The 138301-nt window shown below is 46.1% G+C and overlaps 2 protein-coding genes across 5 annotated transcripts; both read right to left on the bottom strand.

The window, feature by feature from the left end:
- Positions 1-36820: 36820 nt before the first annotated feature.
- Positions 36821-94355, bottom strand: GIPC1 (GIPC PDZ domain containing family member 1). 4 transcript variants are annotated; one of them, XM_053303274.1, is made up of 7 exons: positions 94230-94355; positions 77952-78284; positions 77474-77659; positions 69489-69669; positions 40003-40115; positions 39451-39532; positions 36821-38962 (listed from the first exon to the last, which is right to left on the bottom strand). In XM_053303274.1, the coding sequence occupies exons 2-7, from the start codon at positions 78231-78233 to the stop codon at positions 38811-38813; spliced, it is 996 nt and encodes a 331-aa protein (XP_053159249.1). In that variant the 5' UTR covers positions 78234-78284; positions 94230-94355; the 3' UTR covers positions 36821-38810. The 4 variants fall into 4 exon arrangements, with proteins under 4 accessions (XP_053159249.1, XP_053159247.1, XP_053159250.1 ...); XM_053303272.1 differs by lacking the exon at positions 94230-94355 and adding an exon at positions 93957-94163; XM_053303275.1 differs by lacking the exon at positions 94230-94355 and adding an exon at positions 93749-93891.
- An 11895-nt stretch (positions 94356-106250) lies between these two features.
- On the bottom strand, positions 106251-110332 carry DNAJB1 (DnaJ heat shock protein family (Hsp40) member B1). Its single transcript, XM_053298486.1, has 3 exons — positions 109644-110332; positions 107258-107826; positions 106251-106869 (listed from the first exon to the last, which is right to left on the bottom strand). The coding sequence occupies exons 1-3, from the start codon at positions 109852-109854 to the stop codon at positions 106639-106641; spliced, it is 1011 nt and encodes a 336-aa protein (XP_053154461.1). The 5' UTR covers positions 109855-110332; the 3' UTR covers positions 106251-106638.
- Positions 110333-138301: the final 27969 nt, after the last annotated feature.

Raw genomic sequence — 138301 nt, forward strand, 5'->3', positions numbered from 1 at the left:
TCCATGGATTAACTGCAACCCTAGGAAGCGCCCATCAGGTATGCCCTTCAGCCCAGATCTGTCCAAGTAGGGGATAGTACTGTTGAACTGGAACAACGGAATCCCAGGGTTTTTGAATGGTCTCTACACCAGCCTCTGCTGGTATAAGCTGTAATGGACACCAGCTATGCACAGCACAGGGCATGGAGGGGTGGCGATTGCCCCTGGAGAGCCCTTTGAACTTTTCAGTGCCAAAGCAGCATGGCGCCAATCAGTTCAAAGAGTAGCTTGCCTCTTCTCAGCAGTAAAAGCTTCTGCAGCAGGAACTTCAGAGCAAACTCTGGCTCTGCACGCAATTTCCCCTCACCCCGGCACATAGCTGTGTGGATTGAAGCCATAACAATGATGTTGCTTTGTCCTGTCCGCTCCCTGCCTTGTAAGGGTTTCATGGGAGCCAGATGAACAAGAGAAGGTGGGACGGCTTGTGTTCATCCCCCGGTTGTTGTTTCTGCTGGCAGCATATTTTATCATTCCCTTCTCTGGTCTTTCTAGCCTTGGCCATCCCTTTGGGGAAGACCTCTGGTGTTCTAGAGCTGAAGGCTAGTGCACGCTCAGCACCGGGTCACTGGGTGCTGCAAAGAATCTCTTCAAGGGGGAATTCTGACAGGAAAATGGGGCAGGGTGGAAGGGTTAACCAGATTCATAGCCAGCAGGGATTAGGGCAAGCCTGCCCCCCCTTTTTCTCCCCCCCCCCATATTTTACAAACAAATATTTTACTGAATGTTGCTTACTCTTAGAACTGACGAGGACCAAATCAGTGGGGGCCCCTACTATTTTGGTGCCTCCCAACTTTTAGTCTGGCTATGGGCCTGTCTAACCCCTCTTTACCCATGTGCCCCAGTCTCAAGCCAGATTGAAGCCCCGTGGCTGGTGCTTGCTTGCTTGTTACTAAAAAGGGAAACTTTTGGTTCAGTTCCTGTGTTAAGCCCCTCAGTAATTAATACCAGGCTTAACTTAATGTGCAGGTTGGCCATCGTTGAACTTACTGGGATTTTCCATGCATGTTTACTTAGAAAAACCATGCTTTAATTATTATTATACCTCAGTCTGGATATACGCCAAAATGTGCTTTTATTTCATTTGTCTTCCTGTGGTTAATAAACCTCTTGTGTTCAGGAGTTCAACTTCCTGCAAAGGCTTTAGCAACATAGTGGTCCAGTAAAAGTTCTTGTTTCCTTCCCTCTGTGCTTTTGAAACCCTTGTTGTCCAAATCTTTACCCTCCCACTACAGTGTCTCCTCATATTATGTAGCTAGTGCTTATTAAGGGAGCCCGACATGTTCTGGAAGAGTTTCAGGCTGTTGCAATAATGGCCTTTGTACAATAGCACTGAACTAATATTGCTTGACTGGAACAATTTGCTAACCATAAACTCATTCTTAGCCTATGGCCTCTCCAGAGTTATCTTAGCACTGGCCAGCCAAAGTCAGAATCCTTTGAAATGCAAGGGTGGTGGCTGATCAGCTAACAATAAAGCAACCACAAATATGGTGGTTCATCCTGCAAGTTCATGGCATTGAGGACTATCAGAATCAGAAGTATCCAGCCAGCAGGGACAGACAGACAGACCCACTTATCCACTCCCTCTCGTTTGTTTATATATGCCCCCAGGAACCTGGAGCTGAAACCAGAAAGAAGTCAAAAGATATAGCAAGTCTTATACTGAATTAGATCTTGGTAATCCATGCTAAATAAAATGGGACACAATAGCTCTCTGTGCAGTCTCACTGAAATGAACAGGATCTGTGCAAGAGCTCTTATCCAGCTGCCATTCATTTCAATGGGGCTTGCGGTCTGAGAAGATAACTTCCTTGTGGATTGGACCCCACTCAGCCAATCTTTGTAGTGCCCAAAATCCACTACCTTGACAGAGGGAGTGTGACTCTGCTGATCCTTTTGGATCTCTCAGCAGCTTTCAATACCATTGACCACGGGTTTCCTGCTGGGTCGCTTGAGGGAAGTGGGTTTGGGTGGCACTGTTTTACAGTGGTTCTGTTCCCACCTCTCTGGCAGATTCCAGATGGTGTCACTTGGAGATGGTTATTCTGCAAAGTGAGAGCCAAAGTGTGGAGTTCCACAAGGCTCCATACTGTAAATGCGTTTAACATCTACATGAAACCGCTGGGAGAGATCCCCAGGATCTTTGATGTAGGGTGTTATCAATATATGACGTAGGGTGTTATCAATATATGATGTAGGGTGTTATCAATGATGACACCCAGATCTATTTCTCCATTCCAACTTCATCAGGAAATGGCATAACCCCTTCTAAATGCCTGCCTGAAGGTGATAATGGGCTGGACAAGGGATAGCAAATGGAAGTTGAATCCAAATAAGACGGAGGTACTGGCTGTAGGGGGTCGGGACCTGAGAGATGGTTTAGATCATTTAGATCTGCCTGTTCTAGATGGGGTTACACTCCCTCTGAAAGATCAGGTATGTAGTCTGGAAGCGCTCCTGGATCCCAAACTCTCCCTGGTTTCTCAGGTTGAGGAAGTGGCCAGGGGTGCTTTTTATCAACTTTGGCTGATAGGCCAGATACGTCCTTTTCTGGAGGTAAATGGCCTTAAAACAGTGGTGTTTATGCTGGTAACCTCTAGGCTTTGACTACTGTAATGCACACATGGAGTTGCCTTTGCATGTAGTCCGGAAACTATCATTGGTACAGAATGCAGCAGCCAGATTGGTCTCTGGGTCAACCCGACAAGACCATATATCACCCATTTTGAAAGAATTGTCACTAGCTGTCAATATGTTTCCGAATGAAATACCAAGTGCTGGTTATTACCTATAAAACCCTCAACGGCTTGGGCCCATGGTAATTAAGAGAGCACCTTCTCTGTCATAAACCTTGACACCTATAAAGATAAACTGGAGAGGTCTGGTTACGGTGGCCATTGGCTCATTTGGTGGTGACTCAGGACTGGGCCTCTGTAGCTGCCCTGGGGGTCTGGAACACACTCCCTGTTGAAACAAGAGCATCTCCTTCTCTGCTTGCTTTTAGGAAGACCCTGCAGATGTTTCTGTTTTCCACGGCTTTCAACTGATGTTTAAGTTTTAAATGTTTTTACTTACTGAAATTGTTTTTATCTCATTTATGAATTTTAACTGTTTTATATTGTTTTTATATTTATGTTTTTATCTTTGTTCACTGCCTAGAGATGTCTATATCAGGTGGTACAGAAATATGAGAGAGAGAGAGAGAGAGAGAGAGAGAGACTACCAGAGGCATCTGCCTCACCTTACTTTATGGTAGGACCACTTGTGTTTTCTGGCATGGGCACTATGCTTTAAAGAGTCGCATGGCAGAGAAAAAGAGAGAGTTACTGAGGAACTGATAGTATTAAAAGGTTTTGTATTTCTGGTCTGTTCAGGATCATTATTTAATTATTAAGATATCGTTGAAAGGGGCAAAATACAAGCATCCAAAGAAGTTCTACTACTGACTGACAGTAGAGGAAATAGAAGTACAAATGAGGATTTGGTATCCAACTCATTAACAGTTTGACATGTACATAGGAAGCTGCCTCCAGCTTTGGTAACATCCAGATTGGACTACTACAATGCACTGTATGTGGTGCTACCCTTGAAGACAGTTTGGAAGCTTCAGATGGTCCAGAATGCTGTTGCAAGGATGCTCATGGATTCAAGTCGCTTCATGAATGTCACATCCATCCTGCGGCAGCTGCATGGGTGACTGGTCTGCTTCTGGGCTAGATTCAAGGTGTTGGTCTTGACCTTTAAAGCTCTACATGGCTTGGAGCTGGGTTCGTGTTGGACCGCATTCGTCCATATGAACCTGCCAGGGCTCTCCACTCATCATCTCAGGCCCTGCTCATGGCCCCACCACTAACAGAGATCAAGTTTGCAGGAACTAAAGACAGGGCCTTTTTTGGCTGTGGCTCCTCGGCTTTGGAACGCCCTCCCTGAAGAGCTTCACCATGCTCCCTCCCTCAGTGTTTTTTTTTTTTAAAAAAAACCAATGGAAAACATAATTTAATGAGGCTTTTTGATGCTCCATCTCTGTTTATATTTTATCTATATAATTAATTCTCTTAGCCAGCATGCATGTCCAGGATTTGGCAGCGGAACTCCCGCGACACGCGGTGAGAGTTCCCGCAAGAGGCCCAACCAAGTGAGAAGGGAGGAGGAGAGTTGGAAGAAAGAGGCGGCGGCGGGCAGAGGAGTGGGGGAGAGAAAAGCAGCGGCAGAGACAGGGATGGCAGTGCGTGGGGAGGAGAAAAGTGGCAGTGAAAGGGCGGAGGGGGGAGAGAAAAGTGGCGGTGGGTGGGTGGGGAAAGAAAAGCGGTGGTGGGCGGGCAGAGCGGGGAGAGAAAAGAGGTGGTGGCAGCAGGCGGACGGGAGGGAGAGAAAAACGGCGGTTGGACGGGTGGGTCCTTTTTTATCGTCCGCCGCCAGGTGAGGCTCTGTGTAGGGGGAGGAATGGGAGGGGGAGGGCTGGAGGGAAGGGGAAGAAAGGAGAGACCATGGCAGGAGGGAGGGGGAGGGGGGAAAAGCCAGCCCCAAAGTGCCACACAGATGCTCTGTGCGGGGTCAGCTAGTTTATTTTTTTCTGTGTAAACTGCCCTGACCCATTTTTGGAAGGGCAGTATAGAAATCAAATCAAGTCAAAACAAATCAAATAAATAAATAAATCTGGCAGGTTCTATAGTTTTTATAATTCTCAGTTTTTAGCTTTAAAAATAACTTTTCATTTGGAACCTTTTTTAAAAATGTAATTTTAAATGTGATTTTAGCCTGGTTTTAACATGTTTAACTTAAATTTGGTTACTCTTATTAGTCTAATTTTACATTGTATGTTTTTATTAGTGTTTTGAGCTGCCCCAAGCAATAGTATACTGGAGGGGCAGAGGATAAATCTTTTAAATAAGTTAGTAAAAAAATAGAATGTTGCATCAGTCCATCTAGCTCAGTATTGTCTACTCTGACTGACAGTGGCTTTCCAGGATTTCAGACAAGGTTCTTTCCCAGCCCTTCCTAGAGATGCCAGGGACCTTCTGCATGAAAAACAGATGCTCTGTACCAATGAGCTATGGCCCCATCCTCCAGGGTTTTTGATAATTAATGATCTGAGGAAATATATGGGATATACAGGAGAGGTATGGCATCCAGTTCAGCCTGATGTGAGGTTTCTAGAAGAAGAAATACTCTGAAAATGGAAGTTCTTACTGCTTTTCCAAGGGGTCATTCAGATGACTTTGTTGGCCATTGCACGATTTCACAGTGCTACCTGCTGGCCATTTGCTACCAATCCATAATAAGAACTGGAAGTATTTTGAGAGTACCTTAAAAGTCTAGCATGGATTAATAGACTAGGGGAAAGTGCAGCATATTATCTTTATGTCTCCAGGTTTTCTGTATTTGAATGTGATAAATTGCAGTTTTTCTATCATTTATTCTCTTCATTATATTAATTGGCCTGCTTTTTTATTATTATTAAGGGTTGCTGTTTTCCATCTTTGATTAAGGCATAATCCAGTCAAAGTTAAACACCTTCAAATTCTGTTGATTTCAATGGGAGATTAACTCTCATGTTTAAATCTTTCACACTACTGTCAATGGGACTTACTTTCCTAAGTGTTTGCTTTGGCGCTGGACTCTATCCCTGTAATTTGTGAGGTGCCACAGCACTTTCTCGGTGTTATGTCTGTGCATGTTTGATCAGGATGTTCTGAAGCTGAGCCACTTGTTTCTCTCGGGGAGAAGAAACGGTGTCATTCCAAATCCGAGAATGATTTGCATCTCCCCCAATGGCTGGCTCCTGCAAGATGCTTAATATCTTGCAGCTGGACCTTATATTGGATAATGGCAAATGCATAGTAAATGTGATTTTACTAAGGCTGACCACCTAGCCACCACAGAGGCACTCAGTGTGAATTCTAAAGTCCCAGAAGCATGTCCAAGGTGGTTTTGACTGCTAATTTACAGCAAAGTGCCAAAGAGCACTCTGGATAGCAAGGCCTGGTGTTTGCTACTATGCCAGAGCAATTAACACCATCCTTCAGACCTTCACCTCAACAAGACCAAGAACTGAGACACTCTGTGTGTATGTGGATGTAGGCGTGGGTGTACGTGGGTGGAGAGGGATTGTGCAGTGCAGATGTTCTAAGTCCTTCCAGTAAATAACACCAAGTAGATTCCTTTCGTAGGAAAATATGCTGTGAACTAGCCCCGCGAGCCTTTTTTGGGTTGTTTTTAATCACACTGCTCTTTCAGAAGAAATGCTGCCTCCTTTTTCATGAGCGCTTCCTCTCATGGCTGAGAATTAGCAAGAACCAGGCATGCAATTCTTTTCCAAAGAGAAAAAGTAATCTATGACTTTTAAGGAGCCTGCTACGTGATTTTCAACAGAGGTGAAGGTGGAGCGGGGGAGGAGAGAAGGAAGGGGTGTCCACATGTGTGTGTGTGTGTGTGTGTGTGTGTGTGTGTGCGCATGCATATGGGAACAGAGATCTCTCCAGTTCTTGCCCCTGGAGCTCTCACCTTTTCCTTCTGTCAGGAATGTGTGCTTTTAGTAGCTGTTATGACAAGAACAACCTGGTTTTTCCACCACAGCATTACTGTATCAGAAAATGTGCATCTGTTGATTTTCTGCCTGTGATGTGACTGTGAAATGCAGATAGAGAATCCAGGTGGCAACCATGCCGACCTCTTTTTAGAGTGGGACTGGATTCAAAAGCCGGGCAGGGGAAATAGGGCTGCCTGTTAGACAGGGGTGGAGCTAGGGGAGAGGGGGCCCGTGTTCATCCCTCTCCCCAAAGGCCCCTTGGAGTGAGGGAGATAATGGAGAAAGTTGGAGCTGGGCTGGGGGCCCCTCAGGAGCTGGGGGGCCCAGGTGCTTTGAACCCATCCATTCAATTATAGCTATGCCCTTGCTGTTAGATTAAAGGCATAAGATACAACAAAAACAAGTATTATCCTGTGCCTTTAATTTTATATCCAGAAATGAAGGAGTGAAATTTTCCCGGCCACTTTATCTTCATGCCAGAGAAAACTTCAGCAGCTATAGACATTGGCATGTCATACAGTTGTTGCACATCCAGAGAAGTGCAAGCAAACAAAAATCCTTCAGACTGCAGTAACTCAATCCGTATCTCATCTCCTAAAGGTTGTGGGAATCAGCTTATACTTTGACCCTGTACATATGTTTTTGTACACAGGTATTTGTATACATGTACATGTTCTTGTGTGAACAACTGTAGATGTGTTCATTTTAAAAAGTGAACCTGAGTACAATCCCACTCAAAGGCAGGATAAAAATAGAAAGTTACTACTTTCTGTGTGTTGAACATAATGTACAAATAGCTGTACGTGCCTACAAATATGTATGTGCATACAGCTTTATAGGCATTATACATTGTGTATACAGATTGTACATGCATTGAACACAATGGCTGGGACTCAGACTAATACTGTGTGCACTGAAAACTGTTTTCACATACACAGTGAGGGAGGAGTGCTTTCTGTCAACTTCTCATTCCTTCTGCAGTCCTCTGTACTGCTCAGAAATATGTCCCTGATGGTCTTTCAACCCTCAGGGACAGATTTTCAGAATAAGGCATAGTGAGCTACAGAAGGAAGTAGACTAAAATTGTCCTTCGCCTGTTGCACATGCAAAACATTTTTCAGTGTACACATCATTAATATGGATGTCAGCCAACATGTCAGGACAGGAATGTGTGAAATTCACAGTTCATAGCGAGCAGACAGTGATGTGACCAAGATCATGAGAAAAGGAGTTGCAGGCATGAAATCCTCCCTCGGATTTCTTAGTCTTTTTTTTTTTTTTAATCTCAATATTAAGGTTATTGATTCAAGATAGCAAATATTAACTTTTAAGATTGAATCCTGGAGAGTCTTAGAAAGCCTCTGGTTGTTCTATCAGTAAAAAGAGGGACTGGTGATGGTGTTGTCCAGTGAGCAGTGTAAGACTACAATATGGGAGGTCTGGATTCAAATTCTGGCTCAGCCTAGTGCTCTTCTTCGGATAATAAAGGATGCAAGGAATGTTTTGCCTGGAATGCAGATGAAGCGATAAGACAGACTTTGCCTGACAAAATGTTGTATAATATGTAGCTGTTAAATATACAGAAACCCCACAGGAAAAAAAAAAGCTAACCCTCCAATTTAGTGATCTCTGATGCCATCTAGACCTAGGACCAGGTTTTGATCCTGGAATGTAGCCTGATTCAGTGTTCACTCTAAGATGTGCACATGTGGGAAAATAATCCCAGTGGTAATTGGTGCCCTAGGTGCAATCCCAAAATAACTTGAAGAGCACCTCAACACCATAAGGGCCACAGAAATCACCATCAGCCAGTTACAAAAAGCAGCTTTACTGGGAATAGCCTATATTCTGTGAAGGTATCTGTAATAACAGCAACAACAGTGATAATAAAATTCAGCCACCCCAGGTCCTTGGGAAGGACTCGATGTCTGGATAAAAACAAACCAGTCAATAACACCTGTCTGACTGTGTTGTTATTATTAATAATAATAATAATAATAATAATAATACGATGAACTGCATGGCTTCTGGCTTAAACACCTAACAAGCCTTCATAAACAACTATCAAAACAGTTCAATCACATTATGAAAGGCGGTGATATTGAACAATGGCTAACAACTGGGAAAACTCATCTCATTATGAAAGACCCAGCAAAAGGTGAAGTTCCAAGTAATTATAGACCGATAACCTGCCTGCCAACCATGTTCAAATTATTAACTGGAATAATAGCAGATGAAGTCATGCAACACTTATTAACTAACAAACAGCTTTCAGTTGAACAGAAAGGAAATTGCCCGAACACCAGAGGCACAGAAGACCAGCTGCTGATTGACAAAATGATTTTAGAAAACTGCAAGAGAAGAAAAACAAATCTAAGTGTTGCATGGATTGACTACAAGAAAGCCTTCGATTCATTGCCTCACACATGGATACTAAAATGTTTAGAAACAACTGGTGTCAGCAAAAACATTCAGATATTTATTTAAAAAGCAATGAGCATGTGGAGTACACAGTTAACAATCAATGGCGAGGCACTTGGACAGGTTAGCATTAGAAGAGGCATTTTCCAACGGGACTCACTATCCCCTCTGTTGTTTGTAATTGCCATGACCCCACTTTCACAAATACTAAACAAAACAAGCCTCGGATACCAAACATCTAAAACATCCAGTAAAATCAACCATCTGCTGTACATGGACGATCTGAAGTGGTATGGAAAGTCCCAGTCAGAAATCGAATCACTGCTAATCACTGTCCGTATATTCAGTAGCGATATAGCAATGGAGTTTGGACTAGACAAGTGTGCTGCATTAATAATGAACAGAGGGAAAATAACAAAAACAGAAGGAATAGAACTGCCCAATGGAAGCAACATCAAGAACCTGGAAGAGAAAGAACCTTACAAATACTTGGGCATTCTCCAGGCTGATAACATCGCACACACTGAAGTTAAAAGAAAAATTGGAAGTGAACACATCAGGAGAGTTAGAAAAATCCTCAAGCCCAAACTCAATGGCGGGAACATCATACAAGCCATAAACACCTGGGCTATACCTGTTATTAGATACACTGCAGGAATAATAGACTGGACCCAGGCAGAGCTAGAGACGCTAGATCGTAAGACCAGGAAAATCATGACCATCAATCATGCTCTGCACCCCCGCAGTGATGTAGATAGGCTCTACCTCCCTCGCAGCTCAGGTGGAAGAGGAATGCTGCAAGTCCATCAAACAGTAGAGGAGGAGAAAAGAGGCCTTGAAGAATATTTAAAGGATAGTGAAGAAGATGCACTTCAAATGGTCAAGAACGCGAAACTATTCAAACACCAATGAAACAAAACAGGCCTACAAGAAAGAACAAGTCAAGAACCGAGCAGAAAAATGGAGAAATAAGCCCCTGCATGGTCAATATTTACACAATATAAGCGGAAAATCAGACATCACCAAGACCTGGCAATGGCTTAAGAATGGCAACTTGAAGAAAGAAACAGAGGGTTTAATACTGGCGGCACAAGAACAGGCACTAAGAACAAATGCAATAAGAGCAAAAGTAGAAAAATCCACAACAAACAGCAAGTGCCGCCTTTGTAAAGAAGCAGATGAAACAGTGGACCACCTGATCAGCTGTTGTAAGAAGATCGCACAGACTGACTACAAACAAAGGCATGACAAGGTAGCAGGGATGATACACTGGAACATCTGCAAAAAAATACAAGCTACCTATAGCCAAAAATTGGTGGGACCATAAAATTGAAAAAGTGGTAGAAAATGAAGATGTAAAAATATTATGGGACTTCTGACTACAAACAGACAAACATCTGCCACACAATACACCAGATATCACTGTAGTCGAGAAGAAAGAAAAACAAGTCAAAATAATCGACAGAGCAATACCAGGGGATAGAAGAATAGAAGAAAAGGAAATAGAAAAAATCACAAAATACAAAGATCTACAAATTGAAATTGAAAGGCTGTGGCAGAAGAAGACTAAAATAATCCCAGTGGTAACTGGTGCCCTAGGTGCAATCCCAAAAGACCTTGAAGAGCACCTCAACACCATAGGGGCCACAGAAATCACCATCAGCCAGTTACAAAAAGCAGCTTTACTGGGAATAGCCTATATTCTGTGACGGTATCTGTAATAACAGCAACAACAGTGATAATAAAATTCAGCCACCCCAGGTCCTTGGGAAGGACTCGATGTCTGGATAAAACAAACCAGTCAATAACACCTGTCTGACTGTGTTAATAATAATAATAATAATAATAATAATAATAATAATAATAATAATAAATATAATAAAATTTGCTAGCCGCCCTATAACAAAGTGTTCTCTGGGCGGCTCACAACACAACATTAAAACATTCAATAAAAACACTCAATACATTAAATCATCACAGACCAAAAAGAGAAAAAAGAAAATGCAAAATACAAAGCAAAGCAATTTAAAAATTCTTTTAAAATCAGTTAAAATCAAATTTAAAATCAAAATTTAAAAGGTCTGAGTGAACAAAAAAGTCTTTACGCGGCATCTAAAAGAACACAGTGATGCTAACCATCTCGAATGATTTCCTTGGCCCATGTCTCAGCCTGCTCTGCTGCCAGAAGAACACAAGTGGCATTTGCACCACGCCCCTCTCTGAACAAGGGTGGCTGCCAAATCCATACAGATCCTGAGGCCTGTTTGTCAGCAAAGCTGAGTCCATGCAGGCAGAAGATACAGAATTTCTTCCTGAGAATAAACTCCACATCCTATCTCTCTGGAAATCATTGGAGCAGAACTGGGAACACATTAAGAATTCACATTGGAATTCTTCCTGTGCATTTCTCCCTGCGCAGTTCTGACCCCAGGTAAGGGTCAGCTGCTGTCCCTTTGGGTGGTGTCCTTGTCTGATACTCCCAGTCTGCTGCACTCACTTCCGCCTGGGTCCTGGATAGAATTCAGCTGGGCACAACTGTAGCTTATGGGCGCTTTCCAGATTAGCCACTTAAAAGCGGCTAAATGGCTTGTTCAGGCAAATTGCAGTCAAATGTAAAACCTGCAGGGGGAGCAATCACGCGAAAACGAACAACCCAGAAAACCGATGCCTTTTTTATGCCAGATAAATGACGTCATAGCACTAAATTGCAGTGATTAAATTCGAAACAAGGCATCCGACATATGAACAGCACCCTGAGGCCAGCTTTGGGACTGCGGTGTCACAACACAGGAAGTGTGGAAGCACACTTCAGAGATACATCCTGACCCCGTTTTAGGGTCTAATCTGGAAAGCGCCATGGTGTTCTTCCAAGGCAGTGTGGGAGGTTTGTGGCACTGTTCCTCATTACAGATCTATGGGTGGCATCACAAGTCAGATCAAGAGTTCATTTAGCCCAGAACTGTCAACCCTGATGGGGAACAGGTTTCAGAGTCATCGAATCAAGCTGTGGGGTTGCCAAGGTATGAGGGGATGGGCAGAGTGTATTCTTAAATCTCAGAGAAGACAGAGATTCTAACATCTTCCAGCTTTCAGTCCTCATCTCACTCACCATGACCCCCCCACCCCGCCGTGAGCGATGTTCCTTGCCTGGCTGCAACAAGCCTCCCCCTCCACCTGATCACTCTGCAGGGCCTGCCTTCCCCCACAGTATTTATGGATCGTGTGCACAGAGCACAATTCCTTTTCCCTGGCAGGTGACCTATACACTTCATTCCTCTTCTGCCATCCCTCCTCCACCTGGCACATTGCTCATCCTAAGACAAGCCCAAGGCCTCGGCTGGAGGAAGGCATCATCTGATTGTTCTTGATCCCCCCCCCCTTGATTCTCTTTTATGATGCTGAACAGATCCAAGAAGGAACTGCATCCACCTATAGCAGAGAAGCACTACCTCTACTATCACTTATAGCCTCCTCTTAACTTATGGAAATCCCACCTGACATGAAATTCATTGTGAGGAATACTTCCTACACACCCTTCTCAGGCATTCCATCTCGGTGCTTTGCAGTTTATCAAACCCTCTTTCTCTTTTACAGCCTCCAAAGAGACTTGGGGAATTGATTCCCATGACTAGCCTGCCAACACATTCCAATCTATCTTCTATCTATAGAACTCTCTTCAACGTACCCGTCGCTAATCCCATGTGTGGCAGCTCTTAGGAGAGTTTGTGAGCAGCGGCCTGGGGGATAGCAATGGGGACGGAGCGAGGATGGTGGTGGCAGCCAGTCAGCTGGAGGAGGTGGCGGCGGCGGGCCGGCCTGGCCAGCGGGAGCAGGAGGCAGCAGCGGGTGCCTCAGCCGCTGGGAGGAGGAGGCGGGCTGACCCAGCCTGGCTGGCAGGCGCAGGAGGCAGAGGTGGGCCGGGCCGGCTGCTGGGAGGAGGCAACCGCTACCAGGAGTGGGCAGGAGGAGGTGGTGGGCCAGCTTTCCATCTGGCTAGCCAGAAACTGCGGTGTGCTGGCTGGCTGGCAGAAAGCATGGGGGGCGAGAAGTGTGTGTGTGTGTGGGGGGGGGGAGAGTGGCCAGTCAGCCAGAAAGACGGGCGTGCCAGCGGGGGGAGGGGAAGCAGCAGCGGTAGGTGGGCCAGCCGGAGGTGCAGATGCTCTGTGCCCAACCCAGCTAGTATAGAGTAAACTATGAGATACTTTTCTGCTGGAGGCAAACTACCACCACATTCTGCACCAGCTTCAGACGCCAAACAGTCTTTCCTGGCAGTCCCAAATAGCATTTGGTTATGGGCTGCTGACATACTCCAAAACTTTACATATGTGGGAGAACATAATGTTTGTACAACTGTGCAAGAGTGCTGCTGTGAAAGTTCAACATTTCACAGAGTCGCACAACCGTGCAGCTGTTCTATATAATGGCCACATGGCTGTGCAACCCCGTTTGCGCTATTTTTGCACTCGTTCAACAGCACTCTTGTAGAACTGTGCAAACACTATTCCACTAGTATGTTAGCCATTAAGTTTGGTTCCAGCTTTTGCAAGATCTTCTAGCTGTTTGAGCTGGGAGTAGGGTTGCTAGGTCCCGATGGTGAAAAAAGTCAATGTTCATCACATCACAAAAGTCAATGTTCACATTATATATGCATGTTTTGATAAAAATTGGATAATTTGAGAATAAATACAGCTCACCACCATGAAACTGATGACCAGGTGAGCTGTATGTCTGCTGTCTAGGTGCAGAGTTACATAGGAACATAGGAAGCTGCCATATACTGAGTCAGACCATTGGTCTATCTAGCTCAGTATTGTCTTCACAGACTGGCAGCGGCTTCTCCAAGGTTGCAGGCAGGAATCTCTCTCAGCCCTATCTTGGAGATGCTGCCAGGGAGGGAACTTGAAACCTTCTGCTCTTCCCAGAGCGGCTTCATCCCCTGAGGGGAATATCTTGCAGTGCTCACACATCAAGTCTCCCATTCAGATGCAACCAGGGCAGACCCTGCTTAGCTATGGGGACAAGTCATGCTTGCTACCACAAGGCCAGCTCTCCTCTCATGGCCCCTCTCATGGTTCTCCAGGCCCCTGCTGCGTAACCATAAATTCATCTCCTGGTTACGTTTACCACCCAGTCCTCTGTCCTCCTCCCCAGTTGGTCACCCAGCCTACTCTCCGCAGCCAGGCCAGCAACTTCACCTCTTGGCTCAAGGCCGGGCAGCCAGCTAGCTGCCGAGCCAGCCTCTTTGCATGCTGGGGCAGTGGTGCATGCATGGTCTCCCACTTGCTTGCTGTTCTCTATGACTACAAACATTTATATATGGATTTTCAACAGAAGGTTTCTCAGTGGTTTTCAAAGAAAAATAAATAAGATGCTCCCCTGTCCCCAAAAGGGCTCAAAATCTAAAATGAAACAAAAGGTAACACTAGCATCAGCCCCTGAAGGAATGCTGTGCTGGGGTTGGACAGGGCCAGTTGCTCACTCCATGATAAATTTAAGAGGTTCACCATTTTAGAAGATGTCTTTTTACTCTGTTAGTGGGGTAGCTGCTGAAAGAGTAAAGTTAGTTAGCTAACAGCTAAATTCTCGCTGCCACCACAACCTCTACCACCATGAGAAAATCACATCCACTGTAACCTGCACTAATACTAATCGACTTGATGGCACACTTTACCTTTACAGAAATCTGTAACACAAAAAGAGAAGGTCCAGGCCTCATTCTTTCACTGTCCCCAGCATAGTATCTATTCCTCCTATTGCGTGTGTGCGTGCGCGCGCGCACACACACACAGACAGAGTTATTTGGTCCAAAATCGTTGCCTGTCCTCTAGAAAGGTCCCTAGTTGGCAAGCCTAGCTGGGGGGCTCCTTAACCCTCATTGTGAGGAGAAACCCCATTTGCTCCCATCCCTTCACCATCTTAGTGTGTGAACTAAGAGGCTGCTCCATCATGTCTTCTACCAATCATAGGGGAAGACTGCCAGCTCAGATGCATCCAAAAGCTGAGATTTTTGAGGTGGGGCCTGTTCATGTCACAAGTCTGGCAACTCTTGACAGATATGTGGCCAGGGTGGAAATCTGGTACTGAGAGTCCGTCAGTAGAAGTGTGGAGCCCAATGGTGGCCCTCAGATAGCCTGAGATTAACCTTTGCCGCCCATCCACCTGAGAAAAGAAACAAGAAGCTGGAGAACAAGGTCACTTTTTGCCAACTGACAAACTGGCTCACAAAGGACTCTGGGTTGCATTCTTCTTTGATGCAGGGTGACATATAGCCATCATCATAATCAAGATGATGGACAGCACGGTCTCGATCAGTGGATGCCATCATCAATCTGGGCCTTAGCAGCAGTTGCCCAACTTGTCCAGGAATGGGACACAAACATACTGAGACTGTTCTCACAAACTGGGCTAGGCTGCTCGTGTGGAGCACCAGGATCCACGCGGAGCCCGGCACTCCCACCCAGCCTAAACCCATTCCCAAACCCAGCTCTTAGTGCTCCCTTAACTTGTCTGTTGGAATTAACGGCCCAAGGAGACAGAGAGATGGGCGCCTAGAGTGTCTGTCTGACAGGGGAATCCCCCAGGCACTGTGGTCATCACATGGTGCCTTGTGGGATATCCAGAGGCTGGGAAAATGAGTCCAGGCCTGTGTTGACCTGCACTGCTCTTGGCAGCGCAGGTCGTGTGGGTATGAGGCTTGCATGCTGAAGCAATGAAAGTCAATCATCTGGGGGAAGGTAGGTTGAGCCCCCTCTGTCCCCCATTAATGGAACTGCTCTGTAGGGATGTGTGAACCGGTTCGAATTCGAACCGGCCCAGTTCGGCAGTTCGATTTCGAACCAGACCGGGCTGTTCCGAATCCGAACCGGTTCGGATCATTTCGAACCGGTTCAGATGTGCCATAGGGCTCTATTGGGTCTGTATTCATTGAATAGTGTGTCCTCCATTTTGTGGCTCCTTCTTGCAACTTTTGCTCCTGGCATCCATTTTGTGAGGCTATTTTTCAGGCATTGCATTGGCTGCGCTATTGATCCTTTGATTGGCCAGAATGAGTCTTGCGCTCTGGTAGGCTGTTGGCTGTTGCACTGTTGAGAGCTGGCACCCTGTTGGCCGGGCGGGGGGGGAGTGCAAAGGTGGGGGCTCCCAAAGGAGGGAGTTTCAAACCTATATAAACCAAGCCTCTTGCCTAGAAAATTCTCTTTGGCTGCAGTTGTGGGATCATCATCTGAGACCCTTGCTTCATTTGCTGCTGGTGTCTGTGTGAGTCCCTGACTGTGTGTCCTTTAGTGTCTCTCTGTGTGTATACCACCTTGTGCTGTGCTCTTTCTTTTGTCCATCTGCCCTGTGTCTGTCTCTTCTCTTTACTTACTTTACTATTTTCTTAACTTCCCACATATTCCTGTTGTTTTTCTTCTGTTGTCCTCCTGTCCTCTTTCCTCACCCTCCATTTTTTCCCATTCCTCCTTTATCATTTGGCTTCCCCTCCCCCACCCATCTGCATTGTTTTCATTTATTGCTGTTCCATTATTTGTGCCTTGTTTTTGTTCCACCTTGGATTCATTCATTCATTTGGATTATTGCTTCTGCTGCTGCTGTTAATTTATATATTTTCTGCTTTGGTTGAATTGTTAATTAATTTGTGTGTCCCTTGACTGGGCCTGCTCCTGCTGCCCCCTCTGTTCCTGCCCTCCCCCCTCCCATCCAGATGCCCACCACCCACCACCCACCCTCTCTGTTGCTGCTTCCTGCCCGAGTTGGGCTTTTCTAAGGATTGTCTGTTGCTGATTATATACAAATAATACCATTTATTTATTTGGGTCTGCTTTTGTTCTGGAGATTTTTGCCTGTTTTGCTGCACATTAATTTTCTTGGGTTCCTTCCTGTTGTGATTGATTGCTCCCTTCCTTGTGCCCCTTGGGTCCTGCCCCCCCCACCCCACACCACTCCTGCTGCCCCCTCTGCTCCTGCCCTCCCTTCCCATCCAGATTCCCCACCCCCACTCACCAACCCACCCTCCCTGCTGTTGCTGCCTGCCTGAGTTGGGCTTTTCTTCCAAGGATTTTCTGTGGCTGACTATCACCAGTTATCTATTTGGGTCTTTTGTTCCTGAGATTTTTGCCCGTCTGTTGTTTGTTGTTTGTTGCTGCCCCCCTTCCTCCCAACACCCCCCGCTGCATAAATGCCCCCCACTCCGTCCCCCCTCTGGTCTCTTCTTGGGACTGCTGCCCCCTGCCTCCCAACACCCCACCCCCTTGCTACATCGATACCCCCCACACACCCCCTCTGGTCTCTTCTTGGGACTGCTGCCCCCTGCCTCCTAACACCCCACCCCCTTGCTACATTGATACCCCACCCCACTGCTGCTTTTGTCCCCCCCTGAATCCCCCCTCCCTGCTACATCACACCTCCACCCACCCCCCTCCGTGCTGCTCTTTCTCTCTTTCTCTCTCTCTCTATTTCTCTCTCTGCTTCTCTCTCTCTGGTCTCTCTCCTTCTCTCATCCATCCCTTCTTCCCACAGCTGCAGCCACACAGTACCCTACCACCACCGACCTCACCTGGGGTCCCTGCCATCGGTTTCCCCCCCCTTAAAGTATTTCATTTCATTTGTCTCTGCTTGGGGGTGTGTTGAGCAACACAAATACTGTTGTCTCCTCATTTCTGCCCCTCCATCATTGACCCACCCTGGCTGCCTGTGCCCCATGCAGCCGCCCTGTCTGTGTCCCAGCCCAGGTGTGGCTGGCTGGCGCGTCTGTGACCAGCAGTGTGCGGCAGGAGAAGGATCGGAAGAAGAGGGGTTAGTGTGCGTGCGCAGTTGTGTGCACCTTTTGTTGCCTCCTTTCCCTCCCTAGTTGGCGGTTTCAAATAGGGAGACCTGTATTTTGAAATGCATTTGGGTGTGGGGAGGGACACTTGGAGATGTACTGTTGTTGTGTCTTGCTGAAGAAATTGTTGTTGTGTTGCATGCTTTTCTTGCAGGTTGTTTCTTGTTTTAACAGGTTCCCCACCCCACCCCAGGTCATTGTTGTTATGTTTTGAAGATATATGATGTGCTATCATATGTTTTGCTTGCTTGCTTTGGGTTGAGTGGGTGGGTTTTGTGAAAGTGCAAAGTCTTAAATAGGCTGCAAGGTTCATACTTGGTACCCCAGCATTACTTGGAATCCACCACCCCATAACCCAATCCATCCACACACTGTATTGTGTGTTCAGTTCACTAAAGAAGGGTTTCCCGGGGTCATTGTTGCTATGTTTTGAAGATATATGATGTGCTATCATGTGTTTTTGCTTGCTTCACTTGTTTTGGGTTGAGTGGTGGGTGGGTTTTGTGAAAGTGCAATTTCTTAAATAGGCTGCAAGGTTCATGCTTGGTACCCCAGCAATCCATTACTTGGAATCCACCACCCCACAACCCAATCCATCCACACACTGTGTTCAGTTCACTAAAGAAGGGTTTCCTTTGATTTTCAGGTTCCCAAGCTTTGACTGCATCCCTCCACCCCCCAGTAGGTGCTGTGCCCTCCCCCCATCCATTTTCCCCATAATAATCCACAGACTTGCCCCCCATCCAACAACTACTCCACCTAGCTGCCCGTGCCACCCACCACCCACCCAGGGGTCCACCATTTTCCCAAATTCAAAAAAAACACCCATCCCCATCCCCAATTGGCTTAACACCTGACCCACCCCAATTTCAAAGGTTACCCTCCCCCTCACTTCAATCCACCCCCCCCCCACATAAAAAAGTCTTCCCTTCCCCCCATTGGCTTTTTCCAATCAAATTTTCCTCCCGCCGCCTCCCAATTAATTGGCTTTTTTTGCCCCTTCCCACCCCTTCCAAATTATTTTTTTGCCCCTTTCTGGCCTTCCTCGTAAAGTCTCCCTCCTTTAGAAAAAAATCTAACATGTCTGAGCAACGCGAGAGCCGTGTTGCGGGCAGGGCTTGCAGAAGGTTGCCAGGCAGAGGTGGGAGAGGCCAGGTGCGGGCTGTGCCTGCGGCGGCTGTGGCACAGAGAGGAGGGAGAGGACGCGGGGAGCCTGAGGATACCCTGGTCCTCCCCATTGCACAAATCTTTGCCCCAGCTCCGGATTTTGTCTGCAGGCTCGATTTCCCCCAGCCTGCTGCCGGCAATCGCGGCAGAGGCACTAGGGCTGTGGCGGGTCCCTCCTCGGCAGCACCAGGTGCTGCTGGGGCACCGCCAGTGGTGGTGGAGGAGACTGTTGGTGTTGGAGAGCAGGTAGAGGGTGGTGAGGATCTTACGGCTGGCAGCGATGCAGCCAGGTTCTCCCTCCCTCTTGGGGCCCTTCCCCCTATCCTTTCGCCGCTCAGTGGGTCCCCCCCTCATGAAGCCCACCGCTCTGAGGAACGGTCTGCGGAGGTGGTGGAGGAGAGGCCTGCCTCTCCTCTGCCAGTGGAGCCGGGCCCTTCCTCTCATGTGGAGGGCAGAAGGGGCAGATTGGGTGGCAGCAGTGGGCAGGCAGCGGCGGCAGCCCCCCCCGGACTGCAGCCACCCAGCCAAAAGAGGCCTAAGACAGCGCCCAGGGCGCGGGAGGCCAAGGGCAGTGGTGTCTGGGAGCATTTTGAGATCCCTGAAAATGCCTCATACCATGCCCGCTGTGTCCACTGCAGGGTGCAGGTCAGCCGTGGCAAGGATCCAAAGCACCTGGGTACGACACCCATGTGGAGGCACATGGCGCGTCACCACCCAGGTCTCCTTGGCCAGGCTGGCAGCGCTAGTGCACCTTGTGCACCTGCCACTAGGGCGGACAAGGGCAGTGTGCCTGCGCCAGCCAAAAAGCAGGCTACACTGCCAGTCCAGCGGTGGACACAGGTGTCGGGCAGCCAGCGTACTGTTCGTGTGGATCATCATCACCTCACCCACCTCATAGGGGAGATGATTTCCATCGATGACCAGCCGTTTCAGGTGGTCGAGAACTCCGGCTTCTGCTGGATACTCCAGTACCTTGTGCCCGAATACATCATCCCCTCAAGGACCACGTTCAGCAGGAACGTGGTCCCCTCCCTGTACCGCCGGTACAGGGAGCTCGTGTCAGCCGGGCTGCGTGCAGCTCCGGCGGGCACCAGCGTGCATTTCACGACTGACCTCTGGACCAGTGTCATTGGGATGCACGTTAATTTCCTGGCCCTCACTGCCCACTGGTGGGGACCGGAGAGTGAGGGAACCTCCTTGGGCGATGCTTCCGGGTCTGGCGTGGCTCCTGCTGCATTACGGCACAGGTGGGCCATTCTGCACGTGGAGACTATGGACATGAGGCACACCATGGAGGAGGTGGCGGCCGTACTCGACCGCCAGATAGAGGAGTGGATTGGCAGGTGTCCACACCTCTCCAGGGGATTCATTGTCACTGACAATGGATCCAACGTTACCGCCGCTTTCGAGACTGTCATGGGCTGTGTGAACATACGGTGTATGGCACACACGCTCCATCTGACCGTCAGGGATGCCCTCGGCCTTAAGGAGCTGAAGGCGTCCTAGGAGAAGAGCCCCCCCCCCCGGTGCTGCTGCCGCCACGGCCACGCTTGTCAAGAAGGCTCTCAAGGTGGTCGCCCACTTCCACCGCAGCGAGAAGTCCAGGAGACTGCTTCACCAGAAGCAGGATGACCTTGGGCTTCCTCGCAATCTCATCCCAACAGATGTGGAGACGCGGTGGAACTCCACCTTCCTCCTGTTCCAGCGCCTGTTGGAGCAGGAGAGAGCCCTTGGCGTCCTGGCGAGGGATGAGTCCTTGGCCGTCTGCAACCTCTCGAATGCAGAGTGGAAGCAGATATCCGAGGCGGTGTCGGCACTCGAGCCCTTCCAGCTTGCCATGAAGGGCTTGTGTGCTGACACCACTCCCTTGAGCCAGGCACTGCCCACAGCTCTGGGTCTGGAGAAGCTGGTGGGCGAACTCCAGACTTCTCTGACCACGCCAGAGGGTCGTGCTCTGGCTGGGAGGCTGAAGTTTGGGGTGGCCAAGCGGCTCGTTGGTGAGTTGGGAAGCGGCTCATTGGTGAGTTGGGAGGAGTATGTCCTCGCTTGTCTCTGCAACCCAGCCATCAAGGGCAATGTTGTTAGTGCCGGCGACTTGCCTGGGTGGAGGGACCTCCTGGTACAGAAGGTGAGGGAGGAGGAGGCCGCTAGGGCCCGCAGAGACCAGGAGGTTGGTAGTGGTGTGGGGGCAGCCTCCGCCGCCCAACCCGCACCCAGCAGCAGTGTGGGCGGCCAGCCGGCGTCAACTTCCCCTTCCTCTTCCCAGTCCAGCAGCGTGGCATCCCATGCCCAGGCAGCACCAACGCAGCAGCCACTTGCTCCCGCCGTGAAATCCGCCCAGTGGTTTCAGCGGGTGTGCCTTGGCGCCTTGCCTGGTGTGCGGGAGGCTTGACATGCCAGGCCCCCCTCCAGTGCTGATCAATGCATTGCGCAGTACTTGGAGGAGCCTGTGAAGGAAGACGGCGTGGACTGCGCACAGTTCTGGGCGACCCGCCTCCAAGTCTGGCCGGACCTGGCAGTGGTTGCTGTGCACCTCCTCTCCTGCCCCCCAACAAGTGTCCAGAGCGAGCGGGTGTTCTCATGTGCCGGGGACATGGTGACACCCTCTCGCTCCCGCTTGGACTCTGGTCTGGTGGAGCATCTGGTCTTGCTCAAGATCAACCTCCCCCTGCTGGGCTACCCCAAGCTGGAGAATGAGCTGGGTGAGTGATTACCGTGGTTGCCCCATGGTTGGTCACCTGCCTGGCTCAACCTCTGCGCTCATCCCTCCCCTCCCCCCTTCCACCTCTAGCTGAGCTGACGTGATGGATGCTGAGCCGTGCCAGCCAAGTCGCAGCGTGCAGTGCCCACACAAATGCAGTGGTAGTAGTAGTAGTAGTGCTGTGACTGGCCAAACGTTTACAACGCCCATGCCCACCTAAAAAGAAACCCAATGCTGACCAGTACAGGCCCTTATCTCTCCACCTGTCAGCATTTGGGGACCTGGCGTGGGCACGGCACACACACCTAAAGTAGCACAGCCCTAATAGTACTAGACTTTCAGCGGCAGCGGCAGGTATACGTTCTGTAGTGTAAATATGTACATACATATGTAAATATATATATATATATATTTAATCTCATGTTAAAATCAACCCTCAAAATTTTTCAAAAATCATACTGGTAACAAAGGAATAATAAAATGACTGCTGAATGAATTGATTTTCTGGGAAATGTTACCAAAAAAAATCATGTGTGGAGGGTTGGTTTACATGAAAAATGAGTTTAATATCTTTTTAATGCTACCCCACTTCCTTGCTTCACGAATGAATTCTCATCTTATGTTCTTGATTATGGTCACTGTTGATGTTGGCTGATGGCAAAAAAACACAAACCATCATAATAGCAATGAACTGGCTGCCAACACAACATATTGATTGATAACTATTGCCTGCTTTGATTGTCTGTCTGGATTATTTGGGGGGAGGGGAGGGAATTGGGTCTGTGTGTGTCTGTGCGTTTGTGTGTGGTGCAGGCTGTTTCTTTCTGTTGTGTCTGTCTGTCTGAATGGATGCCTAGCACTGTCTGTGTGTGTGGATGTTTGCTGTGTAGTGTGCTGTCTTCTGTCTGTGCTGTGTGTGTCTACATGTTTTTTTCCTTCCCTCCCCCAATCCCTCCCTCCATCCCTCCCCTCATCCTCCCTCCTTCCTCTTCATCACCCTCCATCCTCCCTTCCACACCCACCCACCTGCCCCTGGTCTGGCAAGCTGATGAGAATCTGGTCTCTCCCACCGAAGCACACACATCACGTGTGTGCATAATATGTGGCTGACCAACTCTTAGCCGGACCCTCCTCCCCCTTCAATCCCCTCTGCTACATCCCTCTCCCCCTCTCCTTTCCTCCCCCCCTTCCCTCCCTCCCCCCTCCTAACTAGCAGCACACACACACACACACAACACCTGGCAAACACCAACACGCATGCACTCACACTGGTGCCACCACCTGCCTTGGGCCTCTCTGTGTCCTAGAGCAAATATGTGGTGGACCAGAGAACCATTTCTTTCCCCAAGTAAGGCAAAAGGCATGCACTCACTGCACACATGAAGAAGAGATGAAGACACTAGTGTGGACAAGACAACTACTAGTAGTACTGAACCAGCAGGTGAGTGTTGTGTTGTGTTGCTTGCCAATGCCATTGTCCATGCTCAATGCTCTGAGTCTGCTCTAACTAACTATCATCCTCACACGCAGCTCAGCTCAGCTGCACTCACTGCACTATGTAGACAGACACGACAGACACACTGGTGGTAGAAGTCCTGAATTTTAACTTTCAAATCTGTGCTAGAATTGCCTCGCCTCCTCCTGCCTGTAATTGTGCCCTCTCCCCTTGTAGTTGCGTCATCACGGGTTGGCGTGCGTGCGCCGTCTACTTAGCTCTCCTCTTGTTGGCTTGGCTTGCTTGTGTAGGCACTGGCTGGCAGCAGCTGTTGGCTGTGTGCTATGCTCAGGCTGTGGTGTGTGTGACTGGCAATGTTGGTGTAGCACTGGTAGTGGTAGTAGTAGTAGTTGTTGTTGTTGCTGGGCGGGCTGCTGGCCTGTGCTGACTCTGCGCTTGGTCTGGTTTGGATCGGTCCCCCTGGCCTGCCTGGACGCCTTCTTGGCCTTTTCATTCTCAGATCAAAACTTGGATGTAGGGTGTGTGTGCATCATGCATGGAGGGGAGGAGCAGCAGAGCAGAGCAGGTTGGCTGGCTTCTGTCTGTCTGTGGTGGCCTCAGCGGCAGGCACTGAGTGAGGCGGTGGTTTCTTTGGGCATCACATCATCCATCATGCAGAGCAGCAGGTCTGCTGCTGTGCTCCGCCTCCTGCTTCTTCCCTGTGTGTGCGCTGCTGTACTGCTGGCAGGCAGCAGCAGCAGCAGCCTTTTTGTTAGATCAGAGAGTCAATAGTTGGTGTCTGTCTGTGTGTCATCTTAGTTGCTTGGGTAGGTGGTAGGTAAGGTGGACTGACTGGGTGTTATGTGTTAGGGCACCCAGAGAGAGGCAAAAAAGCTGGGGTGGCAATTGATGGGTGCCCCTAGTATTGTTGGTGGATTTTTTGAAAAGAAAAGAAAAAATCCCATTGGATGAATGGGGATTTTGGGCAGCCCCGGACCCGCCTCTGTGGGGTGGCAGCACCCCCAAAGTGGGTCTGGGGCCATGGCAAAAATGGACTCAGTCCCTCCCAAGCATCCCCGGATAGATAGGAGTGATGGTTTTTTTAATTAGGATTTCCTAAGGCATTAAATAACTATCTCTCTCAGAGCTTGCTGGCTTTACCTTTCACCCACTGATACACATTCTATTCTTTCCAATTAGATATTATTTAATGCCTTAGAAAATCTTAATTAAAAAAACCTTCACTCCTATCCATCCAGGGATGCTTGGGAGGGACTGAGGCCATTTTTGCCATGGTCCCAGACCCACTTTGGGGGTGCTGCCACCCCAGAGAGGTGGGTCCGGGGCTGCCCCAAATCCCTTCTATCCAATGGGAAATCCCCCCCCCCAAATTCACCAATAATACTAGGAGCAACCAATTGCCTTGGAATTTTGGGGGTGGAGGACACCCATGGGTGCCTACCACCCACCCCAGCTTTTTGCCCCTAAGTGCTCCACATAGGGAGTTATGGGCAAAACTTGAAAATATTTAAAAAATTTGTAAAAAATCAGAGGGAGGTCCAATCGATTTGAGGTTTGGGTGGTAGGTGGCACCCAAGGTTAGCTTTCATCCTAGCTACTTTTCAAGGTCCGAACCAGTCCAAACCGGTTCAGTTCAGATTTGAACCAGTTCAGATTCGAACAGAACCAGGGGGTGGTTCGGACAAAACCAAAACTGAACCACCCCCTCCTGGTTCGAACCCGGTTTGGATTCAAACTGAGCCGGGCAAACCGGTTTTGTGCACATCCCTACTGCTCTGGAGTGCTGGCTAAACACTGCAGTCGGGCTTTGGGGCTAATGTGGGGAATCAGCATGACTATATGGAGGAGTCCACCACAGTATGGACTTAAGCAAAGTTTGGTCTTGAAAATGATGAGGAGGTGGAAGCGCAATACAATCATATTTAAGGATAAAAGGGGTACAGGAAGAGAAAAAGGTGATTAGGTAAAGCATTAAAATTTTAACCAGCAGTAATAAAAAGAATCTCAGGTAGAGGGGTTTTAGCTTAAGGTTCAAATTGTCAATGAATCAACTCAAGGCTTTCTGGGGAATGGACTAAAATGAAGGCTTAAAGGAAGAAGAGAAGGGGGTGAGGAGTTTTAAAGGGATAAGAAGTTAGTATTACTGGTCCCAATGTGTTGGTGCGTTTGCTGTATTTGCAGAGAAATACCCGGGCAGACCTCCTTACAGGGGTAGAGCAGAAAGGCGGGGGGGGGGGGGGAAGAGGCAAGTGGTGCATCATGACCACTCATGGGCTGAAGAACCAGAGTGGTATGGGTCCATGTAAGTGTGGGAGCAGGGTAGGTTCTGAGAGTTCCCCAAGTGTCCTGAATGCTCTAAACATGTCTTTGGAGCTGGGCTACAAACAGGCAAATCCATGCCCTGGGACCATGCACAAGTCAAGCACCTATGCTGGAGGGGCTGAAACTCATGTGGAACAAAGGTATTAATGTTTGCATGAATTCATCAATTTGCGTGTAAACTCACTGAACAAAAGACTGAAATGGCTTGGGTGAAGTGTACATGAAGAGTTTGAATGGGTGAACTTAAAGCTTATCTGCCAATTGGGATGTCTCCAGGTGGAGAGAGATATGTTCTTTTTAATTTTAACAACTTCACCTCCTGGTCCTTTCCAAATCATGAGCGTGTTGGTGGGCTGGGGATGCGCTGGGTTCATCTGAGTTCCTGAGGAGAAGATAAGTGAAGTTATTTCTCTTTTGCAAGGAGGGAGTTAACTCTTTCCCTTGTGAAGGTCTCCTTGACCCAGGGCCTACTTTGCTAGCTTTCCTTCTCTTTTGAAAGAGAGGCTCTGGGGATAACTCCCTACAGTCACTTTTTATTCTGACCTTGGGTAGCATCGCCCCATATTTACTTGCCTAAGCAACCAAATTGCATAGTTTGCCAAATATGGGCATGTGCAGGGTTCACGTATCCAAGACGGAAGCTGTGAGCCCACAGCTCCAAATCACACAGAGGGGTGCTGACTGCAGCCCCCAAATAAGCTGTTCTGGCAACACCCCACCTCCCCGCCTGCCTGCACTGTCATGTGGATAGCCTCACAGGATGCCTAGTACCAACATGCAGACGTTGAAGATGGAATGTGTCTCTGGCACACATATTGCTGTTTATTGAATCACTATCTCATAATCAAAACTATGTTGGGTAACCAGTAAATCCAAGATTGTTGTGGCATGCATGATCCTGCAGGGTGTGTCACGAGAACCCAGAAAGCCAGCAATCTCCAGTTGACAGCGTGCCAACTTAACATTCACCTGGGAACAACAGACCGAATTCAAAGCTAAGATCACCAATCCCGAGTCAATGTCAAGTTGGTTCACTGCCAACTGTGGTTGTTGACTTTTTCCAGATTCTCACCATGATAATCTCAGATTTACCAGTTTCCCCACATTTTTATCATGAGAACCAGCCCTATCTTTGTAACCAGCCTGGAAATGAGCTACAGTCCCAACTGGTGCAGAGAAGGCAGGAGAGACCTAGAAAAACCAGTCCTGCTAAAAAGCAAATTTGTTTTGAGAAGCATATAATGCGTTACAATGAAGGTGAGCTGGCAAATGCAGCTTTTATTTCCTTTACAAGATAAAGCAATCTGAGAGCAAAGTCATACAAACTACCCCCAGGATAGCTGTAGACGTGTTGCAACTGCAAATAAACCAAGAGGCAAGTTACACATGATGGCATAGCTGAGCAATCATGAATGGGATTTCCTGGGTGGACAAGAACAGTGGCGCTCCTACCCCTGGACTTCAGGGCGGAAGTCCAGGGCCTCAACACTCCCTGCCCCCCCCCCCATCCTCTTGAGTCTGCCCTGGGTGGTGTGGTCTTCACTGGCCCACTCTGCGCCGGGCGGCCGAGTATGATCGTGACCTGTGCCTAGTACTTTAGAGACAGAGGGGGGGGGGAAGAAATATGTGGGAGGGGAATATGCTGTTTTGTGTTGAAATGTTTCTGCTCATGCATATTTGCATCAATATACCTGTTTTATATTCTTACTTGCTTGTGAGTTCAGTTGCTGTTTATGCCCTCAAGAACCCACGTGTTAAAAGTACTGGGAGGCCATTCTCACAACTGCAGGGAAGCGGGCTAAGGGAGCCTAGCCCACCACTTTCCTGTGGCCGTGTGCTGCAACGGGAGCCGTGCGACTCCCTGCAGCAAACCTCAGAAAATATCCCTCCCCTTAACTGAGGTCAGTGGAGCGAGCACTCTGCTAACCCTGTTCGTCTGATTGTGAGACACCATGGCATGGCTCTGGGCCGCTGCAGCTCATGAGGAGACTCCTGACACAAGCCTTCTGGGCTTGGGGGTCTCCCCAGGGTGCCCCGCTTACTCGTGCGGGGCATCCTGGAACTTCCAGGGGCTGAGTGGCCCCCGATCTCCGCCACCCCTACTGGTTCCATGACGAAGCTGGTAGTTGTGTGGGAGGGAAATCCAGCTGCCCAGGGACAGCTCCCTGCTCATCGAGCCCACTCACCCCACAGAGCCTGGTAAGGCTTTCCACACTGCTTGTGTGGAGAGCCTCTGTGTGTGTGTGTGTGTGTGTGTGTGTGTGTGTGTGTGTGTGTGTAGAGGGATGGTGCTTAACTTGCAGGGAGAGGCCTCCAGCTGGCAGGTGGGGGACCTCCAAAGTCCTTTAGGTCCAGGCTCCAAAATTTGTACACTACGGATTTACCATAGACGAAGTTGAATTTGATTTAAGCAGGAGCTGGCCTGCAACGCCTACATAGAAAACGCACGCCCCATTGGAAGATGGGTTTAAGTAAGTTGCAATGCCTTGAAGAGAAGCGCATTTTGAGAGACAGTAAGGTGTAGTGGTTGGAGTGTCAGGCTAGGACCAGGAAGACCAAGGTTCAAATTCCCACGTAGCCATGAAGCTCATTAAGTGGCCTTGGCCCAATCGCCATCCTTCAGCCTACCCTACCTCACAGGGTTATTTTTCAGGGGGAAAAAATGGGGCAGGGGGAGGCCATGTCTATCATCCTGAAGTTCTTGGATGAAGGGTGGAATTCACATGAATAAAAGTCTCGAGTGAAAGATAAGCTGCAAAATACACGGGGATAGAATGTCTGAGATAAGCCTTTACCCCAGAGCTGCTCTGCTGGGGGGGGGGGGCTAATTTGAGCAGGCCTGCTCTACTCAGTCTTGTGTTTGCCACACATGTGAGCCTTTTTTTTTTTTTTTTTGCTCCTCCTTATCTGCTGTTAGTCTTTGATGTTACTATCCTGTTAGGCTTTGATGGTACTGTCTGGCACAGATAATCCTATAGCAGGGAAACCAGTTTCCCTTTAGTTCATATTTTAAAATCATGGCAGTTTTGCACATCTGCCACCCACATTTCTGACTGTGCTCCATTACTTTGTTGAGAAGGCATTGCATGTGCATGTATGTGTGTGCAGGTGGGGGAGAGAGAGTGAGGGAGTGGGTGATGGACATGCAAAACCCCACGATCCAGGAGGAGAAGAGGGAAAATTCCCAGTGAGCCTGGAGACAATCTTTGGCATGGGATGATCATGAACTGCATAAGCAAAGTCTTATATGTTGTACACATTCCAGGAATGAGTTCCTGACCATGTAGCAACTTCTCATGATGTGAGATTGCTGCAAGCTGCATCGTTTTGCTTTGCTATTTCTGAAGTGGAAAATAAGATTACGCACAGATCCTGTGAACTGGAACTTCCTGAAGGCCAGTTGTCATACTTGGCCAAGGCTATAACTGGAGAGGAAGGGGTGTGTGTGTGTGTGTGTGTGTGTGTGTGTGTGTGTGTGTGTGTGTGTGTGTGAGAGAGAGAGAGAGAGAGAGAGAGAGAGAGAGAGAGAGAGAGAGAGAGAGAACACAACTCGGTTTTATTTAGCTGAGCATCCTTTTTAGTATTGAAAATCATCACATGGGTCTAGGTTTAGACATCCTAATTTTATTTTGACTCACTGTCTCTACTCCCAATGCCCCTAGTGGTCATTAGGACAGTTGGTGCAAAAGGTCGATGCACTGGAACTTCATCTCCAACAATTGCACCTGCAGTTTTTTGAGGACCCTTCTTAGCCAACATTTCTCACCTGCACTTGTGTTACTGTCAGATTTATATTGCAAATTTTATGTTTAGTAAGGCAAAACACTCCTAACCCTCAAAGAACACTGTCGGGGAAACGGTTGCTATGCTCCATTGTTAAGCACTCCTTCCAATCCCATCAAAAAAAGTCAGGTTTTAAATTTTGCATGTGCCCCCACTTTTGATTATTGTGTCCAGGAATTCTCTCAGATCAATGTGGTAACCTGCCCTGCACCTCCCAGTCCATCTCTACTAATCATTGCACATCTTTGACCTCTTCCCCTTTCCGTGTTTTCTCTGCCCAGTATAGACTGTGCACCAAAACAGAGACTGTGCCCTTTTCTATATTCTGTACAGCACCTACCACTCATTCTGTGCTAGACATAGGAAACAGGAAAGAATAAAGTCATAAGGGCTGGCGAGGAGGCAGACTCCCCACACATGAGCGATTCAGGTCGCTTGGCTGCCCGACACACAATTGGTGCCACGGCGAGCGGCAGAAGGAGGAAGTTCTCCAGCATCCCTCAATGCACCATGCCAGGAGCACAGTGCATTGAGGGATCCTCCCTCAGCTGGACGCTCTTGCCACCCAGCTGTGTGTGTGTGTGTGTGTGTGTGTGTGTGTGTGTGTGTGTGTGTGTGTGTGTGTGTGTGTTGGGCTGCCCATGCACACACACAACCCTGCATGCGCATCCCCTTCACTTGGCTGTCTTACAGAAAGGCAATGCTCATTTTCCAAGCTATGCAATAAGAACCTGCAGCTATGGATCATGAACGAACTGCACTCTCCAAGTCAGCCTGTATGTCATAACCAACGATTTTACTCATGTTTTGCATTTATAGTCCACCTTTCCTTCAAGTAGCTCAAGGCAGCATTAATAATGACTCTTCCTTCCCCCCAGCGCTTTTTATCCCCACAATGCTATGAGATAGGTTAGGCTGAGAGATTGACTGGCTCAAGTTCACCCAGTGAACTTCATGGCTGAATGAGTATTTGGACCTGGGTCTTATGTATAATCTTGCAGTAGTGGAGGAAAAGGACTCTGAATCCTACCTAACTCATCAACAGAGAATGGTGGTTACATTTATATTCCAACTTTCTTCCACCATAAAACTCAAGGTAGTATATGTAGGGATTCTAACAGTCTCCTATGCAGGCAGGCATGGATGAGACCTAGACAGGCATACTTAGCTTCAGCAAAGTGGTTGTGTGTCACATGCCTTCAGACTATGCTGTGATGGGACCCAGTTTGCTCTAGGTGACTTGGATGACCTACTGTTGCTTATCAAAGGGATTTGTGCAGATAGGCAGTTGATCCCATGTTCAAAACTTATTTTATCTAGAATGGTAGACTATTCAGGGTGCAGTGGAGCCCCAAAGTACTTAAATCAATGTGGAGGAAACTGGTTTCAGTTTTGAACACAAGTCTTCTCCATGGAAGTTTAGTTGCTCCTTAACCTAAGCTACCAGACAACATCAACACTTTATGGCATCTCTCTCCAGTCTGTTACTTGCTGCTTTATGCTAAAAGTAAGGAGCTTTAAGGCATGCATGGTGTCCCTACCACATCAGTGTCTGAAAGTTAAGAACCAATCTTTGCCTTCTGAGCCTTGAGCCAACCATTAATGCTTCTTGTTCGAGAGAGATGAGCCTGTTACTTCCTATCTTATTCTTTCCTGCCAAGGCGATAAGCTTGATGTGCTAATGTGGAGGGAAGTATTTGTAGGGATGGGTCCAGACCGGTCCGGAGGCCATTCTAAAGGCCTCCAGACTGTCCGGACCGATTCGGACCTGGCTGGTTCGGTTCGGGTGGGGTGGGTTCCTTTAAGGGCGGGTGAGAGTTTACTTACCCCTCCCGCTGCTTTCCCCCCTCCAACGCGCGTATTCTTTGCAGTAATTGGGGCGTCAAGATACCTCCCTGCCGCCCCTTCTCCCGCTTAAGTGCAAAAGGCTTGCCGGAGTCTTTTGAGCATGCGCACATCGCTTGAAGCTCGCGCGCAACATGCGCATGCGCAAAAGGCTCCGGCAAGCCTTTTACACTTAAGCGGGAGAAGGGGCGGCAGGGAGATATCCTGCCGCCCCAATTACTACAAAGAATACGCACGCTGGAGGGGGGAAGCAGCGGGAGGGGTAAGTAAACCCTCCCCCGCCCTTAAAGGAACCCACCCCACAATGCCGGCCTGCAGCTCTGCAGTTCCGTGCACACCCCTAAGCATTTGGCAATTTCTTTAAAAGAATAGCACTTTGTGTAACTCGTGTCTACTTCGGCTTTCTTACCTGGGTTGAGATCAGAGAGGCGAGCAGCGGAATAGTCCTCTTTCTGTCATGAAAGCCAAATGGAGAGTCCATGATCCCGTGAGTTCAGAGAAGCAAGCCTGTAGCTCCAGATCAGGTGTAGGGGTGCTGCTGGGAGCCTCAAATAGGCTATCTTGGTAACATTTCCTAGCAGATGGCAAAGCCTCAGTCTAGGCCAGATGACATGATGATCAGTGTGCACGTGGTTGGCCACTTTGTTTTGCCCTGGATATAACTTTGCAAATAGCAAACTGTTCATGAACCATCCCTCCCAGGCACAGATTGCAGATTGGCACATCACTACTTACTTTTCTGAAATGGACTGATGTGGGGTGTAACATGAGGAGAGGAGAGCTGGTCTTGTGGTAGCAAACATGACTTGTCCCCATAGCTAGGCAGGGTCTGCCCTGGTTGCATCTGAATGAGAGACTTGATGTGTGAGCACTGTAAGATATTCCCTTCGGGGGATGGAGCCGCTCTGGGAAGAGCAGAAGGTTTCAAGTTCCCTCACTGGCTTCTCCAAGATGGGGCTGAGAGAGATTCCTGCCTGCAACCTTGGAGAAGCCGCTGCCAGTCTGTGAAGACCATACTGAGCTAGTTAGACCAATGGTCTGACTCAGTATATGGCAGTTTCCTATGTTCCTATGTTTGTTGCTTACAAGAAGTTATTTAAAAAGTGATTCTGCTCTATGTAGAGCAGGGCTGCTCAACTTTGGCCCTCCTGCAGATGTTGGCCTTCAGTCATTCCTGACGGTCACTGTGGCTGGGGATGCTGGGAGCTGTAGTCCAAAAACAGCTGGAGGGCTGCAGTTGAGTAGTCCCGATGTAGAGCTTGATTTGTGCCTCTCATCCACAAGAGCAGTTGGCTATGTGCACACAGTGGATACAGGCCCTCCCACCAGTTCTGCTGAAGGTCAAAAGCTGACGCCTTGCTGGTGTATTAAGCTGAAAGCAGCCAACCTCATTGGGACACTGAGTACTTCTACACATGGACAATTGTTTTCTGGTTCAATGCAGATTCTACTTATAAGGCAAGAACACATCTGGAGTGGGTGAGATATACCAATGCTTTGACTGTGTGATGGGCTGGCTGGCTGCCACAGATACTGTGCTTTGGTGGAGAAACATTCACCCTGATTGTGAAGAATGTTCCCCTGGTCTTCCAATTTTCCTATCGGAATTTTGAAAAACTTCTAGCCTACCCATATATCTCCAAAATATCACAGAGAGGTCAAACAGGAGCATTAAATATCAGATACTCTCAAAGGAAAGGGCTAATGACCCATTGTCACATTTCCCAAGCTGTTTCAGCCACCATGGATTGCCCTCTGTTCTGTTTATCAGGTTCATGCATTACATTTCTCTGTTGTGATTGCATATCCAGGCAGCCAGATCTCCTCAAACTGCCTGTGTGTACTGGCTCTCACAGACAGCATGGAGTGGGGAGGGGGACCCATTTAGCAGAGGGGCAGAGGAGATGATCATGGGCAGATAGGCCATTAATCAAAACTGCATGGAAACGGTTAGTCTGTTATGGGCTGCCTGCCTAGCACAACCGAATTGGAAACACTGGTTCCATTGCTGGCTGAAGTGTCACATCAGTCCTCATAACTGGCTGAATTATAATGTGCTCTATCTGGCTGGTTCAGAGGGCTTATCCAAATGAGGGCTTTTTTGCTGCTTCTTTTTTGCTGTGTGCTAGGAATGTGCAGGGTGACTCAGTTGGCAGGCAGGATCCAAACAACATCCCCTGAGCTAACAGACAGCCTGCAAGGAAATTAATTCTTTCCCAGTACAAACAGCAGATTTGAGTTATTGCTGAAATCCTTGCGGAATGAACTCAGAACCATACATGTTGAGCTGGGTGCTAGTTTGGATGGATTATTAAAGTGGCCAGGCAAATCCAGTGGACATTAGCCACAATGAGCTAACTAGGACCTCCAACTCTAGAGGCATTAAGTCGGGGACATACAATGGGGTGGGTTGTGGCCCATTGGCAAACTTCTTCCAAGAAGATTGCCTCCACTTCCATTGTAGAAATGGGCTACTGAACTACTAGCGCTAGATCCAGACAAACACTGCTTTAGACAGAAATTCTGAGAGATGCAGAGAGAGAAATTCTCTATTTTCAGTACTGAATAAGCTTGAAATAATCTTAATTATATTATTTTTACTTCATTAAGTTGTGCTGCTGGACATAACTGAAAATACTTGTTTCTCAGATTCAGTAGGGTGGGGGTGGTATTAGTATTAGTAGTAGTAGTAATAGTAGCGAGAAGAGTAGGAAGTGTCTATATACTTGCCTAAAGTTAAAGCCAATGAAGTATCTCTACTGGCAGTCCCTGAAAGAATGATAAGAGAACTTCATTCCCTGGAGTGCACCTCTTGCCCCACTAAAATGCACAGATAACCTCTTCCAGTCACCACCTTCACAACTCTGTCAGGGGCTAGTAATTTCTGTTGAAGAATCTGCTGCAAGCAAGGAAGTCCTTATGCTTTCTGAGCCATGCTTGTTGGCCCAGCTGCCAATTCACCTACCAGTAAATGGAAGGCAGGGATTATAGAGTCAGGAACCAGACCACCCCCCCACCCCCACAAGTGTTAGAGAAGAGAGGTAGAGATACAATTTACTCTATGAAAGCTCCACAGCAAACCATCAGCTGTAATTCTCCTTCATCAGACTTGGCCTCCTGCCAGAGACGAAGTGACAATGAATGCAGCTGCAACAGAAAAACCATCGCTTGCAATTCTGTGTAGTCTGTTTGGGAAGTGTATGCTCACTCAGTACTGGATTAAGTACCAAAAGTATAGAGCTGGGAAGAGTGTGAGGAAGCAGTAAGAACAAAGATTGCCCCAGAAAGAGGCACTACTGTTACATTGTACCAGAGCTACTTTGCAGATGGGTATATTAGGGGTGTGCATGAATCAATTTTTGTGATTCGATTCAACCTCAAATCAAATAGCAAAAACTCAAACTGATTTGTCAAAAGCAGCCAGCTTGTCTGGCTGCCTTGATGAATCAACCTTGAATCACTCGAATCTATTTGAGTGATTTAAATGCCGAGGCCAGTTTTACTGGGGGTAAACAGGCCTCAAATATGGCGTGTTTTCCCCAGGGAGAGCTGGTCTGCCTATTGGGATTGGTGAGTAGACCAGCCCTCCGCTCTGGATTTGGTACATCAGTCCTCTGAGGCAGGCTGAGTCTAAGTCCGGAGGGCTGGACTACCCGCTAATCTACTGGACTACCCAATTGGTAGACCAGCTCTCCCCAGGAAAAATAAATGCCATTTTGAGGCCCATTTCCCCCAGCAAAATGGGTCCCCAAATAGCATTCATCACCCAAATCAATTCGGATCGAATCAGGGTGATTCTCCTTGACCCCAAATTGGGCCCTCTATTTTGAGTGTGATTCTATTTGAGGTCAAATTTTCAAATTACCTCCGATTCAATCTGAATCCATTTGAGGTCAAATCGAATTGTGCACCCCTAGTGTATAAACAGGGAATCCTTGCTTCTTATTGCAAGTGCATCAGAAACTGTTTCTACAGGGGACCTTCACCTCACACTGAGAAGCTGTTTCGAAGAGGTGTGCGTCAAGCTCCTCCAAGAAATTGTATTATTTGATTGTGCTCTTAAAATCTTGATGAGGTAAGAGTATGTCCAAGTCCAAACTACTGAATAATAAGCAAAGCAAAGGCAGTACTGTGCATCAAGGTGAAAATCATTCCAAATGCTTTCACAGATGATGAGATCAGCTCAAAAATAGAGGTTCTACTCCACTAAAATACAGGAGCAGGACAGCAGTGGGCCAGTTATCTTGCTTGGTTTTAGGGAGCAAACCTGGACTCTTGGCATTATCCATCAAATAATGAGAGTGCTCCAGGCTTCCTGCACTGAACAAATTTCCATATTATTTGAAAAATAATACAATAGCCTAGTGAAAGTCAGTTTAGACCTGTAGTCAAGCAAATCATCTTGTGCATCCTGATGGGGATGAGCAAGCTGATCCCCCACTTATTGTTTGTACCTTACCTCCCATGGGGGGAAGCCAGCCCATTTCCTAGCCCATCTCAATTGGCAGGAAAGTGTGTTTGTTCCTGCTTGTTGCTACTCAGGGACACAGTCCTGATAGTCCTACTCAATGCTCCTTCTGGCATCCAAGACAGAAAGTCAGGGTGGACTTTGCAGATCTCCATTGGCTCTTGAATGGAACAGTGGTTACAGCAGAAAGGCTGGGCGACATGATTGCTGACTGCTTCCAGCATTGCTGCAGATCCCCAAAGGGAGGGCCTCTGAAGCTTCTCTGACACTTTGTGCCTTAGATTCCACTGGGGAGGAATTAAGGGGGAAGAGCCACCTCCCTCAAACAGCACATGGCCTTCTGCAGGACATGTGCATCTGACTCCGGTCACCTGACTCAAACAGTAGCTGCAGAAGTCCAGAGTAATTAAATTGCTGGCTCCACACACATGCACACAATGCGGCATCTGATTCTATTTCATGTACAGGACCCTTTCCAACACAGCACTCAGCTGGAGAGGCTCAACTTATTTACCTTTGGACTGCTCTACCCAAGGAGATTTGGAAGCATTTGTGCCAAGAACACACCACACCAAAAACCCTCTATGGTCCTTCACTCAAGAGGCAGTCTCAATTGAGACGCAGCTCTCTGGCACCCCAGACACATACTTCATGCTGCAGCTTTGCTAGGGCTCAAGCCTCAAGGGAATGTCCAGTAAGAATTAAAGGCTGGCAAGTTCACTCAGCACTAAGCTCCAGAAGCAACCACCAGAAACCTGGGGGTTGCAGCCATTTACTCAAGTATTGTTCTGGGCCATTGTGGGATCTAAGCAAAGAAGCACCTTTTAAAGGGGTGATTCTCTTCTGTGTGGCAGAGAAAAAGCAATTGTCCCTATTCAACTCCAGCATGATAACCCTCCAGTGGCTGTTGCTGGTGTTTGTCTTATTTATTTATTTAAAATATTTCTATACCGCCCAAAACTTGCGTCTTTGGGCCGTTTACAATTAAAATCTTGTGTTTCTTTTTAGACTGTGAGCCCTTTGGGGACAGGGAAGCATCTTTATTATTTGTCTATGTAAACCATTTTGAGAACTGTTGTTGAAACGTGGTATATACATATTTGTAGTAGTTGCAGGACCTAGGAAACCATCTTGCTCCCCTATCACTACAGTGACTGATCTCATCTTTCAGCAGTTCTTTCCTCTCCACACTGGAGGCAGAAATTCCAGAACATTACTGGCTGACAGGCCCCCTCCCATCCTAAAACACACAGAGCACACAAACTCTGTTTAGTAGTGTCAATATATTTTATCTTAAAGTTTGCTTTACATATAGAATACAAAAATAGGCCCAGGAAGGACATGGTGCCTGGTCTACCCAAGAGGCTTCCAGTGCCAGGACATAAGTAGGCAGCAGGGCTTGGGAGAAGCCTCGCCCCTTCTGAGCTTGAGGTGTGGTCCTGAGGACAGAGGAGGCCCCACGCCCCACCTGGGGTTAGTGTCTTAGAGATACAGTAGGTGAATTAGAGCTGTGAGGTGTCATTGACCTTCACAACCCCCGGGGTGACCAGACAGTGCCCAAACTACAGTACTGAGAGGCAGCACAGGGCAGAGGCCCGGCATTTGGGGGAGTGTGTCAGTGAGAAAACATAAATAATTTAAACAGAGGGAGCTTTACAGACATCAGTTGGGCCACCCTGGGAGGTAGGTCAGTATGACAAAGTGGATAGATTAGTCAAGACAGACATTGACGTGGGCATGCCCAAACCTAGACAGTGAGGGGGACCCTGCTGCTGCTGCTGCTGCTGCTGTTGCTGAGGAGCACTGGGAGGAGAACTCCCCAGAGTGAGGGAGTCTCTCCAGCAGTAGTGGGAGGAAATGCCATGGGGACGACAGCTCAACTGTGGCATAACCTGTGTGAGGCACCTGGGACAGTCTTTGCACTATCCACCCAGCAGGAGTTTGCCAGGGGCTAGAAGCCCAGGTGCAGTGTGGAAAGACAAAAGAGAAAAAAGGCTGGACACCCTGCATAACTCTGGGAGTGCGCCTGCTTGTGATGCCACATATGTGGCAGAGTTCGCAATGACCGTGGTTGTCAAGCCAGACCCATTCAGGGGGTGGGGTGGGGTGAGTGGCTATGGCTGGGTGTGCAGCTCTATGCCCAAGTTTTCCTGTGCAGCTCTTAGCTGTGCTGTGGTGCGGTCCTCAGCCATGCCCAACCAGGAGGAGGACCAAAACTGATCCAAGCTCAGTTCAGTGGCTGATGGCAGGGAAGCAGATTAAGAAGAAATCACAAGTTGTGTCAGACAGACAGGGCAGGATCGGCAGATCAGCTGGAAGATCTGGGACAGAGTTGGTGTCCAGTCCCACAGATCTTGTGCACAAAAGGAAGGGACACCTCTAGAAAACTGGATAAGGGGCAAGGGTATGACCTCCTCCAGCTTATTTAGTAGGGTGTTGTTCAACCATTGAGGAGGTGTAAGGAGTGTCTTCCCAGCATCCCCTGTCCAAGACCTCCAGCAAACTACAAGGAGAGTGGGGGACATTAAGCAAGTGGAACCCTCCCTAAGGAGATTCACGCATGTCAGTGAGAGTATGAATGAGACCACGGCTATGGAAAGAGACCTATTACAAGATGAAGGACTTGTCAATACGGATCTCGTACCAAAATGGAACAGAGATGAAGAAGCAAAGGATTCTCATGCCAAGAGAAAAGCCAGGGAGTGTAGCTTTAGGCCTCCGCCTGCTCAGAGCAGGGATGTCCAGCTCAGAGCTTTGGTTGCACCTTCACACCGAAGGGTCCACCCCTACTCCATCCATTCCTCCTGCAGCCCCTGGGGGACATTCTCAGGAGAGCTGGATTGCAGGCGATCCTCCTCAGCCTGAACTCTATTATGCTCTCCCCCATGCAAGGGTAGACTTGGAAACCAGCAAAGGCCACCTGCACCTCCCTGAGAACAGTAAACGGTGTGAGTGGAGGATCCGCACCTTTAGCAGGCAAGGAAACTGCCATCGGGGACTCCTGGCTAACTGCATTCAGATCTGAGGGAGTCTCCAGCAGGGTGGAAAGCAGCAGCAGAGTTTCTGGCCTCAGTCCCATTACACTCCTGTCACTGATGCAGGTGAATTATTGCTCTATGGCCCCCTTAGCCCTGGCTCCAGCCCCTGTGGAGAGGAAGTGGGTGGCCCAGCATCAAGGGGAGGGCACAGTGGTGTGCCAGGCCCGCCAGTGGCCTGCCCAATGGTCCTGCCTGCAGGGTCCAAGCAGAGTGCAGAGTCCTAGTAGCGCCCAACCTTGGCATCGCCAATGGCTCCCCAGACATCAAAGACAAACTCATCAGGGAAGGCAAAGTCGCCCAGTTGCTCGTCTAGAGCCTCGGCAAATTCATCGGGATTCTGCTTGTCCTTGCCCAACTCCACCATGGTAGCAGCTGTACAGGGAAAGGGGAAAATAAGTAAGAGGTGAGCCTCAGTTCTACCTCAAATAAATAGTTCATTTGCCTACACAAAAACCTGGCTGACAACACAAGGAGAGCCTACTTGCTTTGAGAGATGCTTGCAGGTTACTTCAGTTCCTGAGAAACAACATAAGAACAGCCCTCCTGGATCAGGCCCAAGGCCCATTTGAAGGCCACCAAATGCTTCTGGGAAGCCCACAGGCAAGAGCTGAGGGCATGCCCTCACTCCTGCTGTTGTTCCCCTGCAACTGGTATTCAGAGGAATCCTGCCTCCAAACCTGGAGGTGGCATATAGTCATCAAGACTAGTAGCCACTGATAGAGCTGCCCTCCATGAATTTGCAGGGGGTAAGGAATGAAAAAGGAAGATGCCAGCATTCATAGGGATGCTGCTGATGGATTAGCCCAAGCCTCTTAATGTTACTTTCTTTCGTTCTTTTTTAGTATCCAGATTGAACTCACCCAGCTCTGTGTCACGGATTCCCATGTAGCTTTCCAGGAGATCATCAACCTTCTCAATGGCCTTTTCCTCGAATGCAGATGGCTGCAAAGAAAAACACCACAACTATTTCTGGAGCAGCAGCAACAATGCTTCTTTTCCTCTCTAGTAACTGGAGGGAAGGGGGAACCCTCCCACTGACTTGGCTACGCCTCTTAATAGACAGGGCTGAGATAGTGCTAATGCAGGGGAAGGTGGCTGCAGAATATCAGTAGGGCTGATCAAGTGGGAAACATGTGGGGCTCAGTTTCTTCAGCAACAGTGTGAAGGGGGCAAGGAAGAGCTCTGGCCCAGGCAGAGAGTCCACAAATATTGGCTTGGCTTCCTAGTCATCCCTTCTGTATGTTTGCCATCATCCTTCTGAGCCCTGGAGAGAGAGGAGTGCTGCTAGGCACCCTTCTCATCGGGGAGGTGCTCAGCGAGTATATTTGTGGACAGCCTTCTCTAACCCACTCCTAGAAGGAACCAAAGGCCCAGTTCCGCAGCACAGCTGCTTATTTCCATTAGGTACACACCTGTTCCTCCACAGTGGCTGGTCCTTTGGCCCGAAGCCGCAAAGTACCTCTTCCAGTGCCAAGCTGAGTATTCCCCCCATGCTTACTTCCTGCAGACCTCTGACTGATCATATCTGGAAAAGAGCAAGAAAAAGGCCTGCTGAGTTCCTGCCCAGTCTGCTGACTGGTGCTTCTGGTTCCAAAACAGGCCCACCAGGGCCCCTTTTCACATCCACAAGCCGTGGCCTGCTCACAAGCAACCATGCAGATTTCCCAGATTTTGGCCCACATGATTTGCAGAAGTGTAGTGCTGGGCACATGCATATGTGCACACATACATCCCAGCTTGCTTCAGGCTCAGGGCCCAAACTGGCTTCTCTTCCCACTCAAGATCACCACTCACTGAAGTCACCATGAGCTTAGGCCTGCAGGATACCAAGACTGGACTATCCCATCAAAGTCCAGTTCCCAAGTTCTTGCCACCAGACCATTATGTAGACCAGTATCACTGTCTATTTGTCAAATACACAGAGTTGAGTTTTTAAGAGCAATAGTAGGGAGAAGGCAGTTACTCTAAAGGAGAACTGGGAAGAAGCATTTTCAGGGGAAAATCTGTGGAGACACATGTGCCCACCAAAAAGGAAAGGGCAAACAGAGCACAAGAGAATCTGCAGGTAGTAGAAACTACAGGACCACAGTTCCAGATGGAGGGGAAAGAGTGCAAGAAAATGAGGAGTCATGGTGGGAAAGCCTATGACAGGGTGTGCTTAAATGCTTCTTGTTCTGGCCAGGAAGTTATTTCATACATATTCAGTACAAGAGCACAAAATATCCATTTTCATCTTAATTCAACACAACCTATTTCCCTCAGTTTGTTGTTTACTGGAGCCACAACTCAACTGTCAGTGCCACCCCTTTTAAAAACAAATTCCAAAAGGTTAGGAGGGCCAACCTCTGGACCAATGAGAGGCCAGAGATTTCCCCCTTAGGAAGGAGGCTGCTCTCCTTATGCAAACATTCCAAGGCAGACTAAAGTTGTTTGTGTCAAAACACTTTCATTAAGAAGAGGAAGCATGGAAAGTAATGGGGGAGTGACAGTGGAGAGATCTGTGGGAAAGAGGTTTGGGAAAGACATTTCTTGAGACTATCTTGGTCATACCTGTAATATGTTGTTTAAAAACTGAAACAAAAATAAGAAATGCTTCCGTTCCAGCACACATCAGGCCCATTCTCTTTCCATCCTAAAGCTCAGAGAAAAGGTTTAAGATGGAATTATAGGATTCCCAGCACGAGCTCCCATACCTGCAGATGGCTCAATTCCACAACTCTTGCCGAAGCACCCTCAATAAGTACCTCTCTTTCCCTAGAAAACATACTGAGGTCATACACACAACCTTTTACTGGGGTGCGGAAGGCAGGACAGCACTTACCTCACCCCACCAGACAATCTCTCCTGTCCTCCTGGCCGCACAGCTCACACACCCAAACAAGCAGCTCTCCCAGGAGCCACACAGCCACCTGAAGGTTGGGACAACGCAGCCCAACCTTGAGATATCCCTAATTGCACCACATGAAGAGCACAGTGCATTGAGGGATTCTCCCTCAGACAGCTGCTCTAGGCACACACCCGGGGGCCTGGGGTGGGCGGAGGGCACGCTCGCACCCGTCTATCTGGGTAAAAATCCTGGGCTACCCGGCGGGGCAGTGTCGGGGTTGGCGACGATCCTGGCACTTTACACTAGCAGACCTACCCTGGTAGGGCTGCACAAGCCCAGGTAGAGCTGCTCGTGTGAATAGCCTCACTGTGTTGATACTTCGCAGTGAACACTGTTAATTCTAGTTAGGAGTACCAAAGGAAAGCCGAGAGGGAGAGAGAGAAATGAGAATTTAGCATCATTTCCCTCCGCTTACTGAAGCAGTGGCAGCTGTTGATCTAAAGGCGAGATCCATGCTCTGACAAGGGGTGAACACTTCTGCAGTCTAGAGACTAGCGGGGTGGGAAGAAAGAGCAGGACAAAGGCCAGCACTGCAGGACATCAGCAAACGGAAAGCGCTTCCCATAGGCTGGAGTAGAAAGAAGAAGCCAGCTGAGTCAACAGTGCACGTACAGTAGTGGGGGGAAAGAACTCAAGGGAAAAGGAGATAATCTCTGCTCCAGTGATAATACACAGCTGTCCAGTTGTGTAGATCCTTTTCTATCCTGCTGCAGCCCTGGTTTGGATACAGAAACAATGTTGGTTGCTTCAACTGATTATCTATGCCAGGAGCTACACTGGTGAATTGCATTTCTGTTTGTTCTGCCAGAGCTCTCAGTGGCATTTGATGGCATCAACCATGGTGTTCTTCGGGGCCACCTTGCTGAGATGGGGATTAAGGGCTTCATTTTGCAGTGGTTCTGTAGCTTTCTGGAGGCTAAGGACCCAGAAGGTGGTGTTGGGTGATTTCAGCTTTATGCTGTGGCCACTGCCTGATCTGTTTGATCTCGTCTCTCATGTTGTTCAATAGCTACAGTGAGGGAAATAAGTATTTGATCCCCTGCTGATTTTGTCCGTTTGCCCTCTGACACAGAAATGGCCAGGCTATAATTGGAATGGTAGGTTTATTGTAGCTGTGAGAGACAGAACAACAACAAACAAACCCTCAAAAGCCCAGTGCCCAAAAGTCAGCGATGGATTTGCATTGTAGTGAGGGAAATAAGTATTCGATCCCTTCACAAAAGATGTCTTAGTACTTGGTGGCAAAACCCTTGTTGGCAATCACAGAGGTCAGACGTTTCTTGTAGTTGGCCACCAGGTTTGCACACAACCCAGGAGGGATGTTGTCCCACTCCTCTTTGCAGATCCTTTCCAAGTCAGAAAGGTTTCGAGGCTGATGTTTGGCAACCCGAACCTTCAGCTCCCTCCACAGATTTTCTATGGGATTAAGGTCTGGAGACTGGCTGGGCCACTCCAGGACCTTCATGTGCTTCTTCTTGAGCCACTCCTTTGTTGCCTTGGCTGTGTGTTTTGGGTCATTGTCATGCTGGAATACCCATCCACGACCCATTCTCAATGCCCTGGCTGAGGGAAGGAGGTGCTCACCCAAGATCTGACGGTACATGGTCCCGTCCATCGTCCCTTCGATGCGGTGAAGGTGTCCTGTCCCCTTAGCAGAAAAACACCCCCAAAGCATAATGTGTCCACCTCCAAGTTTGACGGTGGGGATGGTGTTCTTGGGCTCATAGGCAGCATTCCTCCTCCTCCACACACGGCGAGTTGAGTTGATGCCAAAGAGCTCGATTTTGGTCTCATCTAACCACAACACTTTCGCCCAGTTCGCCTCTGGATCATTCAGATGTGCATTGGCAAACTGCAGACGGGCCTGTACATGTGCTGCCTTGAGCAGGGGGACCTTGTGGGCACTGCAAGATTTCAGTCCTTCACGGCGTAGTGTGTTACCAATTGTTTTCTTGGTGACTATGGTTCCAGCTGCCCTGAGATCATTGACAAGTTCCCCCCGTGTAGTTCTGGGCTGCTTTGTCACCGTTCTCATGATCATTGCAACTCCACGAGGTGAGATCTTGCATGGAGCCCCAGACCGAGGGAGATTGACAGTTATTTTGTGTTTCTTCCATTTGCAAGTTATTGTGCCAACTGTAGTCACCTTCTCACCAAGCTGCTTGGCGATAGTCTTGTAGCCCAGTCCAGCCTTGTGCAGGTCTACAACCTTGTCCCTGACATCCTTCGACAGCTCTTTGGTCTTGGGCATGGTGGTGAGTTTGGAAGCTGAGTGATTGCTTGCTTCTATGGACAGGTGTCTTTTATACAGGTACTGTAACAAGCTGGGATTAGGAGCACTCCCTTACAGAGGGTGTTCCTCATCTCAGCTCGTTACCTGCATATAGTGAAAAGAAACCTGGGAGCCTGAAATCTTGCTGGTTGATAGGGGATCGAATACTTATTTCCCTCACTACAATGCAAATCCATCGCTGACTTTTGGGCACTGGGCTTTTGAGAGTTTGTTTGTTGTTATTCTGTCTCTCACAGCTACAATAAACCTACCATTCCAATTATAGCCTGGTCATTTCTGTGTCAGAGGGCAAACGGACAAAATCAGCAGGGGATCAAATACTTATTTCCCTCAGTGTACATGAAATTGCTGAGCAAGAGCATTGGGAGTTTTGGAGCTCTGCATCATCAGCACAGTGATGAAACTCAGCTTCCATTCTCTGTTTTTCCTTCCAAGTCCAGGACACTGCAGAAGTGCCTAGCTGATGCACAAAGATGAAGGAGGTTTGGATGAGGGCCCCAAAACCTGAAATTTAATCTTGACAAGCTAGAGGTGCCTCTGGTCAGGAAAGGTGCTGATCAGGAGCCTCATTCAGATGTTAAGAAAATGAGATGCTATACCTGGGTGGAGCATCTCAAACGGGGTAAGAAGGCCCGCTCTGGTCCAATCACTGACCCCCAATGCCTGCCGATCACACTTACAATGCCGTTCATCTGAAGAGGTGAATGCCACTTCCATTATGGCCAGGCACTTTCTTGATCAAGAGACTGGGGTGGCATTCAGATGAGTGGTGAGCTGAGGTAAGTGACAGGATTGGGGGGGGTGGCTTTCAGCCCCATTTTTAATCATCTGTATATGGCTAGGAAATAGGATCTCCCCTGGAAACTCAGGTTTGCGGTGGGGGTGGGAGGAAAGGGCGCTTCTTGATCCTGGTTTGATCTTGGTTGTCAGCTGTGGGGAGTGGCACCTTTGCCCAGCTTAGGCTAGTGTGTGTGCTACGCTTGTTCCTGGACAGAACAAAATTCTGGCCATGGTGATATATTATTTGGTCACCTCAAGAGACTGCCCTTGAAGAGTGCCTGGAAATTGCAGCTCATGCAGAATGCTGCAGCCAAGCTATTAAGTGTAGTTGGCGCATCAGACTGCATAACACTAGCTGCTGATTTGTTTCCATGTTAGGAAACATAGGAAACATAGGAAACTGCCATATACTGAGTCAGACCATTGGTCTATCTAGCTCAGTATTGTCTTCACAGACTGGCAGCGGCTTCTCCAAGGTTGCAGGCAGGAATCTCTCTCAGCCCTATCTTAGAGAAGCTAGGGAGGGAACTTGGAACCTTCTGCTCTTCCCAGAGCGGCTTCATCCCCTGAGGGGAATATCTTGCAGTGCTCACACAGCAAGTCTCCCATTCATATGCAACCAGGGTAGACCCTACTTAGCTATGGGGACAAGTCATGCTTGCTACCGCAAGACCAGCTCTCCTCTCCTCTGTTCAATGGAAGAAGCTGGTGATAACCTTTGAAGCCCTAAATGGCTTGCGTTCAAAGTTCACCTTGCACCGTACAAGCCTCCCCCCTCCGCCCCCACTCCCAGAGATTCGTGGGTTAGGTCCTCTTGCGTGTCTAGTCACTCTCAGAGGGACAACTGCTGAACATGTGAGAGGGGGCCTTCTCAGGTTATGGCACTCTGTCCCAAGAGACTTGCTGTGCCCTCTTGGTGATTCTCATTTCCTGTGAAAGTTAGATACTATCTTTTTAAAGTGGCCATCAAAGTCTGATCTTCCTTGTAGAGCTTGGTATTATTAACCTGCCTCTGTTTTTTTAGTTTGCCTCTCAGTCTCCAGCGACTACAAAGCTGTTGTACAGATGTGACAAAGAGCTATGTTACCATTACAAAGCATCTGCAACTCAGAGAGTGCACAAGTGACTCAAGCAACCGCTTTCCATGCTCCAGGTACCACCATGCACATTCCCTATGGGGACGTGCGCACACTCCCAACACTGTTAGTTCCCCTTTCCATGATACCTGGGGGCAGGGAAGGGAAGCGTGCAGGGAGTTTTGATATGCATGCATACACACATATACAACCAAAACTTCTTGAAGCATGCACAGCTGATTCCTTGTGTCTAACTTTACAGTGAATCTAGGATGGATAGTTTTTCACCATTCCATCAAGTGGCATTTTACCTCTGCCAATGCTTGTCAAGAGGTTTTATATAATCTTATAAGCTTAAGAAAGTAATCTTTGCTCAGTTCCTGTAAGCAGTATTTAAGATGCTGACACTATCAGCAGTAATGTCCTAATCATCTAGCTGCCCCCTAGTTCTGCAACCACTCGTGTGCATGTGTTCTCTGTTCTGTCACTGGCTTGTGGTTGTTTATCTAGTTCTTGATAAGGGATGGTCCAGCTGACTGAGCATTTCTACACACCGCTGCCACAACTGGGCTTGTTGCTGATTTGGAGGTTTCCTTCGCTTTGGCTCATGCTAAGTTGCTTATCAACTGAGTTTTTGATCTCCAAGCAATTTGTGAGAGGACCACCTTGTTCTAAGCTCTAGTACTCTTGGCACTTAAAAGTAGCAGAAGAAAGGACACTAGATAGAACTTATGCAGAGAGCGCCCTCTACATTGAGAAGGCTCTGGATTCTCTTCTATAGGCATTGTTACTTCAGACATACAGAACTTTTGCTCACAAAGTCATCACTCAAGAGAGCCAGCGTGGTGTAGTGGTTAGAGTGCTGGACTAGGACCGGGGGAGACCCGAGTTCAAATCCCCATTCAGCCATGAGACTTGCTGGGTAACTCTGGTCCAGTCACTTCTCTCTCAGCCTAACCTACTTTACAGGGTTGTTGTGAGGAGAAACTTAAGTATGTAGTACACCGCTCTGGGCTCCTTGAAGGAAGAGCGGGATATAAAATGTAAAACAAACAAACAATTATGTTGAAGTACAAAAGCTGATGGGCTATATATATGCAGGGCCAGAGATGCTTTCTATCCATTTTGGGTGATATACCAACAGTCCATTTCTTGAGATAAACGACCTCAGAACAATAGTACATATGCTGATAACCTCCAGCCTTGAGTACTGCAATGCGCTCTATGTGGGGCTGCCTTCGTATGTAGCCGGAAACTGCAGTTGGTACAGAATGCAGCAGCCAGGTTGATCTCTGGGTCATCTTGGAGATACTATATTACTTCTTGTGGAGGAACGAGGCCTAGAACTCTTGGTTTTGTAAATGGGTTGTATTATTATTGAACTGATATTCCCAAATCTCTTCTTGTTGTAAATAAGCTCTTATAAAATTGTATTAATATACACAAACCTCATTATTGTAAATAGGACTCCGTGTTTACAATTTCCTATGCATGAAAAAACTGGCAGGACAAAAGTTCATGCCTGCTGTTTTCTTTAATTTCACATTTAGAATGTCGGTTTGGTTTTGGAGGAAAGAGAAATTTTGAAAAATGGAGGGAACTTTGGGCTATGATGACTGGATGGTGAAGGAGAGGAGTTAAGAAGCAGTCTACAAGAGAGAACTCTGCAGGAGAGTCCTGGAAAATGTCAGCAGACGAGCCTCTCTGAAGATGGAGAATCAGATTTGGAGAGCTGAAATCACAGAAGAGCCAGGCTGGATTGAGCCCCAGGCCTGCGCTGCGACCAGGATATGAGGCTGCACAACAATCCAGTTGCTGAGAAGAGGGTAAATGCAGAGAACTCCGAGTAGGGAACAGTTTAGTATAGGTTAGTGGATGTGTTTTGGTGGCTGTTTTGTGTTCATATTTTTGCTGTGTAAAGACCCAAAAAGAAAATGTTTTAAGGGAGCAATTTTTTCTCAAAGTAAACTTGCTTGTACTATAAAGATTAGAAATTTATTTATTTGTCTTCACCCCATGCCTATAAGCCTTTCTACTTGGAGGTGGGTGTCCCCCCCCCCCCTTTTGGTGTTTGGTCATTTTTGGCAAAGGTGTAAGGGCTGCTGCAGTGGATCCAGCCGTACAAAGTCTACTTCGTGGCAGCAATAAAAGTATAGGCGGGATAGGCAGCTATTCCTCCACCTGTGATGGCAATGGTGGGGATAGGCAGCTATCCTTCAACATTCCTATCTTAAAAGAACTACACTGGCTTCCAAGAAGTAGAGGACCAATACCAATAACTAGAGAGTTCCTTCTGCAGTTGCCACCAGCTTGTCTGGTGGCTACACAGAGACTCTGGAAAGGGCTCCCTGCTGAAATAGTCTCCCCCTCTGACAACTTTTAAAAAGTCTCTAAAGACAATTTTTTTTCACCCAAGCTTTTTAATTAGACTTGAGTTTTAAAATTGTTTTACAGTTTTAATTTCTGTTTTAATTTGCTTTATGTTGTTGTAAACCACCCAGAGACAGAAGTTTGGAGTGGTGCCCAAAATAATAAATACATACACAATTATCCTGTTTCAATAAGTCCAAGGATATTAACACTGGATACCAACGGACCATTTTCCATGGAGCAGTTGGATGACAGTATCAAAAGTATTATTTATGAAGCACTTAATGTGACTCATTGTTTTATTATAACACACAACAGGTTAATAGTAATAAATCACATAGACACAAATGGTCTCAACATAGTTGTAGGGTTGATTCCTGCAGTTATGTTAATTGTTTTGCTTCCATTTGGGGCCTCATTTGTGCTGGAAACCCATATAAACTCCCATGTTTACAAGTAGCTTAGTACCTGTTCAGGCAGCACATCCACATTCAAGCCCGCTTAACTGATGGTGCTTCAAGATGCTGATGGAATTTCTAGTTCTTTTGAAAAGTAGATCACAAATGGCAGGCTTTCCTAATGCCATCTGTAGATGGGCTGGACTCATCTTCAAAGACCCTGGCATTACTCTGTATATCTTGTGGTATATGTTCACTTTAATAATCAGCTCAAAAATCTGCATTATTCTCTGCCCTAAGAAACTGGTAACACTTCACATTTGTTCAAATCAGCATTTAAAAAACAAACTCCATCGTACCATAAGTGTGCAAGACACAAGGGAAGCCTTTATTTATTTATTTATTTATATACTGCCTAGTATAAAAATCTCTAAGTGGTATAAAAAGCTTTGAGAACGGAATCAAATAGCCACTGAGACTTTCATGTTTGCTTTGTTCTTTGAAGAAAAACACAGACATCTGATTTGTGGGAGGTAGCCTCTGGTGTGTGGTCTTAGAAAATGAACTGGCAGGTTAAAGCTCTAATTTGGATTTGGATAACAGAGTATTCTCATAAGACATCACAAGTTTGTTATGATGCTTCAAGAAGCAGTACTTGCACCTGCCAGCATAAAAGGCAGATGCAAGGAGTATAGCAGTTGCACGTTGGGGACGGAGCCATAGCTCAGTGGAAGAGCATCTGTTTTACATGCACAATGTCCCATGTTCAATCTCTGGCATTCCAGATAGGGCTCAGAAGGACTCCTTTATGAATGCCCAGGAGAGCCTGGTGCGATTCAATAGAAGGCAGCTTCCTAGGTACCACACTTACATAAAGCATATTCAGAAAGACAGAATTCCAAGAAGATCCCATGAACTTAATGAAGGCTACATTCACTGCCTGGGATAGGTGACTTAAAATTGGAGAGTAATCTCCCCCACCGCCACCCCACTAAAACCTTTAGTTAATTGTCTGAGGAGCAGGGAGAAGTACTCTTGCCAAAGTTGGAGCAAATATGAAGACACTACTACAAGAAGTATTCCCACTGTAGATACAGACAGACAACCTTAAGATGTAAGAAATATGTAAATGGATTCCAAAAAAGGCAACAATGGGCCATCCTAGAGCAAAAACTCAGCACCCATTCTTCATACTTCTAACTCTTCTGTTATAAGGAAGTCTACAACTTAGATTTGCTAGTTATAATTGCCTACAGACAAGGAAGTATTGTATTGAGTTATTCTTGAAAAAGCCAGACAGGTGGAGAGATTCCAATGTGGATGAAAAACCAGGCCCTCATTCTAAGGGGTCAATATGTTTTCTGTATCTTTACACTCTCAAATTTAAGGGAGGAGGGGAATTGTACAGATTAATAAACCTCTCTTTGTATTAGTCCAATGAAAGCATTTGCTCCTTTTTGGGGTGGGAGCACACAACTCACCTTGAGTTTGTGTCACATACAGATTGAATATGTGCTTAAATCCGCCATGGCTAAGTTGCTGCCAGATTGTCCCGAAACACAGGAACTGCTCTCCTGCTTGTTTATGCATACACAACTGTGGTGTTGTCTGTAATTATTAGCATGATTTCCCCCTTTCATTAGGTAACTTATGAACTGAAATGCCAATAGGCTGATGTACATTTCCCCCTTGTCAGTTCTGGTGACCCTGGCACATCAGCAAGCACCCCAATCAAAGGTGGATGTGTCACCTTTGATGCCAAGACAGGTTAGTAACAGCTTCTGGAAACCACACTACAGGAACATTGCTGGGGATACTTGTTTGATATGTTAAGAATAAAAAGAGTTTGAGACACTTGCAGATCAATCGGTAGAGTGATCTAGAATTCTTGCTATTGGTTTGAAAGAAGAGAAACCTGTCACCAACAAAGAAGTTAGGGAGGCTGATAAACTACTGAATTATCTATCTACACCATATAATCCCACGGCTAGAGCCCTGCACAAATCCTGCAGCCTAAGCAATTACCCCTCCACTCAATGCTCTTGGCAGCCCAGCTACATATCCAGCAAGCTGGGGTTTGCAAAGTCTAGTTATTCAGAAAGAGAGAGAATGAACGAGCGCACACACACACACACACACACACACACACACACACACACACAAAGTCTGCTAACAGCTTCCTGGAACCATCCCCAGCAGCAGCTGCCTGGCTCCCTGCCCCTCTAGCACACACATACACACCCATAGATGCATCCAGAATTCCGCTATTCTCCAAAAGACAAATTAGAATGTTATGGGTTATGGCTCAGCCAGGTTTAAGATCAGGGAAGGTTGTGATCTTGGCAGTAAACTGCACCTAGACATGAGGAGTTTGGGCTGGGCTGGCCTCGCCTGTCTGGCACCAGAAGCAGCCATGTGACAACCAGGAACCTGCAAGAGGGTGTGCCTCAGAGACACCCAGCCAACCAACCTCGAGGAGCAGCACACACCTTCTAGGGAAGGCAGGGGTGCAAACCTGGAAAGGGAGGCCTCTCAATCTCGCTGTAGTCTTCAAGCAGCCCCATGGACTCACAGAGGGGCAGAGAATGAGCTTCCCTCCACTGCAGTGACTCCTGCTCTACATAACCCTTGTAATGTGCAGACTTTGCTACAGAGAATAAGTTCATCCCTGTCCAGAAGAACAGGGCCCATTCTGGGTAAAGGGTTACCCACAGGCTGCTCGGCCAGCCAGCATTTTTTATGCAACCGTTTCTAACCCTTGTACACAAAATGGGAACACACACAGTTCAAGCAGATCCCATTCCTTTGCTTCATGCAGCCAGCATCCCTAAACAGGCCTCTTCAGTTGCTGCGGGTCTGCTTACAACTCTACGGCAGGGGTGGGAATGCACTGGCAGAAGCAGTGCACATAAAATGGTCTGGTTGCTCTAGTTAGTTTGGCAGGCACACATTTGGCCAGTAGTAGCCCCAGATGTTCCTGGCCCCTGGTCTTATTAGGTTTCCTGTCTCTGTCCCCTCAGCTACATGACAAGACATCCCAAGGAATGAAGCAATCCTAAGTGGAAAACCAAGCTTCACAGGACTCTTGGCTGGGCCTTGCCTTTAGAGTTGGCTGGATGTCTAACCACCAATAACTTCTTCATCACCTTTGCTGGAGACCTTCAGCTGACGGAAGAGCAAGAAGCCCCAATGAGCTAGCTGGAAGGGAGAAGCAGGGCAGCTGCTGCCCTCAGCCCCTCACAGGCACAGAAATGCAAGCCACACATTACATACCCAATCAGAGGGCCTATGAACAGGAGAAGAGCGTGCTGGGAATGGCCAAAGCACACAAACTAGAATAGGGGGAGACTATACCAATTCCCAGTCTCCATCATTTTGCCTAGGGAACGGTGTGAATCTCATGACAGCAAGAGGATGAATGCGGCTTTAGTTTGTGGATAAAGACTACCCAAAATAAAGGCGGGGGGGAATTGCTGCTCTAGGCAGCCCATTCTGGACCAAGCTAAAGAAGTTGGTGCAGGACCTCTAAATCACCCTGCCCCCTGCAGCAATTGCTCCAGAAAGTGGTTCCCACCCAGAGACTGCATCTAAATTAAATATGCCCTGAGAGGGCCGCTTGTGCTGAAGGCCTTTTAGTTTAGGAAAAAAGTGATGAAGAGGAGACATGATAGAAGCTTATAAGGCTATCCATGGGATGGAGAGAGGGGATAGAGTGAAGGTTTTTCTCCCTCTCAACACTAGAACCAGGGCTCATCCCATGGAAGTGATTGCCAGGAAATTTAGGACATACTTTCTCACACAGCGCATCATGGAATTATCTGCCACAGGATGTGATGATGGCCACCAGCTTGCATGGCTTTAAATTGGCCTAGACAAATTGATGGAGGACAAGTCTATCAATGGTTACTAGTTCTGGTGACTACAGGTTACCTCCAGGTACAGGGCAGGATACCTATCAATACCAGTCACAGGGGAGCCATGATGGGAAAAGGGAGCACGCCTTCATCTTCAGCTTGTGGGCTTCTCTGAGGCATCTGGTACATCACTATGGGAAACAGGATGCTGGACTATAAAGGCTTTGGGCCTGACCCAGCGAGGCTGCTCTTATGTTCTTAAGGATGGAACCTTAAGGATTACAACCTAATGGATGTAAGCTGATTTGCTAGCATGCTTTTTTTTTTTTTTTAAGGCAAGGCCTGAAGTTAAGTTTCCACCCCTGGCATAAGCTTGAGGATTTCTGAATTTTCTTGAAAAATAGGAATGACAGGATGGGCACAAACACAGGAGGACCATACAGACCCAGTCACCACATACATTGGCCTGTCCCACTAGAAGCATGCAATGTCTCTGATCCTGACTAGGACTCTAGACTGCGCCAAGAATTTGCACATGGCTAGTCTGAGCCTGGCCTAACTCCTCTTCTTGCTGTCATTTTATTTTCACAAAGCCGTTCAAAAGTCAGTTTTGCATTTGCTTTTATTACAACATTACCACATTCAAATGCAGTTTGTAGAAATATTGAACACATACAAATTATCAAAAGGTATGTCAGGATATGAAAGTTCATCAGATCCTATTGTTACACTATTAGGTTCTCTTAATAGTATTGGAGAAACATGGGATTTGCCTTTAGCTTAGTGTCTGCAGAAAAAAATAAGTTTCAGTTGCAATCCTATGTACCTTTACTTGGAAGTAAGTCCCACTGAATTCAGTGGCACTTGGTTCCAAGTCAGTATGCATTTGATTGTACTGTCAGTGTGTTACTGGGGGAAAACATGCTCTGAACACACATGGCTGGCACTCAAGACCTTATACCCAAACTTATTAATTAATAACATGAAGGCAGAGAGCAACAAGACGATAATAAATCAATTGATCTCTTTTTGGCATGACAAGCATAACAACAACTTGGGAACACAACACATGAAAATCAGTTGATGCCAGAACTATTTTCTGGGGAAACCAAGACCATGTTTCTACTACCAAGGACTTATTGGCTCAGTTCCCCTAGCCTAGGAGGTTTTACAGATCAGGACAGGTTACAGAGCCAACCTGAAGAGCAGGTCAGCTAGTGGGTTCCTTGGAAATTGTTCTGTGTACTGGCAGGGGTCACATGGAGCTCTGACAACTAAAGCAGAGTCCCACTATTGGTTGGCTCAAAAGCCGAGCAAGCAAGAGAGCAGTTCTGCTGGAGAGGCACTCATCTGGATGGCTGACCTTGCCAGGACAGCAACTTCAACATTTGAGCATCATACAGAGGAGCGAGTTAGCACAACTACTCCCGAAACACAAACAAGCACTAATCCAGCTACTGAGATGAAAGGGGGCAATGAAGGATAAGTGCATGCACAATGGCTGCCACCAGAGAGGAAATTTCAGGAAGTGGAAAATCATCCCCCTTCCCAGAACTGTCCAATGAGTCACTCAAGGAGGAAGAAATTTGCAGTGGCAGGCTGAAATGATGGATAGGATGAAGTACAAACAGCAGGGAACATGATGCATTTAGAAACAGGAAATCTAGGGGCTTATTCCAGCTAGCAGGAGAAATTATGAACAGCGGTGTATTAGGACTCCATAACTTCTGGACTTTACAGCTACCAAACAACATGATCTTGAGGCAAGACTCTCTCCACTAGGCAGAACCCAATAGGCGCTGGAAGGCACTTCGTAACCGGATTCAAAGACATCCAATATAATCACCAGCCTAATCCACAAAGGACACGAATACAATGGCAGCACATGGCTGTGACCAAAGTGGAGGAACTGGATCTGTCCAGAAAATAGTTGCCAGCACCAGAGTGGTAGTCAACAAGGAGATTATGAGACAAATTGAGCTCTGCACGTCCTCAATGTGAAGTCTCCCACAAGGCTCCTGCCAAGGGTCGGGGGCAGTCCGGCTCCAAGCCACGTACCACACTTCCTCAGCACTCCTTTGGGGCACTTCTAAAAAAAACCTTCCATGTCCTTCCTCTCTCTACACTGCTGCCAGCATTCCCTTTTTATACTGAATAAATACAGATCCCCCCGCCCCGCCTTACAAAACTTCTAATAGAGAAAGCTCTACTGACTGGATACAAGGGGCTTTTTGAAAGTCTGTTTGGCAGAGATTCAGTTTAGGAATATAGAATGCTTCCTGGCTGGTGCCACTCTGACCCCTGCTGGAGAAAGGAGGCTTTTGCATCCATTTCAAGCCAGGCAGAACAGCCCCAATCAGAAACACAGGCTTGCTGTCTTTCAAGGCAATTTTACATAAAGCACTTTGTGCGTGTTGTTATTGCACAGTAGATCGCAAAGACAGCCCTTTTCAAATCTGATGTACATCTGAGACAATATAAGATTTGCATTTACAAAGTCACAGGAAATGCAAAGCACACTTTGGGGGTCAAAGAATACATTCCAATCATAGAGCACCAATGTAACTCCCAATGCAATTTTCTACCTGTAAAAGCAGCTGCTGGTGCTCCCAACTTGAATCAAAGCCATGGAGCAAAGGGACTAACCATTTCCCCCTACACTGCTGCCCCAATCCCAGCTGATATTAGTTGCAGAGGGGGAAACTTGGCACAAACATGTACTTAAATATTCTCCTTGTCTAACAGCAGTTTCAGGAGTGGGGTTGAAGTTGGGGAATCTGTGCAAGAGGAGTAGTGGGAACCCCTCCCCCAGTCCAGATTGAAGAGCCATGCAGCTGCTTTTACAAAAATAAAATTACATTGAGAATTGTAGTAAGAGAACTCCAACACAACACCTAGTTTGCCCCTTTGTGGTGTGTGAGAACTCCCCCAGCCACCTTGTAAATCATACAGTGTGCACACCTCCTGCGTCACTTTTATGCAGGCTGTCAATCCATCTTGAAGTTTCCAATATTGCAGCTATCCACCAAAAGAAAGGTATTAGCCATATGCCCAACAGTTCAGGCGGTGATTTGGGGGGAAAACCGACCTGAACATAAGATCTGCTAGAGATCTGGGTTCTGCTAGTCTGTGATGGATGCTTAGCTGGAAGATGGAAGAGGGTCTTCTCTGTGGCTGCACCCAGACTATGGAATTCCCTCCCAAACGAGGCACGTTTTGCTCCTTCTATAGCTGTCTTTGGCCGCCAAATGATCCCCTTGTTTTGCCAAGCTTCTAATCTTTTGTAGCTGCTGCTATCGATTTTTGAAAGTGAAAAAGCATTACTCTATTGTTCAATATGTTTATATTGTTTTAGTTTGTTTTATATTACATGCTGTGAGCTGTCTAATCCATTGAAAAATAAGATGGGATAAAAATAATGGCTGATGTTCAGAGCAACACTCCATCTGCTACAGACAAATTCAATTTTGCCGATCTCCCGTTCCCTCTGAAGCCCACTGTGTCTCCCAAGAGTACATCTATGAGGGCTGTGCAACCCTCAAGAACATTTTTGGAAGGCACAGTGGGCTTCAAAAAGGGAATTCAAAGAAAATTGCCCTCTTCTGCAGTGTGCATGCAGCGCTAATCTGCACATCAATAAATAAAAATAATCCATACTCCTCTCTCCTTTTATAGACACACTGGGTAGCTTCCAGACTAACACTGCTCTTGCATTAGAATGTTTCACATGTGCAACAATTTTTGCACACCTCCCCCCTTCATTCTGTGATATGTCCCTGAGGGATTGGGTGGGGAGGGGACTAGCAAAAATAGTTGTACATGAAAAAATACTAGCACAAGGGTAGTGTTCATCTGGATGCCACACCTTTGACTCTAAGGCTGCAATTCTATGAAAACTTTCTTGGAGTAAGTACTATTGTATTTCCGAGCATGCAGACATAGGGCTGAACTGTAAATGCATCATATTTGGGATTAACAATGCCATAAAGTATAGCACAGATCTAATGCATGTGTTCCCCATCTGGGCATGCTCATGAAAATGATATGCAAATTATGTCAATTACAGACAGCTTGTGCTTAAGGCCACAGCTAATTTTCATAAAAAGCCTAAGAGCCCTGCTGCAGCTCTAAAAGTGTCCACCCTGTTGTAGATGGCTGTTGATGTCGTACAGAAGCAAGCAAGCAGAATTTTCTCCTGGCCAATTTGCAGCACAACAGCCAGCTGAAGCCAAATGCCTGTTTTCATGGCTGTGTATACTCTGTGCCCCTCCCGCCCCGCCCCCAATCTGGCATCAATTTAGTACAAATTCTGTGCCAAGAAAGGTGACCTGTATAAAATCATGCAAATACTTACAATTATTCTGGTTTTGCTAGTAATAGCGAGAGGCAAGGAAGTACACAGAGAACTCAAGTCCTTCCAATGCCCAGGAAATCTATTCTACTGTTATTTATTCTGGTTTTAAATTTCAGCAGACCTTATTCACACATGTCCAGGCATACTAAATGCAGCTATAAGAGCTAGAAAACATGCTTTAACACAGGGATGCTCAACGTTGGGCCCCCAGATGTTCTTGGACTTCAACTCCCATAATCCCCAGCCAAAGGCCACTGGGCCTGGGGATTATGGGAGTTGAAGTCCAAGAACATCCGGGGGCCCAACGTTGAGGATCCCTGCTCTAACACACACACAGACACACACGTTGTTCTCATAAGAACTAATCAGCCCACTTTCCTTGCACTGTCTCTGCAACTGGACTAAATTTGGTTCAACTCAAGGTCCATAAGTTAGATCTCTTGCACCTCAAATGTTCGTGCGTCTACCATCTTGGATTGGGGTAGATGACATCACCACAAACTACAACACTGGGGCGTCCCTATGTGTCCATACAGCTGTAGCAAATTTGTTTCAAATCAGTTAGACTGTCTACAAGTTAGGGCACTTGCGCCTCAGAGGTTTACGCATCCGCCATCTTGAATTGGGGTGGATGACTTTGTCACAATCTACACCACTGAGGTGTCCCTACAGCTGTAGCCAAATTAGTTCAAATCAGTTAAGTGGGTCACAAGTTAGCTCACTTGCGCGTCAAAAGTTTACTCGTCCGCCATCTTGAATCAGGCTAGATGACATCACAAACTACACCACTGAAGTGTCCATGTGTGTCACTCACTACAACTGTACCTAAATTTGGTTCAAATCAGACAGACAGTCCACAAGTTATCCCACTTGCACCTCAAACATTCCTGGTTCACAAGTTAGCCCACTTGCGCCACAAAAGTTTACACGTCCACCATCTTGAATCGGTGTGGGTGACATCATCACAAACTATACCATTGAGGTGTCCCTGTGTGTCACTCACTGCAACTGTACCCAATTTGGCTCAAAAGGGCTAGATAGTCCACAAATTAACCCACTTGCGCCTCAGATATTCATATGGCCACCACCTTGAATTGGAGTGGATGACATCATCACACACCACACCATTAGGGCATCCCTATGTGTCCCTACAGTTGTACCAAATTTGGTTCAAATCGGTTAAGCAATTCACAAGTTAGGCCACTTGTGCCTCAAAAAGTTTACACATCTGCCATCTTGGATCGGGGTGGATGATATCACAAACTACACCGTCGAGGTGTCCGTACAACTGTTCAGGTGTTGCTAATTTGATTCGGGGGGGACAAACACACACAAACGGACTGACACACACAATGCCAGGTGATCTCATAAGCCAAATGGAAAGTAGGCTAAAAATGGAAGTTCTCAGGAAGCTTAATTTTTCATTCAGTACAACATTCTGCACTGCCATGGAATCACAGCATACACTCAGTCCTGCTTCTTTTCTCTGTCCATCCATTTCTCTTTGAAGGACTGTGCAGGAGAGAGATCATTCTAGTTCCTATGCTCACCTGTGGAACAATGTTCTAATCCCTTTGGTTGTTTTAACTTCAACACACACACACACACACACACACAATCTCCAAACACAGTATAGAGTACAAGAGGGCAAGCTTTCCTTGCTCTATGCTGGTATGCTCAGTCAGTGAGCAGCTTGTGCCAAGTGAAACACAGAGCCCCCTCCCCTCCCCCAGTTTGACACAAGCAGACCGTGCTATGAATTCAGAAAAATGTGGTTACGCTTCCCTTCAGCTGGCTAACCCATTTCATACACAATGTGGAAGTATAGCTGAAGATCTGCATTAGTTGTAGACCTGTTTTGCTTTGCCCACGATCAATTTACAAAGTAACAGGAAACTAGTTTGTTGTAAGCAGAGAATTCAAACACACCCTTTGTCAACTTTCTTCTGTTAAACCAGGTATTTGCTAAGTGCTAAGCAGTTCTTCCTGTTTAGAGGAATACTCCATCTGCTTATGAAAGGCCCACAGAATCCAGATACTCTTTGAGGAGCTGAAATATAGTTAGTCAAATTTCATGTGAAGTTCAGATCTTTTCCCCGGTTTCTCGCTTTATAATCATCTTACTTATACCAGTGAGCATGTTCTTGAAGGAAACTGATTTTAGGCCTTATGCCTTTGAATTTCAAACACCTAATTGCTACTGGCAGCCAGAGAAAGAAGTTCTAAGATGGTGAGTCATTAAAAAGGGAGGGTTTTTTGAACTCCAGTCTTTGGCTGGTGTGTGGTAGCAAGATACCCTAGGACCAAATCAGTCTCTATTTCCCTCATTACCAGCCAGTGAATACAGGGCAACAAAACCAGACCAGGGAGTTATTCACACATGGTTTCATGCCACGGGGTATCTGAAGAGTGAATCTGCTTTGCAGCAGATTCACAGATGTTTAATTCGGGGGATTAAATGGACAGTTCACATTGGGTCGGCTGCTCTCCGCAATCCTTGCAGATCCTTTCCCTTGTTCGTTCCCATAGCTTTCTCCGGGTTTTTTCTCCAGCCAATCACATCCCCCGCTGAGGAGGCGGCGAGAGCTTTTTCTGTTTTGTTAGTTTGACAGCTGGTTACGGAAGAACGGCATGACAAGCTGCCAAGCAGCCGGATCAAACAGCAGAATGCTTAACCTGAACCTACCGAATCTGACCCAAATCTTTGCTGATTTTTATAATGAACTTGTCTTTGTGAGTTAATGCCTTCATCACCTCATCCCTCCTCCTGCACCACAAACACCCCAGACATTTAGGAGGCAGGGAAGTTTAAAGTAGAAATCATTGCTTTCTCTCTGTCATGAAGACAACTGCAGGCTCCTGGAATCAGCGCAGACAAAAATGGCTCAGATTACATCGAAGCTGTAGTCTCCATTCTGCATATCTAAAGCCTATGTAAAGCATAGCAAGACCCATATTTTGCAGTTTGTGCTTGCGTTTAAGGCAGGAATTTATCCCTCCCCCTCCCCTCCCCTTCTGGACTCCTTCCACAGAATTTCACCAATCTGCCACAACCCCTCCTCACCCAGCACCTGCAATTGCAAATCACTCAGAGCAGACCATACCCAACACAACTGTCAAACTTCCCTTCATTGAGTTTTGAAAAACACTGAATTACTGGCAATGACCACTCCACACATCTTAGAAAAACTTCAGGACATAACAGAAGTCTCGATGTTGTTTTTTAAAGCTACTGAAAATAGAGGATTTTTAATGCGGCACATAATTCAGGCTAAGCCAGAATACAGAGCCTTGATTCGGGGGGAAACAGAGTCCTGTCTGTACTGGTCCTTGATAGCCCGCAGCGACTTTGGAGTAAATGCAGCTAATATGTGGACTGGCACACTCCATTCCAGAGGAGATTCAAAGTAAAAGCAATGTATGTAAAACCTCTAGCTCTACAAAACCAGGTATATGCATGGAATCCGTTTGGCTTGAATCTGGACTGGATTCGAACCAACCCAGCCTGGCTGAACCTGTTCGCAGGCCACTTCAGGGATACTTGTAATCCGGCGAGGATTCCCCTTTACAAGTAAAGGGGGCATTACCTAATCCCTGTCTTAAAAGGTAGCAGGGGTGGGGAAGAGAAAGAATACTCCTTCATACCTTTAGTGGTGGCCGTGTAGGGACATCAGAGGACGCTCCTCCAAGCCCCCAGCTGGCCTCCCGAATGACAGCCAAGGCCAGCTGCGGCCCAGTTCGGGACCCCATGCACACACATGGAGACCATTCTTGTGATCTCCATGGATGCCCCTGCTGCCACCTCAGATGTCTCTCTGCCACTCCCACAGCCACCACTGAAAGTTCGGAGCAGTACCCTCTCTCTCACCCTTCCCCTGACTACCTTTAGGACAGAGATTCGGGAATGCTTTCTACTTGTAAAGGGGAATCTGTCAAGAATTCCCCTTTACAAGTATCCCCAAACCAGCCCAGAAACTGGTTCTTAGAACCAAGGCCGGACCAGTTCAAACACAGACCAGCACCTCCACTTTGGGGGGCTGGTTCAGTTTGAACTTGGACTGCCTGAACCGGGCTGGTTCAATTTGAGAAAGTGTGGTTCAAATCGAGCTGGCTTGTACACCCCTAGCTCTAGCCTTGGAACAATACAACACAGTTGGGGGAAAAACAGCCTTCAGAATGAGGCCTCCAGTTTCGGCAAAATAGACAACCTCCCCACCCCCCACCCCGGGCTGGGAAGGCAGGCCTCTTACCTGTAACTGTAGTTCTTTGAGTGGGCTTCTGTGCATTTGTACTTGGGTTTGTGCCTGCGCAGAGCCAAGTTTCGGACCTTTCTAGAGCTTTTCCAAATAAGGAAAAAAGAGTGGGGGAGTGGGAAGGCTACCTCTAGCCTACCTCTTTCTCTCAGTCTGTGTGAATGCCACATACCTGAAGCAGTAGGTGAGAGTACTCCAGGCTGCAGCGGAGAGGTAGGGTGGGTCATGTGAATGCACAGAAGACCACTTGAAGAACTAGGGTTACAGGAAAGAAACCTGCCTTTCTTCTTCATGTTCTCTGTGCATCACACTTGGGATAACAGGAAGTGTTCTCACCTGGATGGAGGGTGCAGCCTTACTGGAGAGTCAAGCCCAAAATGGAGGCACCAAAAGACACATGAGATCTCAAGTGCAGGTCCAGTGCATAGCAACCGATGAATGTAGCCAGGTGAGACCACATAGTCGCCCTGCAGATGTCTGTCAAGGAGATACACTTGCACAAGGCCATCATTGTAGTCATAGCCCTTGATGTGTGTGCTCAGACAGGAGCAGGCAATGACTCCGAGGGAAGTTGGTAGGACAGAGATATGGTCTCCTTGACCCAGGAACCAATTCTTTGTGCTGACATAGGAAGGCCCTTTGTGGGCTCAGTATATGAAATGAACAAGGACCGTGACCTGTGGAAAACCTTTGCCGTATCCAAGTAAAAGGCCAAAGCTCTTTTAATATCTGAGTGGTAGGTCCTTTCTGCAGGGAAGAACGTGGGTAGAGAAATGTCCCGCGCCAAATGAAACTCTGAAACCACCTTAGGCAAAAAGGAAATGTTGGGTCGCAAGACAACCTTGTCCCTGTGAAAGACTTAAATAGGGAGCATCGGAACTCAGAGCTCTCAACTCACTTACTCTCCTGGCCGATGTAATCGCAGTAAGCAAAATGGTTTTCAAGGATAACAGATTGAAATTACAAGTTGCCAGGTACTCAAAAGATGGTTTTGTTAATTGTTTAACAACAAATTCCAAAATGTACAACACATATGTAACATGCCTTTTAAAAACTTAGCGAGTTTGTGAAAAAACAGATTTGGCATTGAGTGCTTGCCCACTATTGCTGCCAAGTGGACAAGCAATGACAAGTGACCCTGGCCCTTCTCTTTTAATTCCAAAACATACTCCAATATCAGTGGGAGAGAAGCCGTGGTAGGGGTTAGGCCTTGGATTACACAAAATGGGTGAAATGTTTCCACTTTGCAGCATATGCCTTTTGCGTGGATGTTTTTTTGGCAGCTGTCAAAACCTCTTGCACTTGAGCACTTAACGTATTCATGTTCTTATTGTCCCTATCCATGCTCTCATCTTCCAGGCAGTGAGATGCAGTGAGTGGATATCCACATGAAGGCAATGGTCGAGGTCCGCAGTCAACAGGTATGGAATTGATGGCAAATGAAGGCAAGCTTCTCATGACAGCTGTGGGAGGGTGGTGAACCATAACTGTTTTGGCCACCAGGGGGCAATTATGATGCATCTGGCCCTGTCTGCAATGATTTTCTGAAGAACCCTAGCAATGAGAGGGATTGGTAGGAAGATGTACAATAGCTGCAGACCTCAGTGACACAGGAAGGCATCCCTTTCGGACCTTGAGTCCATTCCTGCTCTGCTCAAAATATGCTGTACTGAGCATTCTGGGAGTTTGCAAAGAGATCTAGATGGGGTGCCCCACCTCCAGAAGATTCCCTTCAAAACTATCGCGGTCTAACCTCCACTCATGAGAGAATGAGTTCTGTTAAATCAAAGCGTCTGCCAGAGTGTTGGCTTTTCCTTGGATGTGAAGTGCTAAGGGCCATATCGTTCATTCTAGGCACCACGACCAAGAGTGTGACATCAGGCACAATAGCCACTTGGATGCTGTACCCCCTTGCCTGTTCAGGTAAGACTGAGCTGTGTTATTCTGTGTCAAGAGAAGGACCAAATCTCCAGCTATCCAAAGGCAGAAGGCCTTGAGTGATTTGAACATGTCCAACGGTTCTAAATAGTTGATATGCCTCCTTCATTCTGTAAGGGATCAATTTCCAGCAACCACCAGGTCTCTGAAGATTGCCCCCAATCCTTGGTAGAAGCATCCCTTGGTAGTGATGGTTAGGTTGGGCGAGGGCGTGCAAAATGGGGTAGCCTGGGTGAGATTAGATTCCCTTGTCCACCAGAGTCTGAATCCTGAGAGGCACATATAAGATTTTTCTTTGCACATCCCTCTGGGGATAGAAGGTGTCGAGGAACCATGACTGTAAGGTTCTCAAATGGGCAAGAGGTAGGACCGCAGTGGATGAGACCATGAGGCCTAGCAATCATTACATAAACTTTGTGCTGTGGCTGCTTGTGGTGCAAAAAGTCTGTGCAGCAAGATGGATGGATTCAATTATTTGGTGTGGAAGATAAGCGAAAGTGGCTCTCGAGTCAAGGAGCGTGCCCAGGAACTCTATTGACTGAGTAGATGTTAGTTTTGATTTTTTGTAGTTTATTCACAGGCCAGGCGAGTTGAGGTGGTGCAGGGCCAGCTTTATGTGGACAAGCAGCTGACTTTGCAAAGATGCGACCAGGAGCTAGTTGTCTATGTATAGGAACACCCTGACACCTTGCAGATGAAGATGGGCTGCTACGACGGACATAGATTTCGCAAAAACACGTGGGGTAGATGCTAGTCCAAATGGAAGAACACAGTATTGGTAGGTATAGGGGCTTATGCCAAACCTGAGATATTTTCAATGATGGGGTACTATAAAAATAGTAACACACATCTTTTAGATCTATGGAGGCAAACCAGGCATTTTGAAAGAGAAGGCGGAGGATTATGGAGATGGTAACTATACAAAACCTTTTATAGTATACAAATTGGTTTACACCTCTCAGGTAGAGGATGGGTCTTAGTTGTCCATCCCTCTTTGGGACCGTGAGGTAGTGGGAGTAATAACCCATACTCTGGTTGTGATGTATCCTTTGGATGGCTCCCTTGCACAAGAGAGATTGGACCTCTTGTAAAAAGATTTGTAAAAGAAGGTGATGTGATTTTGATCCCTGAACAGGGAGATAGACACTGGGATTCTACTTTGCAACCATTCTGTATAATAGGCAGAACCCACACGTCCAAAGTAATAGCAGCCCATGCCCTGTAGTAAGTTGACAGGGGTGATTTGGTAGCATCATTCTCTCTTTCAATAGGGAGTTTTGGGCTTCAGTGCAGTTTGAGGCTTCAAGTCAGAGGAGGAATTGGTAGGCTTGCGGTGCTGGAAACAACGGTTACGAAAGGAATAACTAAAGTGAGACTATGAGTGCTTAGACTGTAACACGGCCAAAACTTTCTCATTGTAGAAGTCGAAGTTGACTGTGAGGACTGCAAAAAATCTCATCGATTTTGCAGTAGAATGTAATTTCTGGACCCTTTCCAATGTATCATTGGTTTTCTGGCCAAAGAGTGTTTATCCTATATAATAAAAGTCCTGGGTGTGCGCCCGTGTCTCTGCGCCCGTGTCTCCCTCGGCTGTTCTGGGCATGCGCAGAGCGCATGCCCAGAACGGCCGAGGGAGATACGGCCGCAGGCACCAGGCGGCCATGTTGGCCGATTGTTCGCCCGACCGCGGGGAGGGAGGGGAGCGTCGGCGTCGTCGGCGGGTCCGGCCCGACCGCGGGGAGGGAGGGGAGCGGCGGCGGCGGCGGCGGGTCCGGCCCGACCGCGGGGAGGGAGGGGAGCGGCGGCGGCGGCGGCGGGTCCGGCCCGACCGCGGGGAGGGGAGCGGCGGCGGCGGCGGGGGGTCCGGCCCCGACCCGGAAAGGAAATAAACGGCTGAGGAGGGAGTGCTTGCTAATGATGACTGACTGTTACTGCATTTTATGCAGGGGGAATCGGGAAAGCTGGGCATTGGGATTTGGGGGAGTTTGCAGAAATAAGGGCAGCACGGGGCTTGCTTACCAAAAATAAAGTGAGCTTAGGGAGAGGTCCTCCTCCCTCCATCGTACTGCTGCTTGGAGACTAGAGCTGGAGGTGACGGCGGCGGCGGCAGCTCGGCCCCTTTAAGGCTGAGCCTGGCGTAACGCGATCCTGCAGTGAGTGCCTGTTGCGGCCGCCGCAGTAGCAGCAGCCTCCGCCGAAGCAGCTCCCTGTGTGGACGCGAAAGGCTCTCCCCACTGTAAGGACCCGCAAAGGAGGATGGGAGGGACAGGCAGGCGGTCGCAGCACGCCCGCAGGTGAGCGGCGGCAGCAGCCTGTGAAGAAGAAAGGGGGCGGGCAGCGGCTGGCTGAGCCCTTCGGGAGGGACAAGGAGGAAGGCGGTTTGGGCAGTGCCGTAGAGGAAGGGGTGCTCCTGCTGGTGGGAGCCTAGGCCCCTGGCACGAGCATGTCTCGGGAGATGCCTAGCTCTCTGGACACATCGATACATGATGGCATTGTGTGTGAGGAGCGAGCAACGGGCTAAAAATAGGCGAGGGTCCACAAGAGGCAGCGGCAAGGGGGCTGTCCCCACTGCTGGGCGGCGGCAACTGTACGAATTGCTGTGGGGGGACGACTTGCTGCCGGGGAGGTGAGAAAATGTGGTCTGTAATATTGGTAGCGGGAGGACTCGTGATTCCTCACCCCGGCAGTTGTGAACGAAGGCTGAGATTGAAGATCGGAAAGCTCAAAGCGGATTGCTGCAAACCCTGCTCCTTCCCCGCCCTCCCTATATTGGAGCAAAGGGACTTGAAAATTAACACATAGAAAGAATTACTAAAAACAAAAGGGGGGAAAAATAGGGCCAAGAACAGAGGAAAATCCACATCCCTTGCTGTGGAGGAAATACAGATCTACCAAACATATCTACACAACCCTACTAGCGCCCGTTATTTTAACGGGCTTAAAATTACTTGTCAAACAATAAGTCCTCAATACGTGCCACTGCTTCTCGAGTCAAAGAGAAGGACCATAACCAAGCATGTCTCCTCAAAGAAATTGCTGTTGACATAGAATGGGATCCACAGTCTGCTTAGGGCCTGGAGAAATGCAATTGTTTGGCCACACAGAGATCCTCATTTAGGAAGACCTCCCTCTTGCTGAAGTTAGTTGAGGAAGGCGCCAACTTCTTTGTGACTCGTGAGGATGTGGACAAGCTGCTTGGAGAGATGTGGCCTACCACCTGTTCTCTTGACCCTTGGCCAACATGGCTAATACTATCTGGCAGGGAGGTTGTTGTAGAAGGCCTAGTATAGATCATAAATGCTTCTCTGAGGGAGGGCAGGATGCCGTCTTGTCTTAAGGAGGCAATTATTAGACCACTTCTGAAGAAGCTGGTCTTGGATTCCTCAGAGTTGAGCAACTATAGGCCTGTCTCCAACCTTCTGTGGTTGGGCAGTGTAACTGAAAGGGTGGTGGACTCCCAATCAGAGGCAGTCTTGGATGAAACTGATTATCTAGACCTGTTTCAGACCGGCTTTCAGGTGGGCTATGGGGTGGAGACTGCTTTGGTCAGCCTGATGGATGATCTACAATTGGGAATTGACAGAGGAAGTGGGACACTGTTGGTCCTTTTGGACCTCTCGGCGGCTTTCGATACTATCGACCATAGTATGCTTCTGGAGCGTATGAGGGGGGTGGAGGTGAGAGGCACTGCTTTGCAGTGGTTCCACTCTTACCTCTTGTGCAGATTCCAGATGGTGTCTGTTGAGGACTGTTCTTCAAAAACTGAACTTCAGTACGGTTTCCCTCAGGGCTCCATATTGTCTCCAATGCTGTTTAACATCAACATGAAACTGCTGGGAGAGATCATCAGGAGATTTGGTGCAGGGTGTTATCAGTATGCTGATTACACCTAAATCTTTTTCTCCATGTCAACATCATCAGGAGAAGGCATAACCTCCCTAAATGACTGCCTGGAGACAGTGATGGGCTGGATGAGAGGTAACAAGCTGAGGCTGAATCCAGATAAGACGGAGGTACTTATTTTGCAGGGTCGGAACTCGGGAGATTATTTTGATCTGACAGTTCAAGATGGGCTCACACTTCCCCAGAAGGAACAGGTACACAGTCTGGGGGTGCTTCTGGACACAAAACTCTCCCTGGTGTGTCAGGTTGAGGCAGTGGCCAGAGCTGCCTTTAATCAGCTTCGGCTGATATGCCAGCTTCTTCCATTTCTTGAGATAAATGACCTCAGAACAGTAGTACATCTGCTGGTCACCTCCAGACTTGACTACCGCAATGCACTCTCTGTGGGGTTGCCTTTGCACATAGTCTAGAGACTGCAGTTGGTCCAGAATGCGGCAGCCAGGTTGGTCTCTGGGTCCTCTCAGAGAGACCATATCACTCTTATCTTAAAAGATCTACATTAGTTGCCAATAAGTTTCCAGGCAAAATACAAGGTTTTGGTTATAACCTATAAAGCCCTAAACAGCTTGGGCCCTGGGTATTTAAGAGAACATCTTCTTTGCTATGAACCACACACCCCATTGAGATCATCTGGAGAGGTTCATCTGCATTTGCCACTGGCTAGTCTGGTGGCTACTCGGATATGGGCCTTCTCCACTGCTGCCTTGAGGCTTTGGAACATGCTCCCTGCAGAAATAAGAGCCTCCCCATCTCCTACAACTTTTAAAAATGCAGCCAAGACACATTTGTTCACTCAGGCTTTTAATTAGATATTGTTTTAATTGTGTTTTAAGTAGTTTTAATGTTTTAAATTTTATCTGTTTTTATTGTTTTGTTGTGAACCGCCCAGAGACTTGTGTTTTGGGCAGTATACAAATGTGTTAAATGAATGAATGGATGGATGGATGAATAAATAAAATAAATAAATAAAAACTTCTCTAGGATGAAATGCTGGTAATGCTAACCACCTTACTGTTAGCTGGTAATGCTAACCTAAGCATGTTGGGCACAAAGCATATAAGCAGGCTAGCAGTGGAACAGACCTTCTTGCCCAAGGTGTCCAATTTCTTTCATTCTCTATCAGAGGGAGTGGACAGTAGATGTTGCCTATTTTGAGACTGAGCGGATTCAGCCACCACCAAGTTAGGCATGGAGTGCTTAGTCAGGGAGGTCCTTTTGTTGGATCCTATACATGTTCTCCAGTGTTCTGGAGGGTGCAGAGACTGATGCTGGCTTTTCCCATGTAGCTTTAACAACCTGGGCCAGTGTGCATATCACAGGTAGTGCTATTGGAAATGGGTGTCTGATTGGATCAATTTGAAAATTGGGTTCTCTAGGGGTGGTACTTGCTGATGAATGTGCAACCTTAGAGACGAGGCCATATGTAGTAATTGTTCTGCATAGTATTTTGATTCTTTGGGAGGTGTGTCCTATGTCTGTTCCTGTACCATTTCATTAGTAGGTGAAGCAGCTGCCACTTCCTCCGATGGCTCATCAGATTCAAAAGTATTCAAATCAGCATCCAAAGGGAGCCCTAGATCTTCTGGAAGTGGGTTTGATGGTAACAGCTTAAGGACGGGATGGTCCAGCACAGATGCAGCTAGTGTTTCAGGTGATGTAGCAGCAAGCACAAACCGTGTGCAAGGGGCTTCCGATGTTGGGTGTTTTTTGCACTTGGGTTGTCTAGGTTCTAGCTCTTTTCGAGACCTATGTGGTGTTCTAAAGTGGGATCAGGACTTTGATCTATGGTGGGTACAGGCACAGTGATCTCGTGATGATCAATGTGCCTGCCTATTACAGCAATCTCTATCCATCAAGGAGTAATAGGGCAAATAGTGAAAATGTGGCTGAGTAGGGATCAGCATGAGGAGCGTTGCTGACTGTGGCACTGGGGTTGTCGGGCTATTGAGGGAGTGGCCTCAGTGGTGGAAGCAAGGGAGCAGCATGTGCCATAGGCAGGGCTGCCGGGGCCTGCAAAGGAGGCACAGTAGGGCTGTTAAGTAGATCAGGGCAAGACTGCATAAGTGCCACTGATCTCTTAGTCCCAGTACAAGGGGCGTTTGAAGCAGGTGCACCAACAAACAAGGAGCTCACCAAGAGAGGTTGCTCCCACAACAAAGCACAGAGTTGAACAGCCCAATTATGGTGGGCTTGTTTCGTGAAACCATGGCAGACTGAGCACGAGTCTGTGCAGTGAGAGCGTCTCCCAAGCAAGCTAAGCAGGACGAATGCCCGCCCAAGGAGGGTATTTTGGACGTGCACTGGGAGCAACATTTAAAAGTCACTTTTGGGTCCATAAGAGAACAAAGGGAGCGGAGCAGATGGGGAAAGGGTAAATGAATATGCAAAACTCTAAGAGGGAAATAAAAGACAGACAGATAAGTAGAAGAAAACAGTAGGGGGCAATTGGAAAGCTACTTGCTAATCCTTGTAAATTTTGTCGGCAGATAGAGGGCAAAGCAGAAGGCTGCAGCTGAAGTAGTCACTGTGGCAGTTGGCAAAACACAGAGAAAGAGGTAGGATGTCAGTTAGAGGCAACCTTTCCTGCCTGCTCTTTTTCTAGAAAGAAAAAGAAAGGTCTGAAACTTGGCTCTGTGCAGGCGCAAACCCAAGTGTGATGCACAGAGACCATGGGGAAAAACTGCCAGTTTCTGTCACTTGAAGTAGTTTGGCACAGGCATCCATTAGAAAGGAAGTTGAAGAGTTGCACTTCCCAGTAACACAGACAACAACAGTCTGTAGGGTCTACTTACCAAAAGCCTTCCGGGGCTCAGTGAGTTTCAGTGCGAAAGTGCGGCCTTTGGGCAAATCCTTGAGCATTTTGGCAACTTCATAGTGCCGGCAGCCGATGAGACTCTGACCATTGATGGACTCGATCATGTCCCCCACATTGATGACTTGGATCCGGTCAATAACACTGCCTTCCTTGATTCTCTGCCAATAATAGATGAGGATACTTAATTGACATAAGCAGTTGCAGTCACTTCCTGAATCCTCATCCCAGTCACCTCCTATCTTGAAAGCCTCAGAAAGTAATCTGGCCTCAAATGAAAAGGCAAACTGTAGGGCAATGAAGGCAGAATCTCATTTGGACCCAGATCATTCACCCATCCCAGGTGAATAGCCCTCCCTGTGCCACTGATAACTGCTAGCCTGTTTTCAGAGAAGAAACACACAGTATATTAAACCAATGGCAGAATTAACTTTAAGATGCTTTTCTAATGCAGGCAACTGGCATGCCAAGACCAGTCCAACCCACTCCTCAGTAAGTGTTTTGCCTCATATATAGCTTGCAAGTTCTTTGAAGTGTGTGGGGACTCTTCCCTCTATTTAGCTAGGCATCCAAGTGGACAAGACCATATATGAGAAGCATCATGGAACTGAACACAGGAATTGTGTGTTCTGACCATTAACAATTCAGCCCCTGCACCCCCATTTCTACCCCTTTTTGCCTTAGGATCCATCATAAGGTTGATCTATAGCAATAGCCTACCTATCTCTAAGAAAGGGTCTCAAGGGCAAAGTTCCTTATGTAAGGAATACTTACATATCCACATGAGCAAAATAGCAGCAAGTATTCAACCAGAGGCTTTTAGGGATACAACTCAAAATCATGGACAAATATTGCAGACTCTGCCTTACTCCAGTGCTGAGTCCACAACTTCATCTTAAAACTCATAATTACACTGCTATTTCTAGTCGACTCACAGTGAACGTGAGTAGCAGCTCAACCAGTCCGACATCCTGTTTCCCGCAGAGGCAATTGCCAAATGCCTTGCAAAGAAGCATCACCACACCCTGAGAGGCAAAGCTGTACTGGCAGCAGTCTAGGAAAAGAACAGCACTTCAGGTTCCCCAAAGAATCTGCACACCCAAGCCCAAGAAACATAGGCCTTCACAAGTGCCTTCTGTCATTGTGAATACCAAGCTTCTGAATATGCCTCTTTCCTGACCCATGTTTCCTAGAGAGACTGCCAATATATAGCACGATAGGATACATTCCTTTCCTTTGTGTAAATTACTTCCTTCTGGGACAACTCCATGTTTCAGGGCACGCTCAGTGTATTACCCTCCATGGGCCTCTTCCTACCTGGGTGGGCCCCAGGAGAGTTGTTCTGCCATCACCACAGCATGAAGGCTGTGGACACAGAGCTGGTCTGAGGGATCAGTAGTAGACCCTTGGCAGCTGCCAAACAAATGCTGATCCCCAACTTATTTATGTAGGGTTTTGCTTGCAAGTGGGGAACAGTGAGTTCTGAATGCAAAGTTGTCTATAGCTTTTGTACAGGTTTGTAGTGCATTTTGATGGCATGTGGCACAAGTACTATGTGGATTAAGCCCAGAAAGCAGTTACAGGTGCCTCCCGATATTAGGAACTTAGCAGGAAGTAACCTCCTAAAGGAAGTAGGAAAGGAGAAGATGACTAGAACCAGAGCAAGCATTATTTAGGAGAGCAGACTTTTCCACTGCTGAAAAAACCAAAGCAACCAGACCAAGAGTGCTGGCTTGGAGAAGTTTAAAGACTGCTTGTTTACTGGGTCTGGTTAGGTAGGCAATTTTTGAGCAAACTTCTGTTCTGAAGTTCCTTGTATAAAGAACCCAAACAGCAAAGGTTTATATTAATAAACACTGCTGTATTGTTCAGTTATTAAAGGACCAGGACTGGACCCCTCCCTTGGATCATCCTGTGCTGTGACAACACAGTCACTTCCTCTAGAACAGAGGCAGATGAACCCTGGGTGGAGTGCAGAAGCTGTTGATTAACTGCATAGTAGGTACAGTGGCAATTTTGGCTCATGCCATGTGAAGGCTTCTTTCTCTAACCCAAGATGGCATGCTGGTCTTCCTGCTACTAGCCTCACAGCTTCTCTACACCTCCCTGGGGAAGCATTGGTTTTGTCACTCCTAAGAGCTCCAACTGCTTTGATAGAAAAGGAAACATTTCTTGTTAATCCAAGACAAAGGTACTGAGCTTTATTTTATTTCCAGCAAGAGACCATGTATTTTTTTTAATTAGATTTTTATATTGCCTCAACTAGGCAATATAAATGGCTCTAGGTGATTCACAAATATAAACACAGATAACACACAAATAAATAACTCATTAAAACAAAATTAAAACCAGTTTAACATCATTTCAGTAATCACTGAACACCAGGCTAAAAGGATGCGCTTTTAGGGCTCTTTTAAAAGCTGCGAAAACTCCGAAGCTTCTAATATTCATATGGAGTGCATTCCAGAGCCCAGAACAGCTACAGAGAAGGTCTGATTGCAAGTCACTGCCAGGCGAGCTGGTGGCAGATGGAGATGGACCTCTCCTGATGTCCTTAAAGTGTGGTAAGGTTCATACTGAAGAAGGCGATCTCCCAGGTAATCCGGTCCTAAGCCATTTAGGGCTTTAAAGGTAATTACCAGCACTTTGTATATTGCCCAGAAACATATTGGCAGCCAGTGCAGCTATTTTAAAACAGGCATAATATGGTCTCTCTGAGAAATCCCGAAGACCAATCTGGCTGCTGCATTTTGAACTAACTGAAGTTTCTGAATGACATACAAAGGCAGCCCCACATACAGCACATTGCAGTAGTCAAGCCGAGAAGTGACCTGTGAGTGCACCGCAGTTTTGAGATCATTATCTTCAAGGAACAGATGCAGCTTTCGTATCAACTGAAGCTGATAGAAAACACTCCTGGCCACAGCCTCCACCTGAGACACCAGGGTGAGGCCTGGGTCCAGAAGCACTCCCAAGCTATGTACCTGCTTCTTTAGGGAGAGTGCAACTCCATCCAGAACAGGAAGTTCTATCACATCCCTTGAATTATAACCCCTCACCATTAGTACCTCCATCTTGTTTGGATTCAGCCTCAATTTATTATCCCTCAGCCATCCCATTACTGCCTGAAGGCAGGCATTTAAGAGAGCTGCACCATTTCCTGCTGATGATGTCATGGAGAAATAGATTTGGATGCCATCAGCATATTGATAACACCCTGCTCCAAATCCCCTGATGATTTCACCCAGTGGTTTCATGTAGATGTTAAGAAGTATTGGGGATAGGATGGAGCCCTGAGGGTCACCATACAATAGCTCTCATTTCAGAGAGCAACTATCACTGAGTGACACTACTGTTCCCTCTAAGGTGTGCGCAGGTATGTGCACTCACAAGTTTTTGGATGTCTGCTTAGTTCATTTTAGATCCCTCTCAGATTGAATCAGGAAGGCCCCTTTCTGAATGCCTGTCTGCGCACATTGCCTTGATACTGCTGCCCAGAACAAAACTCATTCCGCACAGAGATGAACAAAATGTAGAGGGACCACTGACCAACATCATCTGAAATTTGCCTGAGAGATAGGAACAGAATCACTGCAAAGCAGTACCCCCTATTCCCAAATCCCTCAGACGATTCAGAAGGATTCCATGGTTAATGGTATTAAAAGCCACAGAGAGATCCAGAAGAACCAGCAGAGTCACACTCCCTTTGTCGATTCCGAGGTATAGATTATCTGTCAGGTATGGATGTACACAGACCGGCTTGGAGGCCTTTTTCCAGACCTCCAAACAGGTTCAGCGATCCGGGGCAGGGGAAGGTTACCTTTAAGCAGGAGGGAGGGTGCTCATACCCACCCACCCCGGGTCGTGTTCCCCCCGCAGGAACTGTGCCAAAAATTGCTGGCATGGGAGCTGCAGCATGCCCTCATAGGAACATAGGAAGCTGCCATATACTGAGTCAGACCATTGGTCTATCTAGCTCAGTATTGTCTTCACAGACTGGCAGCGGCTTCTCCAAGGTTGCAGGCAGGAATCTCTCTCAGCCCTATCTTGGAGAAGCCAGGGAGGGAACTTGAAACCTTCTGCTCTTCCCAGAGTGGCTTCATCCCCTGAGGGGAATGTATTGCAGTGGTCACACATCAAGCCTCCCATTCAGATGCAACCAGGGCAGACCTTGCTTAGCTATGGGGGCAAGTCACGCTTGCTACCACAAGACCAGCTCTCCTACCCCCTCTTGCCGCCCCAGTCAGTGTCAGTGCCACTTCCGCTCCAACACTGACCAAGGTGGCAAGAGAGTACGCTGCCGTCCCCCGCACCAGCTATTTTTGGCACAGCGCAAGTGGGGGGGGGGATGCAGCAGAGGGTGGGATAAGTGCACCCTCCCTTCTGCTTAAAGGTAACCGCCCCCACTGCCGAACCGGCCGTCTGCCGGTTCGTGCACATACCTACTGTCAGGGCGACTAAGGCTGTCCCCACCCCACAGCCTGTTCTAAAGCCAGTCTGAAATGGGTCTAGATAAATAAGTATCATCCAAAACTATCTGGAGTTGATCAGCCACGACCCTCTCAATCACCTTGCCCAACCAAGGGAGGTTGGAGACCGGCCTATAATTATCCATCACTGAGGGCTCTATGGCAGGCTTCTTAAGTAAAGATCTAACAATTGCCTCCTTCAAACATGGAGGAGGCATTTATGATGTCAGCTAGGCCATCTCTAACAGCCTCTCTATTAGATGATATAAGCCATGTTGGGCATGAATTCATTGCTTCTCGGCCTTTTGGCTAAGATCAAGTGAAGTGGCATGGATTCAGAGGACAGGTGGTAGGCCGAACACCTTCAAAAAGCTTGTCCACGTCCTCAGGACTCACAAATCGAAACAGATCCATTCTAATAATCTAAAGCCTTGAGATTGCTTTAATGAAAGGTGGTATATAAATTTAACAATAAATAAATAAATAAAAATAAAATAATACAACAAAAAGGATTACTGGACATCCCTACCATTGACTCTGCAGTAACGGCAGAGTCCAAGTCTGCTCGAAACAGATTTTACCCGCAAAAATGTTACACAATGGGATGATGAAGACTCCAAAATTCAAGTTCAGAGAGGAGGGGACCTGAGTCAATACCTTCACAATTCTGAACAACTCAGCTGGACATGAACTTGTGGATGCAATATGTGCAGAATAGAGTTGCTTCTTTGCTGCACATATTGCCACAGTATAAGCTTTCAAATGGACTGTGTGTCATATCTTGTCAGATTAGAGTTGAGTTCTTTTCCGCTTGCACTCCAGTCTTATCTCTTGCCACTTCAGCTGCTATAGCTGTTCTGTATTCCATTGGGCCAATTTCAATGTGGAATGGAGAGGACACTTAGGGGCTATTGTGTCTACTGCCCTTGAAAGTTCCTTGTTCCAGGTCTCCACCAGGACAACCACCAGGACAATAACAGGTAAAACCAACTCTAAAACCTTCCAAGGCCTCTTGGAATCTTATGGGATCCAATAGCCTTCTCAGGTATACCATCCTAATAGGTCCTGCACCTCTGCAGAACTGGGTTGTGCTTCAGGCTTAGGGGTAAATGGGGTACAATTCAGCACACAAGACCCTTTGTAGGACCATCTTGCTCATGGCTCATTCTTTTGCCACATTAAGTGAACTGGGTATTACAATCCTGTACTCTTGCATATGGTTCTGCATTTTAACAGTGAGCTTCAGTATCTCCAAGAATAAAACCCACTATATCTTAGCTTATGTACCAACTATGTGAGGAAATAATTTATTAAGACTCCAAGGAGGATTAAGGCTCTAGTAAAGCAGGCTTCCTCGGGGACATCGCTTTTCTTCAAGGGCCTAGGATTCTGTATGTAATATAGAGTCTAAAGCAGAATATTCAGCAGAATCTCTGGAATACTTTAATTTGCATGGGGATGGGGAAGAGAGAACAAGATTTTTGCCTTCATGGTTACATAAAAGGTGTGGGGTTGGGTTGATGTTGTCTGGTGGTAGCTTCTCTATTCAGTAGTACAGGTTCATTTCCTGATGTGCCTGCCCTTGTTTCCTTGTAGCTTTATTATTACCAGCACCCATAAATGATCTGCGATGGAACGGGCACACAGGCAGTTTTGTGTAGCCCTTATGACTCTTGCCAGAATCATAAGCAATTCGGTTAATAAAGGAAACCTATAGCCCTAACAGCTCTAGCTAGTCTCTTCATCACTGAGTTGATCTTCAATCTTCAATAACCCAGTGCCCAATTTTTTTAAAAAAACACCCTGAATTTAAAAATAAATAAATCCAGATTCTACTACATGCACACAAAATCCAAAATGCTGCACTCCAAATACATAATCATCATCTGATTTTCCTAATTTATCATTTATTCTTAACTGCAGAATGGAACTAGGAAATTTTAGGTCAGTTTTAGGACAGAGCATAAAAGCTCTGCTGGGTCAGACTTATTTAGCCCAGCATACTGTTTCTAATAGTGGCCAACCAGATGCCTCTGGGAAACCTACAATCAGGCTACAATATATTGCCTGTCCCCTTCCCACAACTGGTATTTAGAGAGGCACACTCCCTCTGAACTTGAAGGTTCCATTTAGAAATCATGGCCAATAGCAGCTGGTAGACTTCCCCATTAATTTGTCTAATCGCCTTTTAAAACCATCTAAGTCAGAGGTCATCACTCTGTCTTGTGGCAGCAAATTAAATAAGAGAATATGTGTTGTGTGTAGTACTCTCTTTTGTCTGCCCTAAATCTATTGCCAGTATTGTTGTGTGGCCCCAAATTGTAATACCATGAGAAAGTGAGGAAAAAGATGCTCACTACCCCCTCTGTCCATAACATCCATAACTTTATAAATCTTAGCCATGTTCCCCCCTTTAATCATCTTTGTTTCTAAATGAAAAAGGCCCAAACTTGTTCATTTTTCTAGACCACTTAGTCCTCACCAGCTGGTTTACAAATAGGCCTGTTCAGAGGCCCTTTTATAGTGGTTCGGCCAGTTTGAAGGTGGGGGGGATACTTTTAAGGGCGGGGGAGGGTGCTCTTATCCCTCCCACCGTGTTTCCCCCACCAGTGTTACACTTTAAAAGGGTCCGGTGGGGTGGCAGCATACCTCCCTGCCGCCTCGTTGCCTTGTCGGACTGGCAGTGACAGGAAGTACCCGGCATGCGTATGCTGGTCGGGCTGGCTCGTGCGTGCACATCACACTTGCTCACGTCAGGTACTTCCTGTCAATTCCAGTCTGACAAGGCATTGGGGTGGCAGGGAGGTACGCTACTGCCCCGCCGGACCCTTTTAAAGTGTAGTGCCAGCAGGGGAAACACGGTGGGAGGGGTAAAAGCACCCTCCCCCACCCTTAAAGGTACCCCCCACCCCCAGCCGGTTCTCTGTACATCTCTACTTATAACTATTTCTCTCTTCAGACCACCAAAGGATAGGATGGATCTAGTCATTGAATTTCATGTAGGAAAGTTTGTTTTTATTAGATTTTTATTTGGTTCTTCCTCCAAGGAGCTCAGGATGGCATAAACAGGAATCTTACAGAATTATATGTATAATAGAATCACCTGATCTTAAATGAATGCTATCTAGTCAAAGTGGTCAGGGGTAAAAATACCACTAATCTTTGGGTGGGTTTGAACCTCTAGACCCTGGTATTTACATTAGCTCCCAGAAAGACTCCGACCAGGCAAGAATATTGGCTCACAGAATGAAGATTGGGGTAAACACTGGACTTTATTCCCTCTCAGGAAAACTACTTTAAGAGATAAGAACTGGAGACAGGTGAGTTGTAAAATTGCTTCTCCAAGCCTGACCGATTAGGTAGGACAGTGTAAGTTACAAAGACGACAGTATAAACCCAGAAGGAAGCCCCATCCACACAGCTTTCCCTCTTAACAGCCAACAAGAATTCAACAGGAGAGGGAATTGAGGCACAAGCAGGGGTTATCTGAAGATACCTTGATAAAAGCATAGCCAGCACCGTTGTCTGTGATGGTCAGGCCCAGGGCCTCCTCGGACTTGAACACTTCGACCTCCTTCCTCTGGCCCTTTGTGTGGGCAAAGATAAAATCCTCCAAGCCAATCTGGCCACCCAGCAGCTTGTCCATATCTACTTTGTGGGTATTTAAGGTGCAGAACATTACCTAAGTAGGATCAAAAAAGAAGTATGAGAACCCAATGCTACAGACATCCTAACTGCTCTTCAAAATGTAATGCTCAACACACATTGTGGCTGACCCCTCAGTCTCCAGAAGAAGGGACCCGAATGCCTTTGGCCATCAGCCTCTCATTTGTCCCCAGGTACTTTTCTTAACTCAGGCAGAGCATCACTCCAAGCTCATCCAAACAGTGGTACCACCCCACAGAGCCAGTCACTGAACAGAATCTTCCCAATTCTGACCAAGCATGACCAGGTAATGCAAATATTGCACCTACCTCAGCTGGTGAGATTTTGAAGGCCTCGGCAATTTTGCTGTACAATTCCTTGACATTGGTGAAGCCCTCAATCCGGCCAGTGGGACTGCCATGGGCCAACTGGGTGTGGAACACGAGGCGAGGACGGAGACTGGCAGGAGGTGGAGGAAGGCCAGGTTGAAGCGCTGCCACCCCACCCATGCTTCCTACCCCCACCCCACCCAGACCACTACGAACAGGCTCGGCTTCCTCATTCTCCACCAGTGGTGGGGCCTTCTTCCGACGGCCTAGTCCAAGCGGCATGAGGGAGATGTGGCCAGTCAGCAGCGAGGGTCAGTCACCCAAGGTATGAACCTAGAGGTGGAGGGAACACAGATGAGAGCAAATGGAATCAGCAGGGAGCCATATAGGACATTCAAGATGAAAACAAGATAACTCCAAAGGGACAGGCAAACTCTGGCAAGAGACATTTATTTCCCTTCTGGAGAGCTCTTTTCAACCCAATGCCTGGGTAAGAGAGAGGGGAACATAGACTAGAAAGGGATGTAGAACTTTGTTTCCTCTAGAAAACACATCCTGGTTAAGTTGACTAACTGTAGCTCATGAGCAGTTAGGTACAGGAGCCTAGCAAATAAGCCCACAACAAATTTTTACTAGTCTTCCCGCTCACACATACCTATGATATTTTGAGGCAGGGAATAGCTCTGAAAGGCAGCAGAGAGGGGGAAATAATTGGTCTTACCGTGAAGGTTCTTTTTCCCTGAAGTAGGAGATCCTCAGATAGGGTTATACATTGCGCATGCTCGAGACAGAACTGGAAACATGTGACTTGAAGGCGTGGTTCCCGCCTAGTTCCAGTTCCAGGACTGGTAAGCGAGGTGTGGATTGATGACTGGAGAGAGCTCGATGAGACAACACTAGAAAACATTAACACTAACAGAGAAAAAACAGCAGGCAAACGGAGAGAACAAACCAGGTAGAATACAGAAAGGTGCAACAAAGATAAGATATAGCACTAAAACTTATATAACCCTGGGAGCAGAACTCAGCCAAGCTCAAAGGGAGAGGAATCCTGCCCCCCCCCCAAAGCGGAAAAAACCAAGCCACACCCAGATAACACATCCGGGCGGGGCTGAGAATCTCCTACTTCAGGGAAAAAGAACCTTCACGGTAAGACCAATGTCTCTTTTTCCCCTGAGTAGGAGATCCTCAGATAGGGACATGCCCAAGCAGACCCTCTAGATCCAGGGATGGGAAGATGTGTTCAGACAACCTGCTGTAGAACAGTACGGCCAAAGGCTGCCTGGTCCTGGTAGAAATCAGGGATCTTATAGTGCTTGATAAATGGGGTGATAGATGACCAGGTAGCTGCCCGGCAGATTTCCGACAGCAGTACGTGGGCTGAGAATGCGGTGGATGCTGCGGTACTCCTGGTAGAATGAGCGGTCACCCCCCCCCGGAGGGGGGAGTCTGAGAGCGGAGTACGCCAAATGAATACAGGACTTGATCCAACTGGCCAAGGTCGCCTTGGAGACCCTTTCGCCCCTGGACGCAGATCTGAATGAAATGAAAAGAGCGTCTGCACGACGAATGTCCCTTGTACGGTTCACATAAGTTCTGAGGGCCCTACGTACGTCAAGCTTGTACCAGAGCTTCTCTTTCCTATGAACCGGTTTGGGGCAGAAGGACGGGAGGACAAGGACTTGAGATCTATGGAATTTGGAGTTGATCTTAGGTAGGCAGGTGGGATCCAGGCGAAGAATGCCAGAGTCTGAATTAAAGGTGCAAAATTCCTTCCGTACAGAGAGTGCTGCGAGTTCTGACACTCTGCGGGCGGAGGTCACCGCTACAAGGAAAGCAACCTTAAATGACAAGGTCCGAAGGGGGATATCCGCGATGGGTTCGAATGGTTCCCTAGTGAGGGCATTGAGTACACGGGTAAGGTTCCAGGTCGGGAAACGTTTTATCGGAGGTGGGGCTAAGTTTGTGGCGCCCCTAAGGAATCTGGAGAGGTGAGAATGGAGCAGAGAGTGACCCGCCGGTGTAGCGGAGATCTGTAGCACCGATGATAAGGCCGAAGCCTGCCGTCTGAGTGTGCTAGGCCGAAGCCCCATGTCTAGGCCCACCTGGAGGAATTCAAGGACTTCTGGTACGCCAGCTTCTAGGATCTTTCTGTTGTGGATTCTGGCCCAACGGAGAAAGGCGGACCAGGTGGACTGGTATACCCGGGTAGTGGAAGGTCTCCTAGATGCAAGAATGGTGTCCTGAACGCTCCTAGGGTAGCCTCGGGCTGCTAGTTGTGCACGTTCAGCCTCCAGGCGGTTAGTTGGAACCACTGAGGGTCTGGATCGAGTAGAGGACCTTGATGTAGGAGGTCCGGCTGGCATGGAAGACGCCATGGGGGAACGGCTGCCAGACTGAGGAGATCCAGGAACCACGGACGTTGGGGCCAAAAAGGTGCCACCAGGAGTACTTCTGCCCTTTCTAGACGAAGTTTCTGAAGGACCTTCATGATAATTGGTATTGGAGGGAAGGCATAGAGTAGGCCCCTTGGCCATCGCGTCTACCCCTTCTGCTAGGGGCGAGTGGTATCTCGTGAAATATTGAGTAAGTTGATTGTTTCCTGGGGCGGCGAAGAGGTCCACCAGGGGAGTCCCGAGGACTCAAGCCATCTGTTGGAATACTTCTGGATGAAGTGCCCACTCTCCCGGGTCCACCGTTGTCCTGCTCAGCCAATCCGCTATCTCGTTGTTGTCGCCCTTGAGGTGTTCGGCTGCGAGAGATCGGAGGTTGGATTCCGCCCAGCTGAGCAGGAGAGCAGTCTCCTGCATCAGGGAAGATGATCTCATTCCCCCTTGTCTGTTCACGTGGGCTTTGACTGTAATGTTGTCCGTACGGAGGAGGACGTGTTGATGCCGAAGAACTAGTAGGAAATGCTGGAGCGCCAGACGTGCTAACCGAAGTTCCAGCCAGTTTATGGGTTGTGCAGCCTCCACTTCTGACCAGAGGTCCTGGAAGGGGGCCCCTTGACAATGAGCCCCCCAGTCGAGGAGGCTGGCATCCGTTGTGACTATTACTCGACAAGGTTCCGTCAGTTGCAGTCCACAGAAGAGAGCCGGAGACAGCCACCATTGAATGGAGTTCCTGACCTCCTGAGGTATGTCGATGAGATGGCTCTGGGCTGCCATGATTTGGTCCTGCCATGGAAGGAGGAGCCATTGCAGTGGTCGAGAGTGCCATCGTGCCCAGGGTGTGCAATCCAGGCAGGAAATCATTGACCCTAGCACTTGAGCCAAGACCATCACGTCCTCCCGACTCTTGTGGAGGAGGGACGGAGCTGCCTGATGATGCGCTCCCTGTGTTCCGAGGATAATGAGACCGTGTTCAGGGCTGTGTTGAAGAGAGCCCCCAGATGGACTAACTGTTGAGAAGGGTTCAGGTGACTCTTTTGAGTGTTGATCACGAAATCATGATCCCGCAGAGTTCGTATCGTCGCCTGGGTATCTCTGATGGCCTGGTCCCTGGAGGGTGCTCTGATAAGCAAATCGTTGAGGTACGGGTGGATCCCCACCCCCTGTAGGTGGAGGAAGGAAACCACTGATATCATAAACTTCGTGAAGACCCTTGGGGCTGATGCCAGGCCGAAGGGAAGGGCCCGATACTGGTAGTGATGGCCACTGTAGGCGAACCACAGGAATCTCCGGTCGGTGGGATTGATTGGAACATGCAGGTAGGCATCCGAGAGGTCCACAGATGCCAGGTAATCCCCTTTTCTCACTGCTTCCTTTATGGAGCGAAGGGACTCCATCCTGAATTTTTTCTTGCGTACGAAGTGGTTGAAGGCCTTGAGGTCCAGAACTGCCCTCCAGAGCCCATCTTTCTTGGGCACCAGGAAAAGGATGGAATATACCCCCTGGAACTTCTGATAAGGGGGAACCGATTCTATGGCCTCGATCTGAAGGAGATGCCTCACTGCCGACAGCATCTGACAATGTTTCACAGGGTTGGAAGACCTTGGTGTGGGGATGAAGCGAGGCGGGGGTGGAGATACGAGTTCTATGGAGTACCCCTTGGAAATGGTTTCGATGACCCACTTGTCTGAAGCTGATGACATCCAGGTCGGGAGGAAATGTGAGAGCCTGTCCCCCACCAGCAAGTAGTCATTGCTTGCGCTGACGGAAATTCGAGAAGGGGCGGGAAGAAGTTCCTCGCTGCTGGCCCCTGGACCGCTGTCTCCACTGTGAGGATCTGTTAGTGCCCCTGTAATAAGAGGCGCGGGTGTCCCTGTTCTGGTTGGAGTGGAAGGGTTGGTAGAAATTTTGCTTGAAGGGATGAAAGGAGGTGTGTCCGCCCCGAAAGGACGGTCGAAAATCCCTCCTCATGGAGGGCATAACTTTTTTCTTATCCCTTGTATCTACCAGGATAGGGTCCAGTGCCGCGCCGAAGAGGGAGGTGCCTGTAAAAGGAGCCGCCGTGAGTGCCAGTTTCGACTTAGGATCGGCATTCCATGGCTTCAACCAGAGAGTTCTACGGACCGCTACGCCTGCTGAGAGGGCCCTAGATGATTGCTGAATAATATCTAGACTCGAATCAGCGGTAAGGGCCGCGGCCTTGGCCATCTTATTGATGCCCTGACGTAACCTAGGGAGTTCTGGTGGAACCATTTGAACTAGCTCCTTTGCCCAGAGGACCGTTGCCCTGGCGAAGATGGAGTTGGTGGCAGCCATCTTGATGGAGGATGCAGAGGCTTCATGTGCCTTCTTCAGAAGGACGTCACATCGCCTGTCCTCTTGCGACTTGAGCTGTTCTTGGTGTTCCGAATGAACCAAGGCTCCTGATACCATTTGGACCACTGGAGGGTCAACTTTGGGCGTTGCAAGGAGGGAGGAAACCTCAGCAGGCAAATGGTAGTGTTTCTTAGGCATGCTCCCAATGGTTCTGGAAGAGGTGGGGCGTTGCCATTCTGAAGACATAACTTTCTGAAATAATGGGGGGAAGGTACAATGGGATTAGTCGGCTCGGAGGGTGGAAAGACCTGTTGGTCCAGCGTGGCACTGGATGACGTAGTCGAGCTTCCCATAGGGGCGACGTCGTTGATCGTCCGCTTGGCTTTGGCTAACAGGATTTCAAAATCTGTAGATGCAAAAAGTCTAGTAGAATTAGATATAGGAGGGGTGATTTCTTCCTCCGATAATTCTCCTTCCTCCTTAGTGGAATCAAGGGGTTCCTCAATAGGTAAATGGTGTGATTGCGAAGATTCTTCCCCAGAGGAGGAAGGTTGACCCACTGGGGTAGGAGCCCTGGGGGGAGGGGGGGAGGGGGGCCGGGGGTGCTGGGGATAGGGTGGGCACGGTGGGGACCAGCGGGATCGACCTGGGAGGTGGTCTACGCCTATCGGGCGAAGGAGAGGAAGAAGAAGAATACCTCCTGTGTTTACCCCTGTTTCTGCGAGAAGGTGGTCTAGGTACAAAGAACCCCCTTTCCCCCAAGGGAATAGTTCTGCGCCTAGGGCTCGAATCCGGGGAAGAGAAGGAGAGTCTTTCAGCAACCTGTTTTCGGACCCGCTGTCGCCCCCTGTTACGTAGGAGTGACCTGGAAGGGAGCATGCCCTGATCTTGGGGAGCCAGAATAGTCCCCCTGTTCTGGGTATCAGGCAGAATAGGGAGTTCCCCTTGTGCAAGCACTGGAGCTGCTGCTGGCTCAATCTCTGTCAAGCTAGTGGGGAGCCCCTGAATAGAATGCGGAGCCGCAGGTGGCTCGTGGGGAATCAAAGCGGGCCCTTCCCCCCTTGAAGTACTCGGAACCAGGGTGGATTTGATTTAAATCAAACTGATTTAAATCACGATTTAAATCACTAGCAGGGTGGATAAAAATAAAAAAATCCGATTTAAATTTAAAAAATCCAATTTTTTTGATTTAAATCATTTTTTTTTATTTAAATCGGATTTTTTTGATTTAAATAGGATTTTTTTTTATTTTTATCCACCCTGCTAGTGATTTAAATCGTGATTTAAATCGTGATTTAAATCAGTTTGATTTAAATCAAATCCACCCTGCTTGGAACCACAGGTGGCTCTAGGCTAAACTCCCTCCTGAAAAACTCCCGTAGCCACTGTGTAGCGCAAGGGGAGAAAGGGTCATTACTCACAGGCTGCGAATGCAGGGCAGGAGGAATAAGCCGCAAATCATCGGGAGGCGGGGGGGACAGCACGGGCCAGCCAGTTCCCCCTCAGCCGCCGAAGTTTGTCCCGGAATAGGCTCTGGAGCCGGCAAGTTGCCCACCGGGCTCCGGGCTCCAGGCACAATGGCTGCCAGCTTGGCGCGGTCCTTGGACTTCTCTTTCGGTTTCACGCCGTTCTTTGATGTCTTCCCCTTCGAGCGGCGGCAAACCGCTTGAATGAGGAGCCTCTCACTAAGCCACTTACGCCCCTCCAAAAGGTGGCTCACGTCTTTGCGGGAGTCTTTGCGCTTCTTTCTCTTCCTGGGAGGAGAGGACTGGTCAGCTAGGTGCTTCGATTTTTTGGCCGCCTTGGCTGGGCATCGAGCGGTCGGAATGGGCGCGGCATTGAGAAACTGTTCCAAGGGCAAAAATGGCGCCGCTTGTAAAGCCGGAGCGGTTGAAGGAGCGGCCGCGGCAGCTGCAGATGCCGAGAGGGGAACCTTAGCTAGTTCGGCGCTGCCCAGGTCCTGCGGCAGTTGGGCGCTCTCTGATAGGGAGCCCCGCATCAGTTCCTCGGTATGAGCTGCCTCCATACCGGGAGAGAGGTAAATAAAAATATAAACGGAATTTGCAACGCCAACTGGAATTGGAAAGAAAAAGGGCAATTTGCAATGATTTCTTTGGAAGCCGAAATGAGAAGCTGCTCCCTTCCCGCCCTTGCACACTAATCAGGGGAAGTGGGGGGAGAGAAGGAGAGGAAATTTGGAAAAGATGGGAGCCAGAAGGTAGGTAACAAACAGACCTAATAGCCAAGATGACCAGAGCTCTCTCAAAAACAGTCCTATCCCGAGCGAGACAGAACTGGAACTGGGATTAGGTGGGAACCATGCCTTCAATCAAGTCACATGTTTCCAGTTCTGTCTCGAGCATGCGCAGTGTATAACCCTATCTGAGGATCTCCTACTCAGGGGGAAAAACGGCTACAGCATCTCTGATACATTGTTGCCAAGCCTCCGTTTGAAAACTTCCAACAAAAGGAGAATCTACCACTGCACAAGGCAGACTGTTACACAGCTTTTACAGTTAGGACATTATTCCTAATGTCCAACCTAAATCTGCTTCCTTGAAATGTTAACCCATTGGTTCTAGTCCCAGTCTCAAGAGCAACAGAGAACAAGCCCACTCCTTATTCTAGGACAGAGCCCTTTCTTTGAAGATTACCCCCTGCCCTTTAGTCTTCTCTCCTCCAGGTTAAACATATCCAGCTCCTTCAACCATTCTACACAGGAATTAGTTTCCAGACCCCTCTTCATCTTCGTTGCCCTCCTCTGAATCCATGCCAGTTTACAGGGGTGTATCTAGGGTGGGGCAGGCAGGGCATGTGCCCCGGGCACTACTTGAAGGGGGGCGTAATTTTTTAAAAATAATTTTTTTTTTTAAAAAAAGGCAGCCGGAAACAAAATGGCCACCACACATGCTCAAATGGCCTCTGTGAGGCCCTAGGCCATGCCAGTCCTCAAACAGGCCATTTGAGCATGTGCGGTGGCCATTTTGTTTTCAGCGGCCATTAAAAAAAAATAATTATTTTTTTAAAAGGCCACCTCACATGCTCAAATTGTCCCTGTGAAGCCCTAGAGGCCAGAAGGGGGAGGCAGAACATTTGCAGACCCCCCCCCACAGCCTTTAGGAAGCCCCCTGAAGGGGCTACAGGTAATTTTTTTTGGGGGGGGGATTAATATGTCACTGTATACATATTCAGTTTGGCACTATGTACAGAGAATCAGGGCTTGTGAATACTGAGCTGATGCTTATGAGCTAGGATTGTATTTATTTGTTCTTACTTTGCTTCTTGTGATAAGTGAGTTAAATGTGATGTCTTAATAATATGGCTATTAATGGTGAGTTTGTCTTTGAATCAGTGTGAAATCCTTAGTATTAAGACCCACTGGGAGTTTCTTGCTCTCTTTCTCTCATTTTAACTGTCTTTCTGAAATACTAGATATATTCCAAGCAGTGACACAGTTTACTCTGCATATCTTTTAATTATTTTCAGTGTATCTGGGAAAAGTTAAATTCTCCATTTATTTTTAAAACTTATGTAATAGCGATGCTACAATGCATAGTAGAGAATTAGACAGGCACTTCTGTTTATTTTTCCAAGTACACCTACACGTAGTATTTGGGTATTTCATGAGCCCCAGCATACGGAAAGTTGTCATTTTCCAGCATTTTTGGTCTGGCTATGTCAGGGGCATATCTAGAGTAGGGCAGGCAGGGCACGTGCCCCGGGTGCCACTTGAAGGGGGGGCGCCATTTTTAAAAATTAAAAATAAAAGGCCACCAAAAACAAAATGGCCACTGCACATGCTCAAATGATCCCTGTGAGGCCCTAGAGGCCAGCGGGGGGAGGGGGAACCTTTGCAGACCCCCAAGGCCTTTCGGAAGCCCCCCGAAGAGGCTACAGTTAATATGTTTTTTAAAAAATTAATATGTCACTGTACACATATTCAGTTTGGCACTATGTATAGAGAGTTTCTTGCTCTCTTTCTCTCATTTTAACTGTCTTTCTGAAATACTACTATATATTCCAAGCAGTGACACAGTTTACTCTGCATATCCTTTAATTATTTTCAGAGTATCTCGGGAAAGGCAAATTATCCATTTATTTTTAAAACTTATGTAATAGTGATGCTACAATGCATAGTAGAGATTTAGACAGGCACTTCTGTTTAGTTTTCCAAGTACACCTCCACATAGTATCTGGGTATTTCATGGCCCCAGCATACTGAAATTTGTAGTTTTCCAGCATTTTTTGGTCTGGCTACATCCACTGCTAAAGTTTTTGAAATATTAAAAGATGAACAAGCTTGACTTGTATTTTTTCAGCTGATATGGTAAAGTTATCTGAAAGATGGGTGTCAGATGTCTGGACAGGGGGAGCAATTTCAGTGCTTGCCCTAGGCGCTATTTTCCCTAGATACGCCTCTGCCAGTTTATCAGTGTCATTTTTAAAATGTTGGGCCCAGAACTGGACACAGCATTCAGAGTGAGGTTTGACCAGTACAGTATAGCGTGGAGCATCTTGTGATCTAGACAACATGCTTCTATTAATGCAGCCTATGATTGCATTTGTTTTTTAGCAGCTGCATCACACATCTTGCTCATGTTCAATGTATTGTTCACTAAGACACTCAAGTCTCTTTCACATGTACTACTGTCAAGCCAGGTCTCCACAATCCTGTACTTGTGCATTTGACTTTTCTTACTCAAACACAGGACTTTACATTTGTCTGTTAAATTTCTTGTTGTTGGCGTTGGCCCAATATTCAAGCTTGTCCAGATCAGATTGAATATTTATTCTGTCTTTGTCTCACAGAATCTTAATTCTATGTTTGCTATCATATCATCTGCAAATTTGACAAGTATTCCTGCTGCTCCCTGCTCCAAGTTTTGTTTTTTTTAATTGAAGTGCACATGGCCCAGGATTCAGCCCCTGTGGCACTCCAGGCAATACCTCCCCCCAGGAGGAAGTGGAGCCATTAATGAGTATTCACTGGGTATGGTTGTTCAACCAGCTGTGAATTCACCTTACAGTAGCATCATCTGGCCATAGTCTACCAATTTGTCAACGCAGACATCAAGGGAGACGTTGTCAAATGTTTTGCTAAAATCAAGTTACCCTGGCTGACATCCTAACAAATTGCTTATGTAAGTACTAGTGCAAGAAGATTGTATAGCTTCACTAAAAAACCCAAGGATTTGCAGAATTGTGCTCTTATGCAAGAGTTCTGTTTAAAATAGATGATATGTGCTGCAGATAGCACAATGCTGCACAAACACAACCATGCTTGAGTAGCACCAATTGTAGACACAAGCTCCAGGATTAGCACAAGTAGCTAGTGCAACAGCTCTGTGCTAGCACAACGTCTTTCTACAAGCACTTTGACCATCAGGATGTCAGTTACTATGTCTACAGCATCCCCATGATCAACTAAACTAGTAACTCTCTCAAAAAAGAAGATGAGATCAGTCCGGCATGACTTGTTCTTGACAAACTCATGCTAGCTCCTACCAATCATCAAATCCTTTTCCAAATGTTCACAGACCGACTGCTTAATAATCTGTTCTAGGATCATGCCAGGTATTGATGTCAAGCTAATAGGTCTATAGTTTCCCCAGGTCCTCCTTTCCCCCTTTGAAGATACGGACAACATTTGCTCATGTCCAGTATTCCAGCACCTCTCCAAGAGTTCTCAGAGATTACTGACAGTGGTTCTGAGATTATATCTGCAAGTTTTTTCAATACCCAGGAAGGTAATTCATCTGGACCTGGAGACTTAAACTCATTTAAGCTAGCTAGGTGTCCTCTTAAAGTTGTGCCGTTGAGTCAGTGTTGACTCCTGGCAACCACAGAGCCATGTGGTTTTCTTTGGTACAACTACGGGGACAAGTCATGCTTGCTACCACAAGACCAGCTCTCCTCTCCTGCAGCCACCTGCTAGGAAAGGGCAACTAAAGGAAACAACCAGCAAGTAAAGAGTATCAGGCAAAGAGTAAATAAGCTACTGTATGGTTTAAAAACTTGGGAAGAGAAAGTCCAGTCACTAAATCTTGCATATATGTTTAAGTAGAAGCTATATCATTACAGGATCAGAGCCATCCACCCTGCAGACAAAGCTCACAACCAAAATATGCTTCAAAGCGTAAAGTGTGCTGTCAAGTATTTTAGCTCCAAAAAGAAGAATCCCTGCAACACAAGTTCCTTGTATTTTTGCTGATTTTGTGCATCCCTAAACCAGGCTATAAGAATGTGTGAGTGGAAGAGGGCGGGCATTTCCAGCGAGGGAACCGCCAACATCTCTGTTCTGGAATCAGGGTGGAGTATTCCCTTGCAAGTTGATTCAGAGCAATGAAACTCACTATAGGGTGTTCCCTAGAGGGTGGGACAGCAAGGGAACTCAGCCAAACCTGTGAATGCTCCACACTTAAGAACAACTCAGCCAGGCTTCAGGGAAAGGCACTCTACAGTCTAAGCACCAGATAGTCAAAGCTAACTATTTTCAAGGCAGAATTCAGTCTCATTTCATGCTGCAAGTCCTACTGTGCTCCTCCCATCATTTTAAACTCCCAGAAACCTTTTTACTGGCAGCCCTCTTCCCTCTTCTCCCTAAGACTGCCACAGAGACCAAGATCTTAGCCCCAAACTTATGTGAACCAATTTAACTCCTGACTTCACACTATTCTGATGTTTTGTTCCCATTTCAAACAGCTGTTCAGACTTATAGCATCACTCTGGAAAACTTCAGCCCACCAATTTACAGGCCATGGAATTAGCTCTAAATACTTGTTTCATGCCAAGACCCAAGTTATTCCTAGGAGCACTGGATTTCAATTTGTCTAGACAGCAGACATCATGAGAAGTGCTGACAGGTACTATCACAGGAGAAATCCAATAGGTAAAGATGTCATTTTTAAAGGGCTAGCTGCTGTTATTGAAAGGGTGCAATAAGCTCTTCAGCAGTTCTTTCATGAATGAGAAAATGTGGAACGAGTTAAGGAATTAGGATGTACACATTTAAAGATATTATCTTTACCTATAAAATGATTCATTTTGAGAGACTAACTCAATCAATCTTGAACTTCTATGAAGCACTTTGAAATTTCAACATCTGATTTGCCTAAAGCACAATGTGCAGTTTTGGGGAGGGCCAGATATATATATATATATATTAACATTTTATATCCCGCTCTTCCTCCAAGGAGCCCAGAGCAGTGTACTACATACTTAAGTTTCTCCTCACAACAACCCCGTGAAGCAGGTTAGGCTGAGAGAGAAGTGGCTGGCCCAGAGTCACCCAGCAAGTATCATGGATGAATGGGGATTTGAACTCGGGTCTCCCCGGTCCTAGTCCAGCACTCTAATGACTACACCATGCTAGCTCTCATTTCAGAGAGCTGCTTCATAAATGCCTGTTCACTCAGTTTTGATGACATTCTATATTGTCTGCAGTTGACTGGGACAAGTGTTAAAACATTAAGCACTGAATAACTGTAGGCCTCAAATGGATCTCCATAGTAAAACCTCTGTAAAGATAAGGATTGCCTTAAAAGGTAAAGCATGCTGTCAAGTTGATTTCGACTCCTGGTGCCCACAGAGCCCTGTGGTTTTCTTTGGTAGAATACAGGAGGGGTTTACCATTGCCTCCTCCCATGCAGTATGAGATGATGCCTTTCAGCATCTTCCTATATCACTGCTGCCCTATATAGTAGCAATAGCACTTACATTTATATACCGCTTTATAGCCGGAGCTCTCTAAGCGGTTTACAATGATTTAGCATATTGCCCCCAACATTCTGGGTACTCATTTTACCGACCTCGGAAGGATGGAAGGCTGAGTCAACCTTGAGCCCCTGGTCAGGATCGAACTTGTAACCTTCTGGTTACAGGGCGGCAGTTTTTTACCACTGCGCCACCAGGGGCTCCTGGTGGGGATTTGAACTACCAGTGGGGTAGTTCAGTGGGGTTTTGCAATACCAGTGGGGATTTGAACTAGCAACCTTCTGCTTGTTAGTCAAGCATTTCCCTGCTGCGCCACTTAAGGTGACAAGAATTGCCTTACCTATCCCTAAACAATTAGAAAGAAGCACCTTATTAAACCCTCCAAATGAGAAGACCATGAATCCATTAGGCCACACATCACCATTGCTTTTACTGCTAAGAATTGACTTTATAAATTTTAAGCAAAGTCTCAATTTCCTGCTTTTAAAGATGCTGTCACTTGACTTCTGTGAGTTGACTTTTACAGTCCATCACTTGACAAAATATATTCTCCCCTGACATCTTTATCTATCTCTTTGCACTCCAATCTTCTATGCATGTTCACTTGGAGTTGTCCCATTGAGCTAAGAGCACACAAACTTAACGTAATTGTTTTAGGATTGCAATCTAAGATTGATCATGTGTTTCCTGTGAAGCATGTCCCATCATCAACATCTCAGAATCTGACAGCCCCTACCTGCTGTTTCTATAGTCCTCTAACATAAAGCAGTTCCTGCACAGATGGATTATACTCTTAACAAAACACTACTGTGTATGTTTATTTAGAAGACCCGCCATGTTCAACAGGGCTTAAAGTAAAGCGTGCTGTCAAGTCGATTTCAACTCCTCGATTTCCAACAGAGCCCCATGGTTTTCTTTGGTAGAATACAGGAGGGGTTTACCATTGCCTTCTCCCACGTAGTACGAGATGATACCTTTCAGCATCTTCTTATATTGCTGCTGCCCAATATAGTATCAGTGTGGATTCAAACCGGCAACCTTCTGCTCGTTAGTCAAGCATTTCCCCGCTGCGCCACTTAAGGTGACCAACAGGGCTTACCCCCAGTAAAGTGAGAACAGGATTACAGCCTAATGCTACGAGTAAAATCAATTAAACATAGTGGGATTTACTTCTGAGTAAACATGTCTCAGGTTGCACTGTAAGTAAAATTGAGAAGATAGAGGTGAAGGGAGAAAAGGGTTTTGATAAATAAGAAGCAAGGAATGAGTAGAAGAGTTAGCCTGTATATTACTCCTGCATATTAGCAAGAACAAACTATTATTTCAAAAGTTTAGGACAGCACATCATGCACTCCAAGATACCACTTGCTGTTTTAACAACAGACCGTGTTCCATTTGTGACCCACAATTACTCTCAAATCCTTATCAGCACAGCTATAGCCTAGTTATTCCTTCTAATACTATAAGTACATTATAGCAAACAGTGGACATGTCTTAGGCCAGTAAAACACAAGAACAAATATGTTAACCATCAATATCATCATTATGAGGGGAAAGATGCTTTAGAACTCCAGCTAAGTTGTTTTGTTTTGTTATTTTGATGAACAAACATTAAAAAGGCAAAGCTGGCACACACAAAAATCACTAAAGCTTTTTACAGCCACTGCTCCCTGGTTCAATAAAAGTCAACAAACAACTGTACTTCTTACAAAAGTAGGAGCAGTTTCCTGCTTCAGGAACTCATGACCAGTGACCTCTTAGCGATAAGCAAATGGGGGGGGGGTGTCTATAGGCACCAAGTGCTAAGAAATTGTGAATTTAACTAGCAGACCTGATAGAAGGGGTGGGGATGGGGCGGCTACATCGTGCATGTTTATGTGGATTGATGCCAGTCATTAGTAATGGCATTATACCGAGTGAATTTTGCAATGATACTCATGTTCTGCTATCAAAATATAGTAAGCAAGCTTTCTTATTTTACATAACTATTCTTCCTCCAATATTCAATAATTTAAAGAACTGAAACTGGCAGGGAATGGAAAGACAGAACGGGATAGTGGAGGTGGGGTTTAAATGGGTAGCAGCAAGAGGCTGAAAACTGTAACCATGGAACAACCACCATACAGAACATTAACACACTACTCCATGACTACTGGAAATCCTTTCAGATCCATATGTTTACAAGCTGTTCTCATCAATCTTCTAGGCCAAAATTTTGCATTTTAGAAACAAAATGTGGAGATTCTCACAGCATCAAACACTATATTCTCTATTTGTGCACTCAACTGTTAGATTTTACACAACTCTTGCTGTAGATCTGCCAAGTGCCAGTCTCACCACCAAAATGGCAAGGATTGCAGACCATGTGCATCCCTGTTGCCCTAGATAAGATGCAATAAACCTTGGAGTGCCTCTGACAAGGCTGAAACTGAATCAGTCCCTAATTGTTCAATAGCTCTTAAGCACAACACTCCTCACCACAAAACTAAGCATGATCCAGCAAAACCACTGAAGGATAAACACCTAATCTCTGCATATGGACCTATGGCTAAGAGACATGGGAGCTTTCATTAGACTAGAAGGATGCACGATATTACTGAAACATGGGAGCTTTCATTAGACTAGAAGGCAGCACTATATTATTAGAAATATTAGACACCACTGTGGGATTTCCCCCCTGTTCTGCTTTCCCAGGAGATTAGAAGACAGAAGTATTGACTTCACTAGAGGGATGCTAAATGCCATTCATAAAGGACAGGAAAGTCAGTTTCCTCTATTAGGCATCTGAGCGTTGCTACCAAGTTACCCTCAATTCCTACATTGCAATTGGGAGTGGGGGGGGCGGGGAGAGGTGAATATCTTCATGAGTGAAACTAATCCTCCAATTATGAGAACATGGAGGTAACATGTCAGCCTAATCTCTCAGTCTACTGGCATCAGGAAGAGCAAAGTGAGAACAGATAAAAGCCACGGGATCCAGTACACTTTGAATAAGTGGGCCTTTAATGTATCATGGGATGATAAAGCAGTTCGTGCGTGGAGTTCTCTCTTACTGATTATACAGATGACCATCATATAGAGAGGCTTCAATAATATTTCACCTATCATTTTAGATCAGAGCAGAATCGTGAAGGGAGCGCACATGTACTCAATCTCCGGGAGTGGAGACAGAGAAACTCGAAGGATGAGCAAAGAAATTTGCTCCTTGACTGCAACCCCAGACTCCACTCAAAGAACCCAGGAACTCAGATTCTCGATTGAATGTATAATCCCTCGAGCAAAATGTCTCGGAGACAACAGCACCTTCCGACCGACGTATTTTGTATCCAGGCAACCCCGGCTGGAGTTTCTACATGTGCAAACCGACAGGAAGCTTACTCCCGCGGAGTGGGGGTTGGGGGCGGACAAGTGCTGGATACCACCAGGGCTGCGGGGCTCTTCTTCAGCCACCCGGACGCAGCCTTGCCCAGAGCTTCCTCCGTCTCAGTCACCCCTTCCCGCATCTGAGCTGAGCCCCTTCCCAGCCGCGGAACTCCCAAAGCCACACACACACACACACCCCTTCCCTTCTTCTTCTTCTTCTTACCCTTGTCGGCTCCCTCGCCAGGCCCGTCCCTCAGCCAAACTACAGCCGAGCACAATCCGGCCTGTCCCTCAGCAGGAGGCGGGACCCAGTACCGCGCCAACTGGCCAATCAGAGCACGCTTAGCATACTTCCTGACTTATCACAGCTTATTCCGCTAAGGCGGAACATTCCAGGTCTTTCATATATCAAGTTCCACCCACACTCCCCTATCCAAGGTGCAATGGAAGCGGCGGGATGGGGCGCGGAGCGGAAACACGAGAGAATGGAGTGTACCATCCTTGAAAGTGGGGAGTGGAAAATACCAGCCTAGTTAGGCCACGGCGATAACGCTTCCTCATAGAGCAAACACCATTCAGTGAACCCGCTGCAGCTGAGCGTTACGTTCTGCTCCTGTTCTTCTGCTCAAAGCCCTCTAGTGGTCAATTCTGTCACTACAGCTCCCTGGAGCCAATGACAAGGTCGGGCGGGGTTCTAGCCAGAGGCAAACTGGCTGTCGGGAGAGCAGGGTTGGGCTCGTTGGTGCCTGGCGCGTATCAGCTGAGTGCTGCGGGAAGGGAGGGCCTGTGCAGACATACCATTCTAATTACATCCCTCTGGCGTAGGAGGGGACCAACTTACTAGCAAGAGGCCGTGCCGTGCCCCTGAAACGCGTTTGCATGTAGAGGAGCTGAGGCTCGACTAGGGGAATTTAGGACATGTAAAACTAAAACGCTATAGCATATCCTCCTTTTCCTTTTTACAAGCAGTCTTCCACACAGGCAGTATGAATATGAAAAGCGCGAGGGGAGGAGGGTTCCGCAGCTGTGCTGCCCTTGAGTCTTTACACATATGAGTAAATTAAAGGCTTCTTTGGTAATGTTGACATATTGAATGAGTCAAATCAGTAGGCTAAGAAACGCCCAAATCTACATAGAGCAGGGCTGTAAGGCTATGCACGCTTACCTGGAATTAAGTGTCATTGAACAAAGTGCATGGCACAATGCGGGCAGCTTTGCAGCCTCCGACTCCATGCAAATCTTGGCGTTTCTAAATCCACAATGAACACATGGGGCTTACCGAGCAAACAGACGACCACGCTGACACTTTGACTCCCTGTTGAGCGTTCTTTCTGTGTTAAAGACGTGAACGAGCTGGACACCACTCTTTGGCCTACAATGGATCGTTTATGGTCAGTATTCAATCTTTTCTAAAGCCATTTATTAGAAGTCTGTTAGACAACCAGCGTGGTGTAGTGGTTAGAGTGCTGGATTAGGACCGGGGAGACTCGAGTTCAAATCCCCAAGCAGCCATGATACTTGCTGGGTGACTCTGGACCAGTCACTTTTCTCTCAGCCTAACCTACTTCACAGGGCTGTTGTGAGAAGAAACGTAACTATGTACACCAGTTTATTCTATTCTCATTGGAAGTCGGAATATACCTTGTTAGAAACAAGCAGTTCTAAGTTTAGCCAATGGCGCCTATTTTCTGCTTCGTTTAACATACTGATTCTTGCCTAGACCCCTCTCCTATGTGCTGTGGATTAGGATTCCATTCCACTGCCAGCTGCAAAGCGTTTGCCTTTGACTACCGTCTTGCAACAACATGATGGAGTGGGGGCGAGGGACTGTCAGGATCTCCTCCAACATGCTGTGAATTTGGATGGTATCAGACTGTAAATGCAAACGTTATTGAAGGGTGACATATTGATATGGTGATCTCATAAGCCTTCTGCCCTTCAGAAAGCAGGCTAAAAATATGGCCAAAAAGTGAAAGCTGTAGCTTTCCTTTCACATGTAGCAGAGAATTGACTGAACCACTTTAGAGTTCAAAGGGTGGATCACATTTTCCAACACTCTCCCACAAAAAATACTTCCTGTGTTTAACCTCCCCCCACCGCTCCAAGAAAAACCGCCCTAGCCACCCGAGTCCAGACTGCTTCCTGTCATTTTGTTTTCTTAGAGAGCTTTTCAACATAGGAAAGTATTCAAAAATGTGATCCCCCCATCTGCAGTACAAGTAGCATGGTCCATTCTAGTGCACGTGTAGACTACATCTTTGTTGATCTTTGCTGCTATTAGGTTCAGCTTTACAAAATGAAGATTTCTCTTGGAATGCTGAACGAAGTCTCAACTTATTTAATAACATGAGTTGGGTGGAGCTGGTGCATCAGCATGTAGAGACTTGATAGTTTTAATTGTTCTTTTCTTTCAGCAGCCAGGACTCTGGAGCCTACACTTTTACAGGGAAAGAACTGTGTGGACTGAAAAAGCATAGATGAGGCCAGGCTCAGACTGGCCCAAAGGGCAACAGGGCATATTCCCGGTGTGCCCCACCCACAAGGCGCCCCTGTGTACCGCTGCACTCAGCAGCAATGAATACTCCCACCCTTAAGTACCCATTCTGCTCAAAACCCGGCGCCCTCCTCACATACATTCCACTGCCCTCTCAGTGCCCCCAGTCTGGCCCTGGATGAGGCCTCAGTTAATAGGCGGGGGCCATCATCCAGAGGTGCCCTGGGCATAATCCTTGCTCACTGGGCAAAGAGACACCTTTTTAATGTGATTCTCTTTATTTGGCAGGGGGAGAATAACTGGCCCTATCCACCCTCTGCACAGTATCTCCAGTGGTCGTTGCTGGTGTCTATCTTATGTTTCTTTTTAGATTGTGAGCCCTTTGGGGACAGGGATCCATTTTGTTAGCCTACTTTCCAGTAGGCTTATAAGATAACCCGGCACTCTGTGTGTGTGTCCGTCCATCCGTCTGTGTGTCATTCCCCCCCATCAACTTCGTGGTGGTGGTAGGGTGGTGGGGAACAGAAGAAGTAACGTTGGCAGGTCAGTGGGCCATTACAGGGGAAGGCATCATAGAAATCTACTAGCTGTTTCCCCTGCCAGCTGTCCTGCCAGCTCTTTGACCTTGGGGAGCAGTGCCAACCACCCTTGGAACCTTACCTTGCTCCTCTGTAATGCCAAGTCGGTCCAGAACAAATCAGAAACCATCCATGATTTGATTCTGGATGAAGGTGCCAACCTGGTATGTATTACAGAGACTTGGTTGGGGGAGGCCGGGGACCCAGTGTGGTCCCAGCTTCTTCTTCCAGGGTACTCTGTTAAGGAGCAGGTGAGGGACCAGGGGTGGGGAGGAATAATATCAACCTTACCAGGGTCCGTTAGGGTATCAGACCATATCGAACGTGTGTACTTAAGTTTGGGGACCAGGGATAAACTGGGGCTTCTGTTGGTGTACCGATCGCCCCGCTGCTCAACAGAGTCCCTAACTGAGCTGGTGGACTTGGTCTTGGGTTTGGTGTTGGAGTCCCCCAGGCTTGTGGTGCTGGGGGACTTCAATGTTCATTTTGGGACCAATTTGTCCGGGGCAGCTCAGGAGTTCATAGCAGCCATGACAACTATGGGCCTATATCAAGTGGTCTTGGGACCGACACACATTGCAGGCCACATGCTTGATTTGGTCTTTCACTCTGATCAGGGTGGTGTTCCATGGATGGGGACTCCTGTGATTTCCCCATTGTCATGGACAGACCACCATTTGGTTAAGGTTGGACTCACAGTCACACCCTACCTTCGCAGGGGCAAGGGACCTATTAGGATGGTCTGCTTGAGGTTATTGGATCCCATAGGATTTCAAGAAGCCTTGGAGGGATTCAGTGTTGGCTCACTCGGTGATCCTGTTGATGCCCTGGTGGAGAATTGGAACAGCAAACTCACTGGGGCAGTAGACATGATCGCTCCTAAGCGTCCTCTCTGACCCGCTTCAAATTTGGCCCCTTGGTTTACAGATGAACTACGGGGGCTGAAGTGGTGAGGTAGATGACTGGAGTGCAGGTGGAGAAAGACTTGGCTTGAATCCCACAGATTGCAACATAGAGCACATTTGAAGACCTATGTTCGGGCAATACGTGTGGCAAAGAAGCGATTCTTTTCTGCCCGTATTGCATCCGTAAGTTCACGTCCAGTGAAGTTGTTCAGGGTTGAGAGAGGGCTAGTATGTGCCCAGGGGCGTAGCAAGGTTGAAGTGGGCCCAGAGACAAGATGTTAAAATGCCCCCCCCCTGAAGTTCAGCTCATGAAGTAACGAAATCTTAAATGAGGCTGAATAGTGGTAACAAAAAGCGATGCCTATGTGCTACAATAGAACATCATTTTTAAAAAGGTTTTGTAAATTGTGGACGATGCAAGTCATTTAACGGTACTAGAGAGAGACGTGCTGTTCTGGTAGTTCCAGGTCTTAACACTCACAGCAATTTCAGAGGATGAATACAACTGAAGGAAGCTTGGGCAGGTGCGTGGCTGGGGGAGTCAGTCATGTGACTTGCCTCGGGGGGGGGCAAGGCAGTGGGCCCCCAGACAACTGTCTCCCCTTGCCCTGTTATAGTTACACCCCTGTATGTGCCCCTTCTCCCTTGAATCAGAATTTGGAACCATCGATTACCCACTGTGATCTGTTTAATGAATTCTTTGTGGAAAATATCTTTCATATTCGGGCTGACTTAGATTACGTCTCCACAACTACTTCAGTATCTGCTGTGGAGGTATCCAGCGACTCCTCTTATGCAGTTAGGTTGGATCAGTTCCAGTTTGTGATTACTGAGGATGCGGACAAGCTGATTGGAACAGTGCGGCCCACCACCTGTCCTCTTGACCCTTGCCTGACATGGCTTATACTATCTGCCAGGGCGGTTGTTGCAGAAGGCCTGGTAGAGATTATAAATGCATCTCTGAGGGAAGGTAGGATGCCTCCTTGTCTTAAGGAGGCAATTATTGGACCGCTTCTGAAGAAGCCTACCTTGGATCCCTCAGAGCTGAGTAACTACAGGCCTGTCTCCAACCTTCCGTGGTTGGGCAAGGTAATTGAGAGGGCAGTGGCCTCCCAGCTCCAGACAGTCTTGGAGAAAACTGATTATCTAGACCAGGGCTGCTCAACTTCAGCCCTCCTGCAGATGTTGGCCTACAATTCCCATAATCCCAAGCTATTGGCCACTGTGGCTGGGGATAATGGGAGTTGTAGTTCAAAAACAGCTGGGGGGCCTAGGTTGAGCAGGCCTGATCTAGACCCATTTCAAACTGGCTTCCAGGCTGGCTATGGGGTGGAGACTGCCTTGGTCGGCCTGATGGATGATCTCCAACTGGGAATTGACAGAGGAAGTATGACTCTGTTGGTCCTTTTGGACCTCTCAGCAGCTTTCGAAACTATTGACCATAGTATGCTTCTGGAGTGTCTGAGGGGGATGGGAGTGAGAGGCTCTCTGCAGTGGTTCTGCTCCTACCTCTTGGGCAGGTTCCAGATGGTATCCCTTGGAGACTGTTGTTCTTCAAAATCTGAACTTTTGTGTGGTGTCCCTCAGGGCTCCGTATTATGTCTGATGTTGTTCAACATCTACATGAAACTGCTGGGAGAGATCATCAGATTTGGTGCAGGGTGCTATCAGTATGCTGATGACACCCAAATCTATTTTTCCATGTCAGCATCATCGGGAGAGGGCATAACCTCCCTAAATGTCTGCCTGGAGGCAGTAATGGGCTGGATGAGGGATAACAAACTGAATCCAGGTAAGACGGAGGTACTCATTGTGCGGGGTCGGAACTTGAGACACAATTTTGATCTGCCTGTTCTGGATGGGGTCACATTTCCCCAAAAGGAACAGGTATGCAGTCTAGGGGTGCCTCTGGATCCAAGTATCTCCCTGGTGTCCCAGGCTGAGGCAGTGGCCAGAAGTGCCTTCTATCAGCTTCGGCTGATATGCCAGCTGCATCCGTTTCTTGAAACAGATGACATCAAAACAGTGGTACATCTGCTGGTAACCTCCAGACTGGATTACTGCAGTGCACTCTATGGGGGGCTGCCCTTGTATGTAGTCCGGAAACTACAGTTGGTCCAGAACGTGACAGCCAGGCTTGCCTCTAGGTCATCTAGGAGGGACCATATTACTCCCGTGTCGAAGGAGTTACACTGGGTGCTGATATGTTTCTGGGCAAAATACAAGGTGATGGTGACAACCTATAAAGCCCTAAACAGTTTGGGCCCTGGGTATTTAAGAGAACGTCGTCTTTGTCATGAACCCCACCGCCCATTGAGATCATCAGGAGAGGTCCGTCTGCATTTGCCACTGGCTCGTCTAGTGGCTACTCAGGGACGGGCCTTCTGTGTTGCTGCCCCGAGGCTTTGGAATGAGCTCCGTAGTGAAATAAGAGTCTCCCCATCTCTGACAACTTCTAAAAAGCCTTTAAAGATGCTTCTGTTCACCCAGGCTTTTAACTGATATTGTTTTAATGTTGTTTTTAGAATATTGTTTTAAAATTTTGAATTGCTGTTTTAACTTTGTTTTTATCTTGTTATAAAGTGCCCAGGGATGTAAGTTTTGGGTGGTATAAAAATATGTTTAATAAATAATAAAACTTCACAACACCTGGACCAATATGAACCAAATCAGGTTCAGTTGTAGGGTCACATAGGTACACCTCAACAGTGTAGTTTGTGATGTTGTCATCCACCCTGATCCAAGATGGCGGACATGTAAACTTTTGAGGCACATGTCTGTGGGCTAACTTGTGAACCACCTGATTTGAACCAAATTTGCTACAGCTATAGGGACACATAGGGATACCCAAATGATGTGGTGTGTGATGATATCATCCACTCCAAGATGGCAGCTGCATCAACATCTGAGGCAAAAACCAGCTAATTTGTGGACTGTCTTAACAATTTAAATCAAATTAGGTACAGTTGCAGTGAGTGACACATAGAGACAACTCAATGGCATAGCTTGTGATAATGTCATCCATGCTGATTCAAGATGGCAGACATGTAAACTTTTGAGAAGCAAGTGGGCTAACTTGTGGAGCCGAACTGATTTGAACCAAATTTGCTACAGCTGAATATACATATAGGGATGCCCCAGTGATGTAGTTTGTGATGTCACTCACCCTGATCCAAGATGGCGAATGCATAAACTTTTGAGGTGCAAGTGCACTAACGTGAAGCCTGTCTAACCAATTTGAACCAAATTTGGAACAGCTGTAGTGAGTGACACACAGGGACATCTCAGAGGTGAAGTTTGTAATTATGACATCCACCCCAATCCAAGATGGCAGACACATGAACATTTGAGGTGCAAGAGATCTAACTTGTGAACCTTGATTTGCACCAAATTTAGTCCAGATGTCGAGACAGTGAAAAGAAAGTACGCTGATTAGTTCTTACTTGAACAACTTGTTTATTATTTCTCTATGTAAACTGCTTTGGAAACTTCTGTTGAAAAACAGTATATAAATATTATTTGTTGTGCAACAGTCATTGCCACTGGGACACTGTTCCCTCTAAGGCCTGCACATGTGTACACGCTCACAGGTTTTTTGATGTCCGCTCAGTTAATTTTAGATCCCGTTCAGGTTGAATGAAGAAGGCCCCATTCCAAATGCACATGTGCACACACTGCCTTGATACTGCCACTCATAACAAAACTCATTCTGCACACAGATAAAAAAATTCGAGAACACACACTGCACAGGGGAGGGAGGGAAAATAAACTGGGTGTAAGAGGCAGAAGATGCTGATGAGATGAATGCTTACCTTGAACACAGACTTCGTTTTTGTAAACACAGAGCTAGCTCATTTCACATAATTACAATATAGCTCTTCAGCCTATATATCAACACATTGTTCTAGTAAGAACTACTCTCCCTACAACTGGACCAAAATTTGGTCAAAATCAGCTAGGCAGTTCACGAGTTATCCCACTTGCGACTCAAATGTTTATGTATCTGCCATCTTGAACTGGGGTGGATGAGATCATTACAAACTATGTGTTTGAAGTGTCCCTATATGTACAGTCCCTACAACTGTACCAAATTTGGTCCAAATCAGTTCCTATTTGTACCTCAAACATTCATTTGACCACCATCTTGAATCAGGGCAGATGACATTACAAACTATGCCCTTGAGCCATCCCTGTGTGTCCCTACACCTGTAGCAAATTTGTTTCAAATTAGTTAGGCAGTTAAGTTAGCCCAATTGCCTCAGATGTTCATGTGTCCAACATCTTGAATTGAGGTGGATGACATTGCCACAAGCCCTACCATTGAGGTGTCCTTGTGTGTCACTCACTACAACTTTATCATTTTGTCTCCTCTTAGGCATTAGCTGCCCTTACTCCTTCACAAGGAGAGCCTTCTTTTATATACTAATTATACAAGTACTACCTATGTGGTCACTAAGAGTTGACACTGACTTGACAATCAATCATACAAGTGCACCTACCCACCTCACTAGTCTTATCTGTATAAGTAAGAATCTGGATTCCAGAAGTCAGCTACTTTAAGACTTTTTATTTAAAAGATTACTTTAAAATTCCCTCTTGCAGTTCCACATCCATAAATATTTTAGACCAGCAAGGGGACTAATATGGTTGGGGGTGGTACAATTTAAATTTAAAAAAAGTAAAACTCTCAATGAGGCAGATTGTTGACATGCAGTACACAAGTGTGTGGGCAGGGGGGAGGATAGGAGTCATCACTGAGCATACATACACAATGTATTAAACCTTGTAACCATTGTTGACAAAAGGATGAAGTCTACATTGTTTCATTAATTTTGTTTTATAAATACATGTGAAGGTGGGGCAAGTTTATTTAACATGACTTGAATTGGCATTTTTCCAGAGACCCAAGTGTATTACACCTCTGCAAGAGACATTTTGCCCAGGGACAGACACACTATCACTTCAAACCATTTTGACCTTTCTCCACTATCACAGCAACAGATTCCTACAACCCTTCTAACATGAGAAAATTTCAAAACAGAGCCACTACTAGTATGAGGAATAGCCTAACCATAGCTAGTTAATGACTGTTCATTGCTTGTATACAAAGGGTACATACATAATGACTTACAGTCAAGCATAGCTACACACATCTGTATGTAATCAATACCCATTATTTGCTGCATGGAGGTTTTTTGGATATGGAAATTTGAAGCAGACAATTCTTATAGTGCTTGTAGATCATTTGAAGGAAAAGGGATTTGTAGATTGACTGATTAAGTTACTATAGACTCTACAGGAAATAAGTTGAATACCCATTTACTAATCTGCAGAAGTTATGACTACCTCCAATACATCTACAGGGACTTTCAGGGAATTATATCCTGAAAATCATATGATAGGACATATGTATATCTATTTCACTGTACATACATGCAAAAAGCAAACACTAATTGGCAACATTCTTTGAACATACATCCGTGCAGCAAAATACACAGGTACATTTATTACACAGGATGATCTATACACAGCTGGTATGTTTTCTACATAGCACTAGCTCCATAGAAAGCTCAGCATGCTTGAAGCTGCCAGTGGTTAGAATGCTATGTAATACTTCTTTCAATATGTTAGGGGGCTTGTTGTGTGTACATCTGTGTTCAAAGCTCTTGTACTACTACTTTCTTTAGTACAGAGGAGTATCAAGGTAGTGGATTGGAAGGATTTTATAGCCAAGGTGCACCTGGTCAGACATCAGCCAATTCTAGTTCGTCAACACCCACAATCCACATTTCATATATGTTTATACCCCACCTCTCTGAAAAGTACTCACAGTAGGTAGGTTCAGGATGGCCTGCCTGGGCTTGTTCCTGTTGGAGAATTAGTCATGAGAAGCTCTGAATGTAACCAGGTAGTCACCTAAAGCAGTGGTGATCAGTGTTCCCTCTTAAGGTATGCACACATGCGGCACTCACAAGTCTCTGGATGTCTGCTCAGTTAATTTTAGATCTTGCTCAGGTTGAATCAGGAAGGCTCCATTCTGAATGCATGTATGCACACACTGCCTTGATACTCCAGCCCAGAACAAAACACATTCTGCACAGATGAAAAAATAGTATCACAGTGGTGATACTTCTAACTGCACAAAGCAGTAGCCTTTAAGTGGTAACTAGGATGACTTATCTACTGTTACTATGCCTGTATAGCCTGAGTTATTATGCTAGCAGTGTTATAGAATTTAAGACTTTCACTCACAGGGAATGGAACCTTCAAGACTAGCAAGCATTTTTCTTTTAAGAAACTGACTTGATTATGGTCTTTTACATCAGCTCCCTGACAGTCCTGTAACAGAGGTAAGCTAGAACATTCCTCATTCTAATCTCACCTCTGCCATGAGGACATTGGGAGATCTAGGTAACACAGCTTTACCTCTTAGCTAAGCATCATGGGTGTTAAACTAACCAACACTGCAGAACTATTGTAAGGATTACTGAGGAGGTTTACAGACTGCTTTGAAGACTCAAAATGAACTTAAGATAGCTCCCTTTTCTAATGTAACTCACAAATCCACGAGAAAGGGGGAAGATAGATAAACTCAGCATTGGTACAAGAGTAACAGATAGAGGCAAGAATTGATTCAAATACTAAAGGAAAACCCAAACAACTAAAGAAGATAACCAATATGCTTCTTAACTGGATTACTTTCTGCTTCTGATCAGTCCAACTTGAGAAGCTACCAATGGAGGGGACAAGTCTGAAAATGTGGCAGGAGTCCCAAAACCAAGTCCTATGCTCTTAGCTTCTAAGCCAGTTTCCCAAAACAGAAGGAAGAGTATGTGAAGAGAAAGGGTAGAATAGGATAAAAGCTAGAGAGGCAGTATTAATGGAGTAACCCCAAGTCTGTCTTGAAGCTTGAAAAGTTCAACAGCCTGAGATCCAAATAATGTAGCCAATGGTCACTGCGGGTCTAGCTATACAATTCCTATGGTGGAGGGGCTTCCACCTAAATTAGAAGCTTGGAATATTCCCAAAATGGCCTTGATACATACACAAAGTCCATCTGTTTGAGGTACAGGGACCATGAAGCAGCATATTTCCCAGATGCCTATTAAATATTAAAAGACAAACACCACATACCATCTCAGGCATGAGGGACTGATTTTAGTATTTCTCTTATCAAATGCATGGCACAGAGAACTCAGGCCTATAAAATCCTTGAATACTACCACAAGGAGGTTTACATAGCTCTTTGGTGAGTAGCAGTAAGAACTTGAATTAATTATAACTCTATGGCAAATGATCCACTCAAGATCTAGTGATTATAGGAGTCTGGTGAGGTTATCAGAATAGTTGAGTCATCATGTAAAGGACTGAACTGGGAGGAACCTCAGAGGAAATTAAACAGGACACCTAGGAGAAATTGGGTAGCTTTGACTGCTGTAATCCATTTCCTCCCTGCCATTCAATACCAGCCTAATCCTTCTAAGATAATGGCTAAGATAATGGAATATTCTTCAGAGTATTTGGGTGTAGGAATCTGTGCATTTAGTAATTACTTCTGCTCTAAGACACAGCTCCTATCTGGAAAATACACACCTTATTCCATTACAGTTTTAGCTTTTAGTTGGGCAAACTGAGGTATTCCAAACAGTAACAATGCAAGTTTAATTAGTCTAGTGTTTTGTTTTGACCATCAGCTAACAGTCTCATCCAGTTTTGTTAAAGCATTTGCTGTCTTTTTACTAGTTATGTCACTTTTAAGTATTTACAGGTCAGTGTTCCTTCACTAGAAGACACAATTTTATGAAAATACATTGATTTGCACTAAGGGTTCCAGGCCTTTCAAGTATATTAAAAGCAAGCCTTCAGCTGTGGAGATCTGACAGTTTGTCTAGCTCTGTCTTTAGACACAGGTCAAGTGACCTACCATTACTGAATATGGTATGCAAGCATTGGCATGCAGGAATCAAACTGAGGAACCTGTAAACTCTTTTACATGCTTTCCAGAAGCTACTAGATATTGTAGGTAGGCTCAGCTGAGAATATATTCCATCTTTTTTCCAGAGAAGTTATGTTCACATCCTTGCTGAACAAGAGCAACAATTGCTTCCCTCCCGGAGCATCAGCACACGGCACTATTTAAGGCTGTAGTCTTCACTCATTTGGTGGGGCCCCCCACTGCCATGCATCTCCCCATTGCTGGTCCACCCCCGATGCCATCTGCTGCAGGCCTGTGCATGGTCCACCCCCCACTGATGCATTACTAAGTGGCAAGGGGGGAGAGGGCACATGCTGAAGATGCTTGCTAGGCACCTTCTTATCTTCCCTGCTGCAGATGTGGCTGAAGGCACACACCCTGTGGGGGGAGGGCACAGAGAGGCAGGTCAGGAGCCACCAGCAGCCTCCCCACCCCAATGAAGAACACCAATTTAAGGCTGTAATAAGGACACCCAGCAGGAAAGTTATGAAATCCAAAGAATGAAGGTTCTAGCTGCAAAAAAACCCCAGTTTAGAATGCGACAAGAGAATACAGTACAGCAAAGGCAAGAGATTGGAGAAGTTTACTTTAAAGTCCAGTTTAGGTTTTAGTCTCATTCTTTCCAATGGAGAACCTACATGACATATGCCAACTGGAGTCAGTCAAACGAAGGCAAGAGTTATGACTAGTTGTCATCCCCATATAATTATGAGATGTTCCGCCAATTCCATCAGTAGCTTGTTCACTGGTACAAATGCTCTGAACAATGACAACCCGAGGCTAGAGTCACTGACAAGTGCAATATTAAAAACTTGCAACATTTGGATTTTCTGGAAAACTTTTAGCAACATGAAGTTACTTCCCTACCCCCTGCCAAAAGAGACCCTGAAATCCTTATTACAGTCCAAACTCCTCTGCTCTTGAGGCATTTCAGTCCACATCAGACAGTCTTACTATATTGGCAAGATCTGTTCTAGGACACTTTTGGAAGACTGTGGAATTCTGTCTGGAAATCTTACATCAAACTCAATAATAAGATCGCCCCGCTGGTTTGGACTCTTGGGGAATGGAAGGCCTTCTCCAGGAATTCTTCGCTTCATTCCAGGTTTAACAATATCCTTGATTACCATTGGTATGGTCCTACCATCTAGTGTTGGTGTGTTCACAGTGCAGCCACACAGAGCCTAGATATAAGAACAAGCCAGAAAAATTAAAAAGTTTCTACAAATAGAAGACACTCATTTTTAACCCAAAGAAAATTTAAAATGACACTAAAGAATTCATGATGATTTGGGGAAATGGGGACAAGACCAACTGGGCATATAGACACTACCCCAAAAATTCCCACTGTGACCCAATTCAAGTTACTGCAGGGTTATGAGAACTTCCATGAAGCTCTGAGAATAGCTCATGGAACTGTATTCTTAATAGCTGTTCAACAATGTAACAAATATGACCATATTAATTATTAGATACCAAAAAGGCATTTTAAAGTATCACTTCAAAGTCCAGTAGTTTAGAACTTGGTTCCCCTTTTCATTTGTCACCCCAAAGCCTAGCATGTCCACTTACCTCACGGAGGCTGATCTTGGCTGGGTATACAATATCAGACCCATCTCTCTTAAAAATGCTGTGTGGCTTGTCCTTTAAAACAAAGACAATATCTGCTGGAATGTTGTTTGGAGTTTGGTCTCCTTCTTTGGGGAATGTAATTTTTGTTCCTTCTTTCCATCCACGTTTGACTTCAATTGTTAAAATTTTATCCTCATTTCGTGTGCTTTTCCCATCAGGATTGAGACGTTTGTGAGAAATTTTCATTTTCTTGGTGCATCCTGTGTAAATTTCCTCTAAAGATACTCTCAAGTCATGATTGATAGGAGGGTCTTGTTTCTTGCGCATGTTTTCATGGCCCCCACGAGCACGAGAAAAGCCAATGTTGCCAAAGTTCTGAAACGTTGCAAAAGGGTCATCAACATCCATGTCATCATCTCCATTCCTCTGGACAAAAAAGGTATCGAATGGATTACGCCCACCAAAGAATTCTGCAAACATGGCATGAGGATCTCCATGGAAGGTGTACGTGAATGTAGTACCATTCGGACCGCCTCCTCCACTACTGCTGGGACCACCTCCTTTTAATCCTGAAACACAGATATACAGGGATAAACTGTACTAATCTCATATTAGCAGCTCCAATCCTGAAAACCTTTCCTTTCTAAAATCTTTACTATCAGATTAAAAGGATACAAAGCACTAAAAATTCTTACTAGGATTCCCAGATGTTGTTGACTATCCCATAATCCCCAAGCAAAAGCCATTGCAGCTGGGGATTCTGGGAATTGTAGTCAACATCTGGGAATCCCTGTTAGAGAGAACACCGATTCCAGCAAATCAGAAATCAAAGGCCTACTTACAAGGGAATTTTGAGTAACAGTGCTGTAGTCTGCCCAAGCAAGTGCCTATTTCATTTGTCACCAGCAAGCCCAGCACTTCCACTTACAACTGCTATTAGCTTCCTCACTTCACTGTGTTGAGAACAAGCTTGCTGCTTAAATCATATAATGATTAAAGCTTGTTACTGTAAATGTGAGCTACAGAAACAATATCAAGAATGGATTTGATGCCAATATAAAGACCAAGCAAAGCCTGAACGCCACATTTCATCTTTGGCTAAAGCCTGTCTGTATAAGCCAACAGATATCAGAAACATTCCTACTTGTCAACAGACAAGTTAGCATGTACAAGAGACATGCTAGAATCTTCTAGCAACTACTAGAATACTTCTGTAGCAAAGGCTCCACCTATCTTAGACAGCTTGTCATGCAGCCAAATTCATACAGCCAATACACATTACTGTTTATGGAAAACATTACTGTAAATACAAGCAATACAATATAAGCCAGCACAGAGAAACCCTACAGATCTAGCACAATTTGTACATCAATTAAAGGATATCAACTTCATATGCTACACGCAAGATATGTCATAGGAAACAATGGAAAACAACAGAACTTCTTCAAAACAAATAGTCCATACTCAACAAGCAAGTTGGAAAGTATATACATGCAGAAAAAATTTATTACTCTAAAAATTTGGAAGATTCCCAGAAAATAGCAAACTAAAGCCGTCTTACAGTAGATAATTCAGAAAAGGAAGAAATGCAGGAATTTAACACCCCCCCCAAGTTCAGTAGTAGACTTCCTAGACAGGAAGAACCTGTAGGATGACAGATTTTTAAGAAGTGACCTTAATGCAATAAGAACAATTCAAAGATGGCAACGCATCTGGCCAGTTTCCAAAACTAGAACAACAACTTTTTTCCACCCCTCCTTTCCCTCGCTTTTCTTTGATAAAATGTAGAGCTACGACAGCTACTCCAGAGACAAACCTTTTGAAAAATTCTAAAAATCCAAGCCTGTAGTAATAAATGCAACCATCTAAAAAAAAACCTACTGAATGTCTCTTAAAGATGAGATGAAGGATGAGAAGTTATGGCCACGGAAAAAGATTTAATCGACACAACTTCATCGAACGGGTTGAGGGAAAACATTAGATGGTCTGACAAAACCGCCTAAAGTGCACTATTCTAGTATATCTTGCCCGAATGGGTTCAGGAAGGTCCGGTTCGAGCGTCCATTTGTTCCACCATAAGAAACTCTTGGGCCACAATAAAAGCTGCTTGTCGGCTGCCGCAGAAAGCACACTACAAACCTGGCCCGTTTTACTTAAGCCTGTAGACGGACACGGCGATTTAGAGGGCTGTTTCTACGATCCTGCTACTTACACCCCGGCGCGAGATCACAAGCATTTCGGAGCCCGCCAGGACCTACCTTCGAGGACACACACAGCTCTGCTCCTGCAGCAGCACTGCCAGCCCGCCCCCCATGCCGCCCCCCGTCGTTCTATCCCCCCCACGCCCGCTTCGCGAGACAGCCCTCCCAGCCCCTCGAGCGCCTACCCTCCTCGCCAAACTTGTCGAAGATGTCGCGTTTCTTGGGGTCGCTCAGCACATCGTAAGCCTCGGCGATCTCCTTGAAGCGCTCCTCAGCGCCGGGGTCTTTGTTCTTGTCCGGGTGGTAACGCAGCGCCTGCTTGCGATACGCCTTCTTAATATCCTCCTCGCTCGCCCCACGGGACAGGCCCAATATGCGGTAGTAGTCTTTCCCCATCGCGCCCGGCCCTAATCCGCTCCCGCCACGTCCTCACCAGCCTAGCTAGACTCTCTACTTCGACAACAGCCGCCCGCGTCCCCCACGCGTTATTTATATGGCAGGCGGAGGAATCTTCCAGAGCTTACCACAACATTCTCCGCCTGAGCCCCGCCCACCCATTCTGCTCCTACCAATCGCAACCGAGCACCTTGCTGTCTCCGCCAATGAAGGCACGCTGTACGTCACACATGGTGGGGAAGTAACGGTTGCTGAGAATCCACCCCCTGATTTAATTGCGAAGGTGAAAAGCCATTCACTGCGCTTTTAACGGTTTTCGCCCTCCCGAGTTCTGGATACGGCTGCCTTGTTCGCGTTGACTAATCGGGCGAAGCTAGAGAGAACGCATGCAAAAGGCTTTGACTGCAGGGAAGATGAAGCTGCCCACCCGCCGCTTTAAAAAAAAATAAATCCTATAGGGCGTGGAGTGCCCGGCGCTTATTAGCGCGCTATTATACGGGCGGTAGAAACTCCACCCACAAACCACACCCCCAGTTTGTCGTCACTTAACTCAGCCAATCCAAGGAGAGCTTTTAATATATTACAGTTCAGCTTGTTTTACATTCTTAGCGCGTTATAAACTTCGGAAGTTTTGCTCCACTGGGAAGTTTTAAAATGCTTAACTGTATCCAGGAAAGCTTGTGAAGTAACGACCGACTTTACAATAAATGTATTAGTATTTATTTACTTATTTATCACATTTTATACCGACCAAAACGGGAGTTCTCTGGGCGTTTACAAGACAATAAAAACCAATAAAAAGATTAACGCATTAAAATTTAAACTGCTAAAACTATTAAAACACAATTAAACACAGTTAAAACAATGTCTAATTAAAAGCCTGGGTGAACAAATGCGTCTTGACTGCCTTTTTAAAAGTTTAAGAGATGGGGAGGCTCTTATTTCAGCAGGAAGTGTGTTACAAAGCCTGTTCCAAATGTAATGGATGACTACTAAGCAAGACAGAGACCACGATTACTTTCCTTGTAAGACCGTACTGTGAACAAGCACATCTGAACTTGTGTACACCTTATACACTTGTGTACAAGTACAGCTAACCACCTGCCAACCACATGCATGCATTGATACCGCTATCAACAACCAACCATAGTCTCATACCAGGGGCATAGCAAGGTTGGAGTGGGCCCAGAGACAAAATTTTAAAATCCCCCCCCCCCGCCACTGTAGTAAAATTTGTGTGTGTGTGACCTATGTGCCACAACAGAACATCATCCTAAATTATTTTTTTAAAGGTTTTGTAAATTGTGGATGATGCAAGTCATTTGAAGGTACTAGAGAAAGACATGCTGTTCTGGTATCTCCAGGTCTTAACACATCAATTTCGGAGGATGAATACAACTGAAGGAAGCCCAGGTGCATGCGTGGCTGGGGGAGTCAGTCATGTGACTTGCCTCTGGGGGGCCCCCCAAGGCAGTGGCTCCCAGACAACTGTCTCCCCTTGCCCTGTTATAATTACGCCTCTGCCTGTTTCATACACTGAATCACTGGCAATTTATTATTCTTTAGGCATGGCGTGCCAGTAAGTTCTTTTATTTTCTTACTTGCCAATATTATACCCTGGCTTTCTACGAGTCTCTTAATGTGGCTCACAATCAAAATAAAACAATACATCATAATAAAAAACACAAGATATATCAGTACAACTAGTGACAATCTTATATAAGAGCAGAAAAAGTAAAAAGGCAGTAGCAGTATAAAACAAAGGATGATAATCCACAAAAATAATCTCCACAGCCCATCAAAAAGTGAGCAACAAAGTGGCGAGGCAGACTTCCCTTGGGAGCCTATTCCAGTCTAGGATCTATTTGTATTTCTATCCACAGGGAACCCAAAACAAGGCCTCAGAAAATTAATGAAGTTGCCTGCCAGGCAAATATGGTAGAAGGCAATTATTGATATGGCTAAGATTGTGAGCTCTTTGGGGGCAGGGCTATAAAACCATAAGAACAGTCCTGCTGGATCAGGGCCAAGGCCCATTTAGTCCAACATCCTATTTCACACAGTGGCCCCACCAGATGTCTCTGGGAAGCCCATTGTCAAGAATTAAGGGCATGCCCTGTCTCCTGCTGTTGCTCCCCTGCAATTGGTATTTAGAGACATTTTGCCTCTGAGGCTGGAGGTGGCCTATAGCCCCCAGACTAGTAGCCATTGATAGATCTGTCCTCCATGAATTTATCTAAACCCCACTTAAAGCCATCCAGGTTGGTGGCTGTTACCACATCTTATGGCAGAGAGAATTTCCTAGGTTAATTATGTGTTGTGTGAAAAAGTACTTCTTTCTGTTGGTCCTAAGCTTCTTGGCAATCAATTCCATGGGATGACCCAGGGACGGAGCCACCATTGAGTGGATAGGTTCCAAAAACCTGGGCCATCATCCCTCAGGGATCATGCCTCATGGTCCAGCCACACCCCCTGCATCTGATGTAAGATGCAGGGGGTGTAGCTTTGCTTGCAAATGGGGCCACATGGTCCCATTTTGTTGTAAATATGTTGGCACGGCTGACCCAACAGGATTTATGGTCCCTCCAGCTCCACTTCTGTGAGTCAAGATAGAAATTCTGTAGATAAGAAAGTAGCAGCTTAGCTGCATGGACGAAAGCGAAGGATGACTCTCAAAGTTAAAGTAGTAAAAACAAAAATCCCCTTGAAACTAAACTAGGTACCCCCCTCTACGATATCTGAAATAAAGGAGCAAGGAAGGAACAGAACAAGGACAGACTGAAACAAGAAAGATTGAACAATTATAAGCATAAGGAACACTGTCTGCGGTAGGCAACATTGCTGACAGTACCGTCTCAGGAACAGCGTTTGCTTGATATAGGGCTCGAGATAACTGGCAGCCAATCAGGCTTTCCTAACTCAGCATTTCTATTCCCTCTCCTGCGAGATCTTACGCCTGCGTGTCTCCCACTGAGCCTTTCTCTTGAGACGTCTTCTTAACACAGGTGAAATTCCAGCTTCCTCCTGATCAGTCTCCTCAGCCCTCATCTCTGCCAGCTGTTCCCCTGTCTGCTGCCGTTCCACCTCAGCTTCAGAGTCTGTTCTCACAGCCAAATCTTCTTGCTGTGCTTCTGAGCTTGCTCTCCCAACCAAATCCTCCCGCTCCTCCTCTGACGCTTCTGACTCCGAGGTCTGGGCTATGACACGTTTGCAAGCAAGCCCTGCCCCCTGAGTCTGATGTCAGATGAAGGCGCGGGGCTTAGCATCTGACACCAGATGCAGGGGGTGGGGCTAGGGGGCCGCAACAGTGGGCTGGACCCAGGCCACTGCTGGTTTCCCTTCACCCCTGGGAAGACCCTCCCGTGTTATGCGAGAGGGAGAAAATTTCTCTCTATCCACATTCTCCACACCATGTATGATTTTATAGACCTCTATCTGTCTATACACCACTAGAAGTACTGGTGGTAACTGGAGACGAACCTCCTTAGATGAGCTTAACGTGCGGTGGAGATCATGTAGGATCATAGGATTCTCCCTATAGGATAAAGTGGGATATACATAAATAAAAATGCAAACTAATTTATTTTGGTCCCAGGCCATTTAGGACTTCAGAGGTCAAAACCATAACCTTTAATTGAGCCTGGTAACAAATTAGCAACTAGTGAACCTGGTATACAAGACTGGCATAACATGATTTGAGTTCAAGTCAGAACTCAGAAGTCAGAAGAAGTCAAGAGAGCCAGCGTGGTATAGTGGTTAGAGTGCTGGATGAGGACCGGGGAGACCCGAGTTCAAATCCCCATTCAGCCATGATAATTGCTGGGTGACTCTGGGCCAGTCATTTCTCTCTCAGCCTAACCTACTTCACAGGGTTGTTGTGAGGAGAAACTTTATGTAGTACACCACTCTGTGCTCCTTAGAGGAAGAGCGGGATATAAAATGTAAAAAAAGAAAGAAAGAAAAACAAGTCAGAACTCTAGCTGCCAAATTTTGAACCAATTGAAACTTCTGGTTTTGTCTTCAAGAATCCTCCCACACTGAGCCATTACAGTAGCTAAAGAATGTATTACAGCAGGAAGTGATTAGAACACGAATAACTGGGGGGCAGGTCTGGTGTATGTGGGGAGAGAGAGAGAGAGAGAGAATTGATTTATAAAACAAAGCTGGTAGAAAACACTTCTGGCAACCACTGCCATGTGGCTATCTATAAGCAGAGCTAGATCCAGGAATATTTCCAAATGGAACCTGCTACTTCAGGGTACAGCAAAAACAGATCCAAACCGGGTTGTATGCCTGTTCTTGACTCACCTTAAATCCCAGACCAAAAGTAATTCCACTTTATCTTGATTAAACCTCAGTAATTCTCCTTCATCTAATCCAAAACTCCTACCAGAAACCTTTTACTCTGACTGATGCTGAAACCCTTTGAACTCTCTTTCAGTCCCTCTTTCTTAATTTTTTTAAAAATTTTCACAGTAGTTGAAAGATATAGCAGATATCATAAAATTGAAATATATAGCAGATATCATAAAACTGGTTTGTTTTATGGTGCAGTAGTACTGTAATTTAACCTCTGCTTTATGCAGGGGTTGAGTTATGATTAACCTCCTTAATGCAGTAAGTTAACCCCGGATACTGAGCAAAGAGGCTCCTTTTAAAGTGGTGAATCTCTTCTTTTTAGCAGGAGGAGAAAGGCCCTATCCAACTCCAAAGTACAGTATCCCTCCAGTGATTGTTAGTGGTGGCTACCATATGTTTCTGTTTAGATTGTGGGCCCTTTCAGGACAGGGAGTCATCTTATTTATTATTTATGTTTCTATGTAAAGTGTTTTGAGAACGTCTGTTGAAAAGTGGTATACAAATGTTTGTAGTGGTAGTAGTAACTTAACACATGTTACAAATTTATACAATATCAATTCAGGAATTAATTGCAGATTTGATGAGAAATATTGGGTGTTAGTTTTGGGTTTAGTTTGCTTCTGTGTAACTGTATGATAGCAATACGTTTAACTGTGGAACAGTCTGCCCTGTGTAACATGGGCTGTCCTCTGCTAGAGGTTTTCAAACACGCATCCTAACACCTGTTGGGAATGCATATCTCAGATTGGGGACTGGACTCGATAATCACCAAAGACTCTTCCAACATTAAAGTGCGATGATTCTAAGATTCATAAGCCAATGCTCCTGATAAGAAAACATCAGCATTTGTTTCCTTTCCGTTTTCAGAGAATTGTTCTGTGGAGTTGACTGATCAAATGTTCAGTACTGAAGCTCTAAAGCTGTGGCACTGACCCTTTGCAATTCTGTAAGGCTGTGATGTTCTGAAATATAAAATAATAATTATACTTTATCAAGCATTGGCATTCTATAGCATCTGGGATAACCCCTACAAGTACTCCGCCACAACTTTCTTTGTCCTAAACTACTCATGCACGGAAGATGTCCAGGCATCACATAGATTATTTTTAAAATAATATGGCTGCAATCCTATGTTTAGTTACTTGAAGTTAAAAATAAATTTCATTGGATGAAGTTAGACTTACTTCTGAATAAACATATATAGGCTTGGATGGTATGCTGTGGAAACTACTAAGAGAAATCGTTTTCTCCATGCCATTTAGGGTTGCCAATCCTCCAGGATTGGCCTGAAGTCTCCAGAAACTGGCATCAATCTCCAGGTGACTGCTAAAAGCAAATCTAGAGATTTCAATGGCTTGATATTGTGAAAAATATTGGGGCGGTGGGCATTGCTTCGGTCTGAGTTGACAACCTGACTGTCACTGCACCTGCAAACTCTCATATAGAACCATTCCAGCTAAGTGGTGAATGAACTAGCAAGACCAGGTTGTCTCCACCCGAACACTGAGTAATATTCAGCTCACAGTGTGATTCATTTGCTACCTATTCTGCTGACAAATAATTCAGTTTTACCTTTGTTTCACAGCTTTGAATAGAATCAGGAGATTGAGGTATTGGTTTGTTATCTTTATTTTGACTAGTTTCAGACTCTTACTCCAAATTAAGACCAACAGTCATAGATGCCCATGCTGGTTGATGAAAATTAGTCGGGAGGGACTTGGCTCTTTGCTGTCTAGGGTAATTAATGTCTTATTCAGGGAGAGTAGGATTTGGGATAGTCTTATGTTTGCACTTATTCAGCCCCTGCTCAAAAAACTCACTCTGGACGTAGATTCCCTGACCACCTATGGTTTAGACTCTAGCTCCATATACAGTTATATACCATCAGCTTTCTAGACTCCCAGGTCTACAAATATGCACACATATATCTCCAGCTTTCTAGACTCCTAGGTATGACATTCAGTCTTAGTAGAAGGTCACCACTTAGAGATTGGGGCCTTTCTTATGATCAAGTGTGAGGGCAGCCAGGCAGCCGAGGAGGAAGCCTTGGAAAGCGTACCTTTCCCGCAGACAATCATCCTGTTGGTGCTAGACATGTGGATCGCGTGCTAAGATGCTACACCACTGCCATTGGCAGACAGAGGTGTGGGGGCCAGGATGCGACCCGGCCGCAAGAAATCCCACAATGCACCTCACCAGTGCACGGGTGCATTGAGGGGATCCCCTCAGTGACGGGACAGCACCCATCAGTTTTTCAGTGCCAGCTGAGAGCAGCTGGGGTTGGCACATGGTCAGGTAAATGGGGTTAAGGGAGTGCTCGCTCCTTTAACCTCATTTAAGAGGTGGCTTCCCTAGATGGGTTTGCCGCTGAAGCGCCACCGGGAGCCAGGCAGCTCCTGCTCGGTTCCCACAGGCAGCTAAGCCTGGGCTTAGCTGCCCTATCCCAGTCTTGGCTGCTCGTAAGAACAGCCTCATTGGTTAGTAATAGGGATGTGCATGGAAACAGTGGAGGGCAGCTCAAGGGTGGAGGGGGGATACCTTTAAGGGTGGGAGCAGAGGTATATCTAGGGCAAATAGCGCCTAGGGCAAGCACTGAAATTGCGCCCCCTGTCCAAACATCTGACACCCATCTTTCAGATAACTTTACCATAATATCAGCTGAAAAATACAAGTCAAGCTCATTAATCTTTTAATATTTCAAAAACTATTTAGCAGTGGATGTAGCCAGACCAAAAAATGCTGGAAAACTACAAATTTCAGTATGCTGGGGCTCATGAAATACCCAAATACTATGTGGAGGTGTACTTGGAAAACTAAACAGAAGTGCCTGTCTAATTCTCTACTATGCACTGCAGCATCACCATTACATAAGTTTTAAAAATCAACGGAGAATTTGACTTTTCCTAGATACTCTGAAAGTAATTAAGAATATGCAGAGTAAACTGTGTCACTGTTTGGAATATATTCTAGTATTTCAGAAAGACAGTTAAAATGAGAGAAAGAGAGCAAGAAACTTCCAGTGGGCCTTAATACTAAGGATTTCACACTGATTCAAAGACAAACTCACCATTAATAGCCATATTATTAAGACATCACATTTAACTTACTTATCACAAGAAGTAAAGTAAGAGCAAAAGAATACAATCCTAGCTCATAAGCTTCAGCTCAGTATTCACAAGTCCTGATTCTCCGTACATAGTGCCAAACTGAATATGTATACAGTGACTTATATTATATTAAATTTTTTTTAAAAAACCTGTAGCCCCTTTGGGAGGATTCCTAAAGGTCAGGTTTTTTTTTTCTTCAAAGGTCCCCCCTCCCCCCCACTGGCCTCTAGGGACTCACAGGGACCATTTGAGCATGTGTGGTGGCGATTTTTTTTTTTAAATGACAGCTGAAAACAAATGGCTGACGTGCATACTCAAATGGCCTCTGCAAGGCCTGGCATGGCCTAGGGCCTCACAGAGGCCATTTGAGCATGTGCAGTGGCAATTTTGTTTTCAGCAGCCATTTTTTTAGTGTTTTATTTTTAAAAATGGTGCTCCCCCGTAAGTGGCACCTGGGGCACGTGCCCTGCCTGCCCCACCATAGATACACCTTTGGGTGGGAGAGAGTGCTCTTACCCCTCCTGCCATGTTTTCCCCCAAGCACTGCACTTTAAAAGGGTCTAGTGGGGTGGCAGCGTACCTCTCTGCTGCCCCATTGCCTCGTCAAACTGGAAGTGACCGGAAGTACTTCCGAACCTGTTTGGAGGCCTGTAAAAGGGCCTCTGAACAGATTCGTGCCCATCCCTAGTTAGTAAAATGGCACCCTATCAATCCGGTTTGAGCTCTTTGCAGTCTGTTGCTCATGAAGCTGATTATGAGATGTTGGGGTGTGTATGTTAGGGGCTTGTGGCAGCGTAAGCCCAGTTCCTTAACCTCTCCCAGAGCAGTGTTTCAACTTTTAAAAAACTGAGTGCTTTTTTTAAAAATTAGGCACCAAATAAACCTTAAATTGGATCAACCTCTGAGTAGCACTTTACAACCTGCCTGGAGAGCAGGGTGTGCATTGGGAAGATGCAAGAAAGACCATTTGATCTTTTGGAAACTTTAGAAATTTTGGTTAGTTCAAAATGCGGCAGCCAGATTGGTCTCTGGGGTATTCCAGAGAGACCACATTATGCCTGTTCTCAAGCAGTTGCACTGACTGTCAATATGTTTCCAGGCAAAGTACAAAGTGCTGGTTATTACCTTTAAAGCTCTGAATGGCTGAGGTCTGGGTTACCTGAGGGAACACCTTTCTCTACAAGATCTCCACCATTCATTGAGATAATCAGGGGAGGTCCGTCTTGAGGTGCCACCAGTTCATCTGGTGGCAACCTGGGTTAGGGCTTTCTCTGTTGTCCCCCCTAGGTTGTGGAATGTGCTCCCCATGGATATAAGAGGATTGTCTTTGTTGGAGGCCTTCAGGAGAGCCTTAAAGACCCATCTTTTTAGCATGGCTTTTAATATTTAGTTTTAATATTATTTGGTTTTAATTGTAATTTTAATCTGCTTTTAATTGGTTTTTGATTTTAATTGTTTTTTAAAAAATGTAAATTGCCCTGAGCCACCTTTGGAAGGGCAGTATACAAAACAAATAAACTAGCTGGGCCAGGCGCAGAGCATCTGCGCCTCTGGCCAGCCCACCCACCACCGCTTTTTCCTCCCCCCCGGCACATCTGGCTTTCTGGCCAGCCAGCCGCTTCTCCCCCCCACCCATGCTTTCTGGCGGGCTGGCCAGCTGGCCCGCCACCTCCTCCCACCCACCCGCCCACTCCTGGTAGCGACTGCCAACTCCCACCGGCTGGGCCAGCCCACTGTTGCCTTTCCTCCCGGCTGCCGGGCCGGCCCACAGCTGCCTCCTGCTCCTGCTGGCTGGGTCAGGCCAGCCTGCCGACTCCTTCTCCTCCCGGTGGCCAGCCCGCCACCCACCTCCTCTGGCCACTGGCCAGCATCCCTATTTCCCCGTCCCCGTCACTAATCCTATTCGGCAGCTGCTCGTGAACTCTCGCAAGGGCTGCCACACATGGGATTAGCGACAGGTATGTCTGAGAGAGAGAGAGAGAGAGAGAGAGAGAGAGAGAGAGAGAGAGAGAGAGAGAGAGAGAGAGAGAGAGAGATTCAATCAGCATTCAAATTGCTGATAAGAATGTCTGTCAAAAGTCAGGTGCGGGAAAGCACTATAGGGGGAAAATCTAACAGTGACTCCCCCTTTTAAGGTACATCAGTATGTGTCCTTGGCAAAATGACAGGATCTATTAAGTGTGAAGTGCCATTCTTTCATAGCAGGCAGGTTCAGAGGAATCTGATGGCATATTTGCTCCTTGTCACCTTTGGATGTCCTCTTAGTGTCCTACAAGGATCCTTTTTGTCCAGCCTTTTGCACAATGTCCGTACGAAACTGCTGGACAATATCATAAAGAGAATTAATACTATCTCTAAAGGCTTTCAGATCCAAATCACCCCTGCTAACTTGGCAAAGAGGCACCTTTTAATGTGGTGATTCTCTTTATTTAGCAGGGGGAGAGTAACTGGCCCTATCCAACCCCAGTACAGTACCTCCAGTGACTGTTGCTGGTGTCTATCTTGTGTTTCTTTTTAGACTGTGAGCCCTTTGGGACAGGGATCTATCTTATTTATTTATTATTTCTCCATGTAAACCACCCTGAGCCATTTTTGGAAGGGCGGTATAGAAATTTTTTTATTTTTATTTTTTATATTTATATCCCGCTCTTCCTCCAAGGAGCCCAGAGCAGTGTACTACATACTTGAGTTTCTCTTTCACAACAACCCTGTGAAATAGGTTAGGCTGAGAGAGAAGTGACTGGCCCAGAGTCACCCAGCTAGTCTCATGGCTGAATGGGGATTTGAACTCAGGTCTCCCTGGTCCTAGTCCAGCACTCTAACCACTACACCACGCTGGCTCTGAATGAAGTGAATGAAATTGAATGAATGAATTGAATGAATGAACGAACAAACAAACAAACAAATGAATAAATAAAATGCTGTTCAGCATATACAAGTTCTGCAGACAGGCTGACAAACTAAGACTTACATGGAGTAAAATGCCATTAGGACAATAACATCTGTTATCTGCTGACATCAGTACACTGGTAACATGTTTTGAGACCACTTATGTAGTGTATAGTACTGTATTGAAAATTTTAAAAGAAACATCCAGCTTAATTTCTTCTTTTCAGCTGGACTGGGTCCTTGATGTGCCTTCTTGGGGGTTACTTCTATGTTAAGGTGAGACTATCTGTCCTTACACAGGAATTAAGAGAATGGTTGGAAGTTGTTCTAAGCTTCAGGTGCAGCACATCAGCCAGACTGCATTTTGGAGGCTTCTCATGAGTGCAGGGGCTTTTATTCTCTACTGGCCCACATAGATCTATGAATAAAGGTAAAGTGTGCCGTCGAGTTGACTCCTGGCGACCACAGAGCCCTGTGATTGTCTTTGGTAGAATACAGGAGGGGTTTACCATTGCCTCCTCCGACACAGCATGAGATGATGCCTTTCAGCATCTTCCTATATCGCTGCCGCCCAATATAGGTACCAGCAGGGATTCGAACCAGCAACCTCATGCTTGCTAGGCAAGTCATTTCCTGCTGAATAAGAAGCCATAAAAGAGGAATGAGTTCAAAAGAAGTAGAGACTGTGCCTCAGGCAAGCACAGGGCAGGGTTACTTGTCCAGTTGTGGCTGTGCCACAGGAGTTGCTAAGCCTCCTGGCAGTCTCTTGCATTTGGGATTTAGACTGAGGAAAAGAGAAAATAGGGCAGCACCAAATCTGTCGAGGAGGCATAAAAAGAGGCTGACTCAGATTGCAGTTCTCCCTGAATCATAGGTGGTTCCCTCTAGCTTCCTTCTGCATGTCTGGAGTTGAGCATTTCAGTCCCTTGTACAGGGTCTTTCTTCCTGATGAAGTGGAGAGCAGCCTTTGCATACACGCAGTGTGCCTTTCCACCAGGCAGTGGGAAACTCATAGCTTCTTCTGTGCTGTGAAGCCATGGTGCCATGCAACCAGGAATCTGAGCTCTTGTTATACCCAGGACTCAGCAGCCAAGCCCTCTCTTTTGTGCCAAAGGAACTGTTACTCAATAGTGCTGCCATGGTTGGATGCCAGGGGATTCCCCAGGTGAGTCATCACATGGTGATTTCCTAGCATTTGGCTGGGATTGGAAATGGGATGTAGGTTAGCTGCTTGTGGTAGCAAGCATGACTTGCCCTTTAGGTAAGCAGGGTCCGCCTTGGTTGCATATGAATGGGAGACTTGATGTGTGAGCAGTGTAAGATCTTCCCCTTAGGGGACTGAGTTGCTCTGGGAGGAGCATCTAGGTTCCATGTTTTCTCCCTGGCATCTCCAATATAGGGCTGAGAGAGACTCCTGCCTGCAACCTTGGAGAAGCTGCTGCCAGTCTGTGTAGACAATTCTGAACTAGATGGACCAATGGTCTGACTCAGTATGTGGCAGCTTCCTATGTTCCTAAATGTTATATACAAGCTTCTAAAAAAGACTTTTGGCAGAGTCTTTCACCAAAGGCTTCTGATTAACTTAGCAATTATATGGAGTAGTAACTGATTAAACAACAGGAGGTAGAGAGTAGAAGAAAATGAGCAGCTCTCACAATGGAGGGAAGTAAGCCAAATAACCTATATTGTGACTGGTGATATTTAATATTCTTGAATGATCTGGAGTCAGGGACTACCAGTGAGATAGCCAAGTTTGCAGATGACTCCAATTATTCAAGATGGCAAAACCCCAAGCTGAGGGTGAGAGAGCTCCAAAACAATCTCTTTAAATTGGGACATTGAACAACATATCACATGAGGTTCAATGTTACTGTAAAGTGATGCACATTGGAACAAAAGAATTCCTAACTTTATACTGATGGTGACTGAACAGGCACTGACTAACCATGAAAGAGATCTTGGGGTTATGCTGTATAAATCAATGAAAACTTCATCTTAGTGTGCTGCAGCTGTGAAAAAGGCAAATTTCATGCTAGGGATTCTTAAGAAAATGAATGAAAATAAAACAGCCATGATATAGTATATATTGTGGGCTGGTTCTTCTCACAATGGAGGCTAGCATGATCACTTTCCCCGCTTCCCACCTCAGTTTTTGCTGACACATAACTGTCTCTCTCTCAGGAGCAGGCATGGAGCATGGAACCTGGGTGGATACACCTCCCATCCAGCTTTTGATTGTGCAAACCAGCTCAGTATATAGCCCCATCTCAAAACACATTGAAAAGTTGGAAAGGGGGTTGAAAAGAGGAATCAAAATGATCCGGAGGTTGAAGCACTTTTCCTACAGGGAGGTCATCTAATGTTGAATGTCAATAGATGCAGGACAGACACAATATATATATGGAATTCACTGCCACAACATATGGTGATGGCCACCGGCTTAAAGTGGGATTGGGTGGCAATATAGACAAATTCCTGGAGGTTAGGTCTGTCAACTGTTAGTAGCTATGAGGGGTGAATAGAACCTCCATGTTCAAAGGCAGTGTATCACTGAATACTATTTGCTGGTGGGGGACAGAGGATGATGGCGGGTTGCTGCCTCTTAATTAATGCCTTCCCAAAGGTATCTGGCTGGCCACTGAAAGAAATAAAATGCTAGACTGGATGGACTTTTGGTCTGATCCAGCAGGGCTCTTCTTAGTTTCTTATGGATAATTGCTTGAGAGTGTATAACACTCTTAGAAAAGCATGTTTTGTTTAATTGTTGTTGTTGCTGCTGCTATCTGGAAAGGCCCTGTAATACTCTCCTCTCCCCAGGGGGCAATTCCACATCAAAGGGACTAGGGAGGGATCCAGGATGCATCAATAATGCCCCCCACAGCTTGATGATGCTCCGATGGGTTTACTGAACTCTTCTACAGGTGAATGCAGGGGGTTCATCACCTCATATTGGTATAGCTCTTGGTATCTAGAGGGCTCATTCCACCACAGCCCCCTTCTGTCCGTCTTTCTCCAACTTAGACCAATTCTCTCCTCTTTACCTTGGGGTAAGGGGCCAGTTTTCGCCTACCCCTGTGACATCTGGCAACCTCTTGCTTTAACAGGTACCTGGCCTCCTCTGATTTCTGGGCCTCCTCTCTCTATGGGTCCTCCGTAGATAAACAGGTGAAGGAGTGGAGCCTCCCCCCACTTTTGGCTGCAGGTGAAGCAAGTAAGATGGCTTGCCCCTGGCAGTGGGCCATAGCTCATATCCATAGACTGAAAGAAATAAGGTATGTGTGCATGATGTACCGTAGTTAATAATTCAATGGTTGAATATAATTAATGGGTTAAAATGTGCTCTACAAGAACCAGGTTGAAAGAGCCACTGTGTGAAGTAGAAGACAGATCACAACAAAAAATGAGAAAGTTTTGTAATATCCTATTTCGTGCTGAGCCAGTGTCTCCAAGAGAATACCAGACCACAGATAGCTTGAAGGCCCAGGGCCAAAGTAACAAGGCTTGTGCTCAGGCTCCACCTGGGCAGGTCAAGGCAGGATCTAGACTGCAAAGCAGCTCAGAGAATCAGTAATATAGCCAAGGAGGACTGTGGCACCAGCCGTGAGTGGCTGAGATTGAGATGGCTAAGTAGGAACCAGGGGGTCCCTGCCCATCTCCTGGCTCTACTCAGTCTTTCGCACAGTTGAGCCAGATCCTGTCTTCTCCTCACAAGGTGACATTTCTGCTTGAGGAGTCCTTTTCAGGCTACATCTGTGAAAGGAGCACTCCGTGGTTACTGCTGTAGCTGGGCCCAGGAAGTCCCAAGGATCTGGCAGTGATGCTGGTGATCTCATACCCGGGATTGGATCTGGGGTTTCGGGGTGTGTGTGGGGGTTGATCTTCCAGGTTCTGAGGTGGCAGATGGGTCTCTGGTTCTGGATCAGGGAGGTGGTCAGTGTTGGGCTCCAAATCAGTCAGTTGGCTGGCCACAGGCTCTTCCTCAGTGGACTCTCCCCAGAGGGCTCTACAGGGTCCTAGTCAGGGGGGTCTCTGACAGCAAGATACTGCAGCATAAGACAATGTTGCCCCACAAAAGTCTAGCAGCAGAATATTGGCTGCCTAGGCAGGGTGAAATATGGCCCTATCTCTTTCCCTGGAAAGGCACTGTTCTTTCAAGGGCCCTCACCTGATTCTTCAAGCACTGGCTCCAGTGATGCGGAAGGTCTCCGCTATAACCAGCAGGTCACCAAAAGATTCAGAGCCAGAGGATTAAGGCAGAGCGGCATCCTCTGGTTGAGGTAGGGGTGCTGACTCGTGTCCCCCTGGTTCTCCCAATATGGGGGGTCCTGGTGGGAGGAGCTCATCCAAGGTCTGGATCCTGGCTGGTTCCCACCCTATCTTACCTCCTGAACTCTCTGCCTTATTCCCTGGGTAGAGAGGGGGAGGTCCCAGATCTGGGGTCATTATAGTCAATGATGAATACAAACATAATGGTTAAATTTATTCTCTCACTAACTATAGCAGTGCTCCAGTTGAAAGGGAACCAGAGAGGGCCTGGCTTCCTTAGATTTTTAGATGGCCACAGGGGTCATTACTTGACTAAAAATGGGAAAGGGATCACAGGTTTGGGCTTGTGGGTTCCCTTAAGCAACCTTCTCTTACCACCCCAACCCCTTACTTGAGCATGGTACTAGACAATACAATAAGCAAAAGGCATTTGAATGAATGGAATAAAATGTTTTGTAAAAGCAGGGGCACAGTTCCCCCCCCCCCAAACATTTGAGGAGTTTCCCCTCATTTTACTGAACTCTCCGCAGTCAAACCTATTAATCCTAATAATCCATGGAGATACTGTTGGTGGATAGAACTGACCATGAGGCAGTCTGGTATTCAGCTTGTACTGGGGTGGGGGCAGGGCTGCACTCTGCCTTAAATATCAGGTTTGCAATGTTGCAATTCTGGAACAAGAGTGCTCCTTCTTCCAGCATTGCTGTTGAATGTCCCAGTGACATCTGCAGCCCAGAGCACGTTTTTTACTACTTTGATTAGTATGCCAGTTGCATTTCCTCCTGGAAAGGGATGACCTGGCCATGGTGGTTCATCCAGGCTTGATTACTGCAATGTATTATACATGGGACTCTCTTTGATAAATCTTTGGAAACATCATCTGGTACAGAATACGGTAGTCAAGCTGTTGGCAAGGATGATTCTTATGAGTACATCTATACTCAATGAGTTTCACAGCCAGGGGTAATTCAAAGCATAGGTTTTGACCTTAATCATAATTGTTTAGGGAGCCAAAGCCCAAATTTATTCTGTGTTTGGTTTTATTTCTGCAACAGCAGCCCTGACATAGCAAACAATAGTCTAACTCAAAACTGGCTCATATGGTAGGCAAGCACTACTACTCTCCTGGTACTAAGCATGACTTCAGTCCTGATGAAAGTTCAGGGCAGAAAGTAATTGACTACTCTCACCATTCCTCCTCAAGATCTTGCATGTGCAAACAAGAAAAAATGTGCCACAAGAAATGTGCAAACAAGAAAAAACTTGTTTGCACATTTAAAATACTTCAAAAACTGTAATAATTCCACACAGAGGGTCATTGGCCAGATGGATAAGATACCTTTAATGGTGCTTTAGAAATAACTGTAGATCTCTATGCTTCTATGAGCTCACATTACATCAAAGATGGACATAGTTTCAAGTTCTTTCTAACATGTAACTAAATGTTAGGTACCACAATGACCACAGCCACCTTAAAAACTCTCCAGCATTGCTGTTTGTTGACACAGATAGCAATATGTTATTTCCCTTTGTTAATTTGCAAATGTTTCTGAATTGTTCTAAATTTTATTTTGCTTCTGACTTTGGATTTTAAAAATCCAAGCAGTCTGGCTGCTTTTCTTTTCTAAATTTTATTTTTAACATACAAAATTATGTATATGATTTCAAATCTTAAGTAGTAAAGAAAAAAAATTAAAAAAATTATTTCTATAAACATATACAATTATAATAATCATTCTTTAAAACTCTAATACTTATTTCAAACTCAGTTCTTTTGGGGGAATATATTCCATTGATGGGACAAGATTTGGGGATTTGAGGTCAGGCGAGAAGGATGTAAGGTTTGATGCTAAATTCGTATTATATCTAAGTAGGATGCTTATTACTCATTACACTACAAAATTTAGGCCACGCTTCTCAGTGGATCCCACCCTGACTGACTTTGGGTAAGTCCCTTTGTTTCTTTGTGTATCATGCTTCTAATCGCCATAGCTAATATGTGAAGTTGAATTAATGACTCTAGGATAGCTGAGAGGGATGATTAACAATGGAGTATTTTAATACAGAAGACCTATTAGCTGGGTTGAGTTAGTTGGGTGTGGTGCTGGGAATGATGCAGGGAAAATACACATGTTGTCCAGCTTACTAGGTTAGTAGTTTAATTTAAAAACTAAGATTGTGTTACACGTAAAAACTTTCAATGTACATATTTCACAATAGCACTAACTCATATCAGTTAATCATATTATGGAGATACATTCTTGTGCTGCAATTAATTGCATCAGTGCTCCTAAAGGACGGCACACAAGTTTAGAATAATGGAGCCCTGGGTAGGTGAATAGCCTATGGTGCACTTAAGTCAGTTGTAACCATGATTATTTAATTCTGTGATCTTGCAGAACTGAAAAACCCACTTATGGACCATGGCTCACCCATGCTGCGTGCTGCACAAGCATAGAACAAAAACTGCTTCCTGCACCAAAAGGCTCTGAAAGGTGGTCATCATAGTATATCAGCTACATCATTGTTTGTATTTACAGAGAACCAGAATTCTAGGGTGACACTAAAATGTTTATAGGAACATTCCAGTGTATAATGGACAGCATGGTGACTGTTTTCAATATGATTGTCTGCAAAAATAAAGGAACTTTAATAACACCACCATTGGGGTGAAGGCAAGTACAGATATCTCAGACACACTGGGGCTGGTATGATGTAGTGGATGGAGATTTCAACTTGGATTGAAGAGATGTGCATTCATATCCTTTACTAGGATATGGCCCTAGGCCATTCACTCTCAGCCTAACCTGTCTCAAATTTGCTAGGTGACCCTAGGTAATTCACCATCTCTCAGTCTAACTTGTCTCACAGCGGGGTTGCAAAGAAAAAATGGGGAAGATCCCCATGTACACCTCCCTGAATTCTTTGTACAGAGAGGGAGATATAAGTATAATCCAAAATGGGAAAGGCCATAGGAACATAGGAAGAGATGGTGTCTGTGACCTAAATACCAAGGTGCTCCTTTCATTCCATATTTGCAGCTGCAACACAATATCAGTTTTACAGAAGTTAAACTAATGAGCCAGAGAGATGCGCAGTTCACACAAGGCCATAAACTGAGTATCATAGGAACACAGGAAGCTGCCATATACTGAGTCAGACCATTGGTCCATCTAGCTCAGTATTGTCTACACAGACTGGCAGTGGCTTCTCCAAGGTTGCAGGCAGGAGTTTCTCTCAGCCCTATATTGGAGATGCCAGGGAGAGAACGTGGAACCTAGATGCTCCTCCCAGAGCAGCTCAGTCCCCTAAGGGGAAGATCTTACAGTGCTCATACTTCAAGTCTCCCATTCATATGCAACCAGGGTAGACCCTGCTTAGCTAAGGGGACAAGTCATGCTTGCTACCACTAGACAAGCTCTCCTCCCATGGAGTGGAGTCATAGAGTAGCTTGGTGGGTTTAATGAAATTCCTGCTGCTTTGGTCTTGGGCTGAAGCAGTTTTAAGGCAGATGCAATTGTCTGTCTTCACTTCCTTTTGCTAGTTGTGAGTTACTGCAGAGATTGCTGTGTTTCACTGGATAGCACCATGTGTAAAATCACCTCAGGTTCCCTGGAGGCAGAATGTGCTGACAGGTCATATCAAGTGTTGAGGCAGGTGTGTCAGGAGGAGGTGGCAAAGAATCATTAACTTGTCTTCTTTATTTCAGTTTTGTGGGAGAGTACAGTAAGAAGGTATCTCAGGCACATAATAAACTAAGCAATGATTTTGAAAATATTCGCCAAAAGATCTATACCATACATGGAGCCATCTCACACTATTAAATATCTGAGCTGGGCAGTGTCATAAGTTGTGTGGGTGCAGTCTCCATGGATGATATATGAAATAAGACTAGATTATTGCTTTTTAAACTCTAGGTCAGGTTGAACAGAGTCACATGAGGAACAAAAGGGAAAGCATAAGCAGAGCATTCTGTGCAGAGGCAGAGCAAGGTTAGAGTGGCCCCTGGGACAAAACTGGATGGGCTCTTTACTCCCTTTCCCACTTAGAGCAAGCTGTCACACAGCTGGTGGGTCCCCCTCCCTCAGAGGCCCAGGCAGGGACATTTGTCTCCCCATGTTCAATTATAGCTACACTCCTGAGTCTGTGTAAAATTATATCTGCATTTCTTCAAATATATGTCTCCATTAAGCAACAGGTCTAAATTCTACGGGTAACACCCTTGTACAGCTAACTGCTGAGAAGGCACAAATAATAGCAAGAGACTGTATAACTTCCAGACACTCGGCATGTTCAGACAAAGCAGACACTGGAATGTACTGCACACCTTGAAACCTTAATACTGGCAATCGGGCAAATCTCCCAAGACAAAGAAAAGAAACAGAATTTCCACACCATCTGTGGACCTAAAGTTGGGGTGGGAAGAGAAAACATGCTGAGGCATTTCAACAACTAACCGGTTTATTGAGGCATGAATTTTCTGTGTGCTTCACAAATGCATGATGTGTACTGAGAAGGCAGTACATGGTACATCTCAGCTGAAAACCACATTAATGTGATAAATCACCACAACCATCAGACTAAGGGGCAATCCCATTCCCACTGAGATCAATAGCAAAACTCCCACTGGTTTTAGCAAGATCATAGCTTTTTTCCACTTTAGACATTGTCAGGTTCTACCTTGGCTGAGAATTTGCATGTTGCTGCTGCCCCTTATGGGTAGCCTGCTGCACTGCAACCATTTTTTGAGCTTCCAAATCTTGGGCAACCCCTGCCATGTAAAATCAACGATTGCCTCCCCTTACAACAGGAAGCAAGGGTAGAAGTAGCTCCTGTCCAAAGCAAGGCTTGCCTCAGTTTCAAGGTCACCTTGGTCTTGGCTATCTTGCCCTCCGGCTTACTGCTTAATTTTGTCTTGTCTACTCAGTTTGACTTGAGCTCCAATCCAGTCCTCTGGATTGGAGCCCAGTCCGACCCCTGGTTTTTGGCTTGTCTGTCTGACATGACTCTGGACTCTGTTCTTGACCTCTGGTTTACTGCTGAATCCCTGGCTTCTTGTTTGTTTGCTTGGTTTGACCCTTGGTTAGATCCCGACTATGGCGTGATCCTAATCAGTCCACCTGCTTCCTGACCCTAGCTTTGACTGTCACCTTCTCTCCTGACTTCTTGTTGGACCTGTTGGTCCTGACTTCTGATCCTTTTGAGGAAGCTGTCCATGACTCAGCCTTTATAGACATCTGGTGAAGTAGACTATTGCCTTGCAAAAGTTCAACAAACCTTCACAGACCAAAGTGTGACCCTATACTAAATGTATGCTGACTAGATCACCTTAAGATTGGATATAAGGTCCCTGAACTGGTGTACCTTGGAGATACAACACTCTTGAGGACTTTCCATAGGCATAATATCTGGAATATGCTGATGTATCACCACTGCTTGTGCAACTTCATGGACAGAGAGGTTGAAAATGGGTATGGGGAGTTGCTTGGATGATAGCGTTGTGAGAGCAGCTTGGAGGCTTGCCTCCAGCTGCATTTCACTCTTCGATGTGTTTATCCCAATTTCAATCTGGAAGGATTGATACCAGAGGAATAATGGTGCTTGCCCTCCTGGGAGCTGCCTTTGGTGGTCTCAAGGCGAGAAACATTTTGAAGAATTCTATTAGAAACAACCATGAAGTGCCTTGAAGAACGCCTGGTGAACCCGGGAGAGACTTTGCCATCCCCACTCAAAGAGAAGAAGGCATTTCCACCTGCCTATTAGCAACAGCCTCTCCACCCAACCCACCCTTTATTTTTAATTTCTCTCTCCTTTCTTCTGTTTTTTGTTCTCTAAGCCTCAAGAACGCTCATCTATTTGTTACTCTAATCTCTGAGATTGAAGATCTGCTTGTAGCTAACTTTTAGTAGCCTGGAAAAGAAGGGAAGTTTTAGTCTTTGGAGGATGATTTTATTTGCAACCAAATGGCTTTACAATCTAAATGAAGGATATACTACTTTTGGGTAATGAGCCTTGTTCAACCTTTTGGAACTTTTTGGATTGGTTTATGGCATTGCTCTGAGTAACCAGCTTAAACTACAAGAAGCAACTAGCATGTTTAGTCAAGGTTTGTTTGTTCCTCTTTTATAAGTATGCAGATTTTAACTTTTCCCCCCTCCTTTGCCTTTGGAACACCAATGGAGACATTTCTTGAACACTTTACTATAATAAACAGTGGAGTAATGAAGCAACGATCAACATTTTATTACATTTTACTGGATCAACAATGATTAACATTTTACTATAACAATGATGTTTTTCTTGATGTCTATTATTGATGGATTATAGAAACCTTCAACTGTCTTAACCAGGCTGTCTGAGGATCCTGATGTCAAACTTTATTGTTATTAACTGAACGGAACTGGACTGTGGACTCAGCTTTCAGTCAGTGACTTTATTTTGGTTAATTGGAGAACGACTTTATTGGCAAATAAATGGTTTTACAATCTAAATGAAGGATTTATAACTTTTGGGTAATGAGTCCTGCTTAACTCTCTGGATTGGCTTATAGCACTGCTTTGAGTAACCATCTTAAACAAGGAAGAAGCAATTAGTCTGTTTCATCAAGGTTTGTTTGTCTTTCTTTTATAAGTATGCAGTTTTTAATTCTTCTTGTTTTTAGAACACTGACGGAGACAGTTTTTGAGACATTAATCAAGATTTAAACTTTTCTTTTCCCCTTTTTTTAGATATCAGACGTTGGACTTAAGCTATTTACCCAGCATTGTTACATTTTATGACCACACTATGTGTATTTTTAAGATGATTACTGACATGGAAAGTTGAAAGTTAAAGATTCTTTAAAGCCTTAAGTACGAGAATATCTTCTCATTAACATATCAAAGTTTTTTGTGATCTTACAGGAACATTATATGCCAGAAGCGTGAAGGACACCAATTACTTTAGGACTGATCATATGTTGGTGTCAAGTTATTTGATTATTATCCAGGTGTTACCATATGGATGATCACTGAGAAAGAGAAGAAATTTTTCTCTGTTCTGTGGGAGGTTTCTGACTGTGAGAATTTCCTTGCTGTACATCAAAGAGGAACAGGTGTAGTCTGTTTTCTATATGGGAATGCCTTCTGGATGATTATTCTATTATGCTACTACATTAAAAAGAAAAACTCTTTTATCGATGTCATATGAACATTATATGGCAGTTAAGCGAAGGATATTAGCGAAGGATATTATTCTTTTCAGAACTGAGGATATCTACTGTTTCAGGACTGGTTGGATGGTTGGAGCCAAAACCTTTTGGTTTTAGAGATCTATTTCCTCCCCCATCTTTCCTTGTTTTTTCTCAAAAAAACTCATGGAAGCCTTGGACCTTTTGTTATGAGAACTATCCCTCCTTATCTTCCTGTAGAACAGCTGTAGACTGTGACTCATAAAAAGACAAAGCAATCGGAGAAAGCTATAATTCCCTTTCCTGGGACAGTTTGCTTGTTTTGTAAACATTCTGTCTAAAGCCACTGAACTCTTTTATTGTGAAGGATTGTTCTCATTGTTATTTACTAGGGATGTGCACAAAACCGGTTTGCCTGGTTCGGTTTGAATTCGAACCAGGTTCGAACCAGGAGGGGGTGGTTCGGTTTTGGTTTTGCTCGAACCTCCCCCTGGTTCGGTTCGAACTGGTTCAGACATCCAAAAATTGTTAGGATGGTATCTGCCACCCAGGGGTACCTGCCACCCAAACCCCAAAGCAATCAGACACTCGTACGATTTTTTATGAATTTTTGAAAATTATTTTTATTTTTTCTCATAGGGTATAATGGGACTCGAACCAGCCCATTATTCCTTATTGTGGAGCACTCATGGGTGCCAAAAACCATGCAAACACCGAAGCAATTAGACACCCCTATGATTTTTTATGAATATAGGGTATAATGGGACCCGAACCAGCCCATATCCCCTATTTTGGAGCACCTAGGGGCACAAAAGTGCGGTGGGTGGTAGACAACCAGGGGTGCCTACTAGCCACAAAGTTCCAAGGCAATCGGACACTCCTCTGATTATTGGTGAATTTTAAAATTATTTTGGAATTCCTCATAGAGAATAATGAGGATTGCAGCAAATGTATAGCTTCATGTCAGCAGGAAAGGGGTGTCCTAGAGTGGAGTGTGGTGGGTGGTAGTTCCCAAGGTGGGCAAGGAAGCTATCAGAATTGTTTGAAAGGAATTGGGCAAAAGGCTGATTTTTAAGTGATTTTTGAAGTTTACACAGCTTTAGGGTTTTTCTCCATAAAGAAGCATGAAGGTGTCAGCAAATGTATAGCTTCACGTCGGGGGGAAAGGGGTGTCCAAGAGCAGGGTGTGGTGGGTGGTAGTGCCCAAGGGGGGCCAGGTAGCTATCAGAATTATTTGAAAGGAATTGGGCAAAGGGCGGATTTTTAAGTGATTTTTGAAGTTTATGTGTCTTTAAGGTTAGCAGATGAGAGTGGATTCATGGTTTGTCATTGAAAATCTTATATGCTACCAAAGAATCTACACTCAGAACACTTTAGAAACAACAAAACCCAGTACCCCATGGGTTAGCAACCCACTGAGGTGGTTGGCACCCTCGCTCTGGGCCACCCCAGCACCCCACCCCCCCAGTGCAGTTATGGGGCTGCTGAAACCTCCATTCTTCCCTATGGAGAAAAACCTTAAAGCCACTTGTGGGGTGCTGGGGTGGCCCAGAGTGAGTGGTGGTCTAGTGCAAAGAGGGTGCCAACAACCCCCATGGATTGCTAACCTTCGAACCACCCTGGTTTGAATTCGAACCAGTTCACACAGCCCTATTATTTACCAGATTCAATGGATGTGTATTAATCTGACTTTTATTCCTAAAAAGCCTTATATGCATTGAACTATGCTATTTTAGTATAGATGTGTCAGAGATTTTCCCAGTGTGTGGATATTTGATGCTCTCTTCACTAGGGAATTCATTTTTGGCATTTTTGTTTGTTTTGTTAGAGGCAGTGCTTTGTGGGCCTTACAAGAATTGAACATTTGATTCCCTGTGACAAAACTTTTGTCACACAAACTAGGGAATAAAAATTTTGCCCAGCTTCTAGGTTGTGAGAACCCTTTCTTCTTATCTTTAGGCAGTATAACTACAGACTGTGGTTTATAAGAAGACAAAGCAAATGGAGGAAGTCATTACTGTCCCAGCTGGGACAATCCAATTTTTTCTTTGTAATCATTTAAGTTTGAATCGAAGGAGTTATCTCTTTCTGTTTGGGATTGTTCTTATTGGTAACTACTAGATTTTAATGGATGTGTCTGGACTTTTATTTTTATTGTAATAGACTATTTGATGTTATACTTACTTTCCGGCATATCATTTATACTAATCCAAAGAACTTTTTTAAGGGTAGTTTCCTGAAGGCTACACATGCACATAACTTTTTATTCCCTGTGATAAAAATTTCTGTCAAACAAAGTTGGGAATAAGGACTGGCCATCTCAATTTTTGTCTCTCTTGCCGACGGTCACTTAAAGAAGAACCTTTTATAAAAGACTGCTTTTGGTTAGGGATCATTAAGCTTGTAAAACAATGTCTTACAATCTTTTTTTTCAGACAGCTGTGGAGGAGCTTCACAAGATTTCTCTGCAAATAGATAAGTTGAGTGCAAAGATATCTTTAGATCAGGAGGTGTCTCAGACTGATTTAGGGACTTATACCCAGATGGTTCTGGAAAAGGAAATACAATCCGAACAATGTAACACCATTCTGCAGGTTAACTGTGTTTACAAGCAAGTTTATGTACCGGATTTTGGTGATGAGCACATGATTGGTTTACAATTGGCAAAGAATATGCGTTTAATACTGTTCACAGTTGAATTTCTCTCTAACTGAATCAAACCTAGATGGGCACCGACCTTTGGGCACCCCAACCCTTTCATGTATTTAGAAGAAAGTGGATATTTTTGTTTTTAGATTCAAAATAAGTTTTGGCTGTATGACCTTTCCTTTTTTAAAAACTTATAGACGGCTCTGACTATTGGACTGGCTGACTGACAAAAAATCTTTTTCATTTTTTGGTCTACAATGTAGTTGAGTTTGCAGACTAACTGTTTCAGGCAGTCTTTTGGTTGCGCACTTCTTTATGATACATAATCTTATCTTTTTATGTTAATCTTTCTAAGATAATAATTTTAAGATTCCTTCTTTTTCTTTCTCTCTCCCCCTGCCTCTTTTTTAGAATGTACTAATGAAAAGCTGCATTGAAGCAATTATTTAATGTCTGTTGGTTGAAACTCGGTTTGATATCTGAAAGAACACATAAAACAGTCCTAAATCTGATTGTTATTACACGATCAATTCTTATGATATAGACAGTAAATCTGTATTTTTTCAATTGTATTTTACTACAGTATATAGAAGCTTAGAGATGTCTTCAATCTCTCTGATTCAATTTTTTCTCTTGCCTTTTGAATTCTCTGTATAGAAATTAATAAAATATTGATTTTTTTAAAAAAAGAAAGAAAATGGGTATGGGCATGTCTGGAGAGGAGCAGTTTGAACCCTAATCTCTCTCACATCCCGTTCCTGGCCCCTATGCTGGTATAATGACATGCCCACAAAAGAGTTGGTATATGCCAAAACTTCCCCACTGAACTCAGTTGAGAGTTAGAATACACTGCCCCCATATCTCCACATGCTGCTGTTTTTCCACCACCACTCAAATGAATCCTGCCCCCAGTCACAGCACACTTACAGTATATAAACCTTTACCAGGGAGCCCATAACTCAGATGATAGGGTGAGTGGTATGAAGTTGTATATCTTTCGTCGGGGTGTGTGTGTGCACACGCTATGGAAAATGGGCACTTTGTACAAAAAGGAAGCACGTTGAACACATGGCATAGGCCTCAGAATAGATTGCTAACACTTGTTTCACTTGCATCCTTCCCTCACAGTACCAGGACTCCACACATAAACACCCAACAGGAACTTCTGCTCCACCACTCCAGCTGAGGATGCAAGGACAACACATTGCACACACTGAAGCAACAAGGGAGGGGAGATACTTGTATGCTTGAAGCAAATGCCTCCCATGTCTCTTTCTTCTTCCACTTCAATATACTCTTTTATTGGCTGAGCATTTCCTTCTCCCTCAACAGCTAGTAGCAGTGTTTCCTAAAGAGGAGACACAAGGGCAAATATACATGGTGTAGAAAGGAACTGGCCTGGTATTAGAATCCAGCTATGCTTGGATCCCAATGATGTCTCCTGTGGGTAGAAGGATCCAGCTACTGAAGGAGCAATGAGCACCAACCAGTATTACTTGGTGACCACAGCTCTTGAGGGACAATAAGAGCTTTCACCTCTTGTGGGTGATCCTTCTGTAGGACATCCTTGGGGAATCTCACATCACTATCTACCTGAGACCCTCATTCATTGCCACTGGAGACCCCAAGAGCAGTGGTAGTGCCAAATCAGGGATGAGGTTCAGAGGTGGTGGAGGAGTGTCCACCTGGCTACCTGAGGCAACCCTTCATGTCAGGAGGAGGGAGCAAGCTCCAGTGCAGGCCCTGAATCGGGTCCCAACTACATCCAGGAAGGGGTGGGGCTTCCTATTTTCTTCATAAGCTTTATAAGGTACCTGCTTGTTGGAGCAACTACTTTAGGCTGAGAACTCCTTTAGAGCCAGCTCCCTAGGCCTTCCCCTCAAGCTTCAGCTTCATTTTATAGCCTTCTGTACTGGCTTTCATGGTCTTCGGTTCCTCTCTATCTCACTGCTCCCACTTCAGTCTCCAGATTAGACTCATATCCTGAATGTATTGCTTGTCCTGCTCTCTACCTTTCCTTCCCTGGCAAGACTATCCTTTCCCACAGATGGGCATACCCACCCACCCCCAACAGGTAATCTCAAACTCTTGCCCCAGGGAAGCATGTATTTGTGTTATGTCTCCTGCTAATCAAGTTGTGTCTCTGTTGCATTGTACTGTCCATACTTCCTCCATCCCATCCTATGTGTTGGTCAGTGAAAACTGGTGGTTTACAGTTTCTGCATATGAGGTGGTATAAGGGAATTTGAACCTGTGTGCGGGGACCATAAGAACCTTTAACTTCTGGGCACTTTCTGCCTGTATCACAGTGGCTGCTGTCACATCATCATGTCTAGAAGATTGTGCCTTGTGTACATGATAGGATAGGATGATGTGCAAGAGATGTTTCCCCATCACCATGCGTGGCTTGGTTCCATTCCATCCATGCCTGGCTGATGTGGAGGCTTGTCAATATGCTGCTCCATGATTAATGCATGTCAGCAGTGTTGCTATCAATACTTTAGGAGTCGCTGTGTGGCATTGCTGTGTTCTCTGCTGATGGCCCCTGGCTTGGCAGGACCATAGGATCTGGTGGGCCACTGTGGGAAACAGAACACTGGACTAAATAGGTCTTAGGCCTGACCCAGTGCAGGGCTCTTACGTTCTTCGGATTGCCACAGTACTTTTGGCCTTTCTGTGACACACCTCTGCTTGCAATGGAATGGTAAGCATGAGAATCTTTTTTATAAACCCTATTCAGACATTAATATGATGAGTGTATAGTGTACAGAGGTACTGCTGTTCACACATGATGCTGAACCAAGTACAACCTATCTGTACCATGCATTTGAGGGGCCTGTATCCAGGCTGTTCACTTTCAAAGTAAATGCAGGTACAGTCATTACTGTGCATATATAACTATATGTTGGCTGAATTAGTAATCTGAAGGAGATCCTAGTTCTTTGAGCAGGCAAGCTTTCCTGGAAAGGGAGATTTTTTGGGGAGAAGGGGAATTATAAACAAGAATTTAAGCCATGTGCAAAGTTGGCATTTTATATTTCCTCCCATTATTCATTTGCCTATACTGTTTCTCAGAAGCTATATTAATAGAACTTGTGCTTGGAATAGCCTTGCTATCCACACAGTACATATGAAGGACATTTGCCAAGGAAAGGGGATTAAGTAAAAGAGCTAAAATTAATGGGAGGCCCTTCCTTCCTTTACCACACAGACTTTTGCTCTATATCATTCCTTATTTACCTATTTTTCTTTCTTCTTCTGTTGTACTATTGTGGGATGTATGCCGCCCCACCCCACCTTGAATTGCTTCTTTGTCAGGATAGCATCAGGCTTAATCTCTCATTTGCCACTATCATATTTGTTATGCCACTATTTATATTTATGAATATAGATAAGAAAAATACACCTTCATTTAAAAGATTCTGAAGCTGCCCTTCAGGAAAACTGACCAGAGCAGTATACAATAAAACACAAACAAAACAGGAACAGAATAAACCAACAAAACCCTGCAGAAATGCAGCATAATAATGTACAAAACTTCTGCAAGGAGAAATAAATCCATAGTTACCACTAGCAATCTATTATCTGAGATCTGTGAAGATAGGACTCCAGCACACCTGCATTCTTTCAGTGTGTAGTCTTATTTGTTCTATGCTGGCTGCCAATATGAGGTAGAGGTAGACTATGGGTGCCAAGTTGCACTTATTAGAAATGGGACGTCCGTGAGACATTACACAGAGCACACAGCATGCCAAACCACAATCTTAAGGGAATTTAATCCACCTACTGCCATTATATCCTTGTTCTTAAAATGGCAGCTTGGTTTGACATTTGGTGTAGTGGCATAGCAGTGCAAGAAGGATTTGCTCCCTGCCTGCCCCCAAAATGGAAGCCAGAGCACCACAGTTAGGGATGTGCATGAATCAAAATTTTTAATTCAATTTATGGCCAAATTGAATCACCCCTGATGTGTTTTGTGTCCAAATCTGTCCCCCTGAATCACCCCAGA

Source organism: Hemicordylus capensis, chromosome 2 (genome assembly GCF_027244095.1).
Source record: "Hemicordylus capensis ecotype Gifberg chromosome 2, rHemCap1.1.pri, whole genome shotgun sequence".
Taxonomy (NCBI): Eukaryota; Metazoa; Chordata; class Lepidosauria; order Squamata; family Cordylidae; genus Hemicordylus; species Hemicordylus capensis.

Excerpts from the sequence above, each read along its gene's own strand:
- GIPC1 (XM_053303274.1), bottom strand. The coding sequence starts at position 78,233 with ATGCCGCTTGGACTAGGCCGTCGGAAGAAGGCCCCACCACTGGTGGAG. Across the intron at positions 40,116-69,488 it reads TGAGCCCCGGAAGGCTTTTG|ATATGATCAGTCAGAGGTCT; the intron begins GTAAGTAGACCC and ends GCTCTTTTCCAG. Across the intron at positions 38,963-39,450 it reads AATCCGTGACACAGAGCTGG|CTGCTACCATGGTGGAGTTG; the intron begins GTGAGTTCAATC and ends TTCCCTGTACAG.
- DNAJB1 (XM_053298486.1), bottom strand. The coding sequence starts at position 109,854 with ATGGGGAAAGACTACTACCGCATATTGGGCCTGTCCCGTGGGGCGAGC. Across the intron at positions 107,827-109,643 it reads CGACAAGTTTGGCGAGGAGG|GATTAAAAGGAGGTGGTCCC; the intron begins GTAGGCGCTCGA and ends TCTGTGTTTCAG. Across the intron at positions 106,870-107,257 it reads CCAAGATCAGCCTCCGTGAG|GCTCTGTGTGGCTGCACTGT; the intron begins GTAAGTGGACAT and ends TCTTATATCTAG.